Source organism: Hyalella azteca, unplaced genomic scaffold (genome assembly GCF_000764305.2).
Source record: "Hyalella azteca isolate HAZT.00-mixed unplaced genomic scaffold, Hazt_2.0.2 contig13692, whole genome shotgun sequence".
NCBI classification, from domain to species: domain Eukaryota; kingdom Metazoa; phylum Arthropoda; class Malacostraca; order Amphipoda; family Hyalellidae; genus Hyalella; species Hyalella azteca.
Window position 1 is genome coordinate 62,431 of NW_025943604.1, and position 144,179 is coordinate 206,609.

A 144,179-nucleotide genomic window follows, 5' to 3' on the forward strand; every position below is an offset into this window, starting at 1 on the left:
AAAATTAGTTACACCTTTTGCAGCAGGTCCCAGAAGCATTTTCACTGAGAATTTCATGCATTTTCCTTTTTTCTCTTCACTAGGGAAATTTTTGTCAAATGTATTCTTCTATTGATTTCGGAAGTTTTTAAATTGCTTCATGCAATATTAATCGTGGTATTTTGCAATTCTTGTCTTAACTGCTTTTTCGGAATGAAGTCCAAGAATAAAGAAAATCAAAAAAGTAATTCAGGTGCCAGCTATTCGTGTAATTTAATGATGCGTAAGTACATATAGTTTCCTCTTCGAGACGCCTATGTGCGATTTTCACAAATTTTCCTGAAACTTCGACGTTGCTCTGATAAGTTATATATTATTATAGTTCCATCCGCGGTCCTGAGCAAAGACATCTTCCGGCTGGCTGACGGCCTCTACTACTTCTACCAGACCACAACAAGCCTCTACTATGCCGCTAAGACCGTGTGCGAGGAATGGCCAGGCTTCCACTTGCCCGTCATCATTTCGAGCCGCCAGTACAACGCCATCTCGGAAAACTCTTTATTCCAAAAACTCGGTTAGCAAATTATCATGAAATAGACAAATGAAAGCCAGTTGAACAGATGAGTCCGAATTAGATATCTTTTCACGTCGTAAACAATAAAGACGCCAAGTAAACAGCCAAGAACGTGGTGATAAAACTGGGCGCGGGGTAAACATGCAGATACGAGGCAGATAGCTAGGCACGAAATTTAGCAACTGGACATGAGGTATACAATTATTACGAGATTTTACAACTGGGCACGAAGTAAACAACCAAGCACGAGTCATAGCACCAGATTATATTGCATGTCAGTTTACCACATACCATTCGTTGCTAAACGCAGTCTACCAATATTTACGCGTCAGACTGATGCTGAAATTCCTGTTAATTCAGAAATACATGAGACAACCACAAAAAAAGTGATTTATCAATAAAATGTCGTATTTACTTCTATTTATACCGCATATTGTGATTCACAGGTCCCTTCCACCTTGGACTCAACGGGACTGCTTCTACGGGCTACACTTGGGTGAATGGCATGGACTTCACAAGGACGACTCAGGTCAACTTGGGCAAGACCGTCATTGAAGACGATCATTATCCCAACAAGCACTACCACATGTGGTATGGCGACTTTTCTGACTGCCCAGACGATTGGAAACAAGCGGTAATCTGTCAGGCAAACCTAGATCAAATTCCTTGGAATTGATTCGTTATCTCGGTGTTGGAATACCAGATATGGATAATTGTTTCTAGAGTTGATCAATTCAAACACCGTAACATTATTTGCACGTAACATTAGTTGACTTTTAGTTAGTATTTAATTGCATTATATTGCACCTGCATTCTGCAATTCAATGATATTAGACTAAGAAGAACTTGCTCCAATGCAAAATTTTTCTCGCACAGAAATTCGACTTTTCGGGGGCACGCTTATGAATCCATTACTTCAATTTAATTGAGACGCACCGAATTATAATTATCTCAGCAGGATTAAATAAGTTTCGTCAGCATGACATTCATTTTTCCAACAAAGTAAATTTATTGCCTAAATCAGCACATTTTCTTGCCGTGTTCAACATACGGTTGGGTAAGTTTCCACTATAACAGATAGTTCACAAGTTTTATCTTTAATATATCTTAACCTATCAGTGATATATACTTAAACCTTACAGTTCAGCACTTGCATATACCTTTGCTTTGCCCAAAATTTTTGCGGTACCTAATAATATTTGAAATTGGAAAGCGCATTTTTGCAACCATGATTTCGCGCAATATTTCATTAAAACATTTTCAAAGATAAGTTCGATAAGTCCTCAGAGTGAGAAAGCCTCATTTTAATATTTTGAGCCTCATAACGTAAAATATTTTGAGCCTCATAACGCTCCTAACATAGCTTTCGAAAAGATGGATCAAATAAATAAATTTCAATTAAACTGCGTATATATTTCATTCTTGCGTTACTAGATTGTGATTAGATAAGTTCCTTAGGGCAGAATTTCGGCCCTTTCTTCTGAAAAAAAATCTGAAAATATCTTCATGAACAAAACAATTTCCATAATTATACGAGTTCGTCGCATAGTAATAAGTACAGCGTTCTATAATAATTCACTCTTATGAATGACTGTTGAAAATGCTGGAAAAATCCGTATTTCCTAGAGTCACCAACTGTAAATGCAGAGCAATGACGCTGGTCCATAGCCCAGTAAACCGTGCTACGGAAAAATGCATTTTATTGCACACTTCTTTGACAAACACAACAGGAAGATTCCAGTATTAAATCCAGGCAGGAATCCATAAATAAAAGAGAATTTTTCTTCTTTATTATAGTCCATAATTGGCCTAAAAATGCAATAGCGTGTCGGCAGATACAAGTTTAAGTGTCGCACTCGAAGAGGCTGTGGCCGCGTATTACACGCCAGTTTTAAGAGGAAATTTTACGACAGGCTGCGTAGAATTTTATGTGTGGCCAGGTTTGGTTAGGTTAGCTGTTAATGCTTCGCCCTGACAATGTTGGGAGCGGTTTAATGTGAGGTTATGTTTACGGTGGTCGCCCGACAGACAAATTCAAAGAGTTTATTGCTCGTCAAGATCGCCTGGAATGCGTCTGATGCTCCTGCATCGATGTTCTGGAATTGCACGTGATATTTTGAATCCGGTTTTTCGGTTCCTCGGTAATATTTGATAGTATTATCCTGCAGCTTGATCGAATCTGAATATTTCACCGTATTTCGTCACTGAGTATAATTATCTATGTTTCAATTACTTTTATAATTCTTATATGATTCGCTTGCATTTTTCATGTCATGTCCGTAGTTTTTCCTGATTTTGTTACCCGTGCATTCAATTGCAGCATTGTAAATCTGTTTCATTTCTTCCCAGAGTTTGGCTATATAATCTAGAATAAATACGTTACTTCGTTTCTAGCTATTCAGTAGCACAACAGACTTTAAAAATGCGCCAAATACATTGTAAGAATGACATAAACATAAAATATTTATCTGCAATTCATAGGGCAGTGTGTCGTATAACTGTTTTTTTTCACCACGTTTCAAAGATGAGTTGATAGGCTTTTTTCATTTGCATATTGTGACCTGTCATGCAGGCTGTAACCGCACCCGGGAACATTTTTATATCATTGTGGGCACTTAAATTCTACCTATCAATAAGATTGTTCGCAAGAAACCTGTTAAAATGTCGTTAGAGCGGGGCTTAACTATGTGTTTGATGCAGTGAAGGCAAGGGACTGGTTATAATTTTTACAACTTCATTTGGCGAGAATGTGGTTTGCTTATGAACAATTATACGGCGATGGGAATATGCATTAATCATCACAAGAGAGAACCAGTCAAAGCTGTTCGCGGCCACCAGTCGTGTTGACTGCAGTAGGCTGAACTCTGAACCAAAATTAAGACTAGGAGCTGTTGTTAAGCGTATAATATTTGGTCAGATAATAGGCTTTAGATAAGTTAATATTTTGTTGCGTAATGTATGTACTGCGTGGTTCACTTCATATTTTGCACAATACATTGAATATATTTCTAAAATATTACGTCGTATAAGCTGATAGAAATTCAAACAGAATTTGGTTGAGAAGCAGTTCATAAATTTAACGTATAGTGAGGAGAGTCAGCTCATACAATATTAGGCAGAGGAACGAGAGGCAGTTCGTACAAAATTAGGTTATGTATTGGTGTAAGTTTGTGTGAAATTATGTCGAGAATTCCTTCATAAATGAATTTCTAATTTACTCGCAATTTACTCGTAGGTGGCTCTGTCGAGTGTCGAGTTGCAGTTCGTACAAAATTAGGTCCAGTAAAGGGCGACAGTCCGTTAAAAATACGGTCGAGTGACGAATGCCAGTCGTACAAAATTAGATCGAGTACCAAATGCAAACTCGCACAATATACGGTCGAGTACTGGTTAGGAACTCGTACAATATACGGTCGAGTACTGGTTAGGAACTCATACAATATACGGTCGAGTACTGGTTAGGAACTCGTACAAGATACGGTCGAGTACTGGTTAGGAACTCGTACAATATACGGTCGAGTACTGGTTAGGAACTCGTACAATATACGGTCGAGTACTGGTTAGGAACTCGTACAATATACAGCCGATTACCGTATCAAAATATCAATTTTGAAAAAATAGGATGATATTCTGCAAAAAAATCAATAAAATATCTACAGGAAACTATTAAACAAATTAACGCACTTCACAAATTAAATGAATTTTCTGTAATTACCGTGAGTCCTGATCATGTTATTTGTGTTGGTTAACTCATCACGATGCTCAGTGCACTATGATTGAGTTCAAGGATGCTACAGCGTCATGAATTTATAGCTTTTCTCCTCAATCGGTTGATCAGTAATAAATAATAACTATTCAACGTATATGCCTTTTATGCAATTACGAATATTTAATTATTAGTATATGTCGATTTCGTGAATACTGCTCACGGGAGTGCACCTATCAAACGAATGTATATAATAAGAATTGGCATTATTTCAATTGCACGGAATTATTTAAAACTTTTTGAATGGTAATTGTGAGAGTAGAAATAAACTTACTTGCAGATCAAGATCAGAAACTTACAAAGAAAAATTATTTTTTCATTGATAATGTTTATGTAGCGTTTACTGGCGATCTCATGAATAATCTTTTAGATTTTAACATGAATTCTTGTATTCAAATATGAACAATTTCAACCTGTGGTTTTAGTCCTGTAATTTGTATGTTAAATTTTATTAGCATTAAAATTGCACAATCATTTAGCAAAGACTTTGACTTCATTGTCGACTGTCGTTCTTTGCAAGTATAACTGTTTTTAATCATGAATAACGATCACAATGACACACGCCTAACATGAGTTAGTTAATGAGTCGACACATTAACTTAATTCTTAGCAAACCATAACCTTTTTCAAATATCCGCGTCTTAACAAAAATTAATCTTATATATTCGTCAACATTTGCCACTTTGAAGCTTGTTGCCGAAAAAATATATAGTGGGTTGATTAATTGGGATTCGCGTATTTTTAACGGAGAAATTCTGTGACGATTTGAAATTGAGGGGAGACTTAGATTTTAAATTGAAATGGTATTTTTATTAAGGCAGGTACAAAATTTTTCAAAATCCGAGAAGTTAAAGTTATCTTTAATTTTTAATTCAGGATTTGAACGGGAATTCAGTGCTTGAAGCGGGTTTGAAAATGTCTCTCTTCAAAAATTGTATATTATGTTCAAAATTATTCACTGCATTCGCTTGCATTTCAACGCTGCTCGCATTTTCTTGTCAATGTGATATTTAAGCCTAAAAACTTACGGACTCATGAAGACAGGATTGAAGAAATTATTAATTTATATGTAACCACATGTTTCTTCATTATTAAACTTTTTATTGATGATCTATTTTTAAGTCCTATTTAACCATACCAAAATGAACCTATATAATTCATAATTAACCATCATGAATTTTTTTATTCCTCCATCCAAAGCATGTTATAACGTAATCATTAATTAGTTTAATGCCCTCAAATATGTATTTAAAACATATAATTAAAAAAATACATATATGTTTCTTAAAGCCTCATCCAAATTAACTTGCCAAATGCGCCGAATTTTGACTTGTCCCACAATTACAAAGGTTAAACTTCATCAAGATGCTGTGTGCTCTAGCAACCCAAGCATTGAGCTGTGATTGCATGAATGAAAATCAAGTCTGACACGTAAAATAAACATTTCAATTGTAATTGCCACCATCTTTCGCATTTTGAATAGTAATTACTCTTTTTCTCGTGGGTAAAAGGAAATGAAAACTCATTTAAAAATAATGTATTATTATCATATGAATCATTTTTAAGTTCAAAGTTCTGCAAAACAACGTCTGGTTAGATTAAATATCTCTAACCGTGAGACATTCGAGAAAAAAGTATATGAGCACATTATAGTAATAGAATACTACTCATCCGATGAAAATTAAAATTCTTAAACTGATCGAACTTGTAGCAAATTCCGAACAACCCTAATCATGACGATCATTCAATTCAATAATATATCATCGCAAATTAATATAGATTATTTTGCCTTCGATGTAATCAATTCGTCAGCTATCTCAAAATATTTATTCTAAACATTATATGAAAGCAACCAATACTCATGTCTAAATTTTGGACATACTAGAATTTAAAATTATAAAATTACATGCATAGATCAAATAATTCAATTATTAAACCTAATTTTCCTTAATTGATATTTAATTTTACAGGTTTTTATAAATGTACGAATGCCCAGATTTTCAACGATAGATTCGAATTTTGTTTTAAATAATAATTAAAGATATGTTAAAGAAAAGAGATGTTTCCTATTCTTAAATGTACTTATCATACGGTAGACAAGATAAGCCTACTGAGAACTCTTATTCCCACAATCTACGCTCTTAGAGTTTATAAATAATTGCTTAGGCTTAAAATAATTAGCTATCTTAGGATTCTAGCTACCAGTAAGTGAAAGCCCTGACGGGTAGTGGCAGCCTCCTTGTGTCACGTACAAAAGCTGGCAAAAATAGTACAAGACTTTGTAATGGAAACCCATTAGAATAACTTGGCGTCGGCATTGATTGGAAAATGTTGGCGTGTAGCCGATTTTCAACCCTCTGGCCACATTGCCATTTTCGACCAGAAATTTTGCAGCTACTTGCGGGTTTCGAACCCTAACTCGCTACTCTAATTTTGTTTATTTTAACCTCTCATTCACGACGTTAGAAATATTTAACTTTCCATGACTGATATACAGTAAATGTAGAAACGATACCCAAAATCCATGTAAATAAATTGTAATTTTGTACCTTCACTAGTTCACTTATTATGCGTTCGGTTTTTATTGTTTTTTTTAGTTCAAAAACCCATAGATCGTTATCTTTTTCCCGCTGTCTAAAATCAGCTTGAGCAACTCTCGCAATAATTTCACCACCATTCATCAATTCCTTATTAATTGTCTTCCTCATCAATGTTTGAAGAGTTCTGGAATGCCTATGACCACATGCAAAGACAAGGCGATTAAGACGAACGTCAAAACTTGATCTCTGGAAAATATTTTTGCGTCTGTTCTCTTCGCCGTGATGTTGGTTGCAGCACCTGTAGCTGGACAGCTTAAGATGAAACTGATGGTTCTTGACAGTGAAGTTATGAACCTTGGCATTTTCTTCCATATTCTTTGGACTCCGGACAGATTCTGTAAATAAAAATTAAAATTTTATTGATTATCTTGAACATCATACAATTTTGCATAGAAATACTCGTAAGTTGGTTGATGAAATAATATCGTGTTTATCGTATTGCTCAATTAAAAACTTCTAATCGATCGCTGATTAGACTATGTATGTGTTAATTTAGTAATTTATCAACATTTCTGTACCTTTTGGAGTTGATCAATTATATTAAATGATTTTACTGACCTGTAAACTCATCAAATCTTCGCAATTGTCTGCTATGATCCGTAGTTCTTCGCCGCTAATTCTAAAGCGCTCCTCTTGTTCTTGCGAGGTTATGATGGCTGGTCGAATGTCCTGTCCAAAATCTCTGCTGTTCTCCAAACCTTCGTAGAACATGGAGCACACACAATTATTGTGCTTTACTTTCATGCTATCAGCGTGAAAATGAAAGTTTATTCCTGATAAGCATCGTAACTTTGCAGGATTTCTTGCCGATGCTGTGGTCGTAGTTAAATTTATGAGATTTTTCATGAATGGCTTTTGAGTTTCATTTTCCGGGTTATCCATTTGACGCTTGCCTTTGATAATAACGTGAGAATTTGGTAATCGCTGTGCCAAATCCTCATGAAATCCACCGTCTTCAAATGTTTCATCACCATTCATTTTATGTCCTATGAGTGACTTAAACGAAGTGTCAATAAACTTTGATGTAATGTCACTTCCGTCGCATCGAAAAATTTTTCCTTCCTGTTGATCAGGTGGGAGGCATCCACATTTTTTATCCTTGCTTCTGACACCTAATGTTCTAAGATGCTCTTTTGCAAGTTCAGTAAAACTTACATTGTTTTCATGACCGTGAGTATTGAGACATTGCCTTGGCAAACTATTTTTTTTATTTTCTGAAATTTTACATAATCTGTCTCTAGCTGGCCAGTCTTCGCATTCAGGTAGGCAATATTGAGGCGTTTCATTCGATGAAAAATCATCAGTAATGTTTCGAGAAAATTCGGACGGAACCTTGAGTAGAACCGTGTTTCTTTCAATCTGATTTTGTGTCCTTGAATTATCATGACTTATTTCTCTTTCTTCCTTGTTAACAAAAATGTCAGCAGCTTTTCTTTCTGGAATCTCAAAAATGCCTCGAAGATGGCTTTTGTAGACGAAAGAACTGGAGTTTTTACTGAGTAATGTGGTGCGGGATGGGAATTTTTCAAGATTCATGCCTGATGATTTGGATGAAGGATCACAAATAGCTAGATTAGAGCCACTGACAGAGCTATCGATTTGAATTTCTTGATCAAACCTAGAATTATTTTCCCTGTCACCTTGTTGCGTAATTATTGGTAGATTCAGCAAATCAGGAATTGAACTTGAATGGAGCGTTGCGACACTATGAGTTGGGACTTGGTATGCCAATTCCTGTTCACGCGAAGAGCGACGACAGAATCTCTGATCATCTGGGAAAACAATATCATTACGCATCAATTGATTACCCGATGATTCTCCTATGTTTCTTTCGAGCGTCGATGCAATTGTAGAAGTTTTTGAAGCAGACGTTGAGGCTGAAGATGTAATTGGTGACAGAAATTCGACGCTGGAAGCGCCACAGTTTACAGAAGGAATTGTTGCTGCAGTACTGAAGGTGGGTGTTGTGAGAGCGTCCTTCAGAATATCAGGAAGATGTTGAAGAGAAGACGGCAGCTCTGTGAATGAGAAATGAATATATTTTTAGTGCATAGCACCCAAATTGATGCAGAATTTTTTCTTTATATCATCATAACCTATTTTTCGTTTTTTAACCACGCATGTCAAATATTATTACGACATGAGAATGTTAAACTGATCTGAAAGTTACACCGTACTGTTTATAAATATTCCATTAAATATAAAATGTTTATAAATATTCCATGATATTTTAGCTCACTTTGAAATACCTTTACAATTTCAATCCCTAAACAGCAATAATAAAAATAATAAGCTAGCCCGTCTAATTTAATTCATGACATAGCACGGTTTTATAACATGGGATTTATATATCAAACATTCAGTCCGAAAGTTTAAATTAAAAAATCCATGATACTTGCTTAGCTTAGTTACCTTCCACGTGGCCGCTGGCACGCCTTGCTACGTCATTGTGCAGTGCATGGTGTGTGCAGTGCGCGTTTCTATAGCACTGACACAGTGCAGTGGATGCGGGGTCATGGAATGTCTCACTGCAGTGCACGCAGTGGTGACTAGTACTGCAGTTACATGCAGTATCCTGATGATGAATGCACCTTCTGGAATTCCTGCTATTGGTAGTGCAGTGACACACTGACTTAATACTGCGGTGCGCAGTGCACCAGTTGGTGCAGTGACACGCGGTGCAGTGGTCACAGCACTGCAGTACTGCACTGTCGTCTGGAGGCTCGAAAAATCCGAACGCCACTGAGAGCGAAGAACCGAGCAGCAGCAACATTTGTACTGATCTGAAGTGATATTTTTCCTATTTGAGCTTAAAAAAATATTATATCGCTATTAAATTGTATACATTATATGTGAGCTTTAGTTTCTCCTCTACATTCTTTATTTTTAATCTGGAAAGAAGAATAAATTTAATTCGACTCAATTTAGTGGCAGCTCTTAAATACTGTAAAATTGGTTACATAGCAAACAACTATTTAACGAAATGATCATTCATTTCTATTATACTTTGTTCAGATTTCTAAAAATATTTCCAGAAAATCAGGTTATATTTTGATCAGGCTTCCACGATGCAAAGTTCGTGAGAATATTTTTTTCATTTGAAGTAAAACTTCTTTTATTTACCCTCCTTCTTGTTCTCCTAACTATAACTACAAAATATAATTTCTCATTCCAATATCAGTAACAAATGTTTCACCAAGTTGTAATTTACATTAACCTCATTTCTTATGTGCATTATATTTGCATAACTCCCTCTGTAAATCTAATGCTTCCTATTTGATTTTCCGAAATGGTATCAATTTCACTATCGTTCAATTAAGTACTGCAAAAAATATCACTTTCTTTCCAAGAGAATATAATTCTGTGCACAGGCACGTGATTTTCCAGTCAAGATTATCAAGGACTGGAGAGTTAGAATTATTACTGACGTCACGACAGCCCGCAGGCAACTGAAGCTGGAGCCGCCGAGCACGTGCTTATGTAGCCACGCAGCCCATTGTGGTTACGGGACGCCTCTATGGCTGCACTAACAACCCAACCGCGGCTCTAGGATACGATCCTGGATTTCGTATGCAGAATTTGGGATCCTGAATTAGAGTCAATTAGAATTTAATAATTATGTTGCTTACATGAATATCTTCGGAATGTTTTCACTAAAATAATGTGAATGTACTTGTTTTTTTTTTTAATTCGTGGTGAACTCGCGATTTAACCAGACTAATGTTATAAGTAATTATAGTGCTGCTTGTGAATATCTATTTTTTACTGAAGTGTAGAATAGTTGAAGAATTTTTAAGAATAAATGAAGACTAATTCAATCAACAAGGAAATACGAGTAATATTTCACTACAAAGGAAAAAAATAACGTCTAATAAGTTAAATTGACTGCCGCTACATTTGGTTTTATTTGTAAAGCCGATGAGAACTATTGACGTTTTGTGGCGCCCTAGGTTATATTGGCTAAGTCAAGCTGTACGAATTAAATGTAAAAAATACGAAAATCATCTTAGTAGAAACATGGCACTCTGATACAATACAGCATTTTGGATCGTTCAAGTTTTCATTAACGATGATTCAGTTCCAAAATGACGCACCGAAATCGAAGCAGCACTAATAAGGTACACCACATGATTGTCCAGAGATATGATTGTCCAGAGATATGATTGTCCAGAGATATGACTGCCCAGAGATATGATTGTCCAGAGATATGATTGTCCAGAAATATGACTGCCCAGAGATATGATTGTCCAGAGATATGATTTTCCAGGGATATGATTGTCCAAAGATATTATTGTTCAGATATATGATTGTTTAGAGATATAGGATTGTCGAGAATTATGGTCCAGAGATCAGATGATCCAGAGATTTGATTGTCCAGAGATATAATAATCCAGAGATATGATAGTTCAGAGATAAGATTGTCCAGAGATTTTATTGTCGGAGATTTAATTGTCCAGAGATATGATTGTCCAAAGATAAGATTATCCAGAGATTTTATTGTTCGGAGATATAATGGCCCCGATGTACGATTGTCGAACAGTATAATTTTTCAAAGGTACGGTAATGTGGTCCAGAGGCATGATGGCCTAAAGACATGATTGTCCAGAGACATGATTTGCAGAAATATTATTGTTAAAATAAATAAGTGTCTAGATATTATAATATAAAGCTCAAAAAAGTTGTAATGCTTTATGTTTGTACTCCACGTCAGCTATAACAAATCTATAGGTAACAGATTACGCGCTGCCATAAAGTACTTTATAACAGTAACAGCAATCCATATGGACACGTAAGATATAGATCAGAGGGAGACGTCCGATCAGAATTTTTAGCTTAGAGTCAACAACTCTAATGCATATAATAACTAGTTCCGAGTAAGCTCCTGTCCGCAAAACAGTCGCCACCGTAATGTCGGGATACCCGCTATTTTGGCATAACAAATTCCTTACACAAGTGCGCAATCTCTTTATCTGATACGGGAACGAGGTACCAACGAGATACTCCCCTTGCATTGCTGTACCGTGAATAAGTTCTGAATATATAAATTTGGATTGTTTCGGAATCACAGTGATTGAGCAGGCGTGGTTCAGTCAAAATGTCCAAATTCACTCGTTAATCTGCAGTCAGGATTATCGAATGGGATACAAATTTAAATTTCATAAAATTACATTATCGTAAAAATATAAAACCCAATCCGCACTCGAAATAAGTTCGCTCGAATGAATAATGTCGCTCAGTTTTCAGAGCGGACAGAAGTCTACGGAGTCTGCACTTGATATTTCAATATCAACACGCTGGAAATCTGCGGATTACACACATGACATCTTGTTATCTTTGTACGTGTTAGATGTTTATGAAAAATTGTTGTATTAAATTATATAAATATGTTGATTAGATCATGCGTTTTAATACTTGAAATAAGTATCATGAGCAGAAATCTTTGCTCTGTAGAACTTCTGATAAACTTAATTGTCGTTCATTCTTTAACTAATCTTCGTTGACCCACACAACAAAAATTTCCTGCCCAAGCATCTTGGTATAAATTCACATCAACGGTGAAAAACAATATGCCGCATCTTCCACCTCTGAATGACTTGCAAGAAAGAACCTACGTTTTGATGAGCTAGTAAACGCTTTGGAAGCTAGACAGTGGAATTTCTTTTGCAAATCGTGCTGGAGCCATCATAACTAGGAACGAAACCCTCACAACTAGGACAGAAACCCTCACAACTGGACCGAAACCCTCACAACTAGGACAGAAATCCTAACAACTAGGAGAGAAACCCTCACAACTAGGACAGAAATCCTAACAACTAGGACAGAAACCCTCACAACTAGGACAGGAATCCTAACAACTAGGGCAGAAACCCTCACAACTAGGACAGAAATCCTAATAACTAGGACAGAAACCCTCACAACTAGGACAAAAACCATCACAACTAGGACAGAAACCCTCACAACTAGGACAGAAACCATCGCAACTAGGACCGAAACCATCCCAACAAGGACAGAAATCCTAACAACTAGGACAGAAACCCTCACGACTAGGACAGAAATCCTAACAACTAGGACCGAAACCATCACAACTAGGACAGAAACCCTCACAACTAGGACAGAAACCCTAAGAACTAGGACCGAAACCATCACAACTAGGACAGAAATCCTAACAACTAGGACAGAAACCATCACAACTAGGACAGAAATCATCACAATGTGGACTGAAACCATCAAATTTAACCAATCTAGACTCTGTTCATCTTAATCGAAAGGGAAACGCCGCTGCCTACTGAAACAAAAGCCTGTAAAATTTTCAGCCTTTTTAGCGCATTTTCTCATTTATGGAAAAAAGTTTTACTCAGTACTCACTGCAGTGAGTGACAGAGAGCGCATTTTCTCGTCGACGAAAACGTGAAATCACGGGCAGACGGACGGACAGACAGACAGACATGACGAGCACAATAGCGCCTTTTTTCCATAAATAAATTAAAGTGAGAAGATTATTTGTAATTAAAATCTAATGCCATATTCTATGTACGCTCTCAAATGTGTTCTTACAAATCAGTTATTAAAATTAGGACCAAGAAAATGCAACTTAGTTATGGTATTTATTAACAGAAAGTTTTGGTTTATGATATTAGGAATTTTTTATGATTTATGAGGAGAGTTGCTCATGTGTGAATAAAATCGATTTATTGATTGAATTGTGACACAAGCGGAAGTAAACAACAGAAAATCATGAAAATTATCAAATGCTATAAAATTATATATTTCTCGCGGTTATGCCACAAGGAATTCCGCATGTTCTCTACTTCAATCAGCTTGATTAAAGCAAGCTGGTGGTCTCACGTTTCCTTATATTTAATGTAAAATCTCATCCTTTTAACGCACGCGTGATATATCTGTCATTACCCAGCTCAACTACCCGCGAAATTGGCCGCAAATTGTCGCTCAATTAAGGTTTGCTAAATTAAAGGCGCGTGCTCGCATTATTTCCCCCAAATATCGGACATGATGCTTAAATTGGCGCTGATTTAATATCACTTGTGATGCTCCTGGAGTAATCATTGCGTGTTTTGGCGTGAGTTTGATGGACGGAGCACATGGCTCCTAGTTGAATTACTTCAGGGAAAGTGTTACCCTTCCTCTTCCGGTGACGAGTGATGGAATAACAGGTTACAGATATGGATGTTCAAAAATCATTTTTCAGGTCAAATTTAGGGATAATTTATTGTAATCATATTTATTTTTCGTTTGATATTATGCGCTAATATGCTTGAATTTTTATAGTCATGCCGCTTTCGCATATAATTCCAAAATACCCTTCATTTCTTCTTCAATTTAAGAATGTTTCCAAAAAAAAACTTCACTACAAAGCAAATAACTCAAACAGCGAAATGGTGAATTTTTTGGCTATTTTCTTTGATATTAAATTCTTGATAAACTTGCGATTTAAGCAATCAAGTGATTTTAATAAAGCAAATAACAGCTTGTAGCGCAGAACAAACGGTAATCTCTCACCTCCCAGGCATTGAGTGTTAAACATGGTTTAAACCGAGAGTGGTAAATAAGGTTAGGACGCCTTCGCCGCCTGCGGCTCGAATAAAGAGGTAACCAACCCATAGATCGGAGCCAGAACTTCGTAAATTGCCAATCAAATTGCCAAGAGACGAGAGTTAAGAGTTGAATTCGTAAATTGCCAATCATCGTCAACAACTGAGCGGGCAAGAGGCGAGGAGTGAGAGTTGAATGTGACTGATGGCATCCCTTGCCGCTTCATTATCAGCCAAGAAATTAGCAAATATCTGCTTTATTCGGCAACTTAAAATGGTGTAATAATTGATACACAGGATATGACCATTGTAAAGAATTTCGATACAAGTTTCCTTTTTTCATGCATGATAATTCTAAAGAAAATATTATAATTGTAGAGGTCAAAAATCACAATTTTATTATGGGACAAAAATATATTGTTGAGAGTCCTCCCAACAATACAGTTATAAATCCAATCATGAAAGCGTGTCAGTGTCTAATATTCTGAATGATTAAAAATGTTTTCCTATTAGCTTTACCCATCCCATACTTGTTATTTGATGTGAATGAGTTTTTAAATAATACAATACCTCTCTACTCAGAAATCCAAGTGGTGCTATACCGTCGTCGCCATGGATATTTCGCCAGGGGGCAGCTTTATGGCAAGCTAATCAGCTCACTTCCTCTCAGTTGGCCAATTTTAACTGCTCCGAGTTCGCTGAGTCAGCAAAGAACGATTCAATTCTGGGAGTAAGGCTGCATTTTGAGTGTTTGCTAACTTTGAAATAATAATTTCACCAGAATATCTTTTGATGTAGAATAACTCAGAATTTGATAACATTATTTGTTCATTTCTCGTATGAAATGAATATTTAGAAGTCTGAATTTTTTATTCACTGTAAGCGTGACATACAAAAGAATGGCTTAGAATTTTAAATTTTTGAATGAACGTTAAAGTATTTAGGAAATACTTCGCTGAGTAGTATATACCTTACGTCAAAGTATCGGGATCTTGAAGTAGCACCTCGAAAGGAGCACTTTAAGTGGCTGCTCTTGTACCTAGAGCTCACGTCATCGGTTACGGTTCAATCATTGTTGATCCTCTTCTTCGGAGTTTGACAATTGGACGGTTATAAATAGATGCGGTGGATAGATTAACAGCATACCGTCGTGGTGAAACTTTTATAGCGATAGCTACCCGTGGTACTCTCTCACCTTCTTTAAACTATGACGTCACCTGCAAGTAAACGATGTTATGAGTTCGTATCCACTTGAAACCGTTTAAACCTATGCAATAGGTTTTGCATTCCTTAGACAATTTGTAGTCCCTATTTTGGTCAAAATCGTATTAATGAAGTTTTTGTACTGATGATGGAGCTGGACTCCGATAAGCTTTCACTGCAGACAAAATGAATTTCTTGGCGTTTTCTTTGATTTAAATGCTTAGTTCATATGACAAGTTGCAACGAATCCGTCATTTCCTAATCTAAAGTAGAATTGACTTTGCATAAAATTTTAAAAACAACCCACACTTTTTCTAACTATGACAATTTGGAATTTTAGAATTTATGCAGAATTTGTCACAAATTTTCATAAAGCATCGAACGAGTATAAATGCATTGACCAAACCTTCATTACTGCATTTCTTCTAACAATAATTAATGCTCCGTGAGTCCGACTGAGGAAAGTCTAATTCTCAGCTCGGATTTTTTTTTTTGTAGAAGGCCGTAGATTGATTTTCGTATAGATAAAACATAGAATAAATTTTCATCGAAATGCATTACCTAAATATTGATCTAAAAGAGGGCTAAATAGTAGTTTCCACGTTGATTAAAATGATTTGATGTGCTATACCGATTTTTAAAATGTGTTCTAAATTCATGTAAAGAAAAGAGCACTTTTTGCCCTCATGTGATGGTGCCTTCATGTGATGGTGCCTTCATGTGATGGTGCCCTTATTTTGATGGTGACTTCGAGTCTTAATTCCGCACCAAAGGATGGGCGACTCAGACGTCGTCCACTGCATGTTGATTGGGTCTCTATAAACAAAATTAGCAGAGCCTCACATACACGACATACATACGACATTCACCAAATGCAAACGATCAGTCACATGCAGTCACATCAGTCAAACGATCAGTCACATGTAGCTATATATCAATCATACTGGTCATTTTTTCGTCACAAGAAAACGATCACTTATTCGCCACATGCGATCGATCACTTGTTCGCCACATGCAGCCGATCAATTATTCGCCACATGCACACGATTAATTATTCGCCAGACATATACGATTAATTATTCGCCACGGGCAAGCGATCGCTTATTCGTCACGTGTGAGTGATCATCTGTTCGCCACATGCACACGATTAATTATTCGCCAGACATATACGATTAATTATTCGCCACGGGCAAGCGATCGCTTATTCGCCACGTGTGAGTGATCATCTGTTCGCCACATGCACACGATTAATTGTTCGCCATACACTTACGATCAATTATTCGCCACGTGCAGTGATCACTTATTCGCCACGTGCATACGATTAGTTATTCGCCGTATATATACGATCGCCTATTCGCCTCCTGCAAACGATCAATAATTCGCCGCTATCGATCAATTATTCGTCAACTATTCGCCAATCAATCAACTATTCGCCACACACAAACGTACACGTATAACGATCATTTATCCGTCACGCAGGAACGACCGCAAAAATGCACCGGGAAAATTGGTAACCCAGTCTGCTTTTCTTACATGTTTAACTTTGATTACACGGGTCTGAAAAATCTTAAAATTGTTTTTATTTTTGAATGGGTGACTGTTTTTTCGCATTGATTTCATTTGGGTCACGATAACTTCAATTAATGCCTTGAGAGGGCATTCTTCTTTTCTTTTCTTTTATATATTTTCTTTTATATATATTCTTTTCTTTTATATATTTTTACCTTTTTTCACCTTTTCACATTCTTCCTCAGTATGTACAAGAGGAGCGCTCCAGTTAGGTAGATCCGCTTCACCGCGCCACTGAAACTGATAAAATATGAGCCATTAAAATATACGTTTAGAAATTACCAGACACTTCTAAAAAAATCCAGTGTCTCCAATGTAAAACCTGTACAATGAATTTCTAATTTTAATTTCGAATATTATTAAAAAAAAATTTAAAGTTATCTTAATACATAAAAGAAATTACATTTTCAAAATTATTTATTATGTCAATTGATTCATGCATTGTCTTCAACTTTACGCAAGTCTGCAAAATTCAGATAGATTGGACCAATGGACCATGGTCCAATCTGTCCATGGATTGGACAGCTAGAAGTGTGTTAAATATTGATTATAACATTTGTACCAGACAAAATTATTTTTTTAGTTTTTTAATATCAAAAAAATATATTTTAAAAATTATTTATTTTGTCATTTGATTTATGAATTGTCTCCAACTTTACGCAAGTGCGCAAAATTTTAGATCGATAGGATAAGACCGATTCGACACTTCAGCGAACTCGCCTGCGAGCTCGAATGCAAAACCTAACTTCATTTTCAACTGTGGCACTCATAACTCCTTCAATTATGAACAGATTTTATTCAAATTTGAAATATAAGTAGATAATATCAGTATTTTGCGGGGGGAATTTTTTCAGATTTTTGCATCAATAACTTTTTTGTTAATACGGAAAACCTAACTTCATTTTCAACTGTGGCACTCATAACTCCCTCAATTATGAACAGATTTTATTCAAATTTGAAATATAAGTAGATAATATCAGTATTTTGCGGGGGGAATTTTTTCAGATTTTTACATCAATAACTTTTTTGTTAATACGGAAAACGAAGTGTCGAATCGGTTAGGATAAGTAGAAGTGTGTTAAATTTCGATTATCAGATTTGTAGCAGACAGACAGACGGACAGACAGACAAACAAGAAGTGAAGTTAAAGAGAAGTGTTGTAAAAATATCTTTATTTACAATACGCTCCTGTAATCGTTGTCAAATTCCTCGATTAAGGTATTGTTTGTCGCTTTCATGCGCCTGCACCTAGGGTTTGGAAACGCTGTGTGCTCGACAGTGGTGAAGCAACGAAACTAAAAAAGGATAGAATTTTTGTGTTTAGTCGAATTTAGCGCTTAAAACATTTATTTGAAACAAAGTGATCGAATAAATCCTAACAACGCTTGTAGAATCGTGTTGCAAATAAGTAGCTTCTCTGATAAATTGGTGAATATCGGTTTCGATCAGACAAAATTGAGATGAAGCGCTAAAATTTTCCTACAGTCAATAATCTCATCCATATGAATCATCATATTGATGATTATTGATGATTGTACATCATATTGATGATGATTATACATCATCAATATACAATCCTACAATCTCATCAATATGAATATGCTATTAAATAACTGAAATTATCATTTAAATCATATTTGGCGCGTAACATTTTTTGAAACTAAATATCATTTTATATTTACAGAATTCGCGCTTACCTACTCCGTCTGAATTCCTCACCTTGTTCATTTGGCAACATTTTCGTGCCCGCTTCTGAGAATTCTACTATTGGATGGGTCGTGTCGTATCATTTTCTATATATTCTTAGTCTAATTACGCAGTGATTGTGCAAGTATAACGCCAAAATGCCTTTCTACGGTGGCCGGGGCCCCCCTGATATCAAGGGCATGTCCTCTTTGAAAGTGGACAATCTTACATACAGAACAACTCCTGAAGATCTGCGACGCTGTTTCGAGAAATATGGCGACATCGGTGATATTTATATTCCTCGCGACAGATTCTCTCGGGAGAGCCGAGGGTTCGCATTTGTTCGGTAAGTAAAGTAATAAAAACTAAATTATATTCTGTACGAGTTTGTGTAATCTGATGTCAGTGATGTGATTAGTGATTGTACGAAGATTTAACATAGTGGCAAAGCAGAGAGTTTTTTAGACTCTTCCTCAAGTTCATTTTTGAGTCCTATAAGTAGACCAGTAAAGTATCTTGGATACCAGAATTATCATACATAAGAAATATGTTGAAATCTTGAGTAGGTAAATGAGAAAATTAAAAATGAACTTATTCTAAAAAATCTCTGGCTTGCCACTGTGACGAAAAATAATTATCTGTATTTCTACTAGCCTAGTCTGTAAGGTTTCCAGTTGATTTTAGCCCTTGACCTCGAGGCTCGATCATGCTAAGTTGTTGAAAACTTTTGGGTTTTGATTAATGGTTATTACCTAATGAGAGGATGGAAAAATGAACGAAGAACGAAAGATTGCATGGTCAAGTGCCAAATGGATTTAGATGTGAGTCATCATCATGTGACAGAAGAGAATATAACAATTAGGTATATAACAAATCTGAGGTAGGTACCTTACCGTACCTACCTAGTAGGTACTACATACTAGGTACTCACTACTCAGTACTAGGTAGGACTTATTACATAGTGGCAAACCAGAGCTTTTTTGGAATCAGTTCATTTTTAATTTCCTCAAAAACTCAAGATTTAAACCAATTTCTTAAGTATGATAATGCTGGTATCCATGATACTTTACTGGATACTGGTCTACTTATAGGACTCAAGAATGAACTTGAGGGAGAGTCTAAAAAATTCTCTGCTTTGTCACTAGCCTATGTAGGACTAGGGCTAGGCTACGCAAGTGTCTAAACAGTTTGTGCACTTATGATCCCAGGGTGTGTACTGATCTTGAAAAATCTGGAATGTTCTGGAATTAAATTTGTCATTTTCCAGGCCTAAAAAGTACAGGAATTTCATTTCAGATTATGGAAAATACTGTTGTTGTTGTCTTCTATTTTACATAGGTACACTGCGATTATTTTACCAGGCATTAATATAGATTGTTTCCTATCAAATGCAGTCTTTGGTATTACTTTAGATTAAGTGCATGAGTGTGCATCCAAAAAAAAGGCATTTTTTTAATATGTTTTTGGGGTGTAGATTAAGAATCTGAAATCCGTTTTTGGCGGTTGGCATTGGAAAACCAATTTTTTATATATTTTCTATAGAAAACGACAATGGGGATCGGAGGAACTAGGGGTTTTAGGGGGGACACGCCCGAGGCTCTAATAAGTCTAATTTGTCAAAAAAAAATCAGCAAAAAATTGGAAAAAATCAGAATTTTTCTTGACTGCAAATGATCTATTTTCAATGTTCAATTTTTCACCGACTTTTGCCAATTTTTTTTAAGAATAAGAGCCTCGGGAGTGTCCCCCCCCTCCTAGAACCCCCGGTTCCCCACGGGTCCCCCATTGTCGTTTTCTATAGAAAATATATAAAAAATTGGAAAAAATTGGTTTTCCAATGCCCAAAAATGGATTTCAGAATCTTAATCTACACCCCAAAAAACATAAAATTAGAAAAAAAACACCCTGTTTTTGGATGCACTTAATCTAAAATATTACCCAGTCTTCAAACGCACAATTGTGAACTCGAATCCATTTTTGAAAATTATGAGAATGAAAGGACCAAATTTCTGGCGCTCTCCGTGTACTACAACTCTGACCGCTCGAACTTTTCTATGTTACCCATGGGGAGAAGGAGACTGAAAGTCATTCACATGTGTGTGCCTGAGAACATGTGCATATTTATCACTGGTGCATGTGCAGCTTTAGCACTGGTGCATCTCCTGCATCCTCATTGCTAGTTTCTCTGTTTCTTTGTTCCTATAGTTTTTTTATCTCATTGTCTGTGACTTTGTTGCCCGCCATTGAAAGAACTGCATGAAATAAAATACCTTTGCGAAGCATGAAGCTCGATTAGCGGAGCGCAAAGCTTGAGAAGGAAGGACAGTAAAGTTGCTTATACACGGGGCTACCAGTTGCGTATATTGGTTGCGTCTACTACAGTTTTGCAGGTTGCGAGCCTATACACAAGTATAGTGTTCTCGGTACACTGCGCCCGCGTCAGTGCGACATTGGGAGTTGTCAAGTAAGGGTGTGCATGGTGGAGGCATGCAAGAGCACGATAACAGTGCACGCTACAGTGGGCAAGAGAGAGAGCGACACAGCTGTACTGGGTATGACAGCCGGGTGGCTACTGAGCGCAATAGACTGCTTCAAAACAACTCTAGGTGCTCTGCCTGCAATGAACCCGCTAGTTGTCTCTGAACACGTCAAGCATCACAAATTTTAGTAGCCTCGCTGAGTAGATGCAACCAGTATACGCAACTGGTAGCCCCGTGTATAAGCACCTCGAGGAAGCCAACAAGACACAGTTGAAGAACTGTCTCAATTTGCTTATTGATGAAAAAGAGATTCCCTGACACAGATGTGGATGGTGTTGTGGATGAGATGTTCAACTTTAGAGATGAATCACAACATTGCAGTGAATTGAATGTGCAGTTTTAAGCATTTTCAACTTCTGATCAACTGGACACTTTTTGGCTTGCCATCCTGCCAAAGAGCACCTACAAGAAGCTCTGGAATGTAGTGCAGATGCTCATGCTCCTGTCTCGTGGCCAAGCCATGGTTGAAAGGGTTTTCGTTCAACAAGGAAATCATGACGCAAAACATGAAAGAACAAACATTGGTTGCTGTGCGTGCTGTGGTTGATCATGTTGCACATGATGGTGGCCTGTACAAGATGACCATCACCAAGAAGATCTGCTTCAGCTGGCAGTGCCAAAACTGCTTACGATACTTATTTGGCAGAATAGAAAGAGCAGAATGCAAAGGCCCAGAAAACCCAGAAGAGGAAGGCTCTGTTGGATGAGCTAGATGAACTGAAGAAGAAAAGGCATACGGAGGAGGGCATCAAGGCGCTTGAGCAAGCAGCAGATGAATATGAAGAAGCAATGGAGAGAAAGGGGTATTTGAAAATCATCGCAAAGTTCAACGCCATGAGGCAATCTTTGAAAACAAAGCAACAGGAGCTAGACACTCTTGAACTGAACATTGAAGAAAAAGTTGATGAAGTAGCTGCCAGTTGAATGATAGGGTAATGGTGTTGAATCGTGTTCTGAACTGTATTGACATTATCATGTGCAATATTGTGTGCATTACTCAATATTTGTTGTGATTTAATGCTATTGAATTCATAATAATAAAAGTGTGGGCTTGATTTCCAGATTTGTCATTTTTGATCATCTGTGTCCACCTGCTCTATGCATTTACATGTTTGCTAGTTTAAGTTATCAACTTTAGGAGATGATAGAATATGCATGGTTACTCTTTCATTCATGCTAAACCTGTCGTATACAAGTCCTGAAAAATTATACTGACGATCATGGAGAGTCTTGGAAAAGTTCTGGATTTTTTTTTTCTCAATGTCAGTACACATTCTGTGATCCTCCTTTTCCTTTATAGTCACTAGTCAGTCACCTGACAGCATTGTTATGTAAGAAAAATTTTCCACCTTAAGTGAAAAGCTTTTTTATAAATTATAAGTGAACTTCAATTCCTAGAATCCACACTGCTAAAGTGGCAGTTCCTAGTAGTATGTATGGATTATATGTGATAGATTGCATATTGTGATGGTGAGCTAGATAAATGCAAGTGGTATAGAAATGATAAAACTTATTTCCAATCCGTATAATGAAAACCTGGACAGAAAACTCTTCCCATTGTCATTCCTATTTATAATAAACATTGTTCACAAAAACCTAAGTGACTACAGCAGCAATGTGCTCAATTACAACTCATAGATAACCTAGATTACTTAAGCACATTGCTCACAGTAATAGAAGTGATCACATTAGGTGACGCGAGCCAAAATTACCACCACAGGCTTGCTTCACTTGGTACACGTTTTGTGAAATAATGTCTAATTTCAATTATGACCAATGTGCTCTGAATACAGTCACCAATTTTATGTAACAAAATGACAGAACGCACCTCTGCAGAGCTGCAACAATTTTTTTGCCCTGCCTGCCATCTGCCAGGGAACTGAAGATATACATGTTTGAACCTGTCGCCTGTATTGCTAATGGACCAAATCTGCCATCGCGGCTCACATATTAATCTTCATTGTGCTCTGACAGGCCATGAGTAGTATCCTGCTACAACTTGCTGATCATGGCCTAATATAAATAGAGCACATTATTCTTGGTATTTGAAATGATTCAACAATTGCCTTGCAGCATTTTTTCTATGCTACTTCTGTTGGTATAAGGTGTAGTTTTACTTCTTAGCTACTTTCAATGACATGTTGTCACCATTTTGCCGATACTGCACTTTATTTGCTGCTTTTCACAATATATCTCTTTAAAACTGGTAAGAACGGCTATTTGCAAGGTTTGATTACAAAAAAAACTAAATAGCTTGTTCCTGCTATAGAGTTGTGGTTTAATTTTGTTTGGTAATTATTTCTATTTATGGCCACTGAAATCAGTACTACAGTGAATTGTGGGCTGTGATCTTCAAAGTTTGGTTCGGTGTTCTAAGTTTGCTCTTGTTATTACTAGCAGCCACCAAGCCTTATGGCTCCTCTGCCTTAGAGAAATGGATGGCACCTGTGATAGCTTGCAAATTTCAGAGCCTAATGAAAATGACAAACAAGTGCTAGTTTATTGATCACTACTTCACTAGACCTTGAATTGTTGGCCTTGACACTTAAGTTTGAGATATTTCAGGTGGTCTTCATCATTTAAATGATCAGCTCTTTATTCCAAAGAAGCAATGGAAAATACTGCATTGTCTGTTGAATTCTGACATTAAACCAGCCCATGTTTTTTATCCCAATTTAAGAGTTAGATTTTAATCTTGCTGTGGAATAATTTTCCTCAGAAAAAGTTCTAGTTGACTACTTATTACCTAACAAAAAATGGTTACAAAATTCATGTAATTGGTAACTGATTAATAAACTGTGCAGATTTTATGATCAGCGTGACGCTGAAGATGCAATGGAAGCTCTGGACGGACGTCGTCTTGATGGGCGCGAGCTGAGGGTGCAGATGGCGCGATACGGGCGTCCTGAAACGCCCCCCAACAGGCGACGCAGAAGGAGGTGGGCATAGCCTTTTAAAGTTGTTTAATTTTCATGTGTAAGGTATGCTTTTTGAAACTACTTGTTAGCAATTAAGAAATCCTTATTAATCGTTATTGGTACTGTTCAGTTTTTATTTATTTTTACTAAAATTCTCAGTACATTTAATTAAAATGTCTCTAAATTATGCTGTGGTTTTTATTTTATCAACATATTACCGTTGCGCATCACACATCCTACACAATTTTCTGCTAATGAAAAGATGAGAAGAGATATGAATTTTTAATAAAATTTAAATTGGTATTTCGAGTTTTGAATTACGATCAGAATTATTAGTTAAGAGACAAGTTGGTGCACCAATAAGTTGAATTGAAGACAAAACTAGTATGCCGCGAATATTCAGTTCTTGAGTTTCTTCAATCAAATAATTCTTTAGTCCCTACCATGTACTTGTGTTGTTGCTGCATGATTGGGGATGTGGTTACCCTGTGAATGTTTTTAATTTCTGTCACGTGATCGCTACAATCGTTCCTGCCGACGAGCTTACTCAAGGTCTTGCCTATTATGTGGCGAGCCAGCTAATTTCTTTACTTTTGTTATCTTATTCAATTAATTTTCATTCAGGGTTGGCAATGATTAAATCAAACTGATTAAATCACTTGATTTTTTTTTATTTTTTTTTTTTTTAGTTTTTACATATTTAAATATATTAAGTGACAGTCTTCAATTTATTTTGAGGATCACATTATAAAATTTACATGTGTTAGCTAGCTTATATATGAAAGGTTGGTTGAGATTGTACTATTGACCTTCTGGGCATTAAGAAAGATTTTCCACTCTAATATGAGTACCGTCAAGTGGGGTGACTTGGGCCACCACTACAACAGAAACAAATGGCTGCAAAACAAAATAATAAACGTTGGCCAAAGTGCCTGGGGTGACTTAAGCCAACGTTTATTATTTAGTTATGCTGCCATTTGTTTTTGTTGTGGCGGTGGCTGAAGTCACCCCACTTGATGGTATTCTAATTGGAACATTTAATTTCAATCTTTGAATATGTGAATTTATAACCAGAAACAAAATAAATACAATTATAAAGCTATACCGTATATAAAATAATTAAATGCAGTGAATGGAAATAAAATGTTTGAATTGTGTACATGTATATTTCAAACTGTATTAGCTTTTCTCATAACATAAGTTTCGTTTCAAGTCGTTAAAGGTTTGTTTGGTTGTTGTTCAGTTAGTTTAGTATTGGTTAATTGGTCTGAATCAAATGAGAACATTGCTGTCAGTCACTCAGTCACTAGGTACTAGTCGGTGTGTTTAGAGGGTAGAGTCTGGTAGATTTGTTGTACTTGAAACTAGTAGATCTATTGATAGTGTTGTGCACTGTGCTATCAGCTACCCATCTGTTATGTGACTCTGCAATGTTTAGAAGATCTGCATTCCTGAAATGTTGTATATTGAAGCCAGTTGAATAGTCGTTACCTTTTGTATGGTATGGTATTTAGCCGTTTATACAGGGTGAACCAGAATTAACTGACCCTTTTAATTTGTTAATAAATAAAAAACTAAGAACGTTATGAAGTTAAAATTTGTTTTATTTAAAAGAACATTTTTATGGTAATATTGTATCCTAGTTTTTAGGATACAATAACTAACTAGGATACAATATTACATACAATATTTTAACTAATACATATTATTAATACATAATAAATATTTTAACTAATACAATAATAAAATATTGTAATAGGATACAATATTTTAACTAGGATAAAATATTACCATAAAAATGTATTGAGTAAACTGTAAAGTGAAAAGTAATTTACTTTTTACTGGACATGCTTAATTTATTCCCGAGTACACGTTTCTTGTTATATGCATAAAATGCATAATCATTTGAAGTCTAAATATTGCTACATGTTGCTTATACATTATCTTGCACTGGTTATAAGCTATTGTTTATAATTTATCTTCATCTCCCTTAATAAAATAATCATTCATAGTATCCAGTTCTGCGGAATAAGCACGTTTATTCAGGAAAAGTGAATACCGGTAATCTCTTAACGCTGTCAGCGTTCTCTAATGTTTATTAGCATGATTAAGTTCATCTATGCGCTGTATAGGTCACGTAAATGTGTGGCTTGAAAGATGTCTGTAGTCCAGTCAGAGAATTCTTAGTTATTTAACAGTGAGTGTTATCTTTCCTTCCTATTGATACGAAAAAGTATCATGTCTTGTGTTTACCCTGGTCTTTTTTTTATTGTTCAGCCGCTCCATTTCGCGCTCTCGTTCGCGAAGCCGCTCGTCATCGAGGCGCCATTACCGCCGTTCACGCACTCGCTCCCGGTCCAGATCTCGCTCACGTTCTCGCAGGAGGCATTACACCAGGTAAACAAACCATGAAACTCGCTGCTTCTGCTTTTATACTGCCTTAAAGCTAGTCCAATACAATGAAACGTGATAAAAATAATTAGCTAATTTTTTGTGGAGTATAGTTTCTTGCATAGCTGTTGAATTGACGAGTGAAGAGTAGATAATCCTCAATAGCAGGTGTAATCATTAAATCTACGGTAAATGAAATATTACTGTAAATCGTTTCTTCATTTTCAAAGGCTCTTTTTTTTCTCTGGAGGTGTCTCGATTCATACGGTTACTGTTGCGCAGGTCGCGATCGAACTCTCGCTCCCGCAGCGGCAGCAAGAGCAGGTCACGCTCTCGTTCATGCGACCGCCGACGCGACGACGGAAGCAAAAGCCCTGAGCAGGATCCCCCTACGCACCAACATGATGCTGAGGAGCGCCCGGTCCAAGACAGCAATGGGCAGCATCGTGAAGACTCGGCTGAGAAGGATGCCGCTCCTTCTGGCGCTAGTGCCAGCAACGACCGAAGGAGCCGATCACGTTCGCGCTCCAGGTCTCGATCGCGCTCACGTTCTCGCTCTGGCTCCAGGTGAGTGGTTAGCGGTTGGGCTTATTTACCTGCCATTTGCCTGCGTTTCAGAGCCTTAGTCATTTGCAAGTTTTTTTTAATAGCCGTAATTGTAAGTATTGTCCCCATTAAAATAGATGAACTAAAGAGCAACTCCAGTATAAGTAGAGTGAATATCATGAAACGGATAAATTTGTTGACAAGATTGATTTCTACATTATAGGAAGGATCGCATTGCGTTATTATTGGCACATCATGTAAATTTAATAAACGAGTTTCGCGTTGTCCACTATATAGCACCTTACCGTACAATAAACAAATGTTTGTTTTCTACAGGTCCCCGTAGAGGAAGCTGGCAACTTAGGACTTGGAGTATTGTTGGAAGCAGCGAGGAAGCTGTAACTGCTTGCTCAATCTCAGCAGCTGATGCAATGGGTTGAAGCAGTGGCGAAGCTTGATTTTTGCCCAAGTAATTATCGTGCACGATGTGCTGAGTATTATTTATGGCGTTTATTTTGACTCTTTTGAAATATTTTGTACGATCTCAAAGGAAATCGATATCAGTTCTGGAATAATAATAGGGTCAGTCAAGTGAGACAGTTAATTTTTCTCTAACGGCTTCGAGAGCAAGTAACCAAGGCGAGATTAGGGTGAGGTCGGCTTCATCGACAAGTACTTTTAAGTGTGCAGGAATCATTATTTTGTATTTTTTCCGTAAGGTTAATTAGTATCACGGATGCAGTGTTACGCGAGTTAATTTTATTCTTTGATCGTAGTTTTTTGCGTGTTTACCTAATTAAATCGTAGTGAGCATTCCTGGACATCTGTAGCGCGGTCCCAAACCTATTAGCGACCGTCTTTTTCTCTGCACTAAAAATGTAAATACACTGCTGAATCTGCACTATATTTTGTATGACCGAATTTTGTTTTTGCGTACAGAGCACTGCTGGCGTTGCAGTGCTGTTGGTGAGGAGCACCGCACGAGTTGCTGTTGCTTGCTGTCATTGCTGTGCTGAGGTTGATAGCTGAGGCTCAACCGCCATGACAAACTTTCTTCACTGACGCGACTGACGAAAAAACTCCTTTCCACTCTCCTCTCTTATGACTTTCAAATAGCAACGAGTTTCAGAACCTTATTGAGTTGAAATTTCTGCAATGCTTTTCTGTGCTGATGCCCTTGAATCAGGGTTTCTTTTTTTCTTGAGCCTGATTTCTGAAGGTTCGATTGTTGGGTATCATCTACTGCTTTATTCAAAAACTGCTTTTTGCTGGTGTTCTATTTACATACCGGAACAACATGAAACCACCATTACATCTAAATTCTTCAAATATTGCTGCTGATTATCTTCAGCGCAATCGTGACTACTACTGACTGATGATCGTCCAGAATCTTGACCTGCGTTATCCGTGGACGTGTAAATTTGGATGAAGATTTAGCGGAGCATGCGGGAGTATTTGCTGGCGTTTGGAGTTGGGGCAGTTTGAGGGGAGGAGCTGAGACAGCTGATCGAGTGCAGAGCAGTGCTGATGCGGCACTGCTATATCGGTACGACCATTTATTTCACGTATCAAAATTATGATAAATTTGTGAACATGACACCTTTAAATGTCATCTTTATTTCTCCTTTTCTAAAAATTGACACGTTGAACTTGTCGTCTCTCATGTGAACTTACTGGTATCAGGTTGAGATAAGACTAAATAAATTATTTAAAATATCAACCTCATTCCTCATTTACAATCATTTCAAATGGTTCTAACTAAATTTGTAATTTGCTTCCATGTTGGAGAGGAGAGGAGGTGTAGCAGAGGTGATGTTGGTGAATTGCTGCGCTTGCTGAGGATGCTGACGCACTTACGTAAGTGACACTTGTTACGTACTCGTACCGCGAGTTACTTACGCCGAATGTTGCGCATTAAAAAATCAGAATGTGACAACCATCAGTCAATGGTCATTTTCTATGTCCGGGAAAGAGTTGATCAGTTCATGCGATAAATACGTGAGTAAATTATGAAAGGATTTATCGCACTTCTTTTGAAGCGACTAGGTTTGGGTTCATTTTTGGTCGCATGTTCAATCTAAACTTGAAATAACCTATTCCTCCACAGGTAATATTCATTGAATAAAAATCGTTGCTTGCAAAAAATGTTTTACTATACCTACTTCATAAGAGTTAGCTTAATAAGACAAAGTACAATGTGACATGTTTTAATTCATACAACAAACTTATGTACGACTTGCAGTGCGAAAGTCAAGATTACAGTGTAAATTCTAATGGCTGATGTTCGAGGTATTTTTGTTCCACGCTTTCAATTAAACGTAAATCTGATTATTTAGATTCCCCTTATCCACACTTGCATTAAAATCAAAGATCAAGTTAACCGAACGTTAGGTTCACACACGGTGTTGAAATGAAAAGCTTGAAAGGGAGCATGGATGACACGCCTCATGTCACAGTTAGCAACAAATTATTCCCAAGCAATTCGCGTTATCGGGGTCCAATTATAAATACGTATACAGTACTAGTCGCATAGTGCAGTTGTGCTATCGTGGAAACTAACAAAGGAATAACTGCTGAAGTTTGCATGTGCATCTTTTATTTTGAGAAAACCCAACTTGTAGCCGTTTTCGATAATGTATAATTATTAGCACCATTATTTCAGAATTCTGGTTGTTGAACTTTCCTGCAATATCCTAAATTATGACTATTAAATCTCGACAAGAACAGTTTTCCTTCCCCACATTTTTCATTCAGACTGCAGAAAGTTTCGCTCTTTCCTCACTGGACAATTCCGGGTGCCATAAATCTACTATTAGCACCAGCCTCGCTTCTGTGCCATTGTGCCAGACTTCATGTTCGAAGCTGTCATCAAAGACGATTACTTCACCTTCACGCCATGTTAAGTACTGGTCTTCAACTCTGATCACAGGAACAGGTTCGGTTTTAGGAACAACAAGCCCCAGGTGTGCGCGAAGCCTACAGTTAGTTGGCCCGCAGTGCGCCCACACGTGCGTTCCGCCTTCCATCAGACTGAACTTTATCTGCAAACATACATGGCGTTTAATAAACATGTTCATTGCTCTCTGCACGAGTATCGTGTGTGTTAACCAGGTAATAATACTACAATAACTGGGCAACGGTCATCATAAGGCCAACCATAGTGGCCCAATAATAAATCGTCCAACGCAATGAAAAAATATTCGGGAATATTAGTCGAGATTTTATTAGTGTACAGCGTAAATAACTGTCCAGTTATCTTAATTACAAACTGGCGTATACCAATATCACAGCTTACATTTAGTGGATGGCAGATTGCCGTATGCTAATGAACAATAATATCCAACATACTTGTCCTCTGCGACAACCGGCCGCGGGTTCAAAGCTGCCAACGATAGCGCAAGTCTTGGGGGTACGGGCGCAGTTTACGCGGTTCTGACGACCCCTGGAGTACAGTTCAAGTTGCCCCCATGCTCCTCTATCACGTAAATTCTCCGCCTCTGGCTGGTAACCAGAAGATTTTGGAGCAGAAATAAGAGCCAGTCCCTCGTCGCGAATATCTTTCCAATTTTCCTCCAACTTCCTAGAGAAAAAAAATCGAGAACGAGTTGCGGCGTTTTAATTTTACCGAGAACCAGTTTTCTTTACTTTATTCGAATTTTAAATACTCGTAGATTCAAAGAAATGGGTGGATGCTCTGAATTATTTATTGTAAAGTGATATACCAAAAAAACTTACCTTAGGAAATCCTTGTAAGTAGTTTCTTCAAGGGTCCAAACAGGTTTGGCAGTCAAGCGGTCGACGTTGTAGAGAGACCGTTGAGTTGGCCTCAAGAATAACCCCTTCGCAGCGGCCTCAACATAAACCTGCAACAGAACGAAATTAATTTCTAAGTATACGATTCATTCGAATTATATGTATGGGAAATGCATTTGAGATACAAGAAGCGTTTTCTGGTGTGAAGAAAATGAATTGTTTTACACTAGTTGAATTAAATTAAACAGTCAATGAAAAAATTGTAAATAACGGCCATGGACGATTCGTTATTTATATGCTGCGAAACTCTCACGTCAGTGAGGGGAAGGTAATGCAATTCTCGCCTCGTGCGCCTCCTGAGGACGCCCCAAGCGCTGCAATGCGTCGCCGAGGTGGAAGAAGAACCTCGCGTCGTCGGTGCCTGGTTCCTGGGAAGCCAAGCCTGCCTTCATGAGCCGAGCGCCTTCCGTGTTGTTGCCTCTGGTCGTCTTCAGGATAAAACCCAAGTGGACCTTTGCGGCAAAAAATGAAGCCTCATTGAGATTGAATTAGCAAATTACATTATTTCAATTACATTCCACATGAGCAGCACAAACGTGAAAAATCATAATTTGTAGTCTTGTCTTATGAGCTGTAAATAATTTTGAATTTCAGTTAGTCACAGTCGTGCAGTACAATTTGAAGTGAAAATGTTGAAAAAATATTCTACCCGTAAGTACGGGTAGAAAAAATACCCGGCTTTCTTCTATCAGCACAGTGCGATTGATGGCACAATTTCCCTTATTACTGGCAAATTTGGGAATAGCGAGTGAAAAGAAAAAATCACGATTCAAAAAAACATCAAGGATATGGAATATTATTACTAAGATAGAAAGATAGACCAATACAATAGCGACAGAGTTCTGGCGGTATCTTCAGAAAGGCGCTTCAAATGCTTCGCACGGGCGCCGCAAATCAGTGGGCACATTCGCGTTAAAAAAAAGATTTAAGGAAACCTTTGCGATGAAAAGAATATTATCGATATCTTAATTTATTTTCCATAGAGTGTTCTGGTTGACACGGTCATGAAACTTGTCGAAAACCTTTCCCTCCCCTAAAAACTTCATTTTCTGATTCAGAGCACTTTTATTGACAACGTGCAATAGTCGTGACGTCTCACGAAAAAATTTTCTTAAGCCCCCTGCTGTATTAGCTATGAAATAAGTCATGATAAAAATAATTTTGATTATCCTAAACTGCGTATGTCCGTTGAGCGGGTGGAGTTGTGAGACCGTCTAAAAGTCCCTTGCCATTATTTATATCATAATTAAACTAATTTCGATTTTCCTGACCTGTGCGAGTCCGTTGTTTGGGTGGCGTTGTAAGACCGCCTCGAAGACTCGCTGAGCAGCAGCAGGCTGCCCCTGCAACAGAAGCGTGATTCCCAGCTGGTTATGGAGGACGGCGTCGTCAGGGTATAAGCGCAGCAATCTTTTTTGGACGCTCACGCATGCTGACAGGTGGCCTGTGAATAAATACATTATTGGACCAATACCAAAAAATGATGTAAATAATAATAATTTCCAATAATATTATCTGTCCAAGTTAGTGCAAGTTTTTTAGAATTGTTAGTGACGGTTAACGGCAGCCAAGATATAAACGCAGTAACCGTTTCTGGACGCTGAAGTGTGCTGGGAGATGGCCTGTGACTCGACCAAGACAATGAACCGGTTTTTATACTTTTAAAGTAGGTAGTATTTTGCGGCAACTAAAATACAAGAATCTACAGAGCTGATTGTGATATTGTGTTCTGAAGGCTTCTAAAGTCTATGTGAAGTACTAAAGCCCGTGTCCGTACGGCAAGAGCTTCATGCTTCTCCTATGACCAATTCTAGATAAAATAAAAGCTAAGTTTAAATAGTTTTCATACACGTTTCTGTGAGAAATAATGAATCCATTAACAAAAATTATGCAAATCATCAGAACACAACCTCCAAAAATGTTTCAATATCACACTTAGTAGCATCGTGAATCAATACAAGTGAGGGACTAGGCACATCCCGCCGCTCACCTCTGAAGCGGAGTTTGTCGACAAGCGTGTTGGCCGCGGCGCGCAGGAGACGCTCAGAGACGAGCTCAGGATGATCTTCGGCGATCTCAAGCACGCTGCGGTACGACGCTATCGCCTGTTCTAGCCTGTTCAAATGAACGTGAGTTGCCGTACAATCCAGAGTCAAATATATTTATTCATAGGTAAGTTCAAGTCTTAATTATTAAATAACGAATTAACATTTAAATAACTTGTATGAGAGAGAGAAAATGCAATATGGCTTAAAATTCTCAGTGATGATGAATTGATATACCGATACGGCGATACCAAAATTTCATCGTCACGTAAAGAAAACCGCATGATCGCACTATAAATTATTAAACAATGAACCCAAAAACTTCACAAGCATAGGCTAAGAAAGAAAATACCCAAGCAAAGCATCGCAAAAGAACCAGAAAAAAACAATAGTTTGAATTAGAGAAAAGTACGCACAGCGACTGGAAATCCCAAGGATGAAAAACATCTTATAATCTCTTGACAAGAGCGAGATAAATATAAAAAAACTTGTAAGGAATATTAAATAATGAAGCGCTTTTCATTTAACTTGATAATTGAAGCATACCAAATAAATAATTTAGCCTACAAAGCGAAATTAAGCAGCCTAAATAGGCTTGTCCGAACTATATTCTGAAAAAAAAATTACAAAACAAGTCCTGTGACACTTATGCCAATATTATTAAAGTTCTTCAACAAGTTCTAATGTACTGATTTACTTCGACGCAACTTAAACGTAGATGTCCATCAATCATCTGATATTTATGCCCATCTTATTGATTCAACAAGTAACAATGTTTTGAATTGCTTTTTCGCAACTTAAACGTAGATATCCATTAATCACTTGACATTTGTGCCCATCTTATTGCTTCAATAGGTTCAATTGTATATCATTGGTTTTTCGCAACTTAAACGTATATGTCCATTAATCACTTGACGTTTATGCCCATCGAATAGCTTCAATAAGTTCTAATGTTTAGAATTGCTTCTTGCCAACTTAAACGTAGATGTCCATTAATCACTTGACATTTATGCCCATCTTATAGCTTCAATAAATTTTAATGTATTGCATTGCTTCTTGGCAACTTAAACGTAGTTGTCCTGCAATCACCTGTCGTTTGATCGCTCGGCGAGAGCGATCGCGTCGAGGCATTGAGCGCGACCGAGAGCAGCTCGCGCAGAAAGCGGTTGTTCGCGCACCACTGCAGTGAATTCACGCAACGCAGAGTACGGGTCCTAAGATTATTTAATTCGTTACGACGAGCTAATTATTCTTATAGATTCAACAAGGTAAAATGTTAGAAAATCTATATGTGAGTAAAACAATATCTTTCTTGACAGTTTGAATTTTAGTGGTGCCATTACTTTTTACGAATTTCGTTGCGTTATTGCACGAACCAGAAATATGAAAAAATACCAAAAAAAATCCGAACACTAAAAAACATAAGTAAATCACATTTAAGCTAGTATTACTGATCGTTCATGAATTCCAAGCAGTATTTTTTAATTCGCTAAAGAAAAAACCAAAATCGTAAAAATTTGCTATACATAGAAAAATATAAAAATATATATAAAAAAATATACAATTTGGTCAAGCATACGAGTCGATTTTTTCCATGTCAGAACAGAATTAAGAAAGGAAAAATCTTTCATACAGCCATTAGATAAAATGCAAGTAAATTACTCTAAGAAATCGTTTAATACGAATGAAAAATACCGTCAGGAAACTATGAGCAATTATTCAAACATCTCAATATAATTAGAATATTAATACCACAAAAAATCTACTTGCCAGCCAAGACCAAATCAATGCTGATCAATATTTCTTTCTACAAGAGATACCAATTTCTATGGGGAAACACATGAAAGTCATGGGCTCACCTCCTTTGGGTGTAGATTTCCAACAGTCGAGAGACCAAGAAGGGATAGATAGAAGCCTGAAGTTACCATGCACATTGCAGTGCAAGTGCACAACACAACAAGCGGTTAATACATAAACACCAGGATTCGAATGGATTCGCATACGTCAAATATTTATTGATTGCACAGATGCATACAGAAGATTAAACATAACGATATAAAATATCAAACGACTAGATATTTGAGTAAAGTTTTAACTTTGAATCACGTCGCCAAAGAAATCCTTACAATTTTAACTTACAGATGCACCTAATTTTATAAGTAAATCACACACCTAACATTAATTAAAAGTTATAAGGCAAAAGGAGTGACGTAGAAGCGCCAACATGTGAGGATAACTAAATTTTTTGTCGCAAATTATTGCTTTGGATGATTTACACTAAGAATAAGTTATCATTTAGACGATCGGGTGGCGATAGTCAATGAACTGACCTCGCTGGCTATCGTTGACGTTTGCCAAAAACCTTCAACAATAACTATCAATCATTTATGTATATTATAAGGCACTTTTTATCACAAATAAATACTACTGCGATGACGGACCCGGTTAATTATAATGCACAGTGACTACAAATTACTAGCAACTCAACCATGGATAACATGAATAATATCCCAGTTTAATAAATTCCTGTTAAAATAATGTTGGTATACTGAAGTAAGGGTCAAACACAAGCATTGGAAGATGAAGCAGGTAAATAAAAACTTTCAGTTTCAAAATTAGGAAAAGGCTGATGAAATACGCACTCAGTTATAGTAAATAGCCCAATGCACTGAAATCCTATTAGGCATTAGAACTTATTATATCATTTGACTTCTATAGCACATATCAACACGTGCATTACGTGAGCATCACGGCTTCCTTCGCTAAATCAACAAACAAATTTATGAAAAAATTAAGCACAAACTGCGGATAAAAACAAAAAAAAACTAACTGATGAAGAAAATTAAAAGGATAGAAGAGAAAATCAAAATGAATCTCCCGCGAATCAAAATATTCTGCAAAAAATAGAATCAAGAACTAATTAAGACACACGCATAGTGATGACTAATTAATAAAGTAGGAACGAATGTTAAATTAGGAGGATCGAGAAATAAGGTAGAAATCAGAATTAAAAAGGAAACAATAGTAAGATATTATTCTAAGATAGGGGTTGAAAAAGCAAGCATCAGCAAGGAAAAAACACAAGTCTAGTCGATAGGACGGAAGGAAGACGATTTTGTAGGCTGTCAGAAGATTCCTTGACCGTCCTGTGCAGCGTAGCAGGAGAAAACATACACGAGATAAAAGCAAAGAAAACATGATGAGATGAGCAAGAACACGATCGTTGAGATCAAAGATGTCTTCTTGGCACAAATGTCTTCCTTGCTCTACTTTAATAGTGCAATTTTTATGCTCAAGGTGAACTTCATATAAATTGCTCCACTCAGATTTCAGAGCAATAAGACCATAAAAAGGGCCGTGAAAATATGCATTGTGCGGTGAAAAGAGCTTGAAAATACCTAGAATGCTAGAGAATGTGAAGAATATGGCATGTCGCGCTAAAAGCTGTACAGTATAACGATAACAAGATAACAATTCAGTAGATGAGTATTCTGTGGAAATATGAGATCAACAATAGTTATATCACAATATTTAATCATCCTAGATTGTTTTTACTGGAACATTTGTATTCTAAATATGGTTAGATTAAACAGATGCCTAAAATCCGTCCAAAAATAAATTAACATATAGTAGCCAAATAAATAGGCATATACGTACACGTAATAAAATGGCATAAAAACACGGCTTACTCACAAAGATAATACTATTCTTACTTGATCATCATTGCAAAAAATTTTATTAGCGTCCACATCAAGAGCAAATATTCTACCCTGTTACAACCCGTAATAGATGCAATATTCCAATTTATCGAATAATTCCCTTACAAATTCAAAATTTTGGATCACATCTCAACTTCAATGCGACTTTATTAACGATATTAAAAGCATTCTACTTCCCAGTAATTAGCAATTCTCAGTAATTTGTTCATACAGCATTAACATTTGAAGCAACTCACGTTCAGTCGTAGTTGCTCCGCCTCGTGTAGTTTCTCGAGTTGGTCTTCCGAGTCGACCGAGCTGACAAGATCTTCTTCAGTCAAGTCCTCAAGGCCGATGTCGCTGCGACTTGCCTGTAACTCTCTTGGAGCGCTTTCTGTTGCGACAGTAGAAGAAGGAGAGGAAGAACTCGCAGGCTTAGGAGATGGAGAATGAGACGTGCTAGGAACAGAGCCTGGGGATCTTTTGGCAGAGTGGAGCACTGCCGGTTGGTCGGCTGGCTCAGTGGCAGCAGGCTTTGATTCAACAGCTGGAGTCTTGGATTCAACAGCCGGAGTCTTAGTTTCAACAGCCGGAGTCTTAGTTTCAACAGCCGGAGTTTTAGTTTCAACAGCCGGAGTTTTAGTTTCAACAGCCGGAGTCTTAGATTCTACAGCCGGAGTCTTGGATTCAACAGTTGCAGTCTCAGATTTAGCTTCAGCAGCTCGAGACTCAAATTCAGCACCAGCAGCTGGAGTCTCAGATTCAACAAATCGAGTCACGGATTTAGCAGCAGCTGGAGTCTCAGATTCAACAGCAGCCTGAGTCTCAGATTCAACAGCAGCTGGAGTCTCAGATTCAACAAATCGAGTCACGGATTTAGCAGCAGCTGGAGTCTCAGATTCAACAGCAGCCTGAGTCTCTGAGTCTCAGATTCAACAGCAGCTGGAGTCTCAGATTCAACAGCAGCTGGAGTCTCAGATTCAACAGCAGCCTGAGTCTCAGATTCAACAGCTAAAGTCTCAGATTCGGCAGCTGGAGCCTCATATTTACCGTTTGAGGTCTTAGATTCTTTAGAAATAAGAGCATCCGTCTCAATAGCAAGTTCTGATGGTTTAGCCAAATGAGCTGAAGCTTTAGTTGAAGATTCAAATGGCTCGTTAGCTTTAGCTTTAACAGGTGGGGAACCGTCATCGTTTATGGGAGCTTTCTCTTCTTGAAGTGGGATAGAGCCAACATTTCCGGTTTCATCAGCAGTTGGAACCTCTTCCATTAATCCGACATTTCCATTCACCTCTTCACCGTTATCCTAAAAATATTCCAAACAAATTAATCAAAAAAGTTTTTGCATGATGCACAAGACAAAAGTAAGAATACAAACAGACCCTTCAAAGCCACAATACTATATATAATAGTATACATCGTCAGTAGTACTCTCAATGGATAAGGATTTTGTTGCCTTAATCGAATATGTTCCTTTTTAACAGAAGTTCAAGGTTTAGAGTGCGAGGTTCATTCCTTAAAGCATATTCCTGAAAAGTGAGATGGCTGGTAATCAAAATCAACTGAATAATTGACATAATTTCACGAGAATTTAAGAATATCAATGTAGTTGAAGAGATATTACAAACTAAAAACAATGTATTATCATGCACCTGGGCATGAGAATATTTATTACAATAAGAAAGTTAACAAAATAAAAACGTGAACAGTATGACTCACCTTGGCATCTAACAGACGAACATACAAATCCTCAAGTATAATCAAGGCATGCTTGGTAGTTCCCTCCAAGCCTTTAAGTTTCAAGCTTTTGAGATCTTCTCTAGCACCGTCAATGTGCGGCCTGAGCTCCGTTAGCATGGGATGTTCAGGACTCAGTTCAGCTATTGCCGACATGAGCATCTCGCAGCGCTCTATCGTATTGTGGTGGGCCAGAAGCTCTTCTGCAGATGGAGGAGCCTTCCTGGATTTTCTCTTTTTCTCTGCTTTTGATTCTTCTTCAATACCTGAATGCTTTGGCTCTTCGTTCTTAACATCAGAAGGCGCACTTGATGGACGTACTGAATGAATATTATCCTTGGGATTTGAAGGCAAATCTACAAAAGATGCCGTCTTGTTTGGTTTGGCAATATTGTCTTCTTGAGTCTTCCTCTCTCCAGCAAGTGCATTAGATTCCACAAACTCATCTTTCTCTCCTAATACATGAGCAGTCTTCTTAACTATAGGTTCTTCTTGAACAGGGGTCATTCCAACACCGCTTGGCTTATCTTTTGGTAAATCCACAACCACTTCCTGAGGATGGAGTTTAGCAGCAGAAAGTTTCTTTGCCTGTTCTTCATGTAATATTTGAGATTCAAGGGTCTTAATGTGAACATCTTGAGCGGTGTCATGTACATTGTGAACAGGAGCCATTACTTTAGGTACATTTTCCTTAAAATCTTGACTATCTTTGACTAGAATTGGATAATCTGGAAGACAAAACAAATCATAAAATTAGATAAAAGAATATTGATGCAATAAAGTTTTTCAATGCCAATCCAAGGGCAAAAAAATTATTATATTTTCATAACTAAAATTTTAAAGGCCATCAGTACAAAAACATCAGCAATACAGAAATAATCCATACATTAGATCAATTTCCATAGAATGACTAAAACCAGAAAATAAAATGGTAAATTAATGTAAAAACCTTCTGATCTTTGTTTGTATTACCGTACTTTGACATTTTATTCAACATTTAACATTTTAAAAGTGCTTTTCAATATACTTATTATATGTTTTTGATTGTGATTGCATTCTTTAATTTTGAAACTAAAGCTGGTCTCCAGAATGCATTCAATTAAATTATGGTTATTTTCTATGATCTTTATTCAATACTAATTAATAATTGAATGATTCATAAACCAGTCCAAAAAGATTTCCATATACAATATTAACTACAAATTTGGTTACCTCTAGACTTGAATATTTCCCAATCCAAAGACATTTGTTAAACAAATTTTATAATACAATCCAAAAATAACTCATAATTCAAACACAAAACACATTGTGGCCATGCCTCTTCCGGCCAATCATCAGTCTTGCTACCACTTCTTCAGTATTGCTGCTGATTTGCATTGTACATATTTTTTGCATTTTACTTTGAAATTTACTTTGAATAGACCTCATTAGCAAGTGCTCCCAAAATTAAATTTTCACAAGAGGAAGTTAACTTTCCTTCAAATTCCAAAACACAGAATTGGACAATTCCTTCTTTAATTCATGCAACTTGAGTTAGAAAATAATCGAGATAGAAAGTGAGGCAATCGATCCTTGCTCAGTACCTATATAAAAAAATTGGCCACAAAGGAATGAAGAGATTCTCAAGCAATGCAAGTTTCACTTGGTAGGATTTCAAAACAATTGAAGAAATACGTCATGAAGAAACCTAATTAAACACGTGTAATTTCTAAACATCTTAAATGAACTCACCTTCTGGATGAAGTTGCATGAATATCAAGCCAGCTAGAACAACCAGCAGAGTTACAAGAAAGATGGTCAGCATTTTAGCACAAAAGCCTGAACTGGGAACTTCAGTTTCCTTGTTAGGACTCTGCCGATGTTTTTTCTTGCTGCCATTCCCAGTTGGTTTTTCCGACAAGTCTTTGTGTTGTGCAGGAGCTGGTGTATCATGAAATTCCAGGGATGACTTGACAGAGAATGCCACATCATCAGATTTAGTTCCTTTACTGAATTGCTCTGCAACATCAGTCTCTGAAAGAAGTTAAACAAAAAATGTATAAGCAATTAATTCTTTAAAGAACTTGGATTTGGGGGCATATATATACAGTAATTTTTTCAAAAATTATAATTTATTCTTTTTCTTCTAATGCTTACAAAACAAGGAAGCATACTTCAGTATTCAAAAATATCTCAAGTTACATTAGAAAAACAATGATTTTTCAGAAAGAAATGACCATTGTTAATGCCAATAATGTCACCACACTGACCACAGCACTCAAGTGTCTGGTCTTCAATAGAAATTATTTATTTTATACAAAAAACAATATTGCAATAAAAAACGGAATATTGCACATAATAGTGCAATCAAAACAGCTTAGAAGTCATTATGAGGTTATCTAACCCTGCAAATTGTAGTTCTAGCCAGCTTTATGCAGCTTTTGGAGATGAGTGGCAAGGTACATGCAGTTTCTGCCGAGTGGCAACTTATGTGTCATTATCAGTAGGTATTCATTGAACATCACAAGTTCAAAAGAAATAGGTGGTAAATATGAAAATTTCCTACAACTTCATTATCATTTAAATAACACTTAAAATTCAAATAAAATTTTTGGTCATGAGTTTTGAACAAACAAAAAAAAAAGATTGCAATGTTTAGACATTTTCAAATAAATTCCCTTCCTTAGTATAGAATTCCTCCAAACTCATTCAAAATTTTCTAGAAGGTTTTCAGCCTGTCAAGAGGAGTGGTTTAGCATTCAAAACACTCTAAAATATTGGCAGAATTTACATAAAATTGCAGGTGAAAATAGGCTGTTTTATTTTTCATATTTACTATTGAAGAAATTTGGGGAGAGCTTTAGGAATGGGTAAAATTTTCCAATTTATGTACATTATTTTCAAATTCATAGGTGGCTTCTGCCCAATTTTCCAGTTTTACATTTAAATGCTCCATAAGTAGATCAAATCAGAATGTGACCTAAAATTTAAAAATTTGTACCTGGAATTTTGATCAGATTTATGTAGTAAAGTTTAACCAATATTCTGCAATATCCACTCAAAATAGCCTATGAAATTCATTTTTAGGTGCTAGTTTGACCAAGGTTGCACCACATTATAATTAAACCCATTTTACAAGTCAATCTGTATCGGGAGAAAATTTAGTGCATGTTGGGCACTAAACTTTATTGGGCACTGGGAAGTTTGGTCTCATTCCAATTGCTGAATTGGTAATATCAATCCAAAGTTTCCTAAAATTACAGGCAGAAACAATTGTTGAAAATTGCAGGTAGAAATAGTCCATTTTTCTTTTTTTTTATTAATAAATTAGGATCAGACAATGGGAACTTAGGAAGGGGTAAAACTGGCCAAATTCACAGGCATTTTTATCTGATTTGTGTGTCTCTTCTACTCAGTTTTCCAATTATAGTCTCATAATAGTGGCAAACCAGAGATTTTTTAAAATCAGTTAATTTTTAATTTCCTTCTCTAATTTTAATTTAAACCAATGTCATATCAGGTATGATAATGCTATGTGGGTATCCATGATACTTTGCTCTACTGGACTGCTCATAGAACTCAAAAATGTACTAAAGGAAGTCCAAAAAAAAGTCTCTGCTTTGCCACTATGATTGTTACTGTCCCATTCGTGGGTGGTACTCATGGTAGTGCCTTTTGGTCTGCCTAACTTTCTAGTTTGGCTGTGTGATCTGTGCCTATGCCAAAGGCACATTGATCATTGTTCTATATTCTATCAATAAATATTTTTTACAACATAGGCAAATAGCAAGGTCAAAAATTAGGCATAAGCCACCCATAAATCAGACAAAAACACCTTTGAGTTAAGCCTATTTCTCCCATTCCACTGGTCTTTTCCTAATTTCTTCAGTAAAAAAGTAAGAAGACCAACCTATTGCTATTCTTAGCTGTGATGCAATTTTTAAAAATACCTATATCTATGATGGAATCTTTTTTGCCAGGAAGGACAGGAAATGTCTGCACTCTGCAATTCTGCCTGCCTGCTATTCCAATTTTCAAATAGCCTGTTTAATAGTGACCATGACCAGTAGGTTCTGCCTAATGCCCTAGGGGCCCTAGGCTATGGAGTATGGAGATAGCAGACTAAGCAGAGAGTATTTTAGACTCTCCTTCAAGTTCAATTTTAAGTCCTGCAGGCTACAAGTAGTCTAGTAGAGTCTAGACCCGCAAAGCATCATGGATAGGTACCACTCATACCACTATGATACTAGTATGCAGCATCATCATGCATTATATTTTGGTTTAAATCTTGAGTAAATGAGAAATTAAAAATGAACTGATTCTAAAAAATCACAGGTTTACTACTATGACTTAGGCCTCACCACATCAGCCCCAGTGTATGGCAGTGATCCTACTAAATTTGTTCAATATAATTAAGCAAATCATCACATTTACTAGATTAGCACTTGCTGGTATATAACCGAAACAATCTAAAGTCATTGTAAATTAGACTTTAATTTACACCATTCTCCAAGAAGTCCAAGTCTTACCTTTCTTTTTGTTTTTGCCTCGTCTTTTTCTAACAGTAATATCACCAGACATGGTGCACAAATGAAATAAAAAGACAATTAAATGGAATTTTGTGACAAATTATAAAGGATTTGAACAATTATGCTATTTCTGCTCAATAAGAAAACTATTCATCATCAAGAAAGCACCAATCACCAAACGACAGAATAACAACAACGTAATGACACACTCCATAGAATATGATAGAAGCATCAAAATGTTAAATTCAAAGGCTCAAACTCAAAGCACCTATCACTAGAAGTTCTACAACAATATAAGCCTACAGGGTGCGTACCGATATTGAGAAAAAAAATTCCAGGACTTTTCCAGGACTCTCCATGATCATCAATATAATTTTCCAGGACTTGCATACATCAGGTTTAGCATGACTGAAAGAGTAACCGTGCATATTCTATCATCTCCTAAAGTTGATAACTAGCAAACGTGTAAATGCATAGAGCGGGCAGACACAGAGGATCAAAAATGACAAAAAACTATAAATCAAGCCCACACTTTTATTATTATGAATTCAATAGTGTCAAATCACAACAAATATTGAGTAATGCACACAATATTACACATGATAATGTCAATACAGTTCAGAACACGATTCAATACCACTACCCTAACATTCAACTGGCAGCTATTTCATCAACTTTTTCTTTAATGTTCAGTTCAAGAGTGTCTAGCTCCTGTTGCTTTGTTTTCAAAGATCGCCTCATGGCGTTGAACTTTGCAATGATTTTCAAATCCCCCTTTCTTTCCATTGCTTCTGCATATTCATATGCTGCTTGCTCAAGCCTCAAGCGCCTTGATGCCCTCCTCCGTACGCCTTTTCTTCTTCTTCTTCAGTTCATCTAGCTCATCCAGCAGAGCCTTCCTCTTCTGGGTTTTCTGGGCCTTTGCATTCTGCTCTTTCTCTTCTGCCAAATAATTATTGTAGGCGGTTTTGGCACTGCCAGCTGCAAGCAGCATCTTCTTGGTGATGGTCAACTTGTCCAGGCCACCAACATGTGCAACATGATCAACCACAGCATGCACGGCAACCAACTTTTGTTCTTTCATGTTCTGCGTCAGGATTTCCTTGTTCAACGAAAACCCTCTTTCAACCATGGCTTGGCCATGAGACAGGAGCATGAGCATTTGCACTACATTCCAGAGCTTCTTGTAGGTGCTCTTTGACAGGATGACATTCCAAAAAGTGTCCAGTCGATCAGAAGTTGAAAATGCTTGAAACTGTGCATTCAATTCACTGCAATGCTGTGATTCGTCTCTAAAGTTGCACATCTCATCCACAACACCATCCACATCTGTGTTTGCGAATCTCTTGGCATCAACAAGCAAATTGAGACAGTTCTTCAACTGTGTCTTGTTGGCTTCCTTACAGTCCTTCTTCCCTCTCCGCTACTCGAGCTTCGTGCTCCGCTAATGCGTTTCATTTCATGCAGTTCTTTCAATGGCGGCAAACAAAGTCACAGACAATGAGATAAAAAAACTATAGGAACAAAGAAACTGAGAGCAACTAGCTATGAGGATGCAGGAGGTGCACCAGTGCTGAAGCTGCACATGCACCAGCGATAAATATTTACATGTTCTCAGGCACATGCACACGTGAATGGCTTACAGTCTCCTCCCCATGAGTAACTAATTTTATACACACAAGTTCGAGCGGTCGGAGTTGTACACGGAGATGGCTCTGCTTGAGGCCAGAAATTTGGTCCTTTCATTCTCATAATTTTCAAAAATGGATTCCAGTTCACAATTGTGCGTTTGAAGACTGCATTTGATAGGAAACAATCTATATTAATGCCTGGTAAAATAATCGCAGCGTATGTAAAATAGAAGACACCTAAATAATACTTAACAAAATTAAGGGCAGATATCATTTGCACCCGAGGTTGTAGCGTGACACGACAACCCGTGGCGATTAGGGTTAACACACGCAGCACAGAAAAATACTTCCTTTTTTATTTATTTGCAAATTCCAGTATTTTCCATAATCTGAAATGAAATTCCAGTACTTTCCAGGCCTGGAAAATGAAAAATAAAATTTCAGGACTTTCCAGATTTTCCAGGATCGGTACGCACCCTGAGCCTAGAAGGCAGGAAAACAATGATTTTTCGACATATTATAACTTTATATTCTTGTTCAAAAATTGTCCATTTTGCATTGGATTTGGATTTGGAGCGTGGTGACTCTGAGAAAAAAAAAAATTCTGGGTCAGGCCTAGGCAATGGCCAGCAGCCACGCATCACATTTTCATTTGTTAGTAAGAAGGAGAATGAGAGACCAAGCCAGGTGGAAGCAACATTAAAGAGAAGAGGCTAGAAAGGTGTGAAAGTTTGTGTTAAGGGTGAGATGAAATCAAGGGGAAGAGAAATTCAAGGGGAAAGTCATTGGTTTATTATTGCTATTTGTTAATTATTGCACTGTTTATTTGATAATTATATTAGCTATGGGGCCTCTTAGGCCCTGTCGCCCTGAGTAACTATTTGCATTATATTATATTATTATGGTTTGGTTATTCCAATTTTATTATTAATTTTTTTTCTTTTTAAGTTTTTACACCCTCCCAACCTCCACTCTAGCCAACTTCTCCCTCACCCTCCAAGGCCCACTATGCAGAGGGTGGATGCAGCGTCGCCAATATATGGATTTTTAAGCCCAAAGCGTCGCCGGCCATTTTAAAGATGCGTCGCCGGGTAATTTTTAATGAAAAGCCATTTACGCTCAGTAATGACAAACTATTTACAAGCCACGAACCTATTACAAGGTTGCATGCACGTGTTACCCCAAATAAATAATTTTACCCTAAAAACAGTCCGATTGTACAGCAGGTGTCAACTGAACAAGTAATAAAGCAGTCTGACCGCTCTAATGTGACCAAAACTACGCAATCGAAAAAACGTTGTTTACATTTTTTGCGGGAACTCATTGCAACTGATTTCCGGACAAGCTTCGCTGCATCGTAATCCATCCAACGTACCGGAAACCTTACTTTTTTTCAAAATAGTTGGCTGAAGACTGAGAAATATATTAAATGCAAGAATTTCAATCTAAATGTGTCGGCAAGATCTTCTGAAGGCGAAAATTTTGCTGATAATACGTCGCCGTAGGTCTTTAAATCTTCGTTCACTCTCTGCAGTGGTCCAAGGCCTCCATGCATTCTCCAAAAATTGCTTTCCACTCTCAATCATAGCAGCAGTCACCCCTGTTGACAATCCCACAATCATTGCAATTCATTCATCTCCTGTTTGCTTATACATCACACCATCACCCTCGTTCCTCTCATTCAGTACCGTAAACTGGGGTAACTTTGACCACTTTTTTTTCAAAATGATGCCATTTTTTTACTAGATAAGTTAAACTTAAATTGAAACATGCAAAATACAGGTCTATACTCTAGCTTTACTCACCATAAATTGCTGGCTCCTGCCTCTCATAGTTTTGATGTAATTTAAAAAAAAGTGATGGTCTTTGTTACCCCAGCTCTTGGGGTTTCTTTGACCAGGTGGTAAAATCAATTTTATTTTTTGGTAAAATAACTCCAAATAACTCCATGCATTGTAGTAGAACTCTTCTAGTTACATATGCAAAAGAAAAATTTTAGGAAAGTGCCATAGTTTGCAAATGGGGGGCGCCGCCCCCAAATGGGCAAAATGTGACCATCTAATGGCAGCCGTGATGGGGTAACATTGACTGGTTTGGAAATTAAGTTAAAATTACCATATATAAGACTCTGTAGAGTCTGAAACATGAAGAAAAAAATATTAATAGGTGTTTCAAACATAAAATATGTTATATAGGTACCTATGGTAATTTTAACTTAATTTCCAAGCCGGTCAATGTTACCCCATCACAGCTGCCATTAGGTGGTCAAAGTTACCCCATTGGGGGGCAGCGCCTCCCATTTGCAAACTATGACACTTTCTAAAATTTGTCTTTTGCATATGTAACTAGAAGAGTTCTACTACAATGCATCAAAACCTGGAGCTATTTACCAAAAAATAAAAAAATTGGAGGGGGTACTCCGACAGGCTTTAAATAATAGCTCTTTTTTGTGGGTCACATTTTTAATTTTTTAACCTATTAGATATGCAAACTTTTTAAATCTTTCTATTGTGTTACATAGCCTCAGTATTAGGCCTTTGATGGCCATTGACAAAATTTTTTTTGTCGAATCGTTTTTGAGTTTTGGAGGTTTCTGTTAAAAAAACGAAAAGTGGTCAAAGACTCAAAGTTACCCCGCCGGTCAAAGTTACCCCATTTTACGGTATCACTCATCATTTCCAGTCTCTCCTGCTCATATGCATCACACTCCATCATCAAATGTTCCACAGTTTCCCCTCTCCACAGTCCACAGTCCATGCAGGGTAGACTTAAAGGTTAAAGCCACAGGACAACTGCAAGGATGACCATTGGGCCTGAGAGCTTGTGTAGTTTTGGACCTCTTGGCATGGAGATGGAGGTCAGTCTGGTCAGAGTCAGACCTCTTTATTTAAAAAAAAAGTACACAGTCAAAAATTGAAAAAGTACACATGACATGACAATAATGACATTATTGACATACCTAAGAAAATGTCAGAAAACAAGGGCCGTTTCTCATCAGAACTCAGCACACTAGCACAGCTTTTGACCACATAATTGGGTGGACTACGTACATAGTAAAACTGTAAAAGTATGATAACTTAGATCATTATTGTGATCATACAAACATAAACATATGCATACACATACATAGGTACATACATGATACCGGTACATACATTACCTATACATATAAGCTGCATTTCTTATTTGGCATGCCTATCTTATCTAAAGTTCATTCAGCCTACCTGACTTCAAAATGTATACAGTCAAAAGTTGAAAGATTTTTCTTTGCACATCATCATCATTATTACCTCCCCCCAAAAGTTCACACAAAGAAAATTGTACATTTAAACATCTTAAATTAGTTTTCAGCTCTTGTCTGGGCTGCGCATGACGCTGGCAATGCAGCAGTTAGTCTTCTTCTTTTCAAGGTGTCCACGTTGGGTGGACTGAAAGCCACAAGGCAGCAAGCAGTTAGTGCTCAATAGCATCCACAGTGTTGCACGTAGCACATTGATCAGCAGACTCGCTCATGTTAAATCTGTGCAAGTGACTTCTGACGCCAGCGTACCGGTCCGACACTTCAGTGAACTCGCGTGCGAACTGGCCTGCGAACTCGAATGCAAAACCTAACTTCATTTTCAACTCTGGCACTCATAAATCCTTCAATAATGAACGGATTTTATTCAAATTTGAAATATAAGTAGATAATATCAGTAATTTGCGGACGGAATTTTTTCTGATTTTTACATCAATAACTTTTTTGTTAATACGGAAAATCTAACTTCATTTTCAACTCTGGCACTCATAAATTCGTCAATAATGAACGGATTTCATTCAAATTTGAAATATAAGTAGATAAAATTAGTAATTTGTGGACGGATTTATTTCAGATTTTTACGTCAATTACTTTTTGTTAATGCCACAAAATACTGAAACTTGACCTGACTAGGACCTAACCGGCGAGGTGAACGTGAAGTTAGGTTTTCCGTGATAATAGAAAAGTAATGAATGTAAAAATTTGAAAAAATTCCGTTCACAAATTACTGATATTATCTACTTATATTTCAAATTTGAATAAAATCCGTTCATTATTGAAGGATTTATGAGTGCCAGAGTTGAAATTAAGTTAGGTTTTCCGTATTAATAAAAAAGTTATCGATGTAAAAATTTGAAAAAATTCCGTCCGTAAATTACTGATATTATCTACTTATATTTCAAATTTGAGTAAAATCCGTTCATTATTGACGGATTTATGAGTGCCAGAGTTGAAAATGAAGTTAGGTTTTCCGTATTAACAAAAAAATTATAGATGCAAAAATCAGAAAAAATTCCGTCCGCAAATTACTGATATTATCTACTTATATTTCAAATTTGAATAAAATCCGTTCATTATTGAAGGATTTATGAGTGCCAGAGTTTGTGGACGGATTTATTTCAGCTTTTTACATCAATTACTTTTTTTTAATGCCACAAAATACTGAAACTTGACCTGACTAGGACCTTACCTACGAGGTGAACTTAGGTTTTCCGTATTAATAAAAAAATAATTGATGTCAAAATCTATAATAAATCCGTCCACAAATTATTGATAATATCTACTTAATTTTCAAATTTGAATGAAATCCGATCATTATTGATGGATTTATGGCTAGAAGAGTTGAAAATGAAGTTAGGTTTCCCGTATTAATTAAAAAGTAATTGATATAAAAATCTGAAATAAATCCGTCCACAAATTATTGATAATATCTACTTAATTTTCAAATTTGAATGAAAACCGTTCATTATTGATGGATTTATGGCTGGAAGAGTTGAACGTCAAGTTAGGTTTTGCATTCGAGTGCGCAGGAGAGTTCGCTGAAGTGTTGATTCGGTTCAGTTGAGTGCATTCAGTACTCGTTAGAGCCTAGATCGCTCTCTGGGTACCTTTACGGTCGATAACCCTCTTGAGACTTAATTACGTACTAAGAGTTTTAGTATCTGACATAACCACGTCACATGGTCGCGTCTTGTCTACTTGTCTAACAATTGAATCTTGAATTTGAAGCCAAACACGTCTCTTTTAGTACTGTCACTAACTAGTTTCGTAGGGTCGGAAATGACACTGGTCTCCAAGACTTCCATTGACGAACTGTTTCGGACTAATTGACAATGGACAATTATTAAAATATATGTGTATTTTTACAAGCATCACAACATTAGGTCACGCGCTTTGTGTAGAAGTCAACTAATAGTCCTCCTATTTCACAAAACGAATGCCGCATCAATAGCGATAGCTCATAAAAAGCTTATTTGTTCAACTACGCTCATATTAGCTCTTGTCGCTGCACTCGTTGGCCGGTTATCTTGTAACTACACAATTCATGCCTACAATAATCAAAGTGTGGCAGAAATCATCAAATTTATCGCATTAGTTACATAGCAAATTTGTAAAACTCCTGCTTCTAATAAAAATTAAACAACTTTCTAAAAATGGTAGGAAAGGATTGAAAAACGAGAAGAGTTGTAAAGTTTATTTCTTCTTAAACGATGGCGCAGAGCAGCCAGTATACAGCACGAAAAGCTGTACGCTTACAGCGTGCTAGAAGAGATTATAGTTGACAGCCGCCCTAAGTATCAATAATTGACTTATTAAGCCGCGATGCATTCGGATGATGAGTAATGTCGGACGGGCAATCCGCTCAGCTTGGCAGCGCTATGTACAATTGATAGGATACTTAAGGCATTTAAATATCACACCGAAGACACAACACGAGATTTAGGAAAGCAGTGCAACGAATAGCAACTTGGATTGGTTTGCTATTACACTCAATATATGCCTCAAGCCGTCATATGTGAAGTCACAGAGCCTATCAATCATCTCTCGAATATCAAGTAAAGAAAAAAAATTTTGGAACACGTACTTCAACCAAAATAATACAGGAAAAATGGGCATTATGGTAAAAACAAAAAACCGAATGCTTAATCACAACAAAAATCAGTCAATTTTGACGGTAGACGGTTTTTAATGTGCCTTACAATAAATGTCCTGTGATAAAAATCACTGCACATCACACAATTGTACCTAAAATCCAAACATTTCTGCCAGCTATAACCAGGCCTCCTAACGATAAAGGAGTAAAATGATTCGCAAGTGTCCAGAAGACGCCGGACGCATCGATGTAGCAACAACGCATGTGTAAAATACTTGTAATGCAGTTTTGGCTGGTAAATAACACGACTAATAGCTCTGCTCGCTCATCGGTTAAGTTCTCTGATAGCAAATATCTAGGGTATTTTGATTCAAACTATCATGCAAGATAAAAAACAAATTTGCTTTCGAGAAATAGAGACACGAGGTAAGCAATGAATAAATAAGTGCAGAAAAACATTTTATAAGTCCACTTGATATACAAAACAACGAGTGGCAGATCTGAAGAAGAAAGGTCGAAATCCTAAATAGCAAAATACAAAATTAACAGGCATAAGCCATTCGTGATCGCTTCTAATTACAACCGACGCAAAATCTTGCGCCTCAAGTGTACCTTCAAAGTTAGAGACGAGCAAATCGACTGACCGACCACTTAAGCTATAAGACAAAGGAAGAAGATGAGAAGTCTTAAATTTGAAAAAAAAATCAAGCCACAAGTCTATATCCATGAACAGTGTAATAGAAAAATTGTCACCGTGCATTCGAGAAGACGCGAAGTGACGTTTCTCGCAATCGCTGCTTATCAAAGCCATCGCAACAAAAAACCAACTTTCAGCAAACGATGTACAAAAAAGAAAAGCTCCCGTGGAAAAGAATGCTGCAACTAATTAACGAATCGGAGATTATCGATGGCGATCATGGCTAGAACAAATGAATCAAGGACCTGATAGGAAAGTACAAATCAGACGTGATAATAAGAATCTAGGCACAAGTTATTTATGATTAACTGAAAATGAAACAAGAAAAATTCAAGCGTTATACTCGGATTTAATAAGTTTCCATGTTAGTGCAACGAACTTGCTGTTCGATTAAAAAACGCGACTATTGTCATGCTTAGCAATGCGTTCAACTTTCAGCCGAAACTATAATGAACGGATATAAGGAGAAGTAATAAACATTATTATAGTAGAATAGGAAACAGATTTTTTTTATCCTGAATCGGTATACATACGAAGTTTGTGGCTTCATGCAACGCGCGCTAGTCTAAAAAGGCGTGCATTTCAGACCAATGTCATGATTTTAAAGACTTTAACTTAAGTATTGCTGGTCCGCATTACGTTAGAGTTGGTTACCTGAATTGTCATTAAACGTTTGCAAGTCACCGTTACCTTGCAAGAAAATAATATTATGCAACAGGGATAGCAAAAGTCAGCTCTGCGTTTTAACAACACGATCTGCATTGAAAACAGCCAGAAGGTGCAGCCGCTCAACTAACTTCTAACTAAACTTTGGAAGGGCAGCACTAGTCCGTTAAGCAAATACATGTTCTAATGAGAGAATCTCTCCACATTTGACTTTGCCCGGGCAAAAATCCATTCTCCTTAACAAGATTAACTAGGATTAATATTATTTAACTATATGCTGAACTAAAACAGACGTGTTTGGAATCCATTTGAAGTAATAAGAATCTTTACTTTTTGGATTCAGGGGCGAGAAGTAAGAAATATAGAAATTAGAGAACGAGTTACCGTTAAAAACACACAAACAATGTCGTCCTGATAACTTATCGCCTTCGTTAAATAAATCAGGAGCAATACTCAATTTTTCAATCAACTTCTCTATGAAACATCAATAAGCAACTATCGAGCCCATTAAAATCACTTGCAAATCCGAAGTTATTGATTTAGTTTTGATTGAAAAGATGGAATGGCGCTATTCGAATTATTTTAGGATAGATGTATTGAAAGTAACTGATGAAATTCCATTACAAACTGTACATGCTAGCGCACTATGCTATGTTACAGATTCACACACACAGAGGCGGGAGTATGAGCCCGTTTAAATATGGTACATAAGTTACATTGAGATATTCTCGGTAGCTTCCTAAATTCATACTTCATGTCATTGCAATAAATAAACCTCTTGATTAGTCGCAAACTAGCTTTTCTGTACAGCAAACTAAATAAAATGGTAATTATTACATTTTCTGTCGCGATTGGTATCTCTGTCAACTGATACTCATTACATTTCATTCTATAAGTACTCAATATACTCAAGAGGAAAAGAAGCCAAGAACTGGCGCCAACATCAATGGTCGTTTTATTCATGGCATTATTTATTGATGTCATGCTCTCATGTCACCATCGCTGTGTAGTAGTAGAATATGATTGATGATGCTGGAGAGTTCTGAACATTGCATAAGTTCTTGATCTAGCGCTCATGCTATATCCCACCTACTTAATATTTTATATTTCCGCTCGGCGTTTGACGGAAAAAATACATCAATGATACACGGAAGAAGCTATTGAGTGTTTGCAAAAACGTGAAGGCTTGTCCAAAAAATGAAGCAACGAGTCATCAAGAACGAAAGGAATGCCAACCGAATAAATGTAAAACAAAGCTGCGTCAATCGAGACTAGGAACCATACCACAGTCACAGTCGCAGACTAGCGACAGCTTTTTCTTGAAGAAAGACGTCGCCTGGAAAAAAAAAATTGTCTCACTTGATCACTGAAACTTGATTCGTTAGATTCATTCAAGAAAAATACAAATAAATGAATATACAATTTAAGTGATCGAAATAGATTTTTTTCGGCAGACAGAAGTGTCAATATTCATCAGAAGTAAATGTTTCAGTAAAGTGAATATTGATTCAACTTATGTGCATCCGCGATGTAACAGTTACAACAAAAATCATATTTTTCCAAAGTTTAAAGCACTCCAGCGCTTCAAAGCATCTAGCTCCAGAGAACTATCTATAACAGGCAATAAGTTACTCAGTGATAAACTTCCTAGGGAAATATAGCTAGCAAACTTGCAACTGAATCTCGTACAGCAACAACAGAAACCAACAACGAGACGGTGGCATTAGTCGCAACGAAATGTAGTCTCTTCAGTTGTAAATTTTGATGGCCTTCTCGAGGTAGTTGTAGCGGGAGCGCTTGGGAGCTTTGTTGACATGTTCCAGCCCTAGCCAGGGCTTGCTCGGTAATTGAGCTGCACGAATACAACATATTTAAGATACAACGTTAATCAGTTCAACTCAAGTCAAGGCAAGTTAATGTAATTGTTTTTTTCTACAAGATCCTAACAGAAGATAAATTGGTAATTTAGTCAATCCTCAAGTACCACACGTTATTGGAAGCTCATTGCCTGTAAAGTAAAAAACATTAAATATCTTCTTCCTCTCACCAATCTTAAACAATCAACTTCCTCTCACCTTGATTGCTGAGAACTCTAAAGTCAACTAAGTTCAGATGATCGCCTTCAGAGAGGAAAGAGTGTCTGCCCATAATAACAATAGCGAGTCGGTACTTCTCAAACTCCTTGTCAGGAACTTCCAGCTTTTTCTGAATGCGCTCCATGACTGAAGGGACGGTTTCCCCTTGCTTCACCTGAACATGCACGGGGATCATTAAAATTAAAATAAGTGCAAAAAGGAGCTTTATGCCACGCACATCCAAAAGTAAAGTTATGACAACTATAATTGGTATTACTCATAACTGAATATGTTGAAACCTTAAGTTCCAATATCTTCAGAGATCATTCAACAAATTGTTTCAAGAAACTTATTCAGCCAACACTATAGCATAACGACGAATAAAAATGTGAATTTTTGAGGCTCGTTTTACCTTAAATTCCGATGATTTTCACATCAAGTACAAAAACATCAAGTACAAAGAACTAACATATTTGAACAAGTCAAACCATGCAAGACTCAACATCAAATGTGGCGTGAGATAAGAGAACATTTGTCGATTTGTCGAGTGCAGCAATTCCAACCACTAGGAGATTGGCGAGTGAGAAACACCAAGTGACAGCACAGAATTTTTGGCTGCTCCCTACTGTGTCGGCACACTCGTACATAATATTTTCAATGAACTGAGCCTTGCATATTAGTTCGAAACAAATGGGCGCGTCAACATGAAGCGCGAGTTGAATTATCAAGAAATAATCCCAGGAAAAATGAAAATTTAAGTCAAGTTATAATAATTAATGCTTTGACGAAAATCTAAGTAGAGTGGCTGCCGGTCAGAAAGTGTAACCAAGCAATGCTCGTCTAAAGGTAGACAAAAGTTAATTGGAGCAATAAGCTCCAATAATGAAGCGAAAATGGTAACACATCACCTTGATTAGGAAGGGAGAACCGAAGGTACTGTATGGCTCCTTGGAGAAGTGAGCAACAGGAATTTGGAGTTCGTCCTCAGCCAGAGGTAGTTCACCAGGCGGCACCTCCTCCACCCTGTACGTACGCGTGCCCGCAGACGTCAGAGCCTCCAGGCTCATGTTCTCGGGCGGCACTTGAGTAATCTTGCACGAGGAAATCTCCACTAATCTGCAACACAAAAACACGCGTGTATACTAGATTAGAAACAAAAATAGGAAACAAAACTTATGTTTTGACTGGCACCGACCACAAAAGCAAGTCTGTTAGGAATGTTCATGCCAGAAAAAAATAAATCAATTCGACACTATATCAAGAAGTAAGTAGGTATGATTGCTTATAATAACGTTACAACTAGACAAATAATACCTGAGTTTAGCAGAAGTAGGTAGTGGAGGAGTTGCAGGGTTGTTCATATTAGCCCCGGCCTCGGCGCCAGCCACGAGGGCAGGTATCTGCTTGCGCGCCTCTGCCAGGAGATCAGCGACGGTCCCGTTCTTGTTGGGGTACAACACCAACTCCTGCTCTTCCTTGCTTCGCTCGTTGATGTACACACACTAAAAATACAAAGAAATCTCAGCCACAATCTATCTATCAATCAATCAATAAGTGATATGACACATCAACACTGTATTTACTATTTATACCACATTTTTTTCATTCATGAAACAATAAACAAATAAATCGAAAAACAATTATTATCAAAATTATTGTAAACCATTATAAAAAATGAATATACTTCTATTACTTTGCTTACTGAAGCAGCTACATTACAGTGTCTCAAGGCACAAAATAAATGCCCACATAGAATTTTGAACTGACTTTGACGAGTCCAAATTCTAGCATAATATTTATGAAATAAACATATCTTACTGGATATTCAATACTCCTGCAAATAAATAATAGGGGTACCTTCATTTGCCGCTTATTCTCGAGCTCATTGATTCTGATGCTGAGTTGCTGGTAGTAAATTCTCTTGGGCTGGCGAGGCTTGACGCATGTGAGCATGTCCTTCAGGGTGCCTTCATACGTGCACCGCACGGCGTTGCCGGGGGCGTCGCGGTGGCTGATCATCACAAACACGAATATAATATAGAGCTAACGTCCTGCCGAATGTTACTTCTTGCAGGCATTATGCTGGCAGATTAAATCTACATTTAATAAATATTTTCTTTTTCATCAACAAATCAAGAATAAAGTAAGAGTTTTTAAGGCTTCAACATGGCACTGTTAATGGCTATGTTTTTTTTTTGCAAATTCATAGCAATAGCTGATTTCCATTATTTTCTTAATTACTTCCACCATAATTTCAGATTAGTATTGGGAATGAAACCCATTCTAACTTCCTTGCCCATTTGACCTCCAAAGCTCCGGGTAAGTTGGACTCTTATCATCAGACTCGTTCAAAAATATTCTTGTTAGAAAATATGAGCTAATTTAAACAATTTTATGACACTTCCACAACTTTCTCACATGTTTATTTGATGGGTCTCCGAGTCTCCGCATTTTTTAATAGATCCGAGTCTCTGAGCCACTCTGAGTGTTATATTTACAATTCCTCAGCATATTGGTTAGTCATAATCCCTATTCTTGTTTTCTTTATGTTGGTACTTACCTCTGAGCCTTGAAGAACTGTAGCAGGTAAGGGTCTGTGTCCAGTCTGAGCGCCACGGCCCGTGCCACTTGGTCATAGTTCATGCGCTGCGAGAGCTCCATCACAAAGCCTGGGTCGCTCGGCACTTGCTTGTCGCAGAAGGTCACCTGCACACAATAATTAGTGGAGACAACAATGAACGCTCCGAACAGGTTACGATTGCTTCGAAAAGGTTATGAACGATCTGACCTCAAGGGAGAAGTGTGTGTAGTTACGTTTAATTTGTTTTAATGGACTTCAAAATAGAATAATATGCGTTTAAAAATTACTTTTTCTGAACAATACAGTATCTTGGACGTTACACATGTACAATGAATTTCTAATTTTATTTTCAAATATTTAAAAAAAAGTATTTTTCCAAATTTTTCAAGATATCAAAATTTTGTGAATTTTCAAAATTATTTATTGTGTCAATTTATTCATGCATTGTCTGACTTTATGCAATTGTGCAAAATTTCAGATCAATTGGACAGGTCAAATTGTGTAATATATGGATTATAATATTTGTAGCACGAAATTAATTTTTTTTAATAAAGAGAAAATTTTTTTTTTATTTATAAAATTATTTATTCTGTCAATTGATTCATGAATTGTCTCCAACTTTACGTAAGTGTGCCAAATTTCAGATCGATTGGACAGGTAGAAGTGTGTTAAATATCAATTATAAGATTCGTAGCAGACAGGCAGACAAACAAACAAGAAGTGAAGTTAAAGAGAAGTGTTGTAAAAAACGGAACTTCAGGATAGAAAAACACGAATCTTTAATGTAATAAAGAGATTTAGAATAATCAGATAAATCTAACACATCCTTCACTTAGCTCATATTTATGTGAAAATACACCGTAAAATGATATTTTTTTGTGAATGATGACCGCAAACACTTTTGAACAGTTAAGTAGCAAAAAGAAAAGGTTATGAATTTTTTTTACCAGAAAAACGAGCAGTTTAATTTTACCTCAACTCTGTAGAAAATATCCTTGAGGTAATCTTTTGCCGACGGCAGTTCGAGAGTGGCATCAGTTAGAAGATCAAGCCTCTGGTACACTATTATGTCTCCATCCATGAGCTCTTCAAGAACTTTCTCAATGGGCCTGTTGAGGTCAGGGAGGCGGTCCACTAGGTTGGGTTTGATCTCCTCGAACAGCGCGAGCTCTGTGTTAGGTGGTAGTCCAGCCCGTTCATTCAGCATTGGCACGATGTCCACTGCACATAAAAACGTAAGACATTTGATGAAAATTGCACGTAAAGTTACAAAACAAAGTGTTACATGTTATTTGCATGATCTCATTAATTTATTAGCTTTAAATACTTGTTTACAAAATTAAACACCTGATGGAGGGACATCTATCTGAAATGCCATAAGTACCATAATTGCAGAAAAACAACAATTAGCAATTTTGAAATGCAACAAAGCTTAGCTAAATGTTTACATTACAGAAAATAAACACTGAAATGAGGACCAACCGAGACAGTGTGAGATGTGCATGTAGTGGTGGCCACTGTAGTGAAGTTTCTTGTGTCGAGGGTCGTAGTATTTGAAGAAGAGAAGGACATCAGACTCTTTATCAAAGTTAGGCAGCGAACGCAGTCCTGACTCCGGGGAAACCGTCTCAACAAACACGATCCATGGATTTACATTGTCACTTATCTGAAGAAAAAAAAATTATTCAATACGCAGCTATTACTTTACTATTGAACAGGAGGTATCTAATTTACTATACAGCAAGCTGATGACATTCAGAGAGAAAGTTCAAACTAAAAGATTCATGTGAATAACTACGGCAACTAATACGCTACGATAAACTATAATGAATTTCATTTTTAATTGAGTATCTTTGACACACCAGATAGCTGATAAATGAATATGTCATAAATTCTGTGCGTCACTCATCATCTGATAAATGAATGTCATAACTTCTGTGCGTCACTCATCATCTGATAAATGAAGACCGTAACTTCTATGCGTTACTTATCATCTGATAAATGAACGCCATAACTTCTATGCGTTACTCATCATCTGATAAATGAACGCCATAACTTCTATGCGTTACTCATCATCTGATAAATGAACACCATAACTTCTATGCGTTACTTATCATCTGATAAATGAACGCCATAACTTCTGACCTGTCCCAGCTCCTTGTGAAGACCAGCTTCGACGTCGAGGTGGGTCGTGCGGTTAGTTTGATTCGTACGTAGACTAAGAGGCCAAGGTCGGATTTGTTCTATAGGATATTTCTGGAAGAAAACGTAGGGGGTAAACAAAGAAGCACAACTGCACATTTACAGCGAAAAACTTTTTCAATTAGCTATTATTATTTGCCCATAACTAAACAATTTTCACAAGGAAAAGTTTTCTTAATAAAAAAGGTGCAGAAATTTGAATGTGAACTACAATCAGTTCTCTGCACATGTTAGTTCACATCTGCACTCTGCACATGTCATGCCTCAGTTCTCTGCACATGTTAGGCAGGAAACGCAACCTATAACGTTCTAATTGTTAAGAGGCATAACGAATTTCCTTGCACATGATTACCTCAGTAGAATGCTTACTAGTGTATCAGCGAGGAGTTCTAAGAATTCTTTCAAAGTGGAACTTTTCTTGACTTTGAAGAGGCGGTACTGAGCTTTGTCTTGGTCGTAAAGATCGTAGCCTTGGTGCCCGCAAAAAGCGTCTTCCAAGACCACCTGTACACGAAGAGGAAGAGAAGTAATGTGAATCAAGCCCAAGATATTGGTCAACCTCCTTAGAATTACAGAATCAATGATGTATAATAATAAAATTTAAGGACTTCAACCAATCATCGACATTCAGCTATTCATGGTTTTATTTAATGGAAAGAAGAAGCATTTTCTAACTATTGCAGTTCACAAAATTATCATACAGGCATGAAATTCTACACAAAGATTGCACACAAATAATCGTATCGCAATTCGTTGCTGCAATTGATAACATTCTAGCACTAAATTAGAGATTTCAGAAATATTCATCCAGGAATAAGTGTACTAACCTGAACAGTCATGAAGAGATGAGCTTCATTCCTTTCTTTGCGACGTATCATTTCAATTCTCTTTTCTTCCCCCAAGCGGTCAATAAGGTCCAAGGGAATGTCTTTCTCCGTGACCTCGTGCAGTACAGATTTAATATTCACCATGCTATCCTCTGGAACAGAAATTATTTCAATAAACAGGGATGAACGTTTGAGTAACAGTAAAAAAATAATATAACATTATACCTCTTTCAAACGACAGTTACGAGAAATTATTTTCTCACCGAAAACGATGATATAAACATTCCCTATCCCTTTTTATATCTTCATGGGATTAATGTCGATTCAAAGACGCCAATAAATATTCTATATATAATCACAAACCTGGAGCGCCGCCACTCTCTCTGATGTAGACCAACATGTAGGCGTTAGTGCAGTGCTTCACCGTGAGGCTGATGTCATCTTCATGGCCACCAAAGTTGTGATCGATGGCTTCTTGTTTACTGCACCGACTTACGACGTCGTCGTCGAATTTGCACCACTAAAATCAAACATAAATAACGTAACTTAGGAGTAAGTATATAAAAGTATTAGTTTAAGTATTCTAGAATACGATAAATCAGAGTTTAATGAGCTCAAATTTAAAGGCGATTGATTTTCAAAAATATTGAAAAAGCTTACCTATCTATACGAATCACAAATACGTTTGATCAAGACATAAGTTCAAGAGGAAGACGAAAGCTACTACTTGTGCTCGTCCAGAATCATTACCAATTACGAGGCAAACAAAAAAAAACAACTCAAACTAGCATAGATGAACAAAGTCATTTTATCTTCGAGAGTTTGTTCATCACAACCAACTTAAATGGACCACGAACCAAAATCTATATAAATGCATTGGGAGCGACCATAGTAGCCCAGCAACCGAGGATGGAAGGCTGACTACAAACCCACTCTGCCGTCCCCCTTGGGGGTTAATGATGCAAGTCTAACAATAAACGCACTCTGCCGTCCCCCTTGGGGGCTAATGATGGACGTCTAAAAATAAACCCACTCTGCCGTCCCCCTTGGGGGTTAATGATGCAAGTCTATCAATAAACCCACTCTGCCGTCCCCCTTGGGGGCTAATGATGCAAGTCTAACAATAAACCCACTCTGCCGTCCCCCTTGGGGGCTAATGATGCAAGTCTAACAATAAACCCACTCTGCCGTCCCCCTTGGGGGCTAATGATGCAAATCTAACAATAAACCCACTCTGCCGTCCCCCTTGGGGTTGATGAAGACGACGTAGTGGCCGCCATGGTTGTCCCCGGAGTGCACCAGCACGGCGTGCAGGACGTACGTGCCTCCCATGCCCTCCTCGCGCTTCCCGACGTACGAGTCTAAGTTGAGCCTTTCAGGGAATTCATACCTGGGAAAAAAACGACCTATCAGAATTTTTCAATTACCAAAATAAGCAAATTACAAAAACAAACTTTCAACATGCAAGACAAAGTATGATAAATAACTTTGGAATTGCATTTTCATAGGGTGCACACACTTTAATGCCGTTCTAAAAAGAAAAAGAATTTATTTGATTAGATTGCGCTTCAGTGCTGATTTGTAACAGAATAAATACGGAAAACTGAAGTGCTAGAGTACTTTATTTTGACTTATTATCTATTGAAGGTAATTAAACTGAAATTTGGTTCTAAATTAACAAAAGAAGCTTACGTTACTTTATTGCGGAAATCAGAAGTGCTAGAGTGCTCAAGTGCTTGTTGATTACGAAAGTAAGATTGCCAAAAATATTATCTTCCCTGTTGCTGGGAAAATACAGTCAGAATTGAAAGTAATTTCAAACATTTTTAAGAGTGAAATGAGCAATATTAAGCTAATTAAAACTCATTTGATCTCTGGAACATCAGAGTTTTTTATTAAAATACCATACCATAGCACCAGCTAAATGAGCATGGTAATGTCAACGTGTTCATACCTGTCATTTATTTTGACATTGGAGTCGGTGAGAGGATCGTATTGGAAACGCATCAGGTGAAGGTGCAGGACAGGAGGAAAGCTCTGGAAGATGACACCTTTCTCTGCCTCCTGGAGGCCATGTTCTCCAGCATCGTATTTGTTGTCGCCCTCGAGCGTCTCCACGCTGATGTAGTCCCTCAAACTCTCGTAGACTAGCAACACATTTCAAGTCAGCAAAGCTTTACCCATAACTCTTCTAAACAACAATTTAAGGCAGTAAAGCTTTCCCGACAACTCATATAAACAACAATTAAAGTCAGTAAATCTTCACACATAACTCATATAAACAACATTTCAAGTCAGTAAAGCTTTCCCCACAAATCGTATAAACTACAATTAAAGTCAGTAAAGCTTTACCCACAACTCATATAAACAACAATTAAAGTCAGTAAATCTTCACCCATAACTCATATAAACTACAATTAAAGTCAGTAAAGCTTTACCCACAAATCGTATAAACTACAATTAATGTCAGTAAAGCTTTACCAACAACTCATATAAACAACAATTAAAGTCAGTAAATCTTCACCCATAGCTCATATAAACTACAATTAAAGTCAGTAAAGCTCTACCCACAACTCATATAAACTACGATTTAAGTCAGCAAAGCTTTACTCATAACTCACATAAACTACAATTAAAGTCAGTAAAACTTTAACCATAACTAATATAAACTACAATTAAAGTATTATTTCTCAAATGCACTCAGAATTAAATCCCAAACAATGATAAATAAGAATAAAAAGAATTAGACAGACTAGATTGACTTACTGTGATAGTAAAGGTAAAATCATTGACAACTTACTGTTTTTCTTTCCTTTTATGTTGAGTTGAATATCATAGAAAGTTTCTGTTCTTGAAGAAGTGTAGTCCACATGCTTGCATTTGAAGTAAGACTGTGAAAATAAAAGATATGCATAAGATATGAGAAGCAAATTAACAAATTCACGAGTTAAATTATTTTATATTATTTTAAATTTTTTGCTTGAATAACTTCAACTGCAAGTGTGTATTAATCATATATAAAATAAAAAAATGAATTGCAATACGCTGCAAGTTTCCTAGAAAAAATTCAGCCAATCCCTGGAAATCTCATCTCGTGCACCACGAAAATACCCCAAAAAATTTAAGTAATCTTTATACTTACAAGAGTTTTGCCTTCAAACAGGCGAGGGATGACACCCTCGACGCAGGTGCCTTTCATTTTGGTCTCTAACTTATCCAGGAGCTGCAAGGAAGATTTCAATCAGAAATTTGATCCATGATGGTCTAGATATATACAAATTTACTACTTTGAAAGCTATTTGTACCCAAATTCCCGGTAATGAAAGCTACCATCATTTGACAAAGTTCTGATCCAACAATTAAATCCCATTTCTTCAAAGACAAAATGTATGAAATAAGCGCGTTAATTTGACAACGCAAAGCATTGACTAACCACCCTGAGGAACTCCTGAGCATCATGCTGCATGAAGGAGTCGAGGGTCTCCCAGCCAAAAGATTTTGTAAGTTTCTTGGTGCCCACGGGCTTGTCACTTGTCTGCAGCTCATGGAATACGCGCTGAAGAGCCAGCGCTACGCTCTTGGTTGAGTCGTCACTCTCAGTCGGCATCTTATATACGGCCTATAAAAAAACACCATATTACACTTGGGAAGAATTGTGAACTTGCAGCAAATGTGAAGAAAGAAATATATAACCCAAAAGAGACTAGCAAATGACCACTACCAAGAGATAAGTTTAATAAAATTCGAAGGAAAACGATTTAAAACTGAAGGTCAATTTTAGCAAGAAGAAATTTGTAGTGAATGATGATCCTAATCCTAGATTTGAGGACGATTATCTAAGCAAAAACGTTTATATCATCGAAGAATTCCTATGACTTGGAATTATTATTACTTCTAACAATCAAAGGTAGCTAGCTATAATAGAGCACATGGATGCAATAGCTCAAGTAATAACAATAGTATTGGACATCTCTGGGGACAATATAAAGATAGATCTAGCTCTTTCTGGCATTGCGCAGCTAGTTGGTGAAGTAGAGCACCTGCAACACTCACCATGCGCAGCTGGTTGGTGAAGTAGAGCACCTGCAGCACTCACCATGCGCAGCTGGTCAGTGAAGTAGAGCACCTGCAGCACTCACCATGCGCAGCTGGTCGGTGAAGTAGAGCACCTGCAGCACTCACCATGCGCAGCTGGTCAGTGAAGTAGAGCACCTGCAACACTCACCATGCGCAGCTGGTTGGTGAAGTAGAGCACCTGCAGCAGAGAGTTCATATAGCACGTCGCCCCCTGGTTCTTGAGGCCCACGTAGCCCGTGTGTTTCTTGCTGTCCCAAGACACGCCGTGCGGTGCATCAGCTGACACACACACCTGTAACAAGAACAACAATCAGTAATTGGAAGCTTTGCTTACTACATCTTTGTGTTTCTTAATATTATGTCTGAAGTAAAAAGAAAAATTACCTCAATAGTCATGCAAGGAGCATTTTTTCAAAGAATTTAACCTCATTTTTAATCGTTTAAAGTAGATAATTCTCCAGAGAATCTATCCTACTCATGAAGATTGCAGTAATTGCATTAAATTCAATCTCATAATATAACCTTGAAACTTATGTTGATTAAAATATATTTGCACAATAAGATTTAATTGCAGCTTCAATAACACTGGCATGAAACTTGAATCCAAATATGCCAAGAAAATATAGCAGCAATAAAATGTAATATTATGAGAATTCACCTCAAGGGTTATGGTATCATCTTTAATGTAGCCTCTTTCAGGGTCCAAGACCTCATTCCATGCCATGAAGTGAGAAAAGCCCCAGTCATTCTCTTTGCTGTAGAATAAGTGATGAATCTCTGCGCGGGCGGAAAGCACATAAGTAAAATACAATTTGAAACAAACAACCTAATCCTGGGATAAATTAACTTATGACTGGATTTGAGATCAGTAATCCTATTTAAACAAGTTCATGTAAAATCCGTACTAACAGTGGCGTACCGTTCATTTCATTTTATACTTAAACTCATGATATGCAGAAAATATTGATTAAATTGGTCTATTAAAGGGATGACGAAGGGATGTGCATGAAAAGATTCATTTAAAAAAAAGTGCAAAACAATTTTTTTTGGTTTCAGGCAAAGAAAATTTTGATACATTGTCAAACAGAAAACCGAATCAACCATCAGGCGCAATAACATAATTTAAAGCTGGACATAAGGTTATAAGTCAAAGAAAAATATTCAAAACCTGATCAAGCTATGAATGAACTCACTTCTGCTGAAATTTTCCACACCCTCTTTAACAGAGAGAAGCCGCAACTCTGCTATGGCATTACAGGACCAAGACGCAGATTCAGATTCTCCATTACACTGCAGAAAAAAGCCCAAGGACCGATTACATTGTCTTTCAGTACTGTTTTGGCCTTGAATTTGCTGTTGCTGCATCCGCTGCATTACCATTATCTTCCAGGGTAAGTTGCGCACGTAACACGGAGGTGACAGAACCGTTTCCTTCAATTTACTAAACTGCGGTACAGAAAACTTGAAGGTGGCTTCAGAACGAGCGTCATCTGGAAATTAAATTAGGAAGACTAGATGAGAGACAATTATTGACAATAGATATTAATATTATAGGTAGAGAAGTCTATAAACGATTTTCTATAAACAAATATATTAACAAAATAAATTAATTTTTGACAAGACGGTGATAGTGGTAAATACCTACTCTAAATTTTACATTTCCTTATCAACAAAGGATGCCCAACAGTATGATATTGATATGAACAAACAAAACAATGCTGTAATAATAAAATTTCTCAACTTTCTCACCATCTTCCATTTCCTGGTCAACATGGTTGGTTGAAGACGCAGCAGCAGGAACAATGTTTGCAGGTGGCTGCTGCTGCAAGGCCGGGTTGCTGGCTGGGGGCAGAGCTGCCTGGTTGTCCACGGAACCCTCTGTCCTGCCGTTGATGACGTCATCACGTCGTCCTGACACTCGCCTCCTCACTCCATCTCCATCCAGCCCTCCACCATCGTCATCTCCTCCAGTGTCTGCACAGACAATTTCCCAGGAAAATGTAACAATAAGGTAACAGTCGTTGGAAGATCCCCAAAATAATGTAACAAAAAGGTAACAGTAATTGACAGATCCCCAAAATAATGTAACAAAAAGGTAACAGTAATTGACAGATCACCAAAATAATGTAACAAAAAGATAACAGTCATTGACAGATCACCAAAATAATGTAACAATAAGGTAACAGTCATTGACAAGTTATTCTAAATTTAGTTAAAATAGCCCTGGCACTACAAAGCTAAGCATCGACCACTCCAGGTAAACGTTTTGTCAAACTAGAGTTTGGTATTAAAGCTACCTGTATATACTAGGTAGATAGAAGTTTTTTTTTTTTTTCTCAATCAAAATTGATCATTTTGAAACGCACTGCAAAATTAAAAAAGTCAGCCCTAGTGGTAAAACAAAAGAAAAACATGAATAAACTTTTTATTTTTTTGTAACAAGGAAACATTTTTACATATATTTTTTTTTTTTTGGTTTAATATTGCAACATTATTAGGTTAAGCAAATGAATACCTTAATATATCATTAATAAGTTAATACTATAATTAGAACAATTAGAATAGATTCAAGATTGTGCTGCTTCAATCAAAATACATTTTTTGTCAATGGATGGTCAATGAATCACAGTAATTATATAAGGAATTAATGGGACAAAAAAGCCCACCTTCTTGCGTGTCCATCATTTCAAGCTGTTTGTCAGGAGTGGGTGGGCCTGTCTGGTTCAAATGGTTCATTTTTTCCGCCGGTGGCAGGATGACACTGTGCTTTTTAGAGGGCCGCTGAGGCGAAGAAGCTTTAGCAGCACTGCCGTCAACACAAGAGATGTCAGGGATTGAATGCTGGTCTCCAGTGCTGTCGCTACCCTGATGATCTTGATTCTCGTTGATGGTGCATGCAAGGTCTGAGCCAGAAGAAACCTGCTGGCAATAATTTCATTAGCTTGGTAGATTATGAATGGATTAACTTCCATGATTGATTCAGTATTTGGTCCCTATTGGTATGAACACCAAATGCTAGTTCTTAAATTCACACACCTGACATAGTCTTTATTATTAGTACACACTTCAACAAAAGTTTCAATTAAAATTTTGTACAACCACAAATAAAAAATTGCTTTAATTAAAAAATTCAACAGAATGACATAGGTATATATAGGAAGAGTTATCACACCTTATTACAGTGACTGAGGGTTGCTGAACCTTTCTTCTTATTCTTGCCTATGTGCCAAGCCCTGCTATTTTTGCTAGAAAGCAGAAGCCCTTTATAATCTTCTTCAGCTGTTATGGGCACCTGAAATAATATCAATAATGTTTAAATGCATAAGTAAATGCATGTCACATGGATATGTTTGAGTGTGGTAGCACATCTGGGGGTAAAACTATTTTTGGCACATTGCTGATTATTATTGTTAAGATAATGCAAATAGTGAATACAATTGAAAGCATATACAGTCACTCATACAAGTATCCAGTTTGCTAACTAGGTTCATATTGACAAATTTTTTTACATACGGTATCTTATTTTTTACATATCTTATTGACAAATTTTTTATTGTTTCTCTTTATTTGGAAAATCAGGTTTTTGTGGGATTGGAAAGTTTATATATAAGGCTTCTAAGAAACATTTTATCAGAATTTATGACAATTCAAATATGCAATATCTATTAGCAAGTAGATGAGGAGTTATTTACGATGCTTAAAATTTCAATTTGGAAATGACATAAGTAAAAGGTACTTATCTCAGATGCCCTTTGATTAAAGTAAAGGGTATCTTAGAAACTCTTTACTCCAATCCTAAATCAGGTCAAAATCTAATCTTGTATTACTCTGAGAATAATTCTAATGTCTTGACAAATCTGTTGATTTGGAAATTGATACAAGACTCGTCCTTGATGATAAGAGCCTCTGCTATTGCCAGTCTAATAATGTGGGAGCACCGCGTGATGATGCTGGTGCAGGCTTCCAACGTAGTGCAGGTGATGGTCTTGTAGTGGGTGTCCCATATACAATTCTTTTGCACTCCAGTTTGCAGATGACACATGAGTCTGCGGCTCAAGGTAGTGCTAGTCAAACAAATGTAATTTACGTTTTGGGTAAGTCTACAACCTCCTTTCATGCAAGAAAATTAGTAAATAACATTGGTTTCTTGCAGTGGTGCAACACTTTTTACATGGATTATTTTTTCTGATTAAATTTTTCATCTTTTTATTTCTGTAGTAAATCAAGAGCTTGATTTAAATAAACTTACACATTTCATTAAACTGAACAAATCAACTCTTGATTTACTACAGAAACAAAAAGATCAAAAATTTAATCATGAAAAATAATCCATGTAAAAAGTATTGGACAGCTGCAAGAAACCAATGTTATTTACAAATTTTCCTGCTTGAAATAAGGTTGTATACTTCTGCAAAATGTAAATTACACTAGTTTGACCAGTACAACCTTGAGCAGCAGACTCACATGCCATCTGCAAACTGGAAGACAAACAAATCATACGCAGGAGGCCTACAATGAGACCATTACCAGTGCCAAGTTGGAAGCCCGCACCAGCATTGTCATGCGGCACCCTGATGATAAGAAACTGGCAATAGCAGATGCTCTCATCATCAAGGATGAGTCTCTGGCAATCAGTTTGCAAAGCACTGGATTTGATAGGACATAGAAATTATTCATGGAGTAATTTAATTCTTTATTTTGGACTGTATCTAAGATAATCATTGTATGTACTTATCATCAAACAGGGTAATAAGGGACATTTTTGAGAATTTTTCATTGATAACTTCTTACTATTAAACAGTTCATAAACAAGTTTGTGCTCATTTTAAAGCTCTTTGTGAGGGCTAGCAAATGGAATCTCTAAAAAAATCCATATGCTATTCGTAAGGTGCCAGATGCAAAATAAAAGCGTCACTAATTATTACTGGGAATGGGGTAATCTGGGACACTTGAAATAAAACTCAATTTTAAAACGTATGAAGCATGCAAAGTGTACTCAGCCACTACTAACAGTACTCTAAAGTCCTCCTCTTCCTTTGAAGATGATGTAGATGTAGAATAAATGATATTTCCTGTGTTTTTTACTTGTTCTTCCATTATTAATATTGCCATATCCATACATTATTGTATTATTGATGTGATATTACCATATCCATGGATATGCATGCTATTGTGCATTTACAACAACCTTGTCCACTGCAAGCTTCATATCAGCAGCAGTATGGCATTTCTTCTGTATCTGTAAGCTTACAGGACGGCTTGTAATTTCACACCATTTTAATTGGGTCAAGTGAATTCACTATAACAAAAAATGATCATAAAAACATGCTTGAAACAGAAAGGAATATTTTAATGACAATCATAATATTTTTGGAGAAATAAATCATAGTTTAGGTTAATAACTTTTTCATTCTATGTTGCCTGGTGCACCATTCTATCCATGACATTTGTGATAACTTATGATGTATTAAGGGGAGCATCTACCCTAAAATTGTAAATTTTTACTTTTTCGGTTTTCATACTAATTTTAAAGCTGACATTCTGCCCTATCCAACGGTACCACTGCCATCTCTCTACGTTGATTTATGATTTCACGACATTTCATGAAAGGGAGGCAGGTGGGGGAGTTCTTTAAGTAATTAGATAGGAACTAATTAGCTGCTGAGCTCTTTAAATATAGTGTCTACTTGAGTTGTGCTGCAGTTACGTATTTAGTCTCATCTTAAAGCTGACATTCTGGCCTCTCCAATGGTACCACTACCATCTCTGTACGTTAATTTTTATGTACACGACACTTCATGAAAGGGGGGCGGGGGGGAGTTCTTTCAGTAATTAGATATGAGATAATTCGCTGTCCACCACTACAAATATAGTGTTTTTGTGAGGTCTGACTCAGTGTGCCTCCGGGCTTTGTAGGGAGAGATGCGCATGTAGTTGCTCCCATCATCCTTGAGTGGAATCAAGCTCCAGAAACGTTTAGTTTGGTATCTATGCTACATTGAGCGCATATTGTGGTGCGCGCGGGACTGTCGCGCTCTCCTCAACATTCACACTTATTGTCACGGAAAACCTATCTCCTCCTAGAGTTTTAAAGCTACAACAATGAGTCATATACCATTCGATTTGCAAAGAATAGATCTACAAACTGACCTAGCAGTCTTTTCAATTTCGTCATAGTTTGGATTTTATTCCTGAAAAAGGGGGAGTGGAAAGGGGTAAAATCGAAAAATTTCCGAAAACTTTACGAAAAATGCTCCCAAACCCGCAAAAATTAGAAATTCAAAAAACGGCTAAGTCGTTTTATAGATAAAGATTTATATATAGATTTATATATAGATTTAAAGCATAGTTATGCGGTGCCCCGACCCATCGAGACTGATGATAGCTGAGGCTCTCATTATCAAGAGCGAGTCTCCAGCTATCAACCTCCAAACTACAGGATTCGTCCGGACGCTGAAATTATTTTCAGAGTAATTTTAAGTTTATACATTTTGTTGTATCCGCATTATTTATTTTATTGTATCCACTATACCATTCATATGTACTTCAGTCATTTCAAATTCAATTTCAAATGTTGTAAAACCTTCTCCAGCTTGATAATGAAAATTGTATTTTCAAAACGTCGCAAACTATTAAAATGTCATTCGGAAACCTGCTTTTCGATCTCCCGACGCCAGCAAGAAATTTGGTTTGACTCATTGAAAAAACGAACAAGAAGATTGTTAATAAAAAGCATGCTCTGGTCTTCAATCAAACTTGCATATATATATGTGTGCATAACAGCATAGGGCATGGGTATGTTTGCATGCAGTCAGCCAGAAATCTGTTTTAAACTATTTTTGGTATTTATATCTTAATTAAACTATTTTTAGGGAGGACAGGACATCTATTTTTCTACAAACTTTGGTAGAAAAATAGAGGCCACAATTATACACTTTTGTCAACAATTAGATAGGACTGAATTCATTTAGCAGGAATCTTGCAGTGCCAAAAATGCCAGGAAAGCTCTAGTAATAGCTTAGAAGGTAAATATATTCCACGTCACCTTACAATTTACTCAAACAAATGACCATTTATATTTACAACAACTTGTGTCAAGGTGTAGCACAGATTACTGCCACAGCCACATTAATAAACCTATGCAGCTTTTCAACAGGTACAAAAATATCTACTTTCTAAGCTACAACCACTCTTGTCTTTACAAGCAGCAAGATTTCCAAAAGACTAGTTACATCTCTAATACCCGATTGTTGATAAAACTAAACTTTTATGGTTAAAAATTTCCAGTTTGCCCTAAGCTTCCAAGCCTCAGTTATCGACGTCTGTGAGGGGACCTCATTGAAGTAAACAAGTATACTCATGACTTATACAAGGTCCCAGAAGGATTACTAGAATTTGAAACAAGAACCAACACCAGGGGCCATGGCTATAAACTAAAAAAACAGTGTTGGAACACATCCATGCGACAACATTTCTTCTCGCTTCGAGTCACCGACATGTGGAACAGCCTACCTGATAGCATTGTTGACGCTCCGAGTATGAACATCTTCAAAAACAGACTAGACAAAGCTATGCAGGAGCATATGTTCAGTCTTAAAATGCCTAGCAAATTACAGACCAGGCAATAAGTCCAGCAGCTATCTCAATCAATCGTCAGCTATGGAATGATTGGGTTCCAAAGGCCGGATCCCTTGTGAATCAAGTCACGAAAAGTTCAAGAATCGGCAACAGGCCATGGGCCTATTTCTTCAGCGCCGACACTTCTATTCTATTCTAAATATTTGAGATAGGAGCAGCAACACTTCAGTATAGAGCCAATCTGGAATATCAAGCAGAATTTGTTGAAAATAAGGGTAAACACACCATATTCCGACACTTTAAAAACGTAGCAAGAAATGAATGGCTATAAAAAGATCACCGTATGCGCAACTCGAGTTCTGATTGCTTAATGTCACTCTCAAAACACCACACCTTGCGCCAGCAATGATGAAATGTCACAAACTGTTGCCATATTTATTTAACAGAATTCAAATCTACAAAATCTCAGAATTCCGACACTGTGTCAGCTTGTGTGTGACTAAATTTGGCATATTGTTATTGTGAGACTAATTCCGACAGCGCCTCAAAACTGTAATTCGTACGGTAATTCCAACACCCTGTGTTGGAATTATTCCTGCTAAAGCCAGAATATTCCTGCTAAAGCCAGAATATTCCTGCTAAATGAATTACCTCATAATAATCCTATAGTTGTTAATAAGAGTGTATGATTAGGCTGCAGAATTACATGTATTTAAAATTTGACACATTGGGGCTGGAAATGGAAAATGAAAACTTCTGTACTAAATAGAAAAATTCCTATCCTGGGTAGGTTCTGCCAAATTTTCCAGTTTTAGTGACAGTGCAGAAAACTATAGATTGCATCATTTCAATGCAAATAAGTGCAGCATTTTGCAAAATGTTAAGTGCTACTGAGTACTGTGCTAGCAGCTAGCTGCCAGATGTGAATCTTGTGCTCTTCAAAATATCCAAATAATTAAACTAGAACTGCAAAACATAAATTAAACAATCAGTTGAACAAAATAGAATTAACTAAGAGCTCCTCATGTCAAACATTCACTCTCATTCTTGGCAATCATAGCCAAATTCCGACATAGCATCACTCACATCTCACGACACGATCAGTCGATCATCTGTCAACAGTCAAGGGTCAATATAGAAGCATTAGAAGGTGAATATAACCAATTGCTAAAAACGAAAATTTAATTGTAGATAGAACACTTTCTCGGACTTAACTTGCGTCTAACTTTAGTTGTGTCGATAAAATTTCATATACATTAATTTCAGTTCGATGACTTCGATCTCATTTTAGCATGCGTAATGAAATTGAGATCCGATAATTATCACCCAGCGAACTCAAACATACCTACCTTCTGTTTACTCGCCACGCGCCCAATGTCGGCTAATTGCTCCTACCCCTGACGTCAGGGGCAACAAAATATAAATATTTTTGCACCATAAATATATACCATCAATAAAGAATATACATTCTCGTTGTTGATTGACACGAAATCGATAGTGTAAGTCGTCTTCAGCCCGGCGTTTACACAGAATTCTTTAGCTGCTGATTATCAAAACATTCGGTATGCAACTTAAGTCTACAAAAAACTCAAAACAAATGCCAAAATTCGAGTAAGAAAACGAGCTAGCACACAGTAAAATATCAATACAAATTTTTAGATATTATGAATGTTTTTTCATACTTTTAATTCGAACAATCTAAGTATAAGTGCATTCGCCTTCATTCTAAAAATCGTGCTGGAACTGTCTTCCTCTCTGTTAAGGAATTAAATATGGCCTCCAAACTCGTATCATATATACTGGGCATGGTAATCCTCGAAAAATTCCCTTTTAACAAACTGTGAGAAATTACTAATTCAAATTCTAACTTTTTTATTCACCCTACAAGCTAGTAGGAATATTTGTTCTTCCCTTTTTAACTGTGATGCTGTTGCAAGTCATTGAAAACATTTTCATTTTAAGATGATTTCAATTTATCACAAAAATTAACTATGAACGCACATAACTTCTGTAAAAAGTGACTCATTGAAACTTGAAAATATAATGGGAAAGCGTGGTGAAAATATGAGAAATGAACCCGATGAATTTTCAAATGACGGAATAAATTAATCTAGGTAGTAATGACGTTTCTATTATATGTTAGAATATTACGTTCTCATAGCCACCCACCCAAACATTGATATTGTTTTAGCGCATTTTCTCATTTATGGAAAAAAGGCGCTATTGTGCTCGTCATTTCCGTCCGTCTGTCCGTCCGTCCGTCCGTCTGTCTATCTGTCTGTCTGTGACTTCACGTTTTCGTCGATTTTGAGAAAATGCGCTCTCTGTCACTCACTGCAGCGAGTTCTGAGTTATATTTTTATGATATTCGTTCTCTATGCCTTTAAACATAAGCAATGGCCAAACTTAATTGGTATCTGTCGTCCAAGGCTTTATAAAAGAGGTTGTACAAAATTTTCATCGAATCACAAAACTTTATGTGAGAATTACTATGACATCAAGAACGACAAATGTTAGTGTTTCGCTTGAGCAAAATTAGCCATAAATTTGTCACTTAGTTTAGGATCACAGAAGAATATTCGATCGTATGTTTCCAGTTCATAGAATTCATCGCTTCTGGTAGAGGATGCACAAAAGACGCCAAGTACGGAGAAGGCACAGAACATCAACAGGCCTGGGACCTTCAACGAGGATCATCCTATGTATCATATGTATCTTATGTATCATATGTATTCTATGTATCTTATGAATCTTACGTTTGATTTGAAACATGAAGATTACAAACACCGGCCGTAGCAAGTATAAAATAACAAAGAAGCTACCAATCTTGATCAACAACAACGTCATAAAGTCTGAAATATCATAAAGAATACAATTAGTCATTATATAACGAAGTGACTGATGGTAAACTTGAGTTACAAAGAGCTCATCAAGCAGTCGTAACATCAGCAGAGGCAAGGACAGCGATTTTTCCTCGATTTGAGTTACAAAAAAGTGCTCTGAAAATAGAGAAAAATATGCCATTGTGAAATAAAGCTCCAATGAAATTCGATCCATTAATTTAAAGAGGTAAGCATCGCATGTATGGAGACTACATATCAACATTGCTGAGCTGTCAGCCTATGCACCATCTTGTATGGTCTAATCAACCTAAAAAACTACTTAATGCCACAGCCCTAAAAACCAAATGCCACTGAAGACGGGAAAATTTTTAAGTCGAAAGCGCTTCTTTCTTAACTCGATACCCGACAACTCCAACTCTCAGCCGACCTAATTTGTGTATATTTTTTTGTCTTACGTCTATATTCAAACTGCAGGGCTAAGTTCGCCTATGACTTGAATTGCTGCTACCAATATCCACTTAAAAATTTCATGTGTCATTTCCATTGCCTCAAATCTATTTCATGGGTCACGAAAGCACTATAGTTCTACAACACAAGAGTAACTTGCTACACTTTGTTAGACCATTTGCTCTCGCCACAGCAGATTCTGCATCAAAATAATTCATATTTTGATTAATTCGTTACGCCATCAGGGTTAAACAACATCCTACCTGAGAACATGAGCATGGGGTTCGATTGAAAATCCTGTACTATTTCGAAGAGAAATAAAATAACAGTACCAAGAAGAAACGAAAGTACCGAAGATGTTGTTGCTGTTAGAAGACATTCTTGATTACTTATTTTCAAACTTCAAATGTTGTCGAGGAATTATTCGATGCAGCGCTTGTAATCCTACAAAAATGTTAGTTGACTTTTAAACTTTTTTTCCCACTTATTGACGTACTCAGAAAGGAAGTCATCATCAGGAATAAGTTGCGCCCCGCTCGATTTTTTCAATAATTTTTAATCTGACGCCAGTATTTCGAAGAAAGACAAGTTAATATTACACAGTTGCAAATATTCATTAACAAATTGCAGGCCTTGCATGCTAGATCAAGCGATACTTTCAGCAAATTTTGCGATATGATCCTCCGAATAACGAAAGAGGTTTTTTTCGGTTTCTTCTCAGCATAGTCACTGGCCCAAAATATTTTGATTGCCTGGAAACTTTTGATTCCCATGTTTTTTAGAACAAGTTGAACAACGCCTGAAAAAATTGGGTTGCTCCATTAGTTATATTCTTTGGAAAGAATCTCTATGGCAAAACCACAATAGCAGTCGACCCACGTCTGCAGTGTGCCCGGTAAAACGAAAATCTCTTGTTTGGTTATTCTTCAAACCCAACGAAAATATCGGGAAGTAAAATTTAACATCCTGTACTCTCCAATGCATTTTTCTTATTGAGGAAAACTCTCTTGCAAATGGGAATATCAAAAACACAAAGGAGTACAGAAGTCTCTAGCATATTCGCAATGAAAATGGTTCACACAACAAGCTAAGACATAAGCACGGCTGAGTTATCTCGCAACCAACGAAGCCATATTGATTGATAATTACCAGAAGGCAAACTTCCAGCAAATCCTGGACATAAATGAGAACAACACTGGAGATATCGTCTCTTGGGTGGATCCTGGTGCAACATGGAAGATATTCATTACAAACTTGTTGAGAGCGGAGATTCAACCACAATTTAAATGTGCCCAGCGTGTTGCTCCATCGTAAACATAACTTGCCGGAATCACGCTCCTTATCCAGATTGAGTCGGTAAGCTTCTTCTGTAGCAGAATCATTAACTTTTTCTGTTGTATTGTGGTATGTATGAATGCATGGGATCACTGCTCCATGGATCTAACTTGAAGCTCTGAATCGAACTGTATAAGATGAGCACGCCAACTGGTATATAAGACGACCAATAAGCACGTACTGCATACAGATACCTCAGCGATATTAAATATTTGCCAGCTGCAACCTGGGAAGAAACAATTAACCTGCTAACTTGTAACCTGCGACGTTAAAACCTGTTTACTAGTAACCTGCGGCATTACAACCTGACAATTGTGACGTAACATGCAGCTAACCTGTAACCTGTGACGTTACAACCGTAACCTGTGACGTTACAACCGTAACCTGTGAGGTTACCTGGTGCTTACCTGTTACCTGCAACGTTGCAATTTGCTAACCTGTAACTCGACGTTACAACCTGCAAACCTGTTATGTTCGTATATTGCGGCATACATTATACTGAAACGTACGAAAAAATTACAAAGTCATCGACTTTTACTGAATATACATATTCCATACTTGCACCCAATACCTAAAAAAATCCATAAGAGAGCCGCGGTCCTGAAGTAGGACTGCTAAACGATTGAATGAAAAGGAAAAAACACAAAAATTACTCATTTTGTAATAAGTCCGCGAACAAAGTGGATTTGCATTGGTTGATTTAGAAAAATCGTTTTAGCCTAGTACTAACTCAAGACGATGGTCCTGTAAAACACAAAATTAAATTCAAATTCTAATCATGAATGAATTTTTCTGGTACGAGTCAGTGGGCGAGAAGGCTGTTTAAAAGCTAATTAAGTTGGCAGATAATTAAACTGTTTTTTAAAACGGGATGCATTTAATTGTGCGGAATGAGGTGGCAGAAATAAAAATTTGCCAACCATTTTGCCGCGCAGGAAACGTTTCTTCGGCGCTCCGTACAGCTAATGAAGGGCCTGAGGAACGCCTAACTGGCAGGCGAATTCTTTACAAAAATATAACTCAGTACTCACTGCAGTGAGTGACAGAGAGCGCATTTTCTCGTCGACGAAAACGTGAAGTCACGGACGGACGGACGGACAGACAGACAGAGAGACGGACAGACGGACATGGCGAGCAAAATAGTGCATTTTATTCATAAATGAGAAAATGCGCTAAAAAGAATTTGGAGTGCTACCCCATTTTTGTTGAGAGATTGGCACAGAATCATATCCCAAGTTGCATGGAACGAAGCATATGATTGCATATAAAATGGAAAAATGATTTATTAAACCTGTACATTCTCGGCCAGTAAACACAACAGAATTAAAAGGTGTTCGAGCAGTAATAAATAAAATTTTAAGTAGGAGTTAGTTACGGTTCACGCCTGCTTTATATTTTTAGGAAAGTGGGAGATTTAGGTTTCTAACTAAATGCAGAATTAAATCGTATCCCGCAGTTATATGATTTAAATTTTGATTTTTAATTTTAATTTAACCCCACGTGTGGATTAATTTGAAATAGGAACAGAAATATTAAAAGGGATATATAGTATGTGACTTTAGAATCGCACTTGCCGACCAAGCCGTTCACTCTATATTGCATGCAACGGGAAATTATAAATTACTCTATCAAATTTACCCTATTTGGTGAGATCAATTTTGGCCAATGTAGTTTTATAAATCGCACAAAAAAACTCTTACATCTCACGAGATACTGATGCCCTCAGCTACAGCTCCTCCCTGTTATATTGTAGCTTATTCCCAATAATATTTATTTCAATTTCACTGCCACAACTTATTCCCATTTCTTTTGGTTTTTATATTGTCATTCAGTTATGTCTTGGTTAATAACTAAAGTTTCTTCCTAATTTACTTAATTATTTACATTTTAGGAGTGAAATTTTGCTGAGCTGTCCGGAAGCAACGACTCAAAAGATTTCAGTGCATATTTGAATTCATTCATGCTTGCTACTCGCCAATAATACTCACTACTTCTTGAACAAAAATTTAACGGTAATTGATATCAGCAAGCAAGGAATGAATAAGGAGTCGCCCTTACATTCAGAGCTGCAGTAAGCCAACAGTAAATAAGGAGCTCCCTTACATTCAGAGCTGCAGTAAGCCAACAGTAAATAAGGAGCTCCCTTACATTCAGAGCTGCAGTAAGCCAACAGTAAATAAGGAGCGCCCCTTACATTCAGAGCTGCAGTAAGCCAACAGTAAATAAGGAGCGCCACTTACATTCAGAGCTACAGTAAGCCAACAGTAAATAAGGAGCGCCACTTACATTCAGAGCTACAGTAAGCCAACAGTAAATAAGGAGCCCCCTTACATTCAGAGCTGCAGCAAGCCAACAGAAAATAAGGAGCGCCCCTTACATTCAGAGCTGCAGCAAGCAAACAGAAAATAAGGAGTTTGCTGCGCGGGCGAGCTCAGCTATGGCGCTGTGCGTGCTTCTTTTGTTTCGGAGGTGCGTCAGTCGAGCGACCTGCAAAAACTTCTCGCAACAAAAGCCTTAATTAAGCATTGTTTTCGAGCACTAAAGAGCCCCTTTGCCCCACATCAGATAGATCTGACTGATGGTATGGCCTCTAAAAGTGACCTGCCAGCGCCTATGCCTGCGTTTATAGCTCACATGCTTGCTTGTGTGCCTTTCTTATGATACTAAATTATGTGTTGCAATTATTTCAAGATCCTTCACTGGGTCAAGGTTTGTGTTGGCGGTAATTTTAATATATGCATTAATAATTCAGTGTTTGCGTCTTGTTGGCTATGGTTGAGCACGCAAAGCAACCAAAAAATTTTTTTTCCTCCTAAAACTACGTTCATTTTTGGGTGAATTGTGTTCTCTTGAGAAGTTCTTCGTATAGTAAGAGTAATCAATGTAAACCAAACTTGATACATGTACGAGACAAACTGTTGGGAGGAACTTTAGATCATAAGGTCAGTATTCTATGTTAATCAAAATCATCTAACCTATCACAGACAACTTGAAAGTGTTCTACGAAAGGATATGAAAACCAATTTCTATGTAAAATTACAGTCAAATAAAAAAACATACTCGTACATGATAAAAAGGAAAATTTATTTCGAATTAAAAATTCACCTCATGCCCAACTGCTACTTCATTAAAATGACAAATTGTATACTGCCGCAAATAACATCCAAAAATACCAACTCACACCACGGAAAATGCTCTCAATGTTTTACTTTCTCCCCTATAGCAGCCGACGAAGGCTCATGTATCAGAAGTATAGGGTTGAGGTCGCGTGTCTACCCGTAGTGAATTGTTGCCGACGTGCTAACAGTCTCCAATCTCCATGTGATGTAAGCCTCATCTGATATTATTGTAGTAAGAAAAGACAATCCTAAATGACTTCACTTATGGAATAATAATACAATACCTGCAATTATAAATCCCGGTACTCCGAACCTTGACATCCAGAATTTCATACTCTTGAATCACGAATCCCGCATTCCTTGATTACGAACCCCGACATTGCGCATTCGGTCGTTTCGAATCCTGTCATCCCGAATCCTTCTTTCTAAATCCAGGAGGTTTTCCAACTAAATTTATGCTACCGTCAATGCCATGACTTACGGCGTCACAGCACATACTGTACATATACGTCGCCGGCCTTGAATAGAAACGATTTATTTTGTAAACAAAACTAAGCTACAATTTTCTAGCACAATCTAAAAAGCTTCTCGTTTATTATGTGGTAGTTGAACTCTAAAAATTGTAATTCTGACCGATATTATACCGTTTTTAGTGACGAACGGTGGAGTACGTGCAGTAGCTGTGGTGCGTGTGACATATTGACTTTTATGTAAACAAAGTCATGTCTCGGCCTATATTTTTTATGGAACTCCTAACTTCACCCCTATTTTTCATATTAAAAGGAAAATTCAATTTTGAATTTACGTATAAAATTTCCGCTAATCATAAAATTTTGACTAGTGCATGTTCCTAACAAGTGCTTGGCATGCTGACATTATTAATTAAAATCTATAAAATTACATTCACTCAATTCTCATTCAAGCAATTTATAATTGCCAAAATATTCAGGAAAATGAAAGAGCAGGTGAGGGCTCCGTATCCTAGCCTCTCGTTGAGAGGTCAAGTGAACTCTTTTGAGTAAAAAAATCCGAACCCTTCCTACTCCACGTGTCCCGCACAGAGTGGATGACCGTGCCTGTTCTGTTCTGCTCTGTCTTTAATAATCAGTTGAGTCCCAACTCAGGGAACTTTATTATTTAATATAAAGATTAAACTCTAACCAAAGCCATGTGCAAATGTATAAATCAGACTCGGATTATATCACGCATGAATGCACAGCTATATATAGTGCGTGCGCATTGCCGATGAGATTATTTGGTCCTTGTATCCGACGAAGCTCTTGTTTTCAGCTTACTTGACGATGCAAGGCCTCAAAATTTATAATCTGCAGAGGCTCGGTCAAAACACGTTTTTTAAAGGGAAAAATGTGAATAATTAGACACGTGCGTGAAGGCAAGCGCAGCACTGCCGTATTTGCCGGTGTCGCACGTCTTCGCTGCGTTCTTTTCTAATTTCGCTTCCTACGGTCATTTTTGGCCAGAGACTTCAAGAGCTAGTGCAAAATTCATTCCATGCTCAAGGAAAAAAATTCACTCAGGCTCAATTTAATTTCGCTGCTTCGTATTTTTGCAGTTCATGGAGTAAAAGTGATGTTTATTACTGAAGACCAACTTAAATTTCTTGAGCAATATTAAAGGTTTGTTCGAGGAGTCGAGTCTTAATACAGTTTTAATGTAAATATTTACATTTCTGATAAATTGAAGTTAAACATTGCCCACACTACTTAAGTGTCTTTGCTTATACTGCATGCTTTGCTTGTAATATTCTTATGAAATTTTACCAATAATGCAGTTTACTACGATTGTATTTAATGCGAATATTTTTGGTCAAAACAAAAAATCCCCTCCATAACTTGCTTGATTGTCACCTTCTTTAATTTTTAATTAGTTCAGGTATCGTTTTTCATGAACTTTCACTGCTCCTCAATAGGTAACTTAGAAGTCAATCATATTTAGCATTATGTTAGCCATTCATGATTTTTTTTTCTCAAAAATTGCATTGAATTTCCCACCGAGCCAGTGATTTCCTTTTTTAACAGCCCATACTCAATTAGTCATGAATGGAGCAACGAAACAAGGCGTTAATGGCTCACGTAGATCTGCACTAAAGATTTAACGACCAGTAATTGAAGAAAATTTATGAAACTCTAACACTATTCATTTTGCTCAGGCATCTTTGACTTTTTACTGTACCCGCAATGCAAATGACTTCCAATTGGCTCATTCGATCACGTCAATCCTTCTGCTGCAAAGGGGAGCAGCAAGCGCAGTTCTTCTTAACATGGTAACTATATTAATGCAGTTTCTAGTGCACCACAGCTCTGTATATAGCGTTGCAGGGGTTGTTCTAGCTCAGCATGGTATCTATTGCAGTTTCTAGTGCACCACAGCTCTGTAGCGTTGCATGGGTTGTTCTTATAGCATGGTATCTATTGCAGTTTCTCTAGACAACGCTAGCGCACGGGGTTGTTCTTAGCAAGGGGCGCACTTTCAAAATTCGTCTTAAATACCTGTAGCAGCCATTAGTGCACGTAACTGCTAATTTCTCAAATTTTATTGGTAGATTTAGCTTGAAATGCCGTCAATGATTAGCTGACGGAAAACGAATCCGTAACTAATTTTGATATTGCGGCTCGTGGTGGTTATTGTAGATACCAGTGCACCACAACAGTGTTGCGTGGTATGCACTCACTGCACTTGCCCTGCACTGGCTTAAGTTAGACTCTAGTCACACCAAGGGTGCAGTTCTGTCCGAGGCTCAACACCTTCAAGCCACAACATCACTTCACGGATGGCGATTTCTTTGACTTTCCGAACGTAGGAATGTGCATCCGGACGGCCATGCCGTGCAAAATACCACATGAATAACACTTCAGAATGTGCCCTTGACGGTAATAACTTCAACCTGGCATGGAGGATCGTAGTTCTCCCGTAAAATTTTTGTGGAACAAAGAAAGCAAAGGTGCTTCATTCTCGTAGTCCCGATACATTATGGACGTCTTGACGTTTCCTCTGGGCACCAGCGGTGAGCGGATTTATCAGAGCTGATGTGAAAATTGAGTCCCTGAGAACCTATGAGGCCATCGACGAACTGTCCTACAAATCGTGCTGAATACAACGCTGCTGTGGAAACTTGCGAGTGAGAGAGAGATAATCCATGAAATTCCACAATACTTTCGTAAAATCGCGGTTCTTCTTTTGTTAATAATCACTACACATAAATATTACAATAATTATTTCATTCACCCCATCACCTCCAATCCTTTCTCTCACCTCAGCCACCTTCCCTCACCTAACTTACTCCCACATTTCCAATTTCTGAGCCCCTGACGCGCATCGCTGATGAAGTTGTCAATCAAAAATTGCGGCTGTGTCGATAGCGCGCAATCAAGAATTAGTGCGAGAATGACCCTTTGTGCCCGGGCCTTTGTAACGACTACGAATGATCAACGCCCCGCCGTAATGATACAATATCGAGGCAAAAATAGTAAAAATTTACGATATATGTACATACGTGCTCATCAGCGGGAATATTTCCTGGCTACAACAAAATTAATGTCCAGAAATTTTAAAGGAAATCCATACGAAGGAGCATTCCTGAATCGAAACCAGAGTGCTTCTGGTTTGCAGTCGTGAATCAGTCAGTAAAGATTAACAGAGAAGAAAGTGCCTGTGTTTAATTGATGAACAATTGGTTCGTTATTGTATTTATTCAACACGAAATCTCCAATCAGAAGGTTGCCAAATTTACTTCTCATGCATGACATATTCTCATGGGTGTCATAATACCGCGATGTCACCGGAATTTTAGAATCAATAAAAAGAAAATATATTCGATTAATTATGATGATGGAGGGCTGCGTGTGACGATCACGTCTCTGATTTACAGATAAACAAAGAATCTTTGTGAAATAAAAAAAAAAGTCGGAAAGAAAGATTAGCCATAGACATTTCGCACGCTAAGGCTTATATTATGGGCGTCTGCAAGACCAAGCAGCAATCGTAATGTAGGGCGGAGCGGTGATGTAGGCTGTGCAAATTTAGTCGATGCCTTTTTGATGGAAGTCGAAAAAATGATGATGAATGCGCCCACCCAGGTCGCGGGACGCGGCGCCGGGGCGATAGCGGGGGCAATCGCACGCTAGAGTTGCTCGCTAAATCCGCATATTGAGCCGCTCATCTGCCTTCATTATGACGGGCTGTTCATGCTGTCATCATTATGACGGGCTGTTCATACTGTCATCGTTATGACGGGCTGTTCATACTGTCATCATTATGACGGGCTGTTCACACTGTCATCGTTATGACGGGCTGTTCATACTGTCATCATTATGACGGGCTGCTAATGCCGCTATCAATGTTACGGGCCGTTCATACTGTCATCATTATGATGGGCTGCTAATGCCGCTATCAATGTTACGGGCCGTTCATACTGTCATCATTGTAATATGCTACTCATACTGTCATCATTGTAACTTATTCCTTATACAATCATCATTGTAACTTTTCATTCATACTGGCATTATTGTGACATGCTGTTCATACTGGCGTAATTTTACCGTGCTGACCAGAATACTATTATTTATGGCGTTTTGTTCGTTGAGCCATCAATTTATTGACTATTCCGACGCCCTGCTCACACCGCCTCAGTTGTAATTAAAGTGCTGGTCGTAACGCTGCAGATATGACGTGTAAAACTTTATTATATTAATTTTAAAACATCTTAATCGATTTATAACCGCTAGAAAATAAAAAGGGCTGTTTCAGCACAGAATATGACGCTAGACCTGCTTATTCGAAATTATAATTAACTAGAAGCACAATAAAGTTTGGATTCGAGTAGCCGAAGCTATAGAAACCTGAGCTCTTAGTCAGATTGGGAATACATCAATGATGTTTTAGTTCACTTTGATACAATTATTTAGAATTTTTTATACCAAACTTAGATCATTTAAGAAGGTATTTAACAACTGTTTGGTTTAATTCGATTTGTTTCGGTTAAATTAATCAAAGGCGGCGATGTTTCAGTTTCTTCGGCTCCTCGGAGGCGCTCTAATTTTGCTGCGAATAATCGGCCGTCAGGAGCGATGATGCGGGCATACCCTGAGTGTCGTCTGAGTTTTGCATGTGGCGTCCATAATGGCAATATTGGGGCAATCTCGTAGTGCTGTCTCCCTTCATGTGACACCAGCAATTTCTCACCGGTCCTCAGATGAAGGGCAATTAATTTGAGGCGTCCCCTTCACGTTTAAAAGTGTACTTTTCATTTCAGATATTGAAAGGGGGCGCTGCGTGCCATTCTCGTCAGAAGCCGGCCTCTATGCAGCGTCTAACCCCTTAGTAAAAACTGCCTTTTCTGCGGCAACGTTTTTCTCATAATTACTGGCGGTTTAATTAGTAATATATCAGGCTGATATGAAGTATATCATTGCGTCTAATTAGCGGTTAGTCTCAAAAAGTCATCCCAACAACGATTAAAGATACGACTGATATCCCGCTTTTCGGTACCATTTAGTTGGTTGTTGGTGTAATTTGTTCGTGGTTCCGTTTTAGGGAACACATTGAGCAGGGGGAACATAGCTTATCTTCTCTTAAAATCTCCCAACTTCCTCATCCCGGGGATCGTCAGACCAGTCCCCTCCCGTCCGTCTCCTGTGGTCCGGTGATGGACTAAAACTCACACGTGTGGTCTGATATTGTGAACTAATACGAAGGGACGGCATTCATCACTGTTTTATTCATCACAGTTTTAATCATAGAAATTCTTATCTGGAGATCTCGTCTGGTAAAAGATATTCCTGCGCCCAGTGAAACGAGCCGCACGGCAGCGTCTTGCGCAGCTCTTCTCTCTATATCCCAAATTGAGCATTGAAAAACTGGTGTCTTATGTTACGTAGAGTCGAGCTGACGCGGATTACGGTTTTCGCTTAAAACATACGGCTTATTTGCCGTCCGTTTCGCAAGGCAGCTCGTCTATGGAACAAATAAAGCTCAGAAAATAAATTTGCCGGTGACTCAAATGAGACTTAAAATACGGTGGGCAGACTGGTGTATCTTTCTATAGATGCCTTACAAGATTTAATCAAGCCATATTTTTGCTGAGGGTCTTTTGATTAACGCCAGATTTGAGAGCTCAAAAACAGGGAAACGTTCAATAATAGCGAAAACAAAAGCATAATGTTTCACTAAACTCAGAATTTTGAAGCAATGAATAGTAATTGAATCCTTACTCCATCGAGATTGACGTATTAAGCAACTATGATCTCGGCCTTGCGACTTTTATAACATGATGTGACAGACAGTCGACCATAAAAACTGGTACCATCATTACCTACACGAGTAATATTACTAAGGAATGAATTTATTAATGACATGTCAGCGTTTGTGAAAAAATATTTATGTGAATAGATGTTAATTCCAAAAGAACAACATTTTAAACGCGCCGGAGTCTACGAACGGCGACAATGTGTCTAATTTCATTTTCGACCCCGGCATTTTCGAGCATAGGCACCAACAACTGTCATAGATGACCTTCCTTTCTTCATTGGCCTATTGATAAATTTTAAGTGCACAAAATATTCTGAATTAAATACGTGGGTGATACCAGTGAATTTAAGAGTACGACCAATGCTGCGTATTTAAGAGCTTGGCCGCCATGTTCGGCCAGAAGACGGAAGGGAGCCTGCGAGGTGTGCAATTGTCGGGGCCGTGAATAGAGCTCCTGGCTATCTAATGCTCACCAGAGAAAGGAGCAAAGCCTACAACTCAGCCGGGAACAAAAGAAGATCAAAGCTTTTGTTGTGCGTTCAACGAAGGCACGGGGGTAAAGGCAGCGATGGATGAGAGCCCGATCCTGACTTTTAATGAACAGCACCTGCAAATGGACCAAAACTTGACTCCTTTAATTGGTCGTTGGTGCGCCTGATCTACGAGATAGCATCAGCCTGATTAACTTGATCCATTTGTGCCAGCCCTGCGCAGAACTTCTGCTCTTTATGACCATCGCCCTGAATTGTCTACAGTTCTGCCAATGGCGGCTATAATGTGTCTGCATAATTATGATATTTCCAGTCGTATTATCCTCTGGATGTCGATAATTTCACTAGAAACTAATCTAAACAGTTCGCATCGAATTTTTTTCCAGTTGTGCAAGACTATTTGGATTATTCCTCATTTCACTTTAAGGGCATCTGTAAATAAGTTCCAATGATCCAATTTTATAATAAAAAATCTTTTCTACATTATTTTGGAACTTATTTCTAAAAGTTCCAAAATGGATACGTTTTGGCGTTGTGACGAATGGATCTGCATGTCACTCTCAGAATTTTGTTTGTTCAATCGTCAGGCCTTGCACTAGATTGCTTAAAATCGCCCTGAATTCCGCTTGTTTTTCACCCACACTTAATCAGTGTGCAAGTGTTATTCCTGACACCAAGACCCGAGAACACTAATGTGTGGACGTTAGCGCTATGGAACTCTATAAACCTCCGAGGCCTTCATGAAGCTGCTTCATCTTACGCTGCATTTACCACGGCTTTCCTAATCATCAGTAACTAAGCCACGTCCTGAGTTTTATTTGACCGTTTTTCAACGATAGCAATCTTGCATGAAAATGTTTTATGCTTTTTTTGGCTTCACTACAATAAGATCTTCCTAACAAGGCCTGGGATGTGACACATTGGCAGTTTTTATATAGGTTTATAAACTCAAATCTAAATTAGCTTGCGGTAATGAAAACTAACCAGTTCCGTACATTTTTACCCCGTCGAACGATCGGCAGAATTTTTCCCTATGCCTACCGGCGTTTTGTGTCCAGCTGTGGGACTACCCCTTCGTTTACTCGTGCACATTGGCTGGTCATGGGACGCAAATTGCGCCGATCTGCATAATGTCTTTACAATTGGCAAACGCTGCGTTATTGCACCGCTGAAAGATGGCCTCGCAAAGCAGGCGCTGCTGTGTCGCTTCTCTGTCCGACTTCAGCGGCGGGCCAACTCGCAGGCTCTGACGCATGGCTGCCATAATTTATCCACACAAATCGGCTAATGTAATTTATGTACACGACTATATCAGCATAAATGGGCTACAGTAATTCATCAATACAATTTGAAAGACTAATATGTTAACATAATCATCTGCACCCGTAATTTATCGACACAAATCGGTAAATTATTGAATCGAATATCCCGCTGAACTTTTACTCAAACGACGCATCATGGATGGTTTCTCACTTACTATAAAACTGATCAAAAACTTGTAACGCGTTCATGCTTACTTTGTGGAATACGACACCCATTCACTTGCGTATACCCAGAGTGAGATATTTCTTCATCAGTCATTTCATCGTGTTGGCTCAAAAAAATACTTCATTAATTATTTTTAGAGAACAATAAAGGTTTTATCAAGAAAATAATAAGATGAGTACATGTTGTCTATAAAGCTGAAAAAAGAGAGGAATATTCCGCCCCAAAATATGAATAAAACGCCTTTTTAAGAAGGAACTTGTATCTTATGGTGTCGTTTGACGCTCCATGGCGACACCCGGTGAGTTTACAGCGGCTGCGGAATTTGAAGTTGGAAATCGATGCGCGCGGGAAGCGATTGGGCGGCCCAGGTCCTCGAGCAGATACTTATACATTTTTATTTAGAATCTTTTCATATTTAGAAACATTTTATCGCCGAGCCAGAATGTTGCTCGCGAAACTTTTTGAGAGCTTTTGCCAGAACTCGAAGTGTGCTGGGCTACGGGAGCTAGGTTCTCTGTGAAGGCTGTTGGTCTAGGCGCTGCGTGATGATATGGTGCAGGCTGTTGGTCTGGACGCTGCGTGATGATATGGTGCAGGCTGTTGGTCTGGACGCTGCGTGATGATATGGTGCTGCTGTTGGTCTGGACGTTGCGTGATGATATGGTGTAGGCTGTTGGTCTAGGCGCTGCGTGATGATATGGTGCAGGCTGTTGGTCTAGGCGCTGCGTGATGACATGGTGCAGGCTGTTGGTCTGGGGCTGCGTGATGATATGGTGCAGGCTGTTGGTCTGGAACCTTAAACCAAACTTATAAATTTAAGCCAAGTTTCACCATTTGGACTTCTATTTCTGACTTGTCCCTAAATTGCTAATTAGCGTTCACCTACAAGATTAAACCTAAAGTTGAACCCAATTACTTGGGACATCTATCAAAAGCTTTGAACTTCGATAATTTACTTAATTCATTAGTAAAACTTCCACATGATAGCTGAGAGTTCAATTTAAAACATTACTACATTAGGTACCTTAACTCATTAGATTGAGAGTGGCACTAACTTTGAACAGTTTTGAAACTCTGGACAATGAAACTCGACATCAGTGTAAAATTATACTACGACTTCAAACTTCGAGACCATGTCAGCCCATAGCACAAAGATATTTTTCTTCTGATATTTAACCTTAGATTTCAATTTCTCATGTTTAAAATAAATTCCGTTAAAATAATAAATTAATAAATAAATAAATAACAAACTTAATCTTATAGTTTCCTTAGTTTTAATTTCAGTTCGAAGCATAAAGGTTGAATTATACCCTCAATCTATAAATTCCATGAGAAATTTTAACTTAGATTCTGAATTATCAACGCAAACACACGGCAACGAAGAAAAAATTTTGGCGTTCCTCAGTAGTCACCCAATTTAAAATCTCCGAGAGAATTGAAATTAGAATCAAAAGGGCTTCATATGCGATTTCAAAACCCGATAGCAGCCGATGCTCTTCCTTTTCTTGGACGCTGCGAACACTGCATGGCTTTCGTATCTCGTGTCCGTGGCACAAGAATACCTCCAAACGCTATCAAAATTCCTTTGTCAAAATCCTTCATTATTATCGAGAAAGATTGCACTCTTACGACTCGCTCTGGAGTCTTCAAGGCTGAATAATTGAAATCGATTGTAAAAAGGCAAGCTTTTTCGGGAATGCTTTGTTGCGATCTTAGCACTGAGTTTCTTATCAGCACAGGGTTCGTGTAAGAGGAACCGTGGTTCTCATCCGTAAATAGTTTTTCGACAAAATTATTGTAAATTTGTGAAATTGAAATGTTATGATTATTACGGTAGAGGAGAAGAGGCAGAAGCCTCTCGGTCGAGTACGCACAGCCAGATCGTGTACGTGTGCCCCGCAATCGTGTGCGCATCAGCCAGATCGTATACCTGTGCCTCGCGATCGTGTACGCACCAGCCAGATCGTGTACGCGTGCCTCTCGATCGTGTACGCACCAGCCAGATCATGTACGTGTACCTTGCAATCGTGCACGCACCAGCCAAATCATGTACGTATGCCTCGCGATCGCGTACGCACCAGCCAGATCATGTACGTGTACCTCGCGATCGTATACACACCAGCCAGATCGTGTACGTGTACCTCGCGATCGTGTACGCACCAGCCGGATCGTGTACGTGTACCTCGCGATCGTGTACGCACCAGCCAGATCGCGTACGTGTACCTCGCGATCGTGTACGCACCAGCCAGATCGTGTACGTGTACCTCAAGATCGTGTACGCACCAGCCAGATCGTGTACGTGTACCTCGCAATCGTGCACGCACCAGCCAGATCGTGTACGTGTACCTCGCGATCGTTTACGCATCAGCCAGATCGTGTACGTGTACCTTGCGATCGTGTACGCACCAGCCACATCATGTACGTGTACCTCGCGATCGTGTACGCACCAGCCAGATCGTGAACGTGTACCTCAAGATCGTGTACGCACCAGCCAGATCGTGTACGTGTACCTCGCGAGCGTGTACGCACCAGCCAGATCGTGTGCGTGTGCCTTGCGATCGTGTGCGCACCAGCCAGATCATGTACGTATGCCTCGCGATCATGTACACACCAGCCAGATCGTGTACACGTGCTAGGCGATCGTGTACACACCAGCCAGATCGTGTACACGTGCCAGGCGATCGTGACTGACAGGATAGCAAATACGGCCGATATCGGCCGCTGGTTGCGCTATCGAGCAACTGACCGCGCCAGGTCTGCCAATCTGCAGCCTCGAGCCTGGCTTTTTCTGGCGACAAATCGCCGTAAGCCTCGCAACGCAGGCTTATACGGCGTTGTAATACTTTTTTTATTCATAGCAAGTTTTTTATTCAAGGTAAGTTTACATTTAAAGGTGATCCGCAAAGAAAAAATTTCACTAGACGCTATTTTTTGGCTATAGATCGTATAAAGGATTGAAGCAAGGTCTAATTTAACGTATGATCAATAAATTCAAGTGTCATATAATATAAAACGTGATCGAATTGGTGATAACTTAATCAAAGTTTTACCTCTACAGATAAATTTTCGTTGCATTAAATGATTCATATATAAATTAAATTCTAGCATTGACCTCTCAGAACTATTTTTCTAGCTTGAGGTATAAGTTTAGATCGCTTCTTCTTCCTTAGAGGGAATCAACGGGGACTTTCCTGAGGGAATATTTATAGATTGCTAAGCGGTCTGTGATTGTTGACCTCAGATAAAGGCGGACTTCGTGCAATCATCGGAAAGTTTTCAATCGTCAAGTCGATCATAGCCACGGCACGTAAGTTAGCTTTCCAAAATGGAAAGATAACTTGTGGAAATTGTACAGTTTTTGTAAAATTTCGGTTGAGTTGTCGAGCAATTCTTGTGCAGTTATATTATGCAATTCATGTAGTTCAAGTGCAGTTAATGTGCAATTTCGATCAGTTCAGGCACAATTATCGTGCAGTTTGGCATGTTTTTTAATTAATGTGGCGTTAACACATTCGGTTTGATAAATTGCATTCCTATTTGAGTGCAACGGGGAGCTAGGATTACTGTATTTACCTTTTTTTATACGAGGTTAAACAGATCATTCCTACGATAAGGAATTCGCATTTTTTATGAAAGTTCAAACTCATAATTCTTTCTAATGAAGCCGCCCAAATCCAGGACAGAAGTACGATTTAAGCAAATTAAAGTCGGTGATATTTGTATCTTTGGGTACATTTATGTAGTGTCTTTTGATGAGATCATAATTCGTACGAAGTTCATTACATCTGGAGGCCGGCACTCATAACGTCTTAATAACTCTTGTGCTAATGAGAGGCTGTTGCTCATTGCGAAATTAGATGAATCTCCATTAGTATTGCTTAAATTAGTGACCTCGACACCGTAAAGGTGATTAAACAGGGCTGTAGTTACAATTGTTAAAGGATTACCTAACGTTATATTTTTAATATGTTACCTAAGCATTACAACTGTTGCAATTATTAAAGGGTTACTTGAATAGAAACGTCCATATATTTTCAAATTGCCTCCCTGAACAACACCAAATCGTTTATATTTTAGAATATGTTAATGATTGAACGCGTTCACTTAGATAAAGTTTTTCACATAATTATATTTTGGGAGGCTGAAAAATTTGAATGCCTACCAATAAATGCTCTCGAAGATTTTATTGGAATTTGACTTTACAATTTTATTCAGGCTAAATTAACACGGAAGTTATCAATGCGCCAATGTGAATTGATATACAGCATTTAATTGACGCTCATTTTAATCCCAGACGCTCATTTGAACTAATTAAATACCGAATTGCACGAGGGCTTTGATTCAGTTCACGTTATTAGATCATCGCTGTAAACAAAAAAATCCGGCAATAACCGAGTCACCCAATAGTTTGCTTGAATATTTCTTGGGGATTAAATTATTTTATGTCGCTAATTTCATATTCTTGGTCAACATAACAAAGTTACTTGCACTTGAAGAAATTAACCAGACCTTGAAGAAATTAACCATTAACTACCTAGTAAACTTTGAATTAGGTGTACTATCAAGTGTGATTGAATAATTAATAATTGTGTACTATCTTGATTGGATAATTAAGATTTAGAGTTCACATATTGATCCTAAAGTATAAAAAAACAATTATTATTTATCAAAAGTAGAATTAAAATAAAATAAAATAATGACATTAAATCTAATTATTGATCGACATTATATAAAATTGAGTCTCGTCGGTTGACATCCACTGACAAACTATAATCAAACACTTTTGCATCATCAATAATTATAATAGAAAATCAAAGCTATCCATCGATCTGAGGTCCTTCCTTTTCCAGTCATACATCGTGACGACCATCATGCAACGCTCTTATTATAATCAAAAGATCGCTTATTTTAAATAAACCACCTATGTTTACAAATGCGGCTTAAGCCGAAACATTTCACTAAATTTGATGTTTTTTGCCTTTCGTTTATTTCGTTTACTTCATATTTATAAATAAGTTAATTGCGTTTCGCTCATCGTGTTCAACACTAGTAAATTAATTACTGTACGTCTTCTGCATAGTGTATACATAAAAGGTATATAGTCTTACATCTCTCACTCTAAGTTCGATACTTGCATGAAGTTTATGCGTATTGCTCTAGTGTGATCAAATGTTCAATTTTTACGTTCAGTCGAGCATTTGTTTCAGAAACTTCCGTTAGTAAATTCATGGTTAAATAATTCATATATCTACCGTTTCTTCATTTTCAAGTTTCTTAAGAAGTTACTGTAATGAAAATGAATTTAGTCCAGAATTTCCTAATCTTCTGCAACATTATTTTGCTATTTTTGCTAATTTTGCTAGGGAACTCTGTACCCTGTATATAAATCATTTATTGCAGGAAAGGTAAAACATCATTAAATCAGAGTAAAATTGTTTCACATGACCACGTTTGGCAATACAAAGTTTTTATTTTTCATTATTGAAATAAATGAACTTGCATGGCGAATCTGTATTGTTAACAATGATTTTATTTGAAGATACTAAATATATAAATTCACAATATGTAGATAAAAAGCGCTGAAAATTAAAATATCATAAGACTTAAATAAAGTATCCTTTTGATAAAACTCATGAGATTAAATACTTTCTTTATCTCGAACAAGCGTTAGTTGCTTTCTAATTTCGAAATTGACTTAAATTTTCTTCTCAATTCAAATTTTGTTTAATAGAACGTGATGCATTCCTTTCTTCTTAAAGGAGCCAAAGACGTAAATTTCTAAAATACATTTATTCTTATAAGGCGATCACCACTATTCATAGCAATTAGTGCGTAAAATTGTCCAAATTGTCACTAACTTTCTTATCCGCTACATGAGCCGGAAGCGAACGTAGTACTGAAACAACCCAGCACTGAAATGGGTCTGGATAACCCACACACAAAGTGAATCACTATTTAAGAGAAGTCTCACGCATTTCTCTGAGTGAATGAAAAGTTCTTTATAATTCGTGGAAATTTTCCGAGCAGAAATGCAGCGCAGTGAAGAGGAGGCTGGGGCTGAAGGCTGCACGTTGCCTGCATGCTAATGCTCGCGGTGCTGCTATTGTGAAGCACCGCTGCTTTCTGATGAAATTATCTTGATCAAATGTAGTAAAAATATGGTTGCATATTTCGCATTTACATTTGTGGAAAACTCGCGAATTAAGAATTTACACACTTTTTGTAGTGATTTTCAATTTCTGGGTTTTCTATGACAAAAAGATCGTCGCAAGCAGTAAGTACGACATCAGCACCACATAATACAGCGAGGATGCAGCACCACATAATATATCGAGGAAATGAGCTCGTCCAGCTCGCCCGGAGCAGATTTGTTTTACGACTTGGCCAGAATTGTATTCTGTTGCTGCCGCAGGCCACGTCCGATCTGCTCATGCGAGAGGTATTTTGCGATCGAAATTTTATCATCGAATTATCATTTCGGTGATTACGGTCGATGTATTACATATGTAAACGATACGCTACTCGTACGCGTTTACTAGATTGCGGTAGTATATAAATTAATACATAGAGAAATAAAGAGTCACCAGCAATAAAACCAAGGTTTATGTCCAATTTAATTGCTTTGACTATGAATGTACTTCATGAGTCTGTTTTTTTATAAAAAATAACAAATTTTTAAGCGAAGTAAAAGCGATTCAGGATAACTCAATGGAACTCATTGCGATTTACATGAATTACGATTCTTTATTCTAATATAAATATCAACTTGTAAGCTGCTATCGGCTTGATGGTCTAGGGGTATGATTCTCGCTTAGGGTGCGAGAGGTCCCGGGTTCAAATCCCGGTCAAGCCCAGCTATTTTGAGCCTCAATCTTTATTCATGGGCGACCACAGACCAAAAAAGTAGCCGAGAAAGTGAGCGTCAACAAGGGCGACAGACGGCGCGCGCTCTGAAGAAATTGTAGCTCACGGAAAGTGAATGTGAGAATGACTTTAAAAAGCCTGGGCGTGAAACAGTTCCGTGTCCTGACTGCTATGTGACGAGATGAAAGTAACGATGCCAAGGAGTGTTTACCACTACAAGCATGAGCTCAATTAATGGAACTATATTGACAAGTTCATATGCGAGTAACGAGAAAGAGTTCCTGACGTATGCATATAGGGAACTAACCTTTTATTGGAATTATTTCATAGTAAGACAAAGCAATGAATGATAATCACCAATTGCTGTGGTGGTATAATAATAATTACACTGATATCCTCTTCTTCATGAGAATTAATGAGAATCTGCAACAATTTGGCATCCAAAAACCGAGCGTCTTCGTAGATATGCAATTTTAGTTATGGTGGCGAGGCTTATTTTATTATAATGTTACTTACAAAATCAAATAAAAATGTAGAGCTTGAATGGACGGGAAAAATTTCTTCTTTACCGTAACTAACTAATGACAAAAACGAAAAAATTTATCCTCAATAAATAAAAAATCTGAATTTCTGATAGTTATTTAGGCGTACGGCAATTATACACGATGTATATGATTGATCGAATTCAGGGGCAACTCATTCATTCTGATATTGTTATGGTATTGTTATGCGAGAGTTAAGACATTCGAATGTGTTACGGGACGATGAGAGTACGTAAAGAAAATATTGCACTGAAATGCAATATTTATCGCTATTTAATATCGCACTGAAATGCAGGCACCGCGTAGTTTTCTTTAGCGAGACGCGAGGCTCGTCAGGTGACATTACTGTACCAGCGCCGTAATAATGCCGACGTGCTGCGCCGTAATCATGCCGACGTGTTGCGCCGTAATCATGCCGGCGTGCTTCGCCGTAATCAAGCCGGCGTGTTGCGCCGTAATCATGCCGACGTGCTGCGCCGTAATCATGCCGACGTGTTGCGCCGTAATCACGCCGATGTGTTGCGCCGTAATCATGCCGACGTGCTGCGCCGTAATCATGCCGACGTGTTGCGCCGTAATCAAGCCGACGTGTTGAGCCGTAATCATGCCGACGTGCTGCACCGTAATCATGCCGACGTGTTGAGCCGTAATCATGTCGACGTGCTGCGCCGTAATCATGCCGACGTGCTGCGCCGTAATCATGCCGACGTGTTGCGCCGTAATCAAGCCGACGTGTTGCGCCGTGATCAAGCCGGCGTGTTGCGCCGTAATCATGCCGACGTGCTGTGCCGTAATCATGCCGGCGTGCTGCGCCGTAATCACGGCGTAATGCGCCGTAATCACGCCGACGTGTTTCGCCGTAATCATGCCGACGTGCTGCGCCGTAATCATGCGACGTGTTGCGCCGTAATCACGGCGTAATGCGCCGTAATCACGCCGACGTGCTGCGCCGTAATCATGCGACGTGTTGCGCCGTAATCATGCCGATGTGTTGCGCCGTAATCACGGCGTAATGCGCCGTAATCACGCCGCCGTGTTGCGCCGTAATCATGCCGGCGTGCTGCGCCGTAATCACGCCGACGTGTTGCGCCGTAATCATGCCGACGTGTTGCGCCGTAATCATGCCGGCGTGTTGCGCCGTAATCATGCCGACGTTTTGCGCCGTAATCATGTCGGCGTGTTGCGCCGTAATCATGCCGACGTGTTGCGCCGTAATCACGCCGACGTGCTGCGCCGTAATCATGCCGACGTGTTGCGCCGTAATCACGCCGATGTGTTGCGCCGTAATCATGCCGACGTGCTGCGCCGTAATCATGCCGACGTGTTGCGCCGTAATCACGCCGACGTGTTGCGCCGTAATCACGCCGACGTGCTGCGTCGTAATCACGCCGACGTGTTGCGCCGTAATCATGCCGTCGTGTTGCGCCGTAATCGTGCCGACGTGCTGCGCCGTAATCATGCCGACGTGTTGCGCCGTAATCATGCCGGCGTGTTGCACCGTAATCATGACGTAATGCTGTACCGTAAGCCGTGACGATTGCCTCAAAGCGGCTATAGCCATAAAATGCTGTCATAACGGCTGCGTTCGACGCTGTTATGCCCACACTAGAACTCCGTCATGAATACACATCGCAGCAACTTACTTATACATCCAATCATTTGCGTGAAAAAAGTGTATTTTAGATTGTATTTCCGTATGCAATTCAATTAGGTTATTCGTAAAGAGAGCTCCACAATTTTCGTGCACTCTCACGTGAATTTTTGTTTATATATCCCTACGGTCTTCTATAGCTGTTCTATCTCGTTTATGTCCCTAAATTCCGGTCAATTAAGCAGCAGTTTGTCTCGCTTTCGTCGAGTTTATGAATTCACTGAACCGTGGTCCTAAACACCACTGAAGCCAGCGCCGCGTCATTCCTATTCCCTTGAAAATTTCCGCAGTTTTTCGGCGGTCATTTGGAGCGGCAAAAGAAGCTAGCGTCATTTGGGCTTCATTGCTTCTTTGGTGCCATTAATTTGCTGCGGCAATTGGGTGTCCGCCGCAGTCTGATGATGGCCTGGCCTTCATTAATTGCCTGTCCCGATATCGTCTGCGCCTGATACTCAACTCCAGACATCGCCTTAATGGTAGTTTATAAATTATGTAGCTTAATTCTTAACTAACAACTGAATAATACGTAGCTCTTGAGTTCCCTTTCGAATATAATTAAAAATTAAAAAAGTGAAGGGAGAAGTGTTAAATTTACAATTTAACACTTCTCCGCCATGCTTGGAATAATTCTATTTCGTGTGAGATCATTAGGATAATTATTTAACATTTTTAATGGCTGGTAAGCCTTCGTTAGATTAAGTTTTTGCCGTTCGTTATTAAATTTTCGGCTGTGAGTTTCTGTTGGCATCTCACTCTTAATTAATATGAGGAGGACGTCAACGGTTGCCGGAGTCGCTGACAGCCACTGACCAGCGTCTGATTACGGACACAATTAGAACTAAACTAGACTCCACGTCTAATTAATCAATCTTATCACAAGATAGATGATCCCGCATCATCCGCAAGGTTTTTTGAAAAATGAAACTCTGAGATTTCTTGCGTTGACAATGCGGAACCGAAATATCTCACTTAGTCTATTAACTTGAGAACAATTTCTTGCCAAAGGAATTAGAAACTTCTTTTTTGAATTAATATGTAATTTGAACGTATGAATTTGTAATATTAATTGGCAACTCTTTGTTTTTCTTTATGCATCACCTAAATAACTGAGTTTCAGATAGTGGGATGACATAAAATTAAGCTAAACTTGATCACTCGATCCACATTTACTTTGCACAAACACAGTTCTGATTATATAATAGTCTTTGAATTTCTCCACCTTACCGCCCATGCCAATTAACACAGAGAAAAGCGGCCATCTTACTCGTTGTGTTGGTTCACAAAAGGGCTTGGAAATTTTTATGAAATTTTTACAAAGTTTAAGAAGTTACTTTGCCAAGGGACTTCAAGAAATGACTGGAAGCGGAAGGTTTTGCCAGTGTTTGAGTGTACGCTGTGCATTATACGGTGTACACATGTACTTAATTAGTTATAAAAATACTAATATGGTTTTTATAGTAGATCTCAGTCGACTGATACATGTTATCATAACACGCTGGTTATTATCCGTGGCCGTTCAATAAATTGTGTTCAAATTCTCTACATCATCATATATTTATAAAAATCGATTGCGGAAAAATTTATTTACAGGTTCTCGTCAGCCATCACTTAAAAAACTTACAACAAAGAATAAAATTAAAATTCAAGATCAGTTATCATTTAAATTAAGTACCTAGTGTTTCTCTCGCATATTTGCTACACTGATCTCTAAGTATAACATAGAGCTTGCCTTAATTGTATCGCCCTCTTCACGATTATTGCCAGTACTGAAGTCAACGAAACATTGCTCCACCATACATATAACGTTGAAATAACTTTGAGTAAGCGTTATTTTTACCAAAAATAACGAGAATTAAATGTTTTCTCTCCTAAATTAACTCTTAATCAACGTAGTTTCGACGTCATTTAACTGGAAGGTGAAGTGTTTCAGAATTACCAGACGTCAGTTTAATTAACTTCCGCTTACAGCTTGAGTCGCGGCAAGACAGTTTTGTTCAGTTCCGAAAACAGGCCAAGAATTTTTCAGGAATTTCGCGTTCCGGTCGCAGCAAATTGCGAACGATTTACAAGTCATACATAGAAGCGACTGGTGAACGCCAAGCCTAACGACAATGTGACTCCAGTAAATGCATTCTTTGCATAGCATAAATAATTAACGAGCGGTGTGATGATGATGATATGAGCTACAATAGAATGCTCAATATCCTGCATGTTGCTATTAACCTTCAGTCTATTACAACATTATCGCAATAATCATTTAGCAAATGTCAAAGATTTCAGTCAAATAATATTTTAATAGCAAAGAAATATAAGTAATTCGGAAATGATATTAATTTGGAGAACAGATTAATTCAGAGATTCGAGTAAAATGCGATTAATCAATAAACTATGCAGCTGGTCATCTTTTTATTATATGAAGTAAATACATGCAATATTTACGTTATACATATACTTACAATATTCGTCTACGTTACATATAATCAAAGCCGTCGCTAAAGACCTCGTGCATGAATCTCTTCTTATTATATTTCGACTTTAATTCACTTTTTACTCTCAATTGAAATTCAGCAGCTTTTTCCAAAGCCTTAACTTTCCCTAAATCATCTAGAGCTTTGTAGTTCCACGCAGCCGTATTATTATCAAGCACGTAACTGAAGGACGACAACGGGGCACCAAGAAAGTAAATCTCAACGCCAGGCTTGACGCGGGCCATGACTACATGATCGTGGCTACCATAATCTATGCCGGAGTAAGTGAGTTCACAGCAACAAAGACCCGAAATAAAATAGCTGATCATGTCATAGCTTCCATCCGCATTTGCCTCCAGATGATACGCAAAAATATAGCTGCCATCTTCACGATCGGTGAAGAAATTGTCAGAGCATGGATCACCGGAAATAATTTCAGAATTCTCAAGCTTTACTTGTAGATTTTTTCGCCATCGTAGTAACGGAATGTCTTCAAGGGAATAAATTTCCATGCCAGACTGCATTTCCATCTGAACTTGAAGGAAATTGGTTTCCATGTGTATGCCCACTGCATTGATCCCTACTCCGAAATGCTTAGCCCGTGACACCTCAGGAAATATGCACTCCCCGCTCTCAACGACCTCCTCGTAGATCCAGTGGTCGTACATGGCATAAGAATCTAGCGTAGTGGGCCATCGCTCCAGAGCCTGCCTTACGACACTCATTTTAATAGCGTAGCCCCAGCCTACTTGAGACTCCCCTCTTCTCACTCTGTTCCTCGACAGATACAGGCGGGGGCTGGGGAAGAAGCTCGTTGCTGTAGCGCAATACAGAGTTGGGTCCCGCATCATCACCGGCATAACTTGTGACATGTATGAGAAGAAGTCAGGGGATACCTCCACGTCCTCATCTATGATCATCACTGCGTCGGCACTCTGGAAATTTTCGGCTATGAACTTGAAAACTTTCCTGTAGTACTGGAACAGCATCGGGTTTCCCGTACCCTCGATCTCAATTACAGTGTAATTTAGTTTAAAGAAATCTAATAGTTTCAATGTGTCTGCAGTTTGTCCTCCACAGAGCACATGCAAATTTTCAGGTCGGAACCCTGGTGAGAGATGCATTGCTTTAAGTGCTGCGTACATGTACTGCGGTCTGGTACCCACTGTCATCACGATGGGAATTGAATCAAGAAAATCACTATTGTTTAAAACCGAACGAGGAAATGGAAACCAAGTTTCTGAACATAAATCATCGAGAATATTCATTGTCTGGCAAATTTCATATCTATCCGTCTCCATTATTTGGGTCACATCCCTGGCATCAGCAACAGGGATAAACACATTCGCAAGGACAGGGCCCTGGGTGTCCAGCACGGCAGTTTCGAGCAACGTCCTGCCTCCCTTGACGAAGACCCAGACCCAGTGGGCGCCGGCGGGCAAATGGTGCGCCATGAGCGCCCCTGCGTCACGGAGGTCGTCAGCCGCGCCCCTGAGACCCGCGGTGCCGACGGCTGACACCACCAGGGCCACGACGCTGCCGGTCTGCAGCCGCGTCAGGTGCCACCGCAAGTCCAGGTAGAAGCCGAACAACTCGTGCGTGCGGAACATCTGATGCAGCAAATGCAATGCACTGTTCTCAATGCACAGCGAAAGCGCTTTTTACTTGAAAACACATTCAGAAAAATTATTGGATCATCTTGCTAAAAAAATTATACTTTTTTACCACAGTTCGAGCATGGACGTAGCTCGACCTTTTTCGTGGGCCAAAATGGGTCTGAATGAACCCCACAAAGACAAACAGTGTGTCGCTATTTGGACAAAGTCACACTCAATTATCTGAGTGTACGTTTCAATGGTTTTTTATATATCGAATATTCGCTTTATCGTCGCGTACGACACGAAAACTCGACTTAAGGACGTGGATCTCACCTTTGCAAATGTTGTGTTATGAGTGACGGGATTCATCACCAGCATCAGTAGGCCTGTGATCAGAGATGCATTCTGCAAACAAAGATTATTAAATTTAATGAACTTTTTAGTGACTTATAATTTCCTTCATTTTATTTTTGATCATTAATAGCAAATAAAATTAGTTTTTACTTCGATGTTGCACAAGTAGCTAGGCCGGGCTGAACTCCATTATTCCGTTTTCTGCAAGCCTTCATTCGGCGTTTGACATCGGAGCTACCGTTTTTCAGTTAAATGACCAAAACGTTTTATTACAAATTGCATCATAAAATTACTACAATACAGACGATAATTTCATCTCCTCAAAGTTACCCCTCGCGTAAATATTTTACTAAAATGATATAAAATATTGTTGTGAAAAAATGATTGTGAATGACACATTTTCATTGCATATGCAAGATTTTGGTTATTCTAATTAACCATTATTATGATCATTTATTTTTCAGAAGATGTCTATCGCACTACGTGCAAAAATTTTCTTCCCAGTGTATTTATTAATTACGTTTTCATTTGGCAGCTAATTTGCATTGAGCGACAGGGAACAAGTTAGCTTTCTCCTATTATGCTTTCTAACTTTTTTAGCATTGTAAGTTTAACATGAAGTAAACCAGGAAAATTATTCACGATTCATCAGTGGTAAAATATACATTTTGGTTTACGGACGCCACCCGCAGCGCGATCAGTGGCCGCATGAGGTGAAAATTCTACGGATGTCAGCACGCCTTTGTTTAAAATGGATACAGGCCCGTAGTGGGACCTGTTGCAATAAGAACCCATAGCTTCTAACCTCATTGGTGTTGCTGGCGCTCGAATTAAAATCTTCAAACTGGACGCTCATATTCCAGCTCATGTTCCTGCAAAGAAAGAATTTCATCAAAATATTTCCAGTGACACTTCAAACTTGCTACACCTACGTGGTGAAATATCACAATAAAGTTGTACATAATAATACATGGAAATACATGAAATATTAGGAATATTTCTACAGTTAATGTCGATTTCATTCAGAATCTGCGCTGAACTTTTTATTGTGTTTAATTTCTGATTTAATCTCATATCGTTTTTTAATGCTTTTAGAGCTCATATCGGTATTTGAAAAAGAAATTGAACGAAATTTTGTCTTGGAATTTGTTAAAAGCTTCGAAAATCAAGCACCTGTTAGTTCTCAACACCCGTTCCAATTAAACACCATTGCTTGGTCCGACGTTTGTTTCACAAGTCAGTACAAATCAATCAACGATTGAATGAAATAGATTCACGCTTACAGTTTCTCCTCATTTTGCTTATAGAATAGAATAGAAGTGTCGGCGCTGAAGAAATAGGCCCATGGCCTGTTTATGCATTACGCGAAACTCATACTGACATTTGTGTTATCCGTAACAGTTTTTGACGTTTGTGTTACACAAAAAGTTTTTGAAATGTGTGTCATGCGTAACACTTGTCGACATTATAGTGTTATTCTTGGCACTTGACAGAGATTCAAATAACGTGTGTAAGGTCCGCCGATCTCTATCCAGTTTGGCATGCCTAAGTCATCTACCTCGAAATTTATTAAAGCCAACGGTGTTATAAAACCAGTCGATATTGCAAAATATTTACACTTGAGTAAGCAAAGGCCTCAGGTAATTGAGAAAATTGAGAAGCTACTCATTTTTATTTAAAAATCTGACTTTTCATTAACGAGTTTCAAGGAAGCATTTAGTTGCGAGAACGGGTTTTTATTCACGTTAACTTTGAGAAAAAATCGCTGGTACAAGACATTTTCACATTTGGTACAAGTTGGATTGAAGTGGCGTACATTAATTACGTGTCTAGACATGGGGTGGTAGCAATAGTTCAAACAAGCGTGAATCTAATACGTTCGTTCATAAGCAGAATAAATAATCTAGTTTACTCTAATTTTTCTCAGATAAATTATGCAATTCGTTTTCAACCAGACAAGTTTTTTAACACACAAAATTGCTAAAGCTTTTTTAATAACTATTTATATTTCTGTAATATGTATTATCGTTTTTATAATAACGATTAAAATCTCTGTGATAATTTCTATTTGTATATAATCGGTAAAAAGGACTTATTGCCATCGTGTGGTAATCTCTTATCGCAATCATACCCTAACGTCACCGATTCCAGTTCGCTCCTCTGGACTTGGCAGCCAGAAAGATTTGACGTCACCTCGAATACAAGCCATCTGAAATATGAAGGCTATTTTAAAACTAATTTGTCAATTCTTCTTACATATACATATATGCATTTTATTAAGGCCTGGTACCTTAAAATAGTTCAGACTTTCCAGAAAAATTCGTTCATTTAGAGTATTATTGCACCATACATACAGTGGGGGGAAATAAATATTCGTACACTTAAAAAATCGTATTTTAATGTATGTAAGTACACAAACTTAACAGGAAAAGTGATTTAAATTATGTATAGAGACGCATAGTATTCAAAAATACTATCAAAAGAAATTAAATCTCAATGCAACAATTTTTTGACCCGAAGAAGTTAACATGTTGCATTAATTTTTGTTGCATTGAGATTTAATTTCTATTGATGCTATTTTTGAATACAATGCGCCTCTATACATAATATAAGTCACTTCTTCTGTTCAGTTTGTGTACTTACCTACATTAAAATACGATTTTTCAAGTGTACGAATATTTATTTCCCCCCACTGTACATGCAGAGACACACCGGATTACATAAACGATTTGAAAGAAGATTTGTGAATCATTTGGAAAGCAAGATATTTGCTTCAAACAATCTATGAATAACTCGCTGCGGAACATACTGTAATAATATATTTTTTTGTTGCATTTTTTATTTTCAAATCAACCGTTGTATTTAAAAACATTCAAGTGACGTTGTTGAAATTTTACTTACTTTTTTATCTCGAGGTCATCTGCATTGAGAAGGCACACATATCGTATGATACACAGAATACCAAAGAAACTATGAAGCCAAGTTCTATCAAATCTCATTATTTCTTCAGTCGCACAACTCAACGCCGGCAGATTTTTTTATTTAACAATTCGACTGGTCGAAGCAAACACGAGATATGAACTCATCTCTCCACAACTAAAATTTCAAGCTATGTATAAACAAGTAGATAGAAGGAGCGTTGGCACAGAATTAAATCTTGGCACCTTGTTATAACAACGCTGTTAATAATTTTCTTTGGTTCTATATAACAAAATTAGTATTCCTTTATTTATGTCAAGGTATAAACTTGTTGGGACATTGGTTTTCAAACATGGCATGTGGTCGGTGAGCTGCCCGGCTGAGTGGGTCCAGTTTGACGCTTATGACTGCGACTCCAACTCTTGAATGCTGAACCTTCTGTTTTTTTCTGACTATACCTAAGTAGTTATTAGTTGACCAGACTGATTAGTCTTTCTTCACAGTCGTATGACTAGCTGACCATCCTCTCTAGACTTCTCGTATACTCGCCTGACAAGTCTTCCCTTATTGAATTAATCAGTCAGTCAGTCTATATCCGACTGACAAGTCTTCCCGTCATGTTCGCTGACTAACTGACTTGCCTTGAAAGTCATTCTATCAACTCACTTGATTTGCTGGCAAAAAATGTACAAAAAATGTACATATGCCCATCAATTAGTGAATTTTCATTTGAACTTTCCTGCTGAACTTTCCTGTTAATGAGGAACAACGACAAAGGTAGTCATAAAAAACTGTTTAAGGAAACTGCGTCAGACATTATCTAGAAAAACTGTGAAGAAATGCTCCCCCGGCCGTATCAACATTGTTATGTATCCATTTAATATGTTTTTAAAGCCTTCTGTCTGTATTTTTTTGTACTGTATCATCAACTAACATTCGATGATACTAATGTTGAGGTAACTAACTGGGAGCTATACTAGAAGCTATACGTTAGCAATTCTAACTCTACTCTAGGAGCTACCTAGAAGCTATACAACGTACAGTAGAAGCTTCAGAAGTAATTGCTGATGCCAAAAGACCTGAAACATAGCATTAATTGGTTTAACTGCATGCTTGGTCATGAAAACATTTTCTCAATTCTGTTCAATATTTATTGATACTTTTTCAAACTCTAGAACATATCCAGCAGACAATGTCAGATTGAATCAAAGTTGAAACAACGTACTTCGCGACGTTCTGGATTAATAACGTTGAATATTAGTCCAGAATGAAAAGTGAATCCATGTTATTTTATCAACGTCGTACATTTCGACGTTATTTCACCGTTGATTCAACCTGACATTGCCTGCTGGGTTCATTCATTCGGATGTGCTTCTATTGTTAAACTTAAATTAATTGAAAAATTATATTCACTTGACATCTGAATAGTTTGGTTACGAAGGAAATGGCAAATTTTAGAACAGAAATATGTTGTTGAGTATAAATGCGCTAGCATAAAATATGAATGCCGAAACATCTAATGAATGGAACAATTTTGAAAAATACGCATTTCCGAAGTTGTCTCTTACACAGCACAACCGTACACGTTGTGTGCCATCTTGTAGGGCGCCGTGTGTTGTTTGATACCCCCTGTTGAATGTCTGTATTCCTACACATTGAAAAAATGTATACTCATACTCAGTGTGATTGTGCAATGTAAAAATCAATTCAAAATAATCTAAATCACGATTTCTAAGTCTAAATCTAATTTTAAATATTTGGACCATGCCAATTATTTGGCCTGCATTGCACACATCAACAAAATAATCCGAGAATTTCCTCTATCAATCAGTATTCATGAGTAAATTATTCTTTATTATATATCGCACATGAGGAAAACTTCTTCACTCATGAACCGTGGGCTGATTTTGAGCGGGTCGGAACTGCAGCGCTACGAATACGTATGATAACACGAAGGCCATTGTCTGCACAAAAAATAGCTTATTTATTAGGTAAAAATTATGAAAGCATATATATATGAAACGGTACGATCTATATAATTCACAAAATTGAAAGAAAATAATTCTTACTTTGTATCAAAAATGATTCACGAAATTGAAAGAAAATAACTTCTTATTTTCTTCATAAATGAATCATTTCAGTGCGTAGGAACATTTACGTTTGTGATGGAACTCCGTCCCAGGCTGAAAAATTCTGCAACGGAGAAGCGATATGGCTGAGCAGCTTCAGCGACTACTTGCAGACTCTGAGAGTCAGAAAAAATGTATATAAATCAATTAGGGTAGATAATTTAATTATTCCTGAAAATTGCATTGAAGCTCATGTTGGTCAGCCAGATAATAAGATTTTTGCCCATCTCCGAAACCATGAACCTTAAATAAATTTTAATTTTGGAATGGAGGACAATAATGACCATCAAGTGAAGTGGCAAGATTATTATATTTTAAAGAAAAAATTTATGACCCATTTTACCGGGACCGAATATTAATACCTAAATCTTGCGGTTTATTTCTGATTATTTGTTGAATCTTCTGTCTATATAAATGATTGACGATGAAATAAAATGATGAATTATGACGTAAATAGGCTCATATATTATCACTAATCTATCAATGCTATCAGTAAACTCTCATTTGCTATAAATTGGCACAAAGTCGTTAATTTATCGGCAACATTTTTGGTCCATTTTTGGCTTTTTTTAAGAAAAATTACTAATTAACTACAAACACGGAAGATGACTAACATTCAGAATTAGTAACAAAATTCAGGGTGCAACATAACACGAAGGTTGATGAAAATTTTGTGCAAAATTCATTGTTCATGATAATACACTGGTAGACGCATGGAAGAAATGGTTGAAGTCAGCTCCTGTCCCAATGTGGCTAAATAACATTCAAAATCGCATAATTCAACATTGTATAATCCAATATAGTATGATGTAACATTGTATACTCCAACATTGACTAATTTAATATTGTAAAATTCAACATTACATCATACCAAGCAGGATGAATGACGTTGAAAGAGCAGAAATCGGCGCACGCTGTTTGCCAAGGCCTGCTTCTGTGGTCACATATGGGAGACGCAAGTGGGTTATCTTAAATATAAAAATGAACTTTTTATTAAATTTCTAACAATACGTACCATATCTTGAAGCATGATGTTAGGGAAATATATGATTTCGGATTTTGATATTTTCGTATTTGTTTAGTTGTTTGTGGGTTTGCAAATGCAAAAGTTAGTTCAGTAAGTTCCCGTGAGATATTACTAGTTCCGTTGCTGAACTACAGGGAGAAAAGAGTGTGAAACTTTGGATACATGAGTGTAAAGTAAAATAAAGCATATTTTAATCTAGTACATATTTTGGGGTTCAAGAAAGTGTACTAAGTACGGCTGAAGAACCCGGGTGACTTAATGCGATATGGACCTAATTATTAAGACTTTCAGCATTGACTTTGTTATAATTCATTGGTTATTTGATTGATTTAGTTTCCTTCATTCATCAAGCTATGTTTGAATGCAAACATTTAACAAGTCCATCATTCTAAATTGAAGCGTCATTGTCACGTACAGATTGCATGGTCAAAAAGACCTGGTTTTTTATGTCTCACATGTCTACAAGAAATGTTGATTAACTGTTAAATGAGCTGGATAGTTTTCAAAAGTGACACTCATGCGCTCCTGAGGCCTTCGTGCAACTAAAATATGAAACAACATTGACAAGTCATGTACAGATAACTCATCGCTATTAAAATTTATTTTAAAATCACAGTGATACGTATAGATCAGAAAGACAAGAAGTAATATTTCACTTTAGTTAGAATACATAAATACACAGTGTGACTCACAGCTTTGTTGAATCTGTCAGCTGCGGAATGCCCGATGAAAAGCAGGAAGGCTGACCATATCAAAATCGAGGTCGAATACCAAAACCTGACGCCCATGGTTCCTTGGTTCACCAGGGAGTCGAGAACCAGAAACAAGCCGATGACTCCGTTCACAATGGCCATAAGGTTAGCAACAACCAGAGGCCACTGGAACACTTCCATTAATACGTCCAAAAATTGCCTTACTTCAAGTAGGCTTTTCTCCAATCCAAATAGTTTATTCTTGATTTCCGAATTAATTTCCCATACTCCTAGTCGATGTGGAAAATACCTATATCGAGTAATGGCGTCTGTACTCCAATTTTTGGCGAGGAGTTCACACTTGGCTGTGCACACCTCCACTAGAACCGAGAATGTGAATCCTGTGACCATATAAACGATGCCCTCGTAGCAAATTTCAACATGAAATAGCACGATGTGAAGGAATAATAATTCCCGGGAGACTAGTTCAACTGACGTAAAATAAAATGACCCGAAGAAAAGTATACCAAGGAGAACATGTTGTATCGCTGCACGCGTGCAAGTGAATGAGGAGCCTTCTTTTTCTGGTGTTATGATCATGCGATCCATAGCACTCAAAATCCACCGCCATTTGGCGCGACGGATGTAGAAGAAGGCGCTAGTGATGCTACTTCCCAGCAAAGGCAGCAACGCCCATACTTTTTCCGCCATTACTAAGAATTCATCGTTTTGTGGATCCATCAGCTGAATATTGTAAAGAATTAGAGTGATGCATGCTGCATTAACAAGCATACACCAAGCAATGCTCACAAATTTTAAAAGAATCAATTGACATTTTCCTGCACGCGATTTCACCTTGGAAACTCCGCGATTCAGGTCATGAAAATGTGGCAAATAAAATCCGCTCAGCCACATAAATAACTTAATAATCTTTGTTATCATTTTAGACCAACTCGGTTTTTTGGAGTAGAAGCAATGGTTTTCCACTTCTTTCGTAAGCGCTCACTGTTGCAACATCATTTAATAAGGATATGGAAAGTGAGCCAAGGCTTTGCCGTTAATTTAAACGATATGAGCTCTACACTTTTTGAATTATAAACGCGTTTTATTTGTTGTGTTTTTGTTGAACCAAGCGTTCCGCTTGGTAGGTTCTCGGTCGTCCAGTGCTGCAGTAACACTGAAGGATATGTTCGTCCAACACCACAGCTTGCTTTACTCTAATCGAGAATACGACATCGATGTTCATGTGTGGACGCGGCCCTTGATTATAAATATGAACCCATTCCCTTGATTATAAATATCGACTTTCTGCGCGAAGTAAACTCAGCATGAATATTTTTTTTGTGAGTCGAAGTGAAGTGAAAGGCACCATAACATGATTAGGAGCATTTCATATTTAAGTAATTTCATTCGTTCCATCATAAAACATAGAAGCCAACAAACAGCCGCAGTATTTTATTGTTCAGGGTTTTTTCTCAATATCATAAAGGCCTAGAACGTTTATTTGATTATGATTCGTTATTACATGAAGCATATTGGAATAGAATGCAAGATAAAAGAAACTAAATGTCATTAATATGCTCCGTTCAATATTTCCTGGCATACTGAAATAATAATTAGTGGTTTTAAAACTGTACAATTCTATACAGTATGTTGTGTGCGTTGGCGTAAGTTTGTCTAGTATCTTTCTTTCATACTTCAAAAATTATTTCTCAGTAATATAGAACCGTATAACGATTTTTCATAACTCTTGATGGCATGTAGTTCATTTATGCTACGTGAGCAGAGTAGAGGTAAAGGAAATTTACGACCTACAATTTAAAGTTTTTCTATTCCTATGCCAAATGCTCTTCATTTCTTTTTTCTTCAACGTGCGAATTTCAGTTAAAATTGTGGTACTTGACGACTGGGTTGGTGCGCCGTGTTACCGCACTTAGGCAAAATTAACGGGGAGATTTGGATGGCGAAACTCTGCGTGGGTTAGCTGCTGTGGTGCGAGTCTATTTTGGAATCTGAACTGCATCTTCTTCGTGGATGTTAATGTTTTAGAATTCAGGTCCTACCAAAAAAGCTCTAGATCTATAATTTTGCAGGTATTCCTATTCTGTACTGCTAACTCGAAGCATATCTAGCAAAACTGAGTAGTGTCGTTGATACATTCTGTTTTAACAAGTAATGAAAGGTAAACTCTACCTTGTTAGTGTAGACAGTTCTTGGACATGAAACACGTCTCTCAAGCATTATACTAGGCTCTTCTGCTCGTTGACGTAAAGTGCACAATTCTTGTATCGTTTCAGATTTCAGGCATCATGCTGCTGACAAGGGAAGAATTTAGCGATTTTCACGAGTTGCCTGGCAAGTGCAAACCAGGCATGAAGGTTTTCCTTTACATATTCATACCAATTTGTATATATTTCGTGTTGGGCTGTTTGAAAGACACCTCAGGTAAGTTAAAGTAGCTTATTTAGTGGTAGATCGCCAGTCGAATTCAGACAGGATTTTATGTGGTTGAATTTAATTTTTGCTTGAACGCACGTCCAGCTAGATTACGCGTGGTCAAAGTAGTTCTTTATTTTGCTCTATATCTTTAGTAGAGTATATGGTTAAATTCCGCGGAACACGATTTACGCTAGCATTACTATTGCACTCTGAATTCTCGAAAAAGTTGACTATAATATTTCTTATTGATGGTTATTCTATGTAATAAACCATCAAAGCTAGTACGTAGAATTCGAGTTCTGTCATTTTACCAGGATCGATTTTGATAGTTAATGGACATTGTTCAGAATGAATATTACGCGAAGAAATTGTACTTGAAACAAAAAAATGTGCAGAGTTGGACATAATTTTAAGACTTTCAAAGATCTTAAGAGTGGAGCCTGACTGCCTTTTTCTTTTTCGCAACTTTCAGTATTTTGTATTGGATTCAGTTCCTTCCAATCGTTATTTTTTCCTACAGAGTATTCGGCAGGTTGGATATTTGCCCTCAAAGGCATAGCTTTGGCGTGTCGATTCTTCTTGCTCATGATGGCCTTTCTGGTGGTACGAAGAACGTACATTATCGCGAGGAGACCACGAATACAGAACAATCGTCTAATGAACTTCTACGCCGTAAATGGACCAATTGTGGCACGTTTCGAAGACTAGGCTTTGGTTGGTGTTAACATTGTGGAGGCTGAAGCTTGAAGACTTAGTCGATCTTCTCGGGAATGTTTATGCCTTTATGGTTTGATTTCCTGCCGTATTTTAGTACTTGACGAATATAGCTGGCAGAGGACCAGCTTTCGATTCGAACATTTGGTTGCCGGAGAGCACACTATTGAAATTTTTATTGAAAGAATGAAATATAGATTTTAATGTCCTGCCTAAATCAATTTCCTTGACCTGACGTCAGCTTCCAGACGTCAATTCTGCCAGAGTTGATTCAAGAGTTATTTGCTGAAGTCATGATCGAGATGACTAGTGTGAACTAGCTCTATTGATGTCACACGGCCAGTCTACTTTCTGCGCCAGCCAGTTACAATTAAACCGAAGTTTATTTGCCTATGAATTAGGCTGCTGTGAACGATGTGTACCAACAAATCATGCTAACTTTTAGCGGTGTAACCCTTCCATACCTACAGATTAGAACTGCCATTTTCTTCCACGAGATATGTAAAATTGAAACTTTTATAGTGTAGCATAGGGACTGTATCCTGTATCAAGCCCCCTATTTTTTGCCGAGTGATCGAAGCCATAGCGTGAGTATTAGGGTCAGTACTATATGTTGATAATTGACAATTCTCTTGTCGATTTCAACATGCCAAAGATGATGGATTCGAAGAATAATGATACAGGAGGTCGTGAAGGAATATGTTCTTGTACAAAATAATAAAGTTTATTATTGTTGGGGTTTTGAAACTGTGTGAAGAACTATCCGATTTAAAAACGGCTACATATCCATGACGAAGCATGTGGAGAGCAACGGTCTTGAATTTATACCGTAGTTGACATTAGTAGAGGCATATCGTCGTATTGAAGCAGGAGGATACCGGTAGATGTATAGAGCCTTCTTTGGTCCGAGCACTTCTCCAAACGCCATCGTGAGATATTTTAATCTTGTGCTAAATGAATCTCCTGGGCTCTCTTTGAAACCTAATCATTACGTTGTTGGCTAAATGGTTGCAACAATGAACGATAAAATATTACCGTTGTCGAATAGCTTCCACTATAAAATAGTTAGACATGTGCGATTCTTGGGGGTAATCGACGTTTTCGCCGTCCGATTTACGCAGTTGATTTCAATGAGCTATGCGATCGATCAATGTATTGGTAAATTACTCGGTGAATATATAGTTGAGCACAGACAAACTTAAAGTACAGTGGCCGAGCTCCTTGACAGCGATCGGGCAGAGAGGGGCCTCTTAAATCAGAAGTCTTCAACCCAGGCGAAGATAAAGAGTGACCGCGCCAATTGGAACTACGTAAGGACGCATAACGAAAGTAGTATGACAACATTTTGTTGATTTAAGTGTTTAGACTAGTTGCTTGTGATTTCACCTCTTATATCATGAAATGCTATACAGAATGTACTCTCAGTATGGTAAATATATGGACAGTTGAACTCTTCAAAGATTACCTTTGAGGTTTGCATGTAGAATTAAATCTTAACCATCATTTCTGACACTAAGTTATTCTGGTCTTATTCAATATAAACATCTAAGGTAAGATTGAAGTTTGAACAGCCTCGAACCTAATGAACTACCTAACATTAAAAGAGTAATTTAAACTGATCGATTGAGTGAACCAATAAATTAAAAAAATTTGCCTTCGACTTGACACGTTTAGGTACAAATGGTCATGACTCTCGTATAATGGCTGAAGGTGACAGAAATTTCCTTCATACATGCCGTGAACTCGGTATACAAAAGCCTAACAGTATGCCGTTGTGACATGAAGGGCTAATTGTTGACGTTACGATGACGTTTCTGACAAAAACTATCTAATCTCCTGAATATGAAGCTTTTCTGATATTCCTCAAACTGGGGTTATTAGAAGAGCGCGGCTGCATTATATTAAACTTTGCATGGCTCAAAATGTTGACCGTGAAAGGCGTTCAATTCGTCAGCTTGCTTATTTATGATATCATGTCACGTCTGCAGGAAATTGTTCCCGTTCTATGAAGCACCATTTGAATAACCCTAGTTTTTTAATTAAAACTTCAATTAGAAATCTTATCCAGTGGATTTTGGTATGTAGATATGAAACGAAAAAAAAAACGCGTTTCCTTTCTTCTTGCGAATGTGAAGAGCAAGTCGCAAAATTCGTCATTGCAAGTTTCAAAGTGTCGTATCAGCTGATTAGGTTCTACCGATGATTAGGTTGCACCGATATCTTGATATGCTATACATCTTTCTACCCAACAGAGACGTCCAGATGGAAATAATCACAATGGGCTCCGATTCAAATAATTTTTATGATACTGCAGGACAAAACTTATCGAAGGCAATGAAAATAATACCAATCTCTTGCTGCTGTGTCCTTGGGCTCGTTTATATTGTCGCAGGTGAGTGAACGAACGCGATACTCGTGGGCTGAAATAATTTGAGTCGTTTAATTTGACTATATCACGGTGAAGACTTTCATTTATGCATATTCATCACGAACTTTCAAAACTATCACAATATCTCGTGTACTTGAATAACATATTTCCCCAAAGAAGCATACAGGAGTTGCAATTTTAATGCATACTGGCGAACTATGACTATGCATTCGAACCATTACTCAGATAAAAAATTAGTCATCGCCAGAAAAATTATTTTCTAAATATTGATAATTACATTCCTGCGTGCAGATTTGTCTGAGGGAGATAAGAAAGGCGTGTTGGTGGTCCTCATGTGCTTCGCCATTGTCGTGTTGGTGCAAGTCTACCTCTACTTGCCTAATAAATACCTGCAATTCATGAATCGACATTCGGAAGTAGTTTTTGAATGATTGCTGCTACTATATATTCAAACCTTATAATAATTATTGTTAGACTGACGTTGTAGTGACGAAATTCCTAATAATTCATTTCAGGCAATGAGTTTTACCAAGTTGGTGTTAATGACTATTTTTTATTTCAATTCGGAATGAGTAGCGTGAGAACCAAATTGAAAGGCTGTAAGAAAATTCAGATTAATCTGTTTTTGCAAGCAGATGTCATGAAATATGATGCTAATTAACGCGCTGCATTCGCAATAAACCCATTGAGAGGCAATTCCCGAAGTTTCAATTTATTTCCACACGTGCCGGCAAACGGTGATATACAAAATGTTAGTTTCACCTCCTATTGTATGGACATGTTATTCAATTAGTCAGGCTTCAATTCCACCGAAACATTTCGAAGTTTAGGGCATCTCAATGAGTATGGTCCAAGTAAAGGTCACGTAGATAGAACTATACTTTGCTCGAAATTGCCTGATTAATTCTTATTTACCCCATAGACTAAATGTCTACTCAGTAAAACTCACGCAGGCGTGCTCATATATAACCGAGGATTTTCAAGAACGATTGCGTAGCGAAGGCATATATCGTGTACTTCATTTGTAGGTAGATAGAAGTGGTACGCAGGGAGACATCATGGCCGCTCTCTAGTTCACTGCGTCTCTAACAACTAAGTTCTAAAACTGTGGGCGCAAGATTTAGGTTTGCAGGCACTTATGAGACTCGGGAGTCTGTCGCTATTAATTTAATAATATGACACCAACAGCTTTCAGTTTCGCAAACAAATCGTGACTTAAAATACCATCTTGAATCGAGGCAGTCTGTACACGGGCACGCACACATAAGGGCTTGGGAAAATAAATTTTCACACGAGTCCAGAATTCGACTTTATTTCTGTTCCATCAAATTTATTTCATTAGCGTACGCTCTGAAATTCTATGATTAAAATTTAACATTGATTGTCCATCAGTAAAATATTTTGCGTCAACTACTAAAATCCGGATATAGATTTGCACTCATTGACCCATTCAAGCAAATTAAATAGTTTCCTATTGTGAATCTGCATGCAAGGTTCTTCTAGTTTCGGATGTGTGACGCCGACACCCCATCTGACGCATACAGGTAGGCGGTCCTCAAGTTTGAGTTCCACAGTCGAGGTCTCGTCCAAATGTCGCAAGCTCTTCTCATCACGAGGTAGGTCAACACAAACATGAAGCCCAAGCACAGTAACGATACACGATCGAGGACGCATTCCATCTCGTCTGACAATTCTGAAAGAAAAAACTTTTTAGCAGCGATTAAGAGGATGAACTTCTTATAAATTCAAAGTGCACGTCACTGCCCCAATATTCACAAACCATCCTCTAGATGTGAAGTTTCTCTGACTTTTCGAAACTAACACTTATCAAGTTGCAGAACACTTGTCCATGCAGTGTCTCTAAAATAATAGAGATGGCACGTATGCGAAGCAGATGCTTTATGCATTGGGATCTCATTGGGACCACAACCATAGTGCCTTTTGAGCTGGCTGAAACGTTTTTGCAGTTTAACCAAAGAAGATAATTGAGCCTTCCATCAGTAGCAAACGATACCAATGCAGTCGGAGTATCATCCTAATTAATTCTGGACTAACGCAATCCAACCCAAGTAGGCACGTAGCAGCATGGTTAATCAGAAGGTTAATCAGCATGGTTAATCAGAACTATTATTCGTCAATTATTTTCCTAATTACCTACTCTTAGTTAAGCTCCCTTGGCACATCTAGAAAGCTTACCCAGCCTTGCTTTGACGAAAGCTATGGAAAAATTTATGAAAGTTGGCATGAAGATGTAGAAGACTACTTTCAATACTGGCCTGCAGTCGCCTGGCAAGCGTCTAAAATCACTGAATGCTTCCATCATCAGCGGCTGAAAAGAGTTAAAATCTGAAACAGTTCAAAGAAATTGCATTAAACCATCGCTAGAAGACTGATGACAACTTTCGAGAAAACCTTGCTCTAGAATTCCTATACTTGCATAATAATGTAATGAAACACAGTTCGCATAGGAATGTCACTTGAAATATACATACAAAAAGGGATTTGTCGGGACTTTCGTTTTTGAATACTGAAACTCGCTAATAATAGGGTAATTTAGCCTATAGAGATCAAAATTTTGCACAATCGAGAAAATGTTCACGCAACCGAAGAGCAATAATTCTCCCCACACACACTTGCCGCTCCTGCGTTACCAAATGAGGTACCTACATGTACCATTAGCAACTACATAATGTATCAGTTTCCGCGCAAAATGTAAACGTTTCAAACGGAAGAAATGTAGACGCTGAAGCCGAACTTAATAATGATCGATTACTGGCTGCCGGCTATAAATTAGTTCCGTCTTGATGAATACCGCAAATTAGTCGCAATGTCATCAACATTTATGAAATGGAAGTTGTATTGAATGGTGCTTTTGGAGTGCAGAATATTCTTCGTTCATTTATGTATTTACCGTAGCCATGTGCCCCCATTCGTACGCCGTATAGGACATGAATAGCCGTTTAAAAGACTGCAGATAAAAAATATTTATTCGTGATTTCAGTCGTATTAGCGATGTTAGGAAAAAAATCGAAGTAGTGATGATCAGAGCCACGTGGATATATTCGTCTGTTCGTCTACAGTCCACTTTGATTAAAATTCACACCTATTGGCAGGCACTATTATATCACTTTCGAAAAAGATTATAAACTGCAACTTTAATATTCTAATATGCAGGCTTCTTTAAATTGGATTATCTCATAGCTTTAACATTACATCCATTGTAATTATTCTATCGGTGCAGATTCTTTTCTGAACTTCTGGGGAGACTTAAGAAGTGGCTCGATCACGAGTTCCATCATCCAACCTACGAACCTTTCGATTCTGATTTTTATGACCTGACTTTATAGCAGGCAGAAATTCAAGGCAACATCGATTTTATTCCTTCTTCCTTGAGCTGTTTAATGGAATGTTGTGACTCGTTTTTATGAACAAATTGAAGGCAGATTTTCCTCATTTATACCTGCCTCTCGTCAAAGCGTGTCAGTTTTTCTTGCGCCAGATTCAATATTTTCATGCATGTGAGCGTGACGGAAATAAAACGGATTTGTAGATGCTGACCCAACAGATGTATAATTTTAATGCAAAAAAGTACGGTGAATATATTTTTAAATGTGTAAATAAGCCATCCTCGATCTGACATAAACTGGTATTTGGGGGCTTATGTTTAGCCACTGCGGGCGATTGAAACTATATAACGCACAATCGGGCGATTGAAACTATATAATACATATTTGTAACATCATGCAAGGTGCATTTTTTACGTCCGCCATGACCACATTTGGGAAGTTTATCTGAGTAACGACGGATATAAAAGGCTTCTTTACCCAACAGCTACAAGTATAGTGAAAACTCATTATTTATAGGAACTTATTGCGATCATATAATTGGCTTAATTTTAACTGAAGATTCTCAGTTCAGTAGAATTGGTTCTTTTCCATGAAGATTTGCCCATTGGCTCAAGAATTTGACAGCTTTTGTATGAAGCGCTGATATATTTTGTCAAATTATTATATGATGACAGTTCTTGTGAACTACTTCTCGCCAAAATTAAGTGGTCAAAACAATTACCTATAACACTGTTATTTCTGCCTGAAACAACAGCGATTGTTGATAGAAAATTTACAAGAGCAGCAGAACGATTAGTAACTTTTTAACCATAGTGCACTATTTATTTATTTGCTCTTTATATGTTATCGGGGCTTTGCATAAATAAACCACAGGTTTCATGTTTGGGCTTCTCCTTAAAAAAGGACGGTTTTAGGGAACAGTTATCACAGGAATGAATTAACTTTATGGTATTAAGTATATAATTTATGACTTAAAAATGTTTTTATATTCATTCTTAATTCGCGCATTTCAATAAAAAGACTGACTGAAGAATTAAATTTGTGCCGGAAATTTTATGCCGCGGCAACAAAGTAAAGATAAATTAGCAGGCATTAATTTAAGTTTCCTGCAGAGAAATCAACTAATTAAATTGCTTAGCCCGCTTAGCATTTCTTCGCTTCATAATTTACTTTCATTTTTTACTTCATTAATGCGTGAGCATAGTGGAAATAGTTCCAAATTCTGAAATGTTTCGTTGAAAATAAAAAGATAAAAGTATTTATGAGTGAACTGGTATCACTATAGATAGCAGAAGTTTTGAAAAGAAATCTGAAGACGCTATGTTACGGATCATACCTTTTATCCTTCGAAATTTTTATCCTTCATCAGCAATTAGAAACTTGACTACTTTACGGTAGGGAAGCAGACATTTAAATCATCTCGTACATTACCATTACAGCGCCATAAAAATAATAACCGAGTTAATGAGGGCTAAATATTCTAAGAGGTTTACTATACCTGCCCAATTACGATCCTTCGGTGAAAGCTTGTATAGGTTTTGCAATTGAAAACTGGGCACTACATCAGGGTTGCAGCTAAATATTGAGGCTGTTTAATTGTAGTCTGTTAATAATGGTCAGTGTAAACCTGTGGAAAACCGATCGTATAGTTGGTCTTTGATTATGAGATAAAAGGAAAAACTTCAATTTGTACGACTGATAGTTTTAGAAACTTAAATGAATGTAGGCTTTTTCTCATTTTATTCCGATCACTTTGCGTGTATCTGAGCATTCGATCGTGCAATTTTTTTGCATATAATATGTGAAGCGACAGACGTGTTAGATTTTCACCCAATTATTATTTTATACCCGTTGTTCGCATACTCTTAATTCTCTTATCTTGTCATGAGTGTATTCATAGACGTAATTAATTATAGACGTAATTATCGTGCAGATGTGGAGGTACCCCGCCTCCCGCACCAATGTCTGTTACACGTAACCGCTGACCTTCCCGCCTATACGTTCGATGTGAACAAAATGATATATGGAGCATGCGGTGTTCACTTGTGACCTAGATTCATTTTGTAATGGTGGCTCAAACATGAAATCAAGAAAAATTATACAAGCTCTGGTGATGGAAATTAAAGGGGACTTAATTGGAACGAAGAAATTGCACTCACTCACATGCAGAGACACATATATGGTTCTTCGAGCGTAAAATAAGTTGAGCAATATGTCCCTGATTGAAAGAAACAATTAAGGTGGTTTTATTGTTACTCATCATCCGTTAAATGGTAGAATTTTTACTCCGTCACAAGACAAAAGTATATAAAGAATACCTGAAATACATATATGTCCGCAAAAAAAAACTATACACAAAGTCGGACTCAGCAAACGTTAAAAAAATACCAAACAAACTGAAAAAACTAATGAATTTTTATCACGAACTCCTATTGTGTCCGCTTGCATTTATGGTTGAATTTCACATAACTTAATTGTGTATCAAAATTTCATGCAGAAAATGAATACCGCACAACTGCCTTATTTAATTCAACAACACAAATAATTTCTCTCAAATAATATATGGATATTACCACTCCTTTTCTTCATTATAATTAAAAACATAAGCACGCCATGGAAAATGTCTCGGCATTTCTTTGGTCTCCCGAAGAGAAAATCTCTGATGCGCGGCCGAGATTTGCGCGTGCGGGCCTCGTTAGCGACGGGCGATATTCAGTGCGGCGTAACTGATGAAACTCCATCGATTATTTGATTATGGGCCGAGCTGTGCCAAAAAGTTTCTTCTTTATTGGGGAATTAGCGCGGCACTTGCGGCGTGAGCCATGAGCTGCAGTAAAGATATTCCTGTGACATCGAGCATATAAAAGATCTTTGGTAATTCTGCACGTCAGGTATATTGAGCAGCGGTATATGAGAGTGAAAAACTCTGACATTTATTCACGTTAGAATGAATAAATTATCGAATGCAGCAATCAGCATTTGGGGAATGTTTACCAATTGAAATTTTACTCCAATTAAGTACAATAACGATAATTTTAAAAAATCTATCGCAGTTCTAAAAAAACTCGTGAATTATCAAATTTTAGATCCTGGTAATGTTAAAAAACTGAATGACAAGAGAAAAATTTAGGTTTTGAGTTCGATCTCGCCGCCAATAATTATTGTGAGTTTGCGTGCAGCTGGCAGCTCAGAAAATGGAAATTTGCTCAAAATGGCAGCCTGATGATACGCCCTTAGTATTGAAAAATTCCTTTATTACACTCATGATTTTGATCCATTAATTTAATGTAAAATATTTCGTCTGAAAATGAACAGCATCTTTGGAATCTCATTTATCTACTCTATCTTGTTCAGGAAATTGGTTTTCTCTCGATATTTTCCTGGTAATTTCCAAATACAAGTATATACTTTCAAACTTTCTACTGAAATTATATTGTGGATTACGAATTGTAAGGTTCAAGTAAAGACGACTCCGAGTAGATTCGACAATTAACCCTATACTGCCACCGATCTTAACAAAGGAGAAAGGAAAGCATACTAAATAATTATTTATTGAACAAAGCACGTAAATTGAACACTGATATATAAGGTTGAAAAGATCCTAGTAATTATCGCACAATGATAGTACACAGCAAAGGTAGTTTACGGCAAAGGTAGTTAACGGCAAAGGTAGTTTACGGCAAAGGTAGTTAACGGCAAAGGTAGTTTACGGCAAAGGTAGTTAACAAGCCGCATTTGCTGGCCGGGCAAAGAGTCGGTCCTGCCGAACAATGATGGTCAGCAAGACTATAACTAACAATACATACTGTACTAAGGAACAATTTCATTCAACACAACACATATATATGTATATTCAGAGAATTTAAACACTATATTCAAACTCGAACATTAAACTGAAGCAAATGCAAAAACACCCACCTAATAGGGACGCTACAGGTGCACTCGAAAATAGTGACAGTATAGGTACGCTCCGACCAGTAACAGCAATCGAATGAGAAGAACTAACACGGGCTTCAGGCCGGTAACGCTACGTCATCAGATAGCACAGTTGCCAACCCTACAAACAGCCGTAAAACTTACGACACAAAAATAAATTTAAGTAACTGAAATCCTAGAGGGTGAATTTCCCTTACACGAATAAATCACGCAGTCTTCTAGCATACCAATATAATTATTAGCAATTCTAACCCTTTAGAGCCTCGCATATAAAGGCCCGTTTACACTAGTGGCAACGACATGCGCTTTGAGTCGTTTGCTGCAGTGCCTCGCCGCGCACAACCGTTCACAACTTTTGTACTCGGCAGTTTGAGACCGCGCGCTTTGAACACTTAGTTGCCACCTAGACGTCAATGAGGATGGATGTAACCGAATTTGAGCTGTGGGCCATTGTTCTCGGGTGTGATGCGGTCCGTCATTCTTCGCACTATGCCAGTTGTAAATGAGAATTTAGCATAGGCATTATAATTAGAGAACTAGCATATTAAAAAAGATACAGTTTATAAAAAATATAGTCTATTCTTAAATAAAAAGTTCCAATATTCGTATTATATCATCCTTTGAAATCGCTAAACGGTAATGCATAAATTGTCAGGAGTTGCTAAAATCACATAAACTAAACACGTCATGTAAAAATAACTTACATCATTTGCATTTCGATTTTTGTACTCCTTTGACCGAACACTCCATAGGCATTCGTGTTCTTTATAAAGATCAATTAGGCTGTCTACTAGAGAGTGACTCCAAACGAGGGTGGTGTTAGTCGACATTTGGTGTGCCGGACCAGCGTACACAATCAACCTTACTAGACCACAGACAGCTATCTACTAACTAAGAATTTAAAAGCAAAGAATAGTCCACAAAAATTCATATCTTTATAGAAAACGTTTCGGGGACCAGCTCCATCGTCAGTTCGTAGAATCTAGAATCACAAATCAAAAGTTACAAATTAACACATTGAAACCATAGAACGAATTGAATTTCTTTAATTAATTAATTTAGATTTTTAATTCGATTTAAATTTTTAATTTAATTTAAATTCTTTGTTAATTTGCGATTTAAGCATACAAGTGATATCAATTCTTTAACAGCTATCTACTAAGCGCCGTGCTTGTGTTGCATGAGGCATAGCCCCTGTCAATCGCTAGCTCGTCAATCGGTCAAGAAGCGCATGCAGAGGCTGCAAAGCGCCTCTGCATGCGCTTTGAGGCACTTGATTCTCGTGTGTTGCCCCTATAGTGTGAACGGGCCTTTACACGCGAAGTACAAAGAACCTCAACAAAAATACAGAAGCTACATATATTATCTCATGTACGGAGCCGTCTGGTGCACTAATTTTATAAAAAATACCAAGTCAGCAAACGTTTTATGTCCATTCATTTTTATATATCTTGCGCCCGTCTGGTGCACTGATTTTATAAACAAAGTACAAGGTCAGTAAGCGTTTTTGTTTTCATTTATGTATATATATCTTGCGCGCGCAGCATGCATGCCAATGTAGAATATTTCTCCTTGTCTGCGCCAGGGAACGATTGCTGAGCCCCGGCCGAGGTTACGGAATGCAAAATATATTGTTCATGCCCAACTATTGGGCACGAGGCATTTAATAACTGCCAGTTGGCCACTGCAACGAGCAGGGGAGCGTCGACCCTATCCTTCGTCCCTTTCACTCCTTTTTTTCGCATTCAGTAAAATATGTTTTCTTGAAAAACCGGTTCGCTAAGAGAATTTTTTTAAATATTCCATAACATATCTGAGTGTTTGTGATGAAGATGTTAACTCGGTTAAGCGTAAAAAAATAAGGATATTACTGAAGGAAAATTGGGAGACCATATTTTCCGATATCTATTATACGCGATTTATCAGGAGTTTGGAATTAAATTTATAAGATATAATAATTTTGATCCACAAAACTGCCAAGAATGACGACTGACAACGTTGGATGGAAGATTATTCACGTAGGATTCAGTTCTAATTTCTCTGGCGATCTCTTTCAAAGTTGGGCGCTGCAGAAGTAGCGTCACGTTCAGAGCTTTTTTTATTGATGATGTGTTCATGACAACGAGATAACATTTACCGTGAATTTTTTATTTTGAAAATAGAATCAAGTGCCTTGTAACATCCTCTTTTTCTGCGTAGCATCTCTATGTGCGTGTAATTAACAATATTAAAATAACTAGTGATGAAACAATGTTGCTTAATGAGCTTTAGCGCGTGGACTGTAGGAAGGATTTCTGTTATGAAATAAATAACATCTCAAAAGATCAACTATTAATTAAATTCTACTGTCAGTAGAAGATTTGTTCATGGATTCATTTTTTTGTATATTTTGATGAAATAAAGATGAAAGATAGATGCATGGTGATAAATAAATAATATTACAGTAAATCAGTTTTGGCAGAAAGGCATCGGTTCTATGGTGTAATGGTTAGCACTTTGGACTCTGAATCCAACAATCCGAGTTCGAGTCTCGGTAGAACCTGAAAATTTTAGAGACATATATTTATTTAAAATAAGTTAATACTATTTAACAACAGAATATTCAGAGTTATCCTTCATATTCGACGTCATGCAGTACTAATTGATATTTGGTCGTCTGGGGAGCAGTCATTTGGCTTTCGATTAGTTTGGAGGGAGTTTATGATACAATACACTTTCAAACAGCTAGCTCCTTTCTCGTCATAGTTTGGCGTTTTCCGAGTTTGGGTATTAAAAATATTCATTATCAGAAGAATCCTGCACAAAAGCATGCGGTATTATTGAGTTTTTCACTTGCTCGTGTAGATGTACGCGTGTTAGTTATTATAATATAGTGCTCTGGCATTGCTCTAATTTGATGAGAAATTGTTGTTCGAATATTTAACACTTTCACTCCGATTGCTTCATCTTGTAGCTACTATTATTTCATTTCCGGACAAATCCGGACAAATTCCGTGATTTAGTTTTTCTCAATTGCATTGTCCCGCTAAAATTTATAATAGGGGTACTTCCTAATTAAATTTTAAATACTGCAAAAAGAAAATAAATGGAATTTTTGTAGCGGAATCTAAAAATAAACTAGTATATATTGAGTTATAGGCCTTTTTGGCCTTTTTTGTTCTCGTATTTGGCCGATTTTAGACAACCTGAATTATGTACCGCTACGTCCTGGAGAAATACATTCCGTGGTACGCATGTGTACCACTTCGGAGTCAACGTGTTAAGATCATATTTAGAACCATCTACAATTACTCAACATGAGCTAAGAGCACTAACCAAAATATCACTGGGCTTGACCGGGATTTGAACCCGGGACCTCGCACCCTAAGCGAGAATCATACCCCTAGACCATCAAGCCGCGATATTAAAACTTAAGATCACATAATATTATTTATGTATTATTATACAATTATGATACAATTATATAATCTTAATTATAGCACTATGATTGTATGAAAGTTTTGATGGAGCAAATTCCGACTTGCTAGCCCAACTGTCGGCAAAGCAAAAAAAGTTATGGCATCGTCTCTTGATAAATTGTTATTAATTAACGACTGATTGGAGCGTTGCCACAATGTCGTCGTTTTCAGAGAAGACAAATCGTGCAATTTCACTGGTTTACTGACTACGCCTTCAACGCCCAAGAACTTTTACATGAGTAGTCGGAATAAACCGTTGCATATATAAGCAGATTGTATATGCTGTTGCATCACGGGCTTAGGGCTGCTAATCCGCTCAGTCCGAACTATTCAGCACGTAAACAACTTTTTTTTCTTATTTCTGTATCCAAGATACGTCAAGGTATGAAACCTAATAGCAATATTATTAACACAATTTGAGATTGAATAATATTATAAAGAAATATGACCTATATGAAAGTGTTTATTCGATTTCAAGCACTTGCACGCAAATCATGGAAGTGACACACTTGCATGATTTGTTTCAAAAGAAATAAATCATGCAAATCTAAGTTACGTGGAAATGATAACAGCAGGTATAATTTATATAATCTGATACATTGTTAAGCATTAAATGAAGGTGGAAATGTGATCGCACATATAACATCCTTAATTCATTATCCCTCAGATTATTTAATAATGTAAACTGGCAGGCTATCCCAGCATTTATCGGGATGGATAATCCCGTCAATTTGAGAATTCTGTAATTTCAAATCCAGTAATCCCGGATCCCGGTAAAACGACATAATGAATCCCATCATTCTGAATCCCGTCATCAAGAATCAAGTTGAGAAATTTAAAACTGAATTTTAATTTCTATCTAAACTAAAATTTAAATAATTGCGTTTCTATTTTTCACTCCATCTCACTCTCCCCATTTTCAATGCCTCGCGATTCCACGATGTAAAAAATTCGGTACAGTTAATATTCCGTCTCAACAAGTATCCTGGATACTTGCATACAGCCCATTTAAATATGTGGTGTCAGTAGGCTTCAAAGACACAAACTGACTAATTTACAGTACATAAACTAGATGAAAATCAGTATTTAGCGATTTTTACTCAATTTTAGGTATTCTCAAATTTCACTTCTATATCATTTTTGGAGAATAAGTGGTTTATGCTACTTGAAATTGTAAGCGTTACCCATATGAAGACCAACAGTGACTCCTAATTTCACTCTTTGTATACCTGTTTATTAACCCTTACTCTAAATGTACACACATTAACCTCTACTCTAAATATCTGGTAAATCCATTCGCCATCTGTTTAGACAATTGATAAAGTTATATAATCACCTCTATTGCTTTTTCGCTATGTTGGCGTTGTCACTTATTCAGCCACATTCGTAATGTTTTCGCGTAACGTTCAAGTACGCAGCATCAAACTAACGCAGAGGAACAAGCGTAAATGCTGCGGTGTTAAGGAAATGTCGCCGCAAAGACCGCATGTGATGTAGTCTGCAATTGGTGGCGCCTGGGCATGACAGTGAACTCATTACCTTAATTGGACGACCAATAGTGTTAAATGCTTGCTGTGCTATACCAGAACGCCTTAAGCGCCGTGTCGTAATGCCTTTGCGGTGCCTAAATGTCGCGCCTCACAACGCCCAGGCGCTATACTGTGGTGCGCAGCACCATCTTGCAATTGCACCGCAGCGATGTGGAATTGCACCGCAATCGCTAAGCTAATCGCAACGGATAAAATAATCGCAATGGCTTAGCTAATCGCAATGGCTAAACTAATCGCAAAGGCTTGGCTAATCGCTATGGCTAAGCTAATCGCAATGGCTATAAGCTAATCGCATTGGCTAAGCTTATCCATTGGTGTTGTATTAATTTCATGGTGCAATTTGGGGGTATTTTCACGCACGCGAGTGGGGAGGGGAGGCTTGTTATGAAAATTAATGTGATATATTCGAAATATGCCTTATTAGATATTGATCTACGTTATTCACGCATTGGTACCTTGATCCAATGCTGCTAAAATAGGTTAACTGCCTGTAAAAACTTGGAAAACTTGTTTGCACATGACATCAATACCTTAATCGATTTTTTCTTTTTTATGAAGTGGTTGGGATTCTCTTGCGATGAAGTCCTCTTTGTTCACAAGCAGATTATCTCGCTTGCTTATACTTGAGGATCATCATTACCATCTCCTCATTTTAATTCGGTTGCTTTACTACTGATATATCACCATCACTACTATTATTTTCATTGTAATATCATCAATATCATGATTTTTCCTTTTATTATCATCACTATCATTATATTTCATTGTATTACCATTACTATCATTATATTTCATTGTATTACCATCACAATCATTATTTTCATTGTATTATCATCACTATCATTATATTTCATTGTATTACCATCACAATCATTATTTTCATTGTATTATCATCACTATCATTATTTTTCATTNTTATATTATTTTTAAACTTATTTTACGAAGCAGACATCGTGGCTTTTGTCTCACCAAACTTCGAGGGCACATTACACACAAGGTTAATAGCAAACGATAAATAAATAGACAGGAGAAAATATGAGAACGGGTAAATATTTTTATACTATACTTCTACACCTGTCTCTTATACACATCTAGATGTGTATAAGAGACAGGCACATCAGCTGCGCTGCCGCCTCTTATCAGCTGCACGGCACATCAGCTGCGCTGCCGCCTCTTATCAGCTGCAAGGCACATCAGCTGCGCTGCCGCCTCATATCAGCTGCACGGCACATCAGCTGCGCTGCCGCCTCTTATCAGCTGCACGGCACATCAGCTGCTCAGAAGGCGTTTTACTTCGTCTATAAAACCAAACTCGCGCCTCCGTCGCGTTGCCGCTTCGGCGAATTTTCCCCCTTGCTATATTCACTCACGTTTAATACTTCATTCCTTATCTCACACCTTGCTCATCACTTAATTTTTTATGTGTGAATAAACGTCACATTTTCATTGCTTATAGCGTGTGAATATATGAGTATTTAATTGTTCTATGTTTGCATTTCTTTCATGCATTCATTCACAAGAACCTATAAAAGATTGAGTTTGTGCTTCGTAGATTCGAATTCAAGAGGAAAATGTATCTGTTTTTTCTCGTTTTTTTTATTGAATATGTCAAAAAATTTCAAATTCCGTTGACATTCCTGCTTATTTTTCATAGCTTTGTTTCCTACAAAAATTCTCATACAGCCTTAAAAATCGAAGTAATCTGTATAAAATTCTTTACCGAAATTTACTTGTCAAGTCAATTCTCTTCCATGGAAATTACATGAAAATCAATTATGTTCGTCGAATTATTTAACCACGCAAATACCATACGAGAAAAAAGTGCATCTCATTATTGAATTAAAAGTTGAAATTGACAGGCTTTATCTTTCTTAGGCATATAAAATTATATATATTAATTAGCAGATCACGAAAAATACTCGACTTCATGTATATTTTACAACACTTCTCTTTAACTTCACTTCTTGTTTTTGTTTATGTGTTTGTCTGTCTGCTACAAATCTTATAATGGATATTTAATATACTTCTACCTCTTCAATCGATCTGAAATTTTGCATACTTGTGTAAAGTTGGAGACAATGCATGAATCAATTGACAGAATAAATAATTTTGAAAAATTAAAAAAAATTATATTTAAACAAATGAAAAAAATAATTTTGTCTGCTACATGGCTTAAAATCGATATTTAACACACTTCTACCTGTCCAATCGATCTGAAATTTTGCACACTTGCGTAATGTCTGAGACAATGCATGTATCAATTGACAGTATAAATAATTTTGAAAAATTTAATTGTTTAATATTAAAAATAAAATTAAAAAATTAAATTTTAAATATTTCATAATAAAATTATAAATTCATTGTACATGTGCAACACCGGAGACACCGGATTCTTTAGCAGTGTTGTCTTTAAAAAGTAATTGTTAAACGCATATTATTATTAACCACGCATAAGTGTCTACATTACAAAAACATATTTGAAAGGCACGAGTATTCTTCAAAAATTTGATTCAACCCAAAATTTTATTTCTTAAACTTTCACCAGCCCGACTAAGTCATCTTACAAGCCGTTTGATGGCCGCCATCTTTGCCTGCTAACCTCATTTGCTATCTTGTTTTTTCGAGGTCATAAAGTAGAAGACTTGATTGAATGCAATTAGGCTTATTTGATCACGCGCAGCAAAGCATTAGTTTTTTCATATTAGCGTTTGTAGCACAAGAAAATACGTCCTTTATCTATAGGGACCACGAATTCTAGTGATGTTCCGCACAGCAAAATGACTGGGGAATATTGCCTTTATTAATAACTAAACATTTTCTTACCCTGACCTTATAGCAACGTACCTTTTTCTGACCTTAGCAATGAACAGATGTAGCACTGATACGCTGTTTATGTCAGGAGGGGCCTGTGTCCAGGCTCTGACTGCAACTGTTTTGTATGTTATGCAATTGTTTTAATATGAGCCACACAAGTAAAGGCATATCGTGCGTCAACGAAGTCTAGTTAATGTCTCTGAGTGTGCAGTTCGATGTTATGAACGTTGAGTAAATGTTGTATAATTAGAGTAAATTTACAATGACGTTGCGTTTTTGTGACAGTCCAGCAAAAAACTTTGACATTGAGTTTATAGTAGTATTCTTTAGCTAAAATATTGATATTTCATCTCATTACAGGGCACGATGTTTCGTAAAGGCTAATTTTACAGTAACTTGGATTATTATATCTAATGCCGAGTCGTATTTGCGATTGGGTTTGAGTTAAAAAAACATCTGTCGTAGTAGCTATGTTAATTGTTGTTAAAATATCAATTTATGCTTTGTATTTAAATTCTAGTTCAATGTAACATGAAGGCTGTTAACAATAATATTATTATTCAGTCACAAGTTTATTAGCGCACGCCGTGCACGGTGGAATCATCTATTCTACATTCTACAACGACTGTTGATGATTCACGCATTCAATCATCGACAATGACAAATGATACTGAAAAAGACTTCGTTAGGTTCAACGAGTACGAGTTTGACCCTATACTTATATTATTAATGTGTACCGTGTTATATGTATGAGTTCTAGGCCATTCTCTCACCTATGTGATGTGTTGAAGTGGTGTTTGTCGACATGTTTGAGACTTGTTTTTCTCCTTCGATGAATATGGTAACGCAAGCTAATGATTTTGTTGTCATTAGATTTTTAGGGACAGTGTTAATTGTAATTGAGAGTTGATAAATACTCGTCAGGCTATATTTTGGGCGTTTTAGTTACAATGCATCGAAATAATCGTGTTACTTCCAAATAGAAACGAACATCTAGATATATTACATTAATTAGGATGGGACCGCTGCCCCGCGTTGTCATGGCAGCGCTGTATAAATGTTCAAAATTGCAGGATAGCCGTACATTGCGGCGGTAAGGTGTATACTAGTATAGCTGTACACAATGTACAGTACAGCAGAGGTGAGGATAGCTGTACGCAGTGTACAGTACGGCAGAGGTGAGGATAGCTGTACACAGTGTACAGTACAGCAGAGGTGGGGATAGCTGTACACAGTGTACAGTACAGCAGAGGTGGGGATAGCTGTACACAGTGTACAGTACAGCAGAGGTGAGGATAGCTGTACACAGTGTACAGTACGGCAGAGGTGAGGATAGCTGTACACAGTGTACAGTACAGCAGAGGTGGGGATAGCTGTACACAGTGTACAGTACAACAGAGGTGAGGATAGCTGTACTGTACACAGTGTACAGTACAGCAGAGGGCAGGTGTAGCCAGAATGTGTTGACAAACATCTCAGTTTCCGTCAAATATTCCTGCGCGTCCAGGTTAGTTGATTTCACAAGAGCTCTTCAGTCAGGCTCCGTCGGCAACTGCAGAGGAAAAAAATGATCAAACTGGTCTGTTCTCAGGTGGAATTCCGAGGCCCGGAGTTGTGGGTAGAGAGCACGTTTCTGCAGGAGTTTTACAAGAATGAGGCCGTACTATCAGAAATCGTTACGAGTGCTGAAAATGAGTCACTATTTCAACAATATGAGTCACCTATTCTTCTACGGATACACTGGAATCAGTGCAAGGGTACAGTGTGCTTTTAATGCCGGGTTTACAAAAATGAAGCAGAAATTAGTTAATTTGTTTTACTGATGAAGTTTGGCTGGGAGCTGCTGGATTTTCTTCGACACACAGACCGAAGTTTGTAAAGTATAATATAATTATACAGGAAGATAATTTGAGTTGTTTACATAGGATGATTTTGAGGATTGCTTCAAAATTATAACCTTGGAGCTGCGGGGTATCGATCCCCGTACTTCTCGCATGCTAAGCGAGCGCTCTACCATTTGAGCTACAGCCCCGATATCTTTTTGAACTTACTTATATGTACTCAAAGCTATCATCCAAGTAACAATGATGGCATCTAAAAGAAAACTTGAAAAAGGCAACATTATTCTTACCACAAAATAAAATTCAAAAGCAGCCGCGAATTTATTGTTCAACTTACAATCAACATATATGACAAATCTACGACCTCATTGAATAAAAACAATAGGTAACAAATGATGAAATAATAATATGCGTTTAAAAATTACTTTTTAAAGACAACACTTCCAGAGAATCCAGTGTCTCCAATCTTAAAGATGTACCATGAATTTCTCATAAAGTGTATTAAATTTTGATCACAAGATTTGTAGCAGACAGACAGACAAACAGACAGACAAACAAGAAGTGAAGTTAAAGAGAAGTGTTGTAAAAAAACTATTTATTTGACGAATAAATTCCTAAAGTATTCAGATTGAAGCAGGAATAAACCTGCACACGAGAATAACTCCAATCATCTTATTAGAGGTTCTATCAAGAGAAGCAATTTTCAGAGGTTCAATACACAACCCGTTGCTATGTCAGATTAATAACAGATGATGGAACCATTAAATAAGTAGTGTCCAGAAATGGTAAGTTATTATAAGCGTATGGTGAAATACTTAAAGCATATTTCCGTAGAACCTTATGGTCGGGTGAGCCATAATCAATTATTGAAACCTGACATTTGGAAACACATACTCTATACAGAACATAAATTGTGACAATTAAAATATTGTTCCAAACAATGGAATGAGATAACTTCAGGAGTAAAATTAACGTGAAATTTTAGCCTAAGTAGTATGATGAGTTCGGCGACGTGTATTACGTTAGTGATTGAAAGAAAGTGTTCTAATATACGGATGAAAATTTTGGCAGTAAATTTAGTTTATTTAATTTATGTATATAATAATAAATTTGTTAATATAATTTAACTTCTTAGGCAATTAATTATGTTTTCAAACTAAATTTAAATAATTAAATAAATACATTATTAGAATTACCTTGAAAAATAATAATATCTATAATAATTTTCTAGAGGTCATATTGACAGGTCTTTCATTAGCATCAATAAGCGAGTTGGCCATCAAATTGAAGCAATTATGAAATAATTGCTGTTTAAATGAAGGAATCGCATCCTTAAACGTTCACTCGATTTTACCAAGTATCAAGCCGTAGTTAGAGCTAGTACAGCACGCACGGATGACCAATACTATATATTCATTACTACTTTACCAAGTAGCAGGCCGTAGATAGCGTCATCACAGCACACACGGATGGCAAAACTATATATTCAATACTACTATACCAAGTAGCAGGCCGTAGATAGCGCCATCACAGCACACACGGATGACCAATACTAAATTTAGATGGCGTCTCTAAGGGAGCATTTGCACTGTAAACACGGCACCGTGTGACGGTATTTTTTAACGACGTTAGATCGTAAAGCTTTCCTTGATTGTTCGGACTCGTCGCCGGTAAGTACGAATGTCGCCATAAAGTAGCGCGAGTTGCCACAGAAGACGTCATTTCCGTGCTTGACTTCAGACGTACGAGCTCTGCTTCGAGGTACGTTCAAGTTGGAAACGACGCGCGTAGCAAAATGTGGCGTGGTTTCATCTTATCTTTATAAGGTGTGAGGGAACAAACAGGACGATTTTTAACCCACTCACAAAATGACGCGACTATTCGTTTAAATAACAGAGTAAAATTCAATATATGCTCGGCTGTTTATATTTCCTAGCCGGTCGTACAGTGTCGACGAGGTTAATGAATAACATTTATTATTATAATTATTTTAATACAGCTGTCCATTTCAGTTGCTGGCATCATTGTTCCCTGTCGAAATTCAGTGATGAACTGCAAGAAAACTTACCACTACTTACCACACCAAGTCAAAAAAATTAACATGATCATTTTTGTTCGCCTCCATGAGGTTGCGGCAAACGACAGTGAAATGCAGGCGTCGACTTGCTGCCCGCTGTAGTCGCACAGATGCTTTCGCTTTCAACCTCTGCATTCGTCATCAGCGCGCAACAACCTAACTTTCATCTTCTTGTTGTCCTCGTAAATACAGAAATTCTGACGACCTTAATTACCTGCAGGTTCCTTATTTGCAAATTATCGACAGTAGCCAATTCGTTTTTAGAGGGTTTCTCAATTGAAAGTCTACAATAATAGTCGGTTAAGAAAATGTTTGCGATGATCATGACGAAACATAAAAAATGCGGGAGAAGTGTAATTAATCTGTGCAACTGCGACACTGCAAGTAGAACCAAATGTTGATGAGGGTGATAAAAGCGCCCCATAATGCTTGTTTATCGAGTGGTGCTTCTAGAATTCTCTGCACGATTAGGCTTAGCTTCAAAAACGAATAAAATTAATTTGTTCTACTAGAATCATTTGGATACTTTCCGTCAATTGCAAGATAGGAACTGATTTCAATGGACTACGAAGGTGAAATGTGAATGTGTGCCCACCCATTATGATATAAACATCGATTGTCATCTTCACTAAATAGTTTCTGCCAGGCTCGGTTCATTTCGGTTCAAGATCAAGTTATACGTTTCAATCGGTATAGATTTTAATATTAAGAGGGTTAGAGACTTGCGGTAAGTGTAGTTTCAATAGGTATGATAAACATGAGGGCAATTGTATTGAGAGCAAATACGAGAGAAAATTGCGTGGGGATTGTTAGAAGAGCAACAAGATGTATTGAGTACAGCGAGTAGGCTATAAGGCCAAATATTAGTGAAAACTAAGAAATGCCAACTGTTTGACTGACCGGTACCCACGTAATGTCAATAACAAGGAAGTTATTCAGTAAAGTCAATCAGTGTACGTCGAGCAGCGAACAGCGGTGGTGTTGTGTCAGTAAGCTCCGCGTCCGCGTAACTCTGCCGGGACGCTTCTCTGCATTTCTTACATGAGCACTAAGCCCCTGAACAATTTTCAAGCCTATAGTTTATGGTATCTATACTTGAATTTCAGAGTGCGAATATAAACTCAAATATTGACTCTATATTTCACACGAGAAATAAAAAAGTCATTGATCAAGCCGGCCGGTCGTTGCCCATGAGTTGATAAACTTGCAAGCGACTGGAAAGGCAGGCACTCGTGACTGCTAGCTACGTAGATCTTGCAAGGCCCGGCAGAATGCATTGAAGGCTCGGCCAAGTTCCCCTGTAAACGCTTCCCTACGGGACTTCAAATCGGAACATTATTTCTGTAGCTTAATTTTTTCACGAGTGGATTAGTTGGGGAGCTTGATTGTTGAGCAAGAAATGACGAAATCGGAATCTAACCTAATCGTGGTATACTGCTTACCGTTGGGGCAACTGGCAAGGAGGTGCAATTTGTTTGCCATTCCAATCATTTCATTGCGACTCACCGATTAATGAACTGTAGTTCATTTCCTTAAATAACTGCATGAACTCTAGTTCCTTAGTTCATGCAGTTATTCGTCATAGGTATAAAGCGAATCGTGGATAATTTCGATTCATGAACACATGAAAATGATTAGGTAGTTTCCTTCATCAGTTCCCTATGAGTATGAGGTGGTTAGTGGTAGGAAAGTTAGACGCCTAGAAAGATTGCCGCTATAGACTTCATGAGCTGAAGGAAGTCGGCAGTCTAAACCGCGCGCGTTAACCAACAGACTCGATTGCGTTGTTGCTGTATTGCTGCTACGTGAATCGAAATCAAGTGCATCATAGTATTCTACTGCTTCACAGCATCGAGGAATTTTTGCTCATCGTCATGCAAGAGCGTCTATGATTTATGGAGGTAAGTTTTTTTGTATACTTAGTTCAACTTCGACTTTGAGCTTTCCTGTCGAACAATTCTTGTCGATGTTATTATATTGTTACGCGTTAGGAAAAAGCGGATAATGTTCCATTTAACCTCAAATTTACGTTATAAATACGCAGCAACAATTTTTATCGAGATATTTGCTGTATAATAGATTCTATATGAAGCTAGAGAAGTAAGTTATCGAGTTGACAGTCAGTTGCTGAGTTGGATGGTTGGCAGTTGGAACCGTAGACTTGAAGGGACTGAAGGTAGCGGTCAATGGACTATATGGTCCATGGAGGGGAGGGAGCAGCGTATCATGCTAACCTCTTATATTTTGACTATTTGAACATTGATCTGTCCCAACTCCCAAAATATTATTTTTGCAAGTGATTAAAATTAAGATATCAGGCAATGATATCTGACATGTGTCATCGAACTTAACTCAAAAGTAGAGAGTTCAGTTAAATTTTCTGAACAAGCTTGAAAATTCTGGGCTGCGAGTCTGCGACCCTGCCCGGCCGCTACCCAGCCCGGCCGCCGCAACAGCGGCCGGTTCGGACCGCCGCCCGCGCTGGGCGGAATTTGAGAAGATACTAAATGAACTGGTCTATAGATTTTTCATATTGGATCGAAATGTTTAGTAAAAACTGAATTGTTCCTTTATAAGATAATGTTTCGGATCAAGAAAGTAACTCGCCTGGATCAATAATGAACATACGAACCACAATTAGTAGAATTCTGCCGTGGCTCAGTAATTGTGCGTCGTCCCAGCTCAGGCGCAATACTATCAAAACTCTCTTAGGTGCACGTAGCGGACAAAGTACACGTAGTGGTATAAATAAACGTAGCGACCTAAATACACTTTGCAGTCTAAATAAACGTAACGATCTAAATACACTTAGCCGTCTAAATAAACGTAGCGATCTAAATACACTTAGAAGTCTAAATAAACGTAACGATCTAAATCCACTTCCGTCTAAATACACGTAGCGGCTTAAGTATACTCAGCGGTCTAAATACACGCAGCGCTCGAAATGCACTTAGCCGTCTAAATAAACGTAGCGATCTAAATCCACTTCCGTCTAAAACTCTAAATACACGTAGCTGTCTAAGTACACTCAGCGGTCCAAATACACTTAACCGTCTAAACAAACGCAGCGATCTAAATACACTTAGCAGTCTAAACGTAACGATCTAAATACACTTAGCCGTCTAAATACACGTATCGGTCTAAGTACACTTAGCGGTCTAAATACACGCAGCGCTCTAAATACACTTAGCCGTCTAAATAAACGTAGCGATCTAAATACACTTAGCAGTCTAAACGTAACGATCTAAATCAACTTCCGTCTAAATACACGTAGCGGTCTAAATACACGTAGCGGTCTAAGTACACTCAGCGGTCTAAATACACTCAGCGGTCTAAATACACTTAACCGTCTAAAGTCTAAACAAACGTAGCGATCTAAATACACTTAGCAGTCTAAACGTAACGATCTAAATACACTTAGCCGTCTAAATACACGTAGCTGTCTAAGTACACTTAGCGGTCTAAATACACGCAGCGCTCTAAATACACTTAGCCGTCTAAATAAACGTAGCGATCTAAATACACTTCGCAGTCTAAACGTAACGATCTAAATCCACTTCCGTCTAAATACACGTAGCGGTCTAAGTACAATCAGCGGTCTAAATACACGTAGCGCTCTGAATACTCGTACCACCAAGCGGTCTCGGTGCACGTAGCGACCCAGTTGCACTGAGTGGCCATAGTACTGTACATAGATCAGTAATGCAGCCCATAGGCGCTCAATATTATTGAGCGTCTTGGGTTGATTGTGACGGTTTGCGCAAGGTATTGCGTGATGTTCAGAAGCTTGAAAATATATTGCGCAAACTGGGAGATATTGTGTGCTGTCTATTGGCTATATTGCGCAATATTTTGAACAGTGGTTACATTCATGTTTTTGTTTTTTAATTACTGCCCTGAGTTAGCTGTGTTTTTAGATCACCTGGACAATGCGTTGTTTCTCAGTCTTCAACGATTTGTGCCGTACTTGGTTCCTTTAATAACGATCAAAATATGGTTGTTGATGATGAATTATGCGCTGACGGTATTTGTGTCTAAACTCCTCTCAAAGGTTAATTGACCTCCATGCCCTTCAAATGAAATGCAACACATTTTTTCTTCCTATGAAATCACATCTGCCTACCTGAAAACTGAAAAGACAACCTACAACAGATGTTCACAACATTCTACGCTTTTTCAAACCTTAGGTCTAAGCAAATCGTGTTTTCTATAAAACTTAAAATTTTCTTACGAGTCACAAGCACTACTATACAAATCTTTTTATGTTTTCACTAAAATTCGCAAAAAGACTACGGTATTTTATATGTACCGGGTTCTGTACTGTTCAGTCCCATGTGGTCTAGTGGCTAGGATACCTGGCTTTCACCCAGGAGGCCCGGGTTCGATTCCCGGCATGGGAAGACATTTTGATAGCACGTACTTAATTACAAAGTAGAGGAATGAAAATGAAAAAAAACAGGATTTTGTATCATTTAGGTATCACCAAATGCAATAACGCTCTGATCAATATATCTATTTCGAAAAATGTAGAGGAGTCTTAGACAATATTAAATGTTCATCTAAATATTCATGGCTCACAAATGTTGTGTGATGAACGAACTGATCAAGTTTGCATTGCTCTTAAAAGCGCACTGACTTGCAGGAAAAACTCGGCACATTTTTGTCTGCTGCGACGTATGTTTGCCGAGGAACCTTTGTTTGCATTTTCTCTCGGCAAGGCAGGGAGTCAAGGTATTCGGTCAGTACGAAATGCTGAGAGAAAATGCACCGTTGTTCTCTTCGAGTGCGTACTTTATTATTTGCGAGATCGCGGGGCATCGATTGTGTGAAGTAAATTTATTGTGAAGAAATTCAGGGTTTGCCGAGTTCTTTATTTTTTGAACTGAGATATAATATATAACAAGAGTAACATTAGCTCAACTGGCTTGATGGGCATGATATTTAATTTATGCTTGAAGAAAATATTGCATATTTCTGCTACAAATGTTATGATATAATGCTCTAAATATACGCCTCGTTACATCTTCGCTGTGAGTAGCCTATTATCAATGTAACCTCGTCTACCCATGGCACAAATGTCGGCCCACACAGAGAGAAAATTTCGAGCCCCTGGGCGTCTCAAAAATGTGAGACGCCCAACAGATGTCTCAACGCGCATGTAAGGCATGCGTGATTGGTGTGCGCGCTGTAGCCAGTGCCGCAGATGCTCTCATAGAGGGAGGTTGTGCGGCGCCGCCGCTCATGAATGCCTTGTATCTCCAATGCATGCGTACGATTAATCCGCCCAGCTGCTCGGTAGACCATTTCGCTGATGAATTTGTCAATGAATTTCATTAGGTAAGAAGTATTTCTTCATTAAATAATGAATAACTACGTTTCCTTAGCTTCCTATAAAGAAATATTTGTAAGATTCTAAAAATGCGATAACGTCAAGGCTAAAACTTTGACGACCGATTCTACATTTGCGCACGAAGTCGAGAACTTAATCAAAGCAGTTGTTTCGTGTCTCAACGCACTGCTTTTCTTTCGTCAATAGTAATGTAACAGAGCAACGTCTATACCTTCAGTCACGCAAGAAGTTGGTCCTAAAATCAAAGATTCATTCTGGTAGTACCGCGCGCAACACTAAGCAAGCGCTGCGACTCAATGTGACTGCCGTCTCCGTGGCTCAGTGGGCTAAGGCATGGTCGCGCGCACTCGACTACAGCCATGGCATGCATGGCAGAGGTTCGAATCCCGGCGGGCGACTCGTAGTTTCTTCAGCCAGAGTTCGACAGAGGTGAGAGCAAAGAGTGTATAGTTTCATGATACCTATACATACCGATACTAATTGTGTAATAAATATTATAAATATATGTACAAAGAAAAAATGTGACTAATAATATAAATGAATAATAATAAATAATGTGATCCGCTGTGAAAGAAAGAAGCACTGTAATCAGATAGAGACGGAGAATTATAGTTTTTCTAATTTTGATTGGGAGGCGGCAATGGATTTGACTGCGGATCGACTATAGAGGAATAGAATATATTGGAATGTTTTCATCAGGCGCTGGAAACTGGGCAAGGATATTGTAGAAATTCTAAAAAATTGGTTGCGTTTTCCGTAGATTTATTCGTGTTCTAATTTTTTTTACACCCAGGTGTCTCAAAATCTCAAATTTTGAGACACATGGACGTCCTTGAGACACGTAGGCGGCCGTAGGCGTCTCGCTTTCGGCACGATCGTTCGGAGAGGACTTGAGACACCCAAGTGTCTCAAAACAGCGGTCAATTTTCTCTCAGTGCATGACACAAATGTCTGCCCATGGCACAAATGTCTGCCCATGGCACAAATGTCTGCCCATGGCACAAATGTCTGTCCATGGCACAAATGTCTGTCCATGGCACAAATGTCTGTCCATGGCACAAATGTCTGCCCAGTACACAAATGTCTGCCCATGACTCATATGTCTGCCCGTGACAATAATATCTACCCATGGCACAAATGTCTGCCATGGCACAAATGTCTGCCATTACACAAATGCCTGCCCATAGCACAAATGTCTGCCCATGGCGCAAATGTCTGCCCATGACACAAATGCCTGCCCATGGCGCAAATGTCTGCCCATGACACAAATGTCTGCCCATGGCACAAATGTCGGCCCATGACACAAATGTCTGCCCATGGCACAAATGTCTGCCCATGGCACAAATGTCTGCCCATGGCACAAATGTCTGTCCATGGCACAAATGCCTGCCCATGACACAAATGTCTGACTTGCTCTGCGTTCGATGACGCGCGGTGACCGCGTCTCAGCGGGCGACATTGACACGTTTGGCGCCGCTCAGCTAGGTCTCGTGATGCGAGGCGAAGCTCTTCGCTTTTTTTAACTCTTGAATGAACTTTTTTTTAACCCTTGTCGGTGTAAATCGGTACAAATAAATGTATATACCTACAGTGAGGAAAATCTCGTAAATGAACTTGTTTAACCCTTGCAATATACGTAGGTACAAATGTATAATATCTGCAATAAGAACGATTGTACCGTCGCAATTTTATACAACTTGTTGACCAAAATTGTTCCGGGGCTTGCCCGGGCAATGTCGCTTTGAAAAAATGAGAATTTTTCGGGAAATTGTCAAATAATTGCAATAATTTGTTCAAGCAACCGGATTATTAAGTTTTGTGTACTATTTTGGTCATGATATTCGTTTTAAATTTGAACAAAGATTCCTGCCAAATTCGTCGCTGAATTTTTATTATGTTATGTATGCTCTTGACTAATGCTATCGATATGACATTGAGGCACCTTTTTCACGATCTGCACACTTCACTCACGATCTGAACACCTCACTCACGATCTGCACACTTCACTCACGATCTGCACACTTCACTCACAATCTGCACACTTAACTCGCGATCTGCTCACTTCACTCACGATCTGCATACTTCACTCACGATCGGCACACTTCACTCACGATCGGCACACTTCACTCACGATCGGCACACTTCACTCACGATCTGCACACTTCACTCACGATCTGCGCACTTTACTCACGATCTGCACACTTCACTCACGATCTGCACACTTCACTCACGATCTGCACACTTCACTCACGATCTGCACACTTCACTCACGATCTGCACATTTACCTCACGCTTTTAACTCCTTACTTCCTTGTCTTAGAATTTTCCTTTAAACTCTTCACTCCCTTTCTCTTTTTGTTTGATAATAAATATAGACTGGCATTAGCGATAAAACTATACCAATAGCTGCTATCCCGGCCATGCTAATACTAACATATGGCGGTAGCATTGTACATCGCAAAGGTATTCTGAAAAGTTTAAAATCAAAGTCTGTGTTATCTATCTTACGCAGCGTCTCTGTTGTGGCATCTTCAGACATTTGTATCAAGTAAACCTTATTAAATACAAGCTTTGAGTGAGCATAGGTGTGGCTGGCAGATGGTCAGTTCACTCCATGGAGCCCAGACGTAGACCCGCCCTGCGCTTATTTGCATTCTAAGACTTGCGCAGTCGCTCGCTGTGAAGATTTGACTTGTGCCGTCGCTCGCTGTGAAGATTTTACTTGCGCCGTCGCTCGCTGTGAAGATTTTACTTGCGCCGTCGCTCGCTATTAAGATTTGATTTGTGCCGTCACCCGCCATGAAGATTTGACTTGCGCCGTCGCTCGCTATGAAGATTTGACTTGCGCTGTCGCTCGCTGTGAAGATTTGACTTGTGCCGTCGCTCTCTATGAAGATTTGACTTGTGCCGTCGCTCGCTGTGAAGATTTTACTTGCGCCGTCGCTCGCTGTGAAGATTTGATTTGTGCCGTCACTCGCCATGAAGATTTGACTTGCGCCGTCGCTCGCTGTGAAGATTTGATTTGGGCAGTCGCTCGCCATGAAGATTTGACTTGCGCCGTCGCTCGCTATGAAGATTTGATTTGGGCAGTCGCTCGCTATGATGATTTGACTTGTGCCGGCGCTCGCTATGAAGATTTTTCTTGTGCAGTCGCCCGCTATGAAGATTTGGCTTGTGCTGTCGCTTGCTATTAAGATTTTTCTTGTGCCGTCGCCCGCTATGAAGATTTGGCTTGTGCTGTTGCTCGCTGTGAAGATTTTTCTTGTGCAGTCGCCCGCAATGAAGATTTGGCTTGTGCTGTCGCTCGCTATGAAGATTTTTCTTGTGCAGTCGCCCGCAATGAAGATTTGGCTTGTGCCGTCGCTCGCTATGAAGATTTTTCTTGTGCAGTCGCTCGCTATGAAGATTTGACTTGTGCCGTCGCTCGCAATGAAGATTTAACTTATGCCGCACCTTGCCTGGAAGTCGCTCACCGATTCTTGGAATGACAGCTTATGATCATTTATTGTAGTGGTAAGGGGTTGGGAAAGGGGTGCTAAAACTTTCTTATTTATTATTTACTGTATCTTTATTGATGAAAGCAACCTTATGTATTATGAAACTAGAGTCAATATTCTGCTTGAAAAAGGTTAGATAGGAAAATAGGAAGGGATTAATTTTGTCTTGATATGTTCTCAGTCTAACTTCACAATATTTTTTAACCATTCAATTCTCTGTGTGAACGAGTGATCGCAATGTAGCTTTGTGTTAATAGTTTAGTTTTTGTAACTTTCAACCAATTTCTGCTCTTCAAGTACTAGCCGTTCATTGCATTCCTTAGATATGAAAAAATTATCTGCTTTCGGTTTGAAAGTTTATCTTTTCCCTGGCCCTTCACTTGTAAGTTGATTTCTCGTTTAAAAAAAAAATTGTAATCACTCTGAATTAGTAGTTGTAGTTTTTGTGACCTTCAGTCAGTTTTCACTCTTTAATTATTCCCAATTCATTATGTACATGCATTCCATGTGCGGAAGTGATTTGATTTTTGTTTGAAAAAAATAATGTTTTCTGTGGCCCTTCACTCATAAATTGACATTGCCTTCATTGAAAAAATTGCTGCCTACTTTGCAATAAATTGAGCGCTCACATTTTATTTGGTCGGTGCATTTGCGTGAGCTTATGACAAATGTTTCTAACTGGGTGTTTCTTATTGAAATGTAAAATTTTTACTTTGTTGAGTAATTTTACTTCAGAAAACAGGCACAATTCTTGCGTCAAGGTGACTTTCGAAATAGATGCATACTGTAAAGGCGTTTGAATTTCAGGACGTAGATTTTGCGGTTGAAAATTTGCGGCGCGAACAAGGCTGTATTATATAGGATCTTTAGTTTAAGGCGTTACGTCACAGTGCCTCGCCACTTGTAACCTCTTTGCTAACTGGAGACTTGAACTGACGAGAGCAGATCGTTGAATAGCAAACTTTACGACCAAGATTGGAGGCGAAGTGCCTAGAATGGCGCTTCATGTGTCGAGTTAGCGTCATGCCCATGCCATGCTTCTGTGCATGCGTCGTGTGAGAGGATTCGAGGATATGCGGGCATTATATCAAATCTCTGTGGGTTCTTCTTATAAATTTGTCCACTATTTGTTATTGTTGTTGCCTTAGAAATATGTACACAATTTGTTATTGTTCATTTCTTCGAAATATGTTCACAATTTGTTATTGTTGTCATAGAAATATATACACATTTGTTATTGTTGTTTTCTTTGAAATATGTTCAAAATTTGTTATTGTTGTTGTCATAGAGTTATACCTATACCACTTGTTATTGTTATTTTTTTACGAAATATGTTCACAATTTGTTGTCTTCGAATCTGAGCTTGAGTCGAACCTTAGTCAGAACGCTGATTCGTCTCAGGATAAACGGCATTTAATGTTTGATGATTTAATGAATCAAAGTGTGCCCGCCTGACGTGTGCCCGCCTGACGTGTGTCCGCCTGACGAGCCCGCCTGACGTGCGCCCGCCTGACTTGTGTCCGCTCTACGTGTGCCCGCTCTACGTGTGCCCGCCTGACGTGTGCCCGCCTGACGTGTGCCCGCCTGACGTGTGCCCGCCTGATGTGTGCCCCCCTGACGTGTGCCCGCCTGACGTGTGCCCGCCTGACGTGTGCCCACCTGACTTGTGTTCGCTCTACGTGTGCCCGCCTGACGTGTGTCCGCTCTACGTGTGCCCGCCTGACGTGTGTCCGCTCTACGTGTGCCCGCCTGACGTGTGTCCGCTCTATGTGTGCCCGCCTGACGTGTGTGACGTGTCTCACGTGTGCCGCAGGCCATCATTACCGGGAACAGGTATAGTCGCTATCGTTGCCGTGCGTCCAGGTCGTGGCACTAATCAGCTTAAGTGCTGTTGTTCTCTACGACAATGACCCTCTTGGACGGACCTTCGAGACAGCGCTTACCGTACCGTCTTGTCCGCAAAAAAGGAACAATTGAATTATTTACCAGTCAACAACATGTTGCTAAATTTTCCATCCGTCAAGCGTAGGCCTACACAGACTATAAACTAGGTTACAATTCATCCACCACAACAAAAGTTACAAACTATACCACAATTTATCAAATATACCACGAGTTACCAACCACACCACTAGTTACTAACCACACCACGAGTTACCAACCACACCACTATTACTAACCACACCACGAGTTACCAATCACACCACGAGTTATACCACGAGTTACCAACCACGCCACGAGTTACCAACCACACGAGTTACCAACCATACCACGAGTTACCAACCACGCCACGAGTTACCAACCACACCACGAGTTATCAACCACACCACGAGTTATCAACCACACCACGAGTTACCAACCACACGAGTTACCAACCACACGAGTTACCAACCATACCACGAGTTACCAACCACGCCACTAGCTGTAAACACATCACAATAATATTAAGTCACAGATGGACAATATGGACGCATTTTGCTGCATGAATTGCTTGTCATGTACTGGCAATATCATTTCCTGGCTAATTGCTGCCGCTTCCTTTCACCCAGTGACGACCGCATTATCATCTTTGTTATCGCATCACATCGCTTCTTTGTTGGGGGGATACTAGAGTGTCATGCAACTTTTGTTCTTCCATGCGTCCAGACTGTGATTGTTGTTTCATGGAATCTAATCGTTATGGTAATGTCATCACCGTTTCCCTTATGATTGTTTTGGTTCAGCTTATCGTTAAAATTTAGATATATTTTCTAATTAGCAAAACCTTATTCTAACCTTGATGTCGAATGTGACTTTCCTTTTTTAAAACAATCAAAGCTCCAGTCTTTATGAGTCAGTGCCTGGAGATTTTTTCCATTCCTTATTTACTTTCTTAGCTCTTCGTTTAAGTTCGACGAGCCCTCATGTTCGGTCCATAGGAAGCTCAGTTTAATTGTGCGCATCAGAAAAAAAACTTCTTCCTTTAAATGGTTCGCCAAATGCGCGATCACTTCCTCCATGATGGATTGGTTAAAGTTTTGTTTGTTTGGTTGTGAGAAGCAATTCCTTATATGGCCACCCTGTCACTTTCAATGACATCATGCAATGGATCAATTTTGTTTCAAAGTGTTTAATGGCGGCTTGTGTTGCTGATGTGTAATAACGATTTTAACTTTCATAATTCAACGGTTTGTGGCATAGTGGAT

General features: G+C 37.9%; 4 protein-coding genes, 2 long non-coding RNA genes and 5 other non-coding genes across 19 annotated transcripts; 5 read left to right on the forward strand and 6 right to left on the reverse strand.

The window, feature by feature from the left end:
• The first annotated feature begins 18,963 nt into the window (after nt 1–18,963).
• On the forward strand, nt 18,964–29,318 carry LOC108676960 (serine/arginine-rich splicing factor 2). The gene is made up of 5 exons (XM_018165115.2): nt 18,964–19,273; nt 24,272–24,406; nt 26,663–26,782; nt 27,059–27,343; nt 27,659–29,318. The coding sequence occupies exons 1-5, from the start codon at nt 19,086–19,088 to the stop codon at nt 27,666–27,668; spliced, it is 738 nt and encodes a 245-aa protein (XP_018020604.1). The 5' UTR covers nt 18,964–19,085; the 3' UTR covers nt 27,669–29,318.
• Nucleotides 29,319–29,458: 140 nt separating this feature from the next.
• LOC108676961 (aspartyl/asparaginyl beta-hydroxylase-like) lies at nt 29,459–43,248 on the reverse strand. Its single transcript, XM_018165116.2, is given in 12 exon segments — nt 29,459–30,363; nt 30,671–30,902; nt 31,058–31,185; nt 31,420–31,587; nt 32,407–32,579; nt 33,126–33,250; nt 34,270–34,394; nt 37,136–37,794; nt 37,797–38,184; nt 38,598–39,343; nt 40,347–40,628; nt 43,124–43,248. Coding segments are annotated over 12 exon segments (3,369 nt in total). The 5' UTR covers nt 43,176–43,248; the 3' UTR covers nt 29,459–30,072.
• A 6,984-nt stretch (nt 43,249–50,232) lies between these two features.
• On the reverse strand, nt 50,233–72,892 carry LOC108676962 (ubiquitin carboxyl-terminal hydrolase 7). 2 transcript variants are annotated; one of them, XR_001931211.2, is made up of 25 exons: nt 72,698–72,892; nt 66,943–67,062; nt 66,437–66,689; nt 65,520–65,744; nt 64,964–65,260; nt 64,429–64,547; nt 63,919–64,062; nt 63,127–63,312; nt 62,836–62,916; nt 62,494–62,584; nt 61,648–61,840; nt 60,927–61,083; nt 60,057–60,213; nt 59,694–59,845; nt 59,236–59,370; nt 58,810–58,920; nt 58,147–58,330; nt 57,638–57,885; nt 56,644–56,789; nt 55,941–56,094; nt 55,398–55,585; nt 54,992–55,199; nt 54,084–54,258; nt 53,698–53,860; nt 50,233–53,344 (listed from the first exon to the last, which is right to left on the reverse strand). XR_001931211.2 is itself a non-coding variant. In XM_018165117.2 (24 exons), the coding sequence occupies exons 3-24, from the start codon at nt 66,504–66,506 to the stop codon at nt 53,757–53,759; spliced, it is 3,525 nt and encodes a 1,174-aa protein (XP_018020606.1). In that variant the 5' UTR covers nt 66,507–66,689; nt 66,943–67,062; nt 72,698–72,892; the 3' UTR covers nt 50,233–53,756. The 2 variants fall into 2 exon arrangements, 1 of the variants encoding a protein (XP_018020606.1); XM_018165117.2 differs by having other exon boundaries at nt 50,233–53,860.
• A 21,227-nt stretch (nt 72,893–94,119) lies between these two features.
• Nucleotides 94,120–94,191, forward strand: Trnap-agg. Its single transcript has one exon. It is a non-coding gene; the product is annotated as a tRNA-Pro (tRNA).
• A 4,653-nt stretch (nt 94,192–98,844) lies between these two features.
• On the reverse strand, nt 98,845–103,883 carry LOC125178916 (protein O-linked-mannose beta-1,2-N-acetylglucosaminyltransferase 1-like). The gene is made up of 5 exons (XM_047883782.1): nt 103,717–103,883; nt 102,947–103,024; nt 101,621–101,687; nt 100,795–100,866; nt 98,845–100,473 (listed from the first exon to the last, which is right to left on the reverse strand). The coding sequence occupies exons 1-5, from the start codon at nt 103,812–103,814 to the stop codon at nt 98,866–98,868; spliced, it is 1,923 nt and encodes a 640-aa protein (XP_047739738.1). The 5' UTR covers nt 103,815–103,883; the 3' UTR covers nt 98,845–98,865.
• A 5,456-nt stretch (nt 103,884–109,339) lies between these two features.
• On the forward strand, nt 109,340–113,602 carry LOC108676953. Of its 7 annotated transcripts, none has more exons than XR_001931207.2 (5): nt 109,340–109,375; nt 109,880–110,027; nt 110,542–112,045; nt 112,988–113,127; nt 113,416–113,602. It is a non-coding gene; the product is annotated as an uncharacterized LOC108676953 (long non-coding RNA). The 7 variants fall into 7 exon arrangements; XR_001931205.2 differs by lacking the exon at nt 109,340–109,375 and adding an exon at nt 109,464–109,574; XR_007157071.1 differs by lacking the exon at nt 109,340–109,375 and adding an exon at nt 109,464–109,561.
• An 818-nt stretch (nt 113,603–114,420) lies between these two features.
• On the reverse strand, nt 114,421–115,871 carry LOC108676958. 2 transcript variants are annotated; one of them, XR_001931209.2, is made up of 3 exons: nt 115,792–115,871; nt 115,321–115,470; nt 114,421–114,817 (listed from the first exon to the last, which is right to left on the reverse strand). It is a non-coding gene; the product is annotated as an uncharacterized LOC108676958 (long non-coding RNA). The 2 variants fall into 2 exon arrangements; XR_007157074.1 differs by lacking the exon at nt 115,792–115,871 and adding an exon at nt 115,758–115,783.
• A 7,006-nt stretch (nt 115,872–122,877) lies between these two features.
• Trnaq-cug lies at nt 122,878–122,949 on the forward strand. Its single transcript has one exon. It is a non-coding gene; the product is annotated as a tRNA-Gln (tRNA).
• Nucleotides 122,950–123,734: 785 nt separating this feature from the next.
• On the reverse strand, nt 123,735–123,804 carry Trnap-agg. Its single transcript has one exon. It is a non-coding gene; the product is annotated as a tRNA-Pro (tRNA).
• Nucleotides 123,805–130,188: 6,384 nt separating this feature from the next.
• On the reverse strand, nt 130,189–130,261 carry Trnaa-agc. The gene has a single exon. It is a non-coding gene; the product is annotated as a tRNA-Ala (tRNA).
• A 6,214-nt stretch (nt 130,262–136,475) lies between these two features.
• Nucleotides 136,476–136,547, forward strand: Trnae-uuc. The gene has a single exon. It is a non-coding gene; the product is annotated as a tRNA-Glu (tRNA).
• Nucleotides 136,548–144,179: the final 7,632 nt, after the last annotated feature.

Excerpts from the sequence above, each read along its gene's own strand:
- LOC108676960 (XM_018165115.2), top strand. The coding sequence starts at position 19,086 with ATGCCTTTCTACGGTGGCCGGGGCCCCCCTGATATCAAGGGCATGTCC. Across the intron at positions 19,274-24,271 it reads CGAGGGTTCGCATTTGTTCG|ATTTTATGATCAGCGTGACG; the intron begins GTAAGTAAAGTA and ends TAAACTGTGCAG. Across the intron at positions 26,783-27,058 it reads CGCAGGAGGCATTACACCAG|GTCGCGATCGAACTCTCGCT; the intron begins GTAAACAAACCA and ends ACTGTTGCGCAG.
- LOC108676962 (XM_018165117.2), bottom strand. The coding sequence starts at position 66,506 with ATGAACCATTTGAACCAGACAGGCCCACCCACTCCTGACAAACAGCTT. Across the intron at positions 65,745-66,436 it reads AATGATGGACACGCAAGAAG|ACACTGGAGGAGATGACGAT; the intron begins GTGGGCTTTTTT and ends TTGTCTGTGCAG. Across the intron at positions 65,261-65,519 it reads TGACCAGGAAATGGAAGATG|ATGACGCTCGTTCTGAAGCC; the intron begins GTGAGAAAGTTG and ends TTTAATTTCCAG.
- LOC125178916 (XM_047883782.1), bottom strand. The coding sequence starts at position 103,814 with ATGAGATTTGATAGAACTTGGCTTCATAGTTTCTTTGGTATTCTGTGT. Across the intron at positions 101,688-102,946 it reads CTGGAATCGGTGACGTTAGG|GAACATGAGCTGGAATATGA; the intron begins GTATGATTGCGA and ends CTTTCTTTGCAG. Across the intron at positions 100,474-100,794 it reads ATAACACAACATTTGCAAAG|ATGTTCCGCACGCACGAGTT; the intron begins GTGAGATCCACG and ends TTGCTGCATCAG.